The sequence below is a fragment of the Anopheles funestus genome, chromosome 3RL (genome assembly GCF_943734845.2).
Source record: "Anopheles funestus chromosome 3RL, idAnoFuneDA-416_04, whole genome shotgun sequence".
NCBI classification, from domain to species: Eukaryota; Metazoa; Arthropoda; class Insecta; order Diptera; family Culicidae; genus Anopheles; species Anopheles funestus.
The window spans coordinates 71,314,448-71,436,349 of record NC_064599.1 but is presented as its reverse complement, the minus strand read 5'-3'; the positions used below and the strand labels follow the sequence as shown (position 1 = coordinate 71,436,349).

The following is a 121,902-nucleotide window of genomic DNA, read 5'->3' as shown; positions in this document are numbered from 1 at the left end:
TGTGTAGTGTATTTTTTTCTTTTCTTTCCTTACTCTACTCTCTTCTGGTTGCCTTCTTTCATCTCTTTATTGTTAAATGGTTTTTGGTCGCTTGGATCGCGCGCTTGTGGCTCGTGGAAGCTGATCAATCGTACGACCCTTGCTTTGGCCCGTGGCTTAACGCCATCCAGCTTTACCGGAACCTGGGCCGTACCAAGGGAAGTTTGTACAAGAAAAAAAGCAGCTTAACACTCGGTGGTTTATCGGGCATGGACCGATCTTTCCCCCATATCGATGGCGCCCAATCATGGGGGAGGGGAGAGAGGGAAACGAATGGAGAGCGGGAAGGAAAAACGGATGTGTGGGGAAGATTTGGGTTTTATTTCTCTATTTCCGGCATGCCAAAGGTCAACTATTGAAGGCCACACTCAAGGGGGATGATGGCGCGCGCGCGCGCACGCTCATAGGCACGGGGACAGCACGCGGCAGACACGAGACGGAAACGGAGTGACCCCCGCGGGCCCTGTAGCGTTGGGTGGCGATTGAAAGTGGGCGATTTCGGTAGCGTTTCTTGTCGCGGGCGTGCCGCCGATACAGCACGTGTCCGTTTGCGTAATGCTGTTGTCGTTCGGCGCGATCGAATGGACGTCGTTTTGTAGGAATGTTTATGATAGCAGCAAGTTGTCTTGTTGCCGCATAGTGTAAATATTTGTGGCGGAGATTGTTGACCATGCAAAGCTATTTTCTAGGAAAAATAAGTATTGGAATTTCCAGATAGGAAGATGTTTTATTATTCATTCATTTATTTATTACAGTATGACGACATTTCGCCCTATTATTAACCCGTTTGGGCTGAGTGAAGTACAAATGTTTCTCAAACAAGCGAAGTTCCTCATGGTATTTTGTTCTTATTTGGAAAATGCTTTATTAGACAAGTAGCATGTGATATGATTTTATTTTTTTTCTCTTTTTTGTTAATGTTTTCGAAGCTCTACCGTAAATAAGTTAGATCATAATTAAAAATTCCTTTTTTATTTATTTTGTACCTTTTTTGTTTTATAATCTTTCCTTACTATTTGCCAACCCCCCCAATCATTTGATCCTGTGTTTTGAGTTTTTTTTAATTTTATCATGTATCAGTGCTTATAGATATTAACTTGAGTTTTTTGTTTGTTTTTATATATAATGAAAATTGAAACAAAAAGTTGTGATATTTTTTTAATTTTGTTCCGAAAATATGATTATATTTTCACTGTATTTGCGTACGTAAAAGCTTATTTAAATTCTATTCTATGTTCAATTTTTTTTATTGTTCCAGCTCGTTGTAATGCTCCATTATTACGTCTATGAGTATGAATCTTTAATAATATTGACTATAAAAAAGAATTTCTTTTTGAAAACATGTAGTCGTAGCTGAAAATAACTTTTATTCGAAAAATAGGATATATGTACATATAAAAGAGAAAAAAACCATACTACTCTAGAAAGGGGAAAGGTTGTAAGTTTTCCTTAAAATTTTCGTCAGTCTGCTGAAAACCCGAACAAAAAAAAACCGTCTTAAGTATAATTAATGATTCAACAGAAACAGCGCAAAGTCTGTTCTATTGCGCAGGGTAAATGAAAATGGTCTTACAGCAGAACCTTTTCTTCCCTTCTGTTGCACAAATTTCCTTTGCCAGTTCTTACAGAATGTGTATGTTTTTTTTTGCGCAATATTTCGTTTGAATATTCGTTTTGCTAGAAAAACGAGCATCAAATACATTCCCTCAGCAGGGGGAACACATCGAAACCGATTTAATACCGGTGCACAACTAGGGGTTTTAGTTTAAAGGAGTCTGTCTTTTCCTTCCGAACGAACTCCCGTTGACCCTAGCGCGTGGAATAGCTAATGGCTCAAGGAATTTTCCCTTCCGAGCCAGACAGTTGCACCGTTAAGCGCAAGGCTAGTCGAAGCATTTCGATGCAAAAGCGTGCAAGGGGTTTGGAAAAATGTCCGTTACGTTCCTATTTACTATGGGGTGCATCCGGAATGTCTGACTGCGTACGTGTGCGCAATCGTGCACGCGAAAGTCAAGGTGCCGGCAGGCAACAGTTAAGAATTTTAGGGGCTTTGTCGTAAGACGGAAGATCGTAAGTTTGGTCCCGGCTTTTGCCAGAAAGTGTGTCTAAACGTGCAGCCAGCATGCGTGCCACGACACAAGGGTCAATATAGGGGAAATCCTTACATAAGGGAAATGTACGTATGCATTGGAATGAGGGATGAACTACCTTTTGGTTGTGTGATCATAAACGGTCTAGAAGAAAACTTTTGTAAAAATGAAAGTGAAGTAATATTTAACACAAATCAATAAAATAGAGAACATTCATAAACACAATATTCCAAGAGAAATTGAACAAAATATTGAATTGATTTTTTTAAATAAAATATTGAAGAAAAAAGATATTCAATAGAGCATTTACAAACGGTATTACAACTAGGAAGCAATAAAAAAATCAATGTAGAATTTAGGGACAAAAAATATAATATCTAGGAAACTACAAATATTATTAAAATACAAAACTTGAAATTGAAAACGTAAAACAAAACAAAAACATACAAAACACATAGCAATTAAAAAAAAGTAAAATAATTTGAAAGAAAACATAGAAAATCCATAACAACTCGGAAGAAGTAACAAAAATCAATATAAAAATTGAAAAGTGGACTGTAGAATACAGAAGTGGAATAATAAAACGCCCAAGAGAAGAACCACAACAAAAAACAATGCAAGAAATAACCAATGAAACAATTTAAATATTTGCATCTCGGATCTGGCGCCAGCCACCAAAACGCGTGCTACAATGCAACCGATTTGCCGATTGACAACATGCGTTTTGCACCATGTTTCATCATCCTTCTCTTCTTCCGCTTATCCTCCTTTACCGCATCTTCCACAACAAAACCGAGTCGTCAGCACATGGAAAGCAAAAGAAGAAAAAAAACACACACACAAACCGCCAAGCCGTGAGGGCGATTCATCAATGAAAAGTAGCAGCAGCCGCAACGCGTGTTTATTATGATTCACGATCAACTTACCCCACTATTTCTCTGCACCATTTGATCCAAACGCACACACACACATTGGTGCGGTTTTTTCTTCCCTACCCCACCCCATCAACTTGACTCTCACCGCTGTCCGCTGTCGAACTCATCCATCAAAACGGGTGAAGAATGAAGGTGAATTGAGCTCCCCCTCAGGGAAAAAATGGGGAACTTAAACATGGGGGAGAATAAAAGAAGGGGGTCAATTTTGCAATGCATGATAAAGGCATACACATGCCCATGCTCCACGGCAACACATACACGCAAACGGCTAGCAAAAGGCCGCGGAACGTGTTCATACATGTGCCACCCCTCGAACGTTCGGACCCCAAAACGTTCAACGGTTCAGCATAAACAGAAGCACATTTTAGGAGGGACAGGGGAGAACGGGGAGAGCAAAATGAGAAGAAGAAAAAAAAAATACACAACAACATAACAAACAACCCTGATAAAGAAAAAAAAATATTGTGCACACCCTGCACACCCATGCCGTGGGACCGTGGGATGCGAGAGCGTGCGCGATACGCCACAGCGAATGGACGAGCCCATCCCGCCATAACGGCCGGCACACAAGCGATGACGTTCTGATCGCACCGAGTTCCGAAACCGATCTCCGATCCGTGGGAAACGGCGGCAGGTGCAGGCCAGTGAAATGATTTTCAACATGGTCCGAGAGTGTCTCGTTCTTCTCTTCACATCTCCTTCGTTGCCCTGTTTCTTCCGTCCGTCCAGCGGTACCACATGTGGCGGGATCGTATTCGGTTGATCGTTGGCTCGCTCTCACGGTCTTTTCATGCAACAGCAGCAAACGACAACAACACCAAAAAAAAAACCCTCACAGTAAAAGGGATGGTGAGAAAAAGGGCGCAAAAGGGATGAGCGGTACCGGTTGGTACGTGGCGTATGTGTTTTTATTATCGCCCCGGTGATCGCTTTTAATTGGTTGCGTTGTTGATGCTGCTGCTGTTGGTGCTGCTGCTGCTGCTGGTTTTGTTGATGGGGTGCTTGCATTCACCCAACCCCCCGTACTATGGGGGGAGGCTACCGCTTTTCATCGTTAGAGCCGGTGAATTTCGGTCGCACGTGGGTCTGTTAAGTAGGGAAATGATGTAACGGCACGGTCTCGCGATCGCTTACCGCTTTGGAGGGAATATTAGATTGCATTTTAAACTGTGTGCCGGTGTTTTCCGGTCGGCACCGCGCAACGACTCGGCAAAAAAGGTGCTAAATAGGTTCGCAATTGGGGGGTGCGGTTACGGTTACATTATCGATAAACATTTGTTAAATCAATTAAGGGAACATACACTCATTTGGAAGTTCGAAAAAAGGATAAGTTTTTGTAATTACAACTAACTCAAATATTCTTTTAAATATATTACGGAGCACAAATCTGTCTTATTAATATGCTAAAATTGCTATAAAGGCATCAACTTATTGATGATCTCAGGTTGATCTGAGCTACAAACGGAATAGTTTGGACCAACCTCAAACAGAATCAAAATCAAACCTAAAACTAAGCAGAGTATAATTGAACTAATTTTAAATAATTTCATTCCCTAATTTGGACGATCTTTCATTCTATACCCTAGTTAACTTCTTTGGAACTTCAAAGCCTAAAAGGCTTAAACTTCAGAGGTCAAAAAAATCTAATTTCTCATACCTACTGACGGCTTTGTCTAAAATCGCTGGAACCTATAGTTTAAAAATACTGTTAAAGAAGGTGCTATTATCAAATAATTGACCACATTGATTAGATAATTGTTATTACCTGCAAGTTAAAGGACAACTTACAACTACAACCTATTTGTGACAGAAAAATTCAAGGTTTAATTAGTATTATAATTAGTTAGTATTTAATTTATAGAAAAAAAAGAAAAATCCAAGTAGTAAAAACATGACTATCACAACTAATTGTAAACTATATGAAGAATAAGTGGTGAAAGTTCCAAATCAATCGGTTTACGGATCTTCAAGTAATTCTAAGCACCTGATGAGGTAAACATTGTTTGAAGAATGTCTCGTTTTTACATTCAAAAATGAATAATCCGCTTGCAGATTAATTTCCTCATTCGCTTATGGAGATATTACGGAGTTTCAGAAATTATTGGTAACTGAGGAAAATATTTTTTTTATTTCATCCTCACCTCAATGACATTCCTTGAGGGAATCTCAGATCTAAAACTATTTACAAAAATCATCTCAAAGATTTACATATTGAAATTACGAACTTAAGCAATGCTACCAGTTGTTAAAATTAATTTTTCTTATATAATGAAGCAACCAAAACTCATTTGTAACGCGCCTCTGCATGAAAGGATAACACGAACGCGACGGTAAAAGGACGATCCGATAATGGAGCCATCCTAATAAGTGGTAAACATTACAACGAACTCTGCTGCACATCGTCGTCCTTCTTCACCGACTCTCGAGGCCTCTTGTCTTGCCTTGTTATTAACGCATATTTGTATTCGTGGTGACATGATTTGTCACTTTAAATTGAAGTCGTTCGGTTAAATATTCTTAAGATATTATTCATTTACATTTGTTTTCCATTTGGAGTGATTCCGTTTTGTTACTACTCTAGTTGTTTCAACAGGTCCTTGAGACTCTAATCGTTAAGCGTCATTTCAACTTGAGCTAACCAAATCTAAATAAAGTTCCCATTTATCGCTTTTTAGCATCAAAACTGATAATAAGTATTAAACCGCTGTTCCTCTTCAAACAACATTAGTTTTAGACATTCGTTCCGTACCGGCAAATTATCACAAAAAAACAAGCGCATTGTCAAACATTTCTTCTCGGTTCAAACAGCGGAAGATGTCCCGAAGGTTCCGAGAAAATCGATTACGACCAAGTAACAGGCCGAGTTCCGAAAGAAAACCCTGTCAAGTGCATTATGCACGCATGAGCTGCGGTAATGGACGAGCGGGATATTGCAGCTCCGTCCTAAAGGACGTCCGAAGCGGTCCTTTCGGTTTTTTTTTTGTTTTTTCAGGACCTTTTTCTCTGAATTCCAGGAAGGTATCTTCCTCTTCACCTACACAGTTCTGTCCGACGGTTAAATAATGGCCCGCCCCGAATAAGAGTAGGATTTCACACGAATGCAAGCGCAAAAAATGCCGCCACCGACCGTTTTTTTACAGGAAAATTCCTGGAGCGGTTAAAACAAGTCCGCTTTATTACCAACAGCAGGAAACGGTAAGAATGAGTAATATTTAATCCCAAAAACTGGAATCCCAAGAAGCAACGGAACACCCAGAAATAAATTCCTAGAAAAGAGACTGATTCCTTTTCTTATAAGAATCTCCAGTCCAAAGTGTGTTTGAAGGCTAGTTGGAATATTGTTTTCTAATTAGTTGTAAGAAAAACATAATCACCTTCAATTACTCATGCAATTAGCTACCTCATCATCGCTTGAACGCTCATTCAAGTCTTTTTACTCTTTTATCCTCCCCACAAACAACAAACAAAAGACACCAATGAGCGCGAAGGAAACGAACCGACCAACACAACAACAAAATGCTCATTTGTTTGTAAACAACCTGTTGCTTCGCCTTCCACTGCAGACTTCCCGTTGTAAATGCGCACCACTTGCATCACAACAACCTGTTTATCTGTGGAAAAGAAGAAAAACCCCCAATACCGAAACCCATTCAAATCCTCCCAAAAAATAAATGATAAGACAGTTGAAGTTTTTTTTGTAGTTGGTTTTTTGTGTATTTATATGTTTTAATATCTATCAGATTTTGCTTACAAGAACAAAATTGGAAGACACGTCGATCAATCACAAAATGTTTGGAAGACAGTTTTATACCCTACTATCACAAGTAAAACACGAAGAAAGCTACTGACCCTCAACTAAACCTATTAAAGCTGTACCATTTTTTCGAGAAGGGATGAGTTTCCACACATGTACGCACTCTTGCTGGTCTCGATGCAAGCAAGATGGTCGGGAAACGGTGCTCTCCTGAAGCACGGCGGAAGAGATCGTGAGTTTTGTTGTTCCTTCCTCCCCAAACACGTCTGGTTATCACTGGAGATGTGGTGGAGAAGATGGTCCTGCTGGCGATTCGGCACTTCAGGCTTGTGCCCAACGGTCGGCGTATGCTTGCTGGGCGTACTGTTGCTCTTCGCTGTAGCAGTGAACCGGTTGAATCAGATCCTCATCAACCTCACGGGCCGGCATTGTCGTCCAGAAGAAGGTACCGGCTTCGGTGCGGGCAAAGTGTACTGGGACGTACAGTTCCTCCGGCAGGACAGGTTGCAGACGGAGTTGCTGATCCTCCAGCACAAGGATGGCCGCATCGGTGGCATGGCACTGTTCCAGTTCCGCGACCAGTTCCGCCTCCAGACGCTCGTTGGCAGAGTTGTCGTAGTCACAGTCGTAGTCATCGATGTAGCTGATGATGGAGCGGCGCTGATCGATGTGGGCACACTTGCTGCTCGACTTCACTGACTGGGCTTTGCTTTTGCTCTTGAGCAGTGTCACCAGTGGCTTCAGGATCTTCTTCAGCCGGTAAACGGCTGATGATTTGGCCAACTTTTCGCTGTTGTACCGATTCTCGTTGATGCTGTTGTTGCTGCTGCAGGCGGCATTATTCACGGCGTACGAATACATGTTGTTCGGTTGTGTTTTGTTTTCTTATCACAAAGGTAAACTTCCCGCTGGATCACTTATCACTCGGTTTTTTTGCGCTTATCGCTAAAACTTGTTTGTTTTGCTCGATTTTTGCTCGTCGTTTCGTGTGTTTAAAAAACACTCTGTTTGTGTGTTGATATGGAACTTGTTTTTGAGCTGTTCGCTGTTGAGCTGATCGAATGCGTTTGATGTAGAATTTCAGTTCGTCCCGGGTCTTATATAGTAAACCCGAACCCTGCGCACACACACATACGCACGCATCCTGTACCCCCGCATGTGCGCAGGCACAAGTGAACGAGGGACGCACACACCAACACACACCAAAAAACCGGTGCAGCATAGGGAAAAAAGCGAACGGACGAATCAGGACACGCCGTTACAGGCAGGTGTTCCTGCATTTCCATGGGAACTTTGTGAACGCGAACAACACTGGCGTGGAATCTGAGAACGAAACCAGAAGAGAAACAACAAAACGGAAAACCAAAATCCCTTTTCCCGTGCTATAGATGAACGAACGAACGAACGAAAAAAAAACACACACACACAGGGGGCGAAAAAGGGAAAGGACACATTTGCTTTGCCGCTCTTCGGCAAGGACCTGCACGTAATTCAATAACACACGCCAGTGGGACGAAACAGCGCACAAGTTGGTGGTGGTGGACGGTGGTGTAGCGCGGGTGTAGCAAGGCGGCAAAAGGAGCGAAGCGATTTTTCGTGAAATCGTGGGAACTCAAATCTTTTACAGTTTCCCACAGACACTTTTTACCATTGGAAAACACACAGTGTACAGGCTTTTTAAAAAGCGGGCAGATGGCTAGCGAGGGTGATTATATTTTTGGGTTAACGCTTCGCGTACCCTTCGTTCCCTTTTTTGGCTATCGCTTCCCTGTCCGCATATATACACACACACGCACAAGGATGCTGCATTTGTGTCCTTTTCTTACTTTCTCTTTCTCTCTCTTTTGCTCTCTTGAGCCTTCCCTTTTGGCAAGTGATTGCGGGCGATGAGGGAAGATGATGATCGGCGATGATGTTGTGAGATGACGAGCGAGAAAGGATCGCCCGATGGGAACGCGGAAGATAAAAACCCCGCAACATTAAGTGCACAGGACAACACAACACAATCTTGTTCCTTCGTTCTGCTTTCACCCACCGTTTCCACCTTCCCGGCCAGATCGAAGATCGAGCCTCCGGGGGTGTCCTGTTTGGTCCTGCGCTATTCAAAGCCTGGGAAAAAATCCGAGGATCGTCGATCGATGGTTTCGAAAATAAAAACACGTGCAAGCTTCGTCACAGTACGAAAAATGGATCAACGATTTTTTTTTTTGCTTTTTGCTGTTGCACTTTGTTTTGCGCCCGTAAGCCTGTGTAGTTGTTGTTTTCGGTTCCCTTTTTTCCCTTTCGATCCACCCCGCTTCAGCGAACCATCGCTTTCATTCATGATCAATTAGACTCCTTTTTACGGGCACGGCGAGTAATCATTTACGGGTGTTATTTTCCTTCTCCTTTTCGCGGTGCTGTAGTTTTCTTTCTGGTTCCCGGGGGGGGTTTTTTGTTTCTTACGACCCGTGTTGCATTTTATTTTACTGGCATTAATTTACCGATCGGTAAAGCGGTAATCGAAATGGAGCACTTTTTGGTCAGATTTTTTGAGCTACCGGTGGGTTTATTCCCTTTTTTTCCTCTTCTTTTTTCTTTCGCTTTTTTCTGTTTCTTGTTGTGAAAAATGGTAATGTATTACAATTTGCTGAGTTTTTTTTTTTGCTTTGCTACTTCTCGGCTGTTGTTTACATGTCTTTTGCAACGGTTTTATTTTTTTTGTTTTGTGTTTATATGTTGCACGTATTTTTTGCTTTAAATTGTGTTGCTTCTATTCCGTTCAATTCGATCCCGTTCGGGTTCGATCATTATCCCTTCCTGAAAGTGGGATAAAAATGGGATGGGATGAGACACAATCGGGATGAGAGTTGTGATGCTTCTTTCCGTGTGTTATTGTACTTCATCTGTTGTACACAGTCTCGTCCAGGATAAGCCTCTATTTCCCAGGATGAGAAAACGTGGTACAAGTGCACTGCCGAAGGTGTAGATGCAATAATAATACAACTGAGCGTTTTTTGATTAATTTTTATTTTATTTCCCACACCGTAAACACCGGTTCCTGGCGAAGGGATAAGCAAGGACCAAGCTGGATGACAAGTGTCCGAACTCGGTTTGGTTTGTCGCAACCGCCTTAAGATTGGTGTGGGAGAATCTTTTGATATTTATTTTCTTTTATTTACATTATGATCCTAAACGTTCTCTTTCTCTATTGTAATCGATTATACCATTTGCCTTATCATTATCCTGACCAATTTCTGGACAGTTTCTCACGCATCGATCCTGTCATCGTTGTTCGTTATAATATTAACACATAGAAATAAACCAAATTAAAAAAAAAAGTAGAAAATTAGAGAATTGGTTTCACTCACTTTCTTTACCCTCTTTAAACAGTTAACCTAGGGGTTACACTTGCCCACTTTGGGTATGGTATGGGAAATTCCCTTCCCAACTTGACGCATAAACACGTGTTGCGTTTCGTACGGTCGATGGGGTAGAGAAAAATAAATATGTGATTGCACGTTGTTTGCGACAGGTTTTTCCCGAACCGTAGGAGGCAAACCGATGAGGTGTAAATTCCAACACACCCGGGAGCAACGAAAGGTTCACTTGTTGCGGTACGTGAAGCTGTAGGAAGGATAAAGAAAATGCGTGGGAAATGTGGTTCGGATTTTAAGCTTGGTGTAGAAAAATATATCCTTTTAAGATCATCGGTTGGTAGAGACATCAAATATAAATTATTATGAATATATCAGTGTACTTCAATTATTTAGTTCGATAGATATATAGTAAGATAAATAAATAAATGAAAAATTCAATAAAAAAAAATCACAAGTAAATAAATTTATAAATCAATGGATTAATAAATGAACATTACAATAATAAATGAAACTTAACCAAATAATTTATCTGGGCATAATATTCAAGGCAATAAAGTAATATTGAATTAAAGTTGAATAATATTGAAGGTACTGACAAAACAAATGCATAATTTAAATTGAACATTTAAATATTCTAATTGTATTATTTTTTGTAAGTCGATCTATTCTTGGTTTAATGATCTCTGAGGCCATGCCTTGCATTTCTGGCTTATTAGACTTATTTTTACCACGTAGGCGGATAGTCTGTCCTTGCTACGGAGGGACGGTCCGGATGGGATTTGATCGCCGGTCCTCTCGTGTGGAACCAGCGCCGTTCATTACATACAACACCGAGTCGTCGCAAGTCTATTACCCAAAAAATATATAAATCAATCGAAATAAAATTTCAATCAATTTTAACGATCAAATTGAGTCAAATAATACAAATTTCGACCAAATACCAAAACAGGCCTATTTCATTTTTACTACTACTAATACTAAAACCAACTAAACTACACAAAATTATTGAGAAGAATAAAAAATATTGGGCCTTCTTCCAAGTTGATTTAATCGAAAACACATTTTGTTTCTATAAGTTTTCTTATTGAGTTTTCGTAATCTAAAAAATCGTAATCATTTTGCCGTTTTTAAAAAGGATTTGAATGCAATTGTAATACCTTTGTCTTGTCTCCAACAGTTACAGTAAATTTATGACAATAATTACAAATATCCCTACACATATATGTCCGTGTCTGTCATTTCAAGATGTCATAGCTGTTTGTTTATTAATAGTTTATATACTCCAGGAAAGAAAAACCCGCAAACCAGCTAACAACGTCACGAACGAACAAACATTTCATTATTTTACGAACCTTTTCCAACATCAGTTTCACTTGTTACAAGGTGTTCTAACCAAACCTACTGCATAATGAGCCATCTGTAAAACATTAGCCAGCCTGTAAGGCACGTCACAGTTTTCGGTGGAAAAACAAAATAGGGAAAAACATATTTCCCAATCCTTGGAAACAATCGACTCCCTTCAAGGAGACAACAAGCGTAACAAGTGAATAAGCAGACGCGTACCATGTACGTGTCTAGCGAAGTAGGGGGTAATGTAATAAACTTTACCATAACCCTCCCATCCCACCCATTTACAGTAATGTTCAATTTTTCCACCGAACATGAAAACCGGGAAATGAACCAGCTGTCAATGTTTGGCGTTGGGTCTAAGGCGCACTGATTAAGTGCTCGTTTAGGTGACTTAAACCACCGGCTAGGCGAGGAAAAAAGCTAAAAAATGCCAACAAATCACGTCCCGGTCTAATGGGTCGGAGAGCAGCAAATCAATTGGTTCTGTGAAAAGAAATGAATGCCTTCGTACTGTCTGTGGTTCACGGCGAACGGTTCAAGTTCGTGTCAAGTGAAAAGCTAACACTGCTCCTCCCTCCACCCGGGGGAACCCAGAGAAAACACGTACGCATGAAATTGTTTATAACAATTTGCCCTTGTTCCCTGTTCCGTCCGCAGTAGGTTGATGGGAAAATCGTTCAAACAAAACGCTCTCAACGGACCCGATGCAATAAAAACAAGTTGACAATTTAATGTGTGTACGCACACTATACGTTTGGGCCTTTCCTAGGGCAAGGGATTCAAATTTGAAACAAACCAGACAAACACAAAAAAGGCAGATCCTGATGAAGCGTCAAATAGGACCAATAGGCATGGGGAAATGGGAAAGGCAACTTGAGAGCCCGCTGTACCGGACCGCAAACCATAAACCAGCGAAACCGGTACAGTGTTCAACCAATCCCGGCGGGGTTTTTCCTGTCCCAATTTACACCCTCACTAATTCTACCTCGGCTACAGCTTTCAGGAAACGTTCCCAGGCTCGGATGCGAACAAGTGTCCGCTTTTCGTTGCCTTATTATCCTAACCCCGAGTCCTTTCCAGTCCCTCCAGAGATGTGCGTAGCCTACCCCAGGCCCTTGTCACGTCCCTTTGGCGTGGGTTGTGATCCTTGTTGATCGATGTTTGCCCAAGTCCCGTCCAAAAAAGGATCGACAATCCTTATCCTTCAACAGTGTATACACACATCCATTCCGGTTTCCCTGTTCCCAACCCTGGAGGTAATTCTATCCCTCACTGTCGGCGTTGAGCGTTGTTTTATGATGTTTGTGTCTAGCTTTTGGTGTGTGTTTTTTTCTTCTTGGTTGCTTGCTTTTCCCTTTTTCCAATCTAGCTCGGACTGTTTTTGTTTGTAGTGTTCTGTGTTGGGTCTCGGTTTTTTTTTTGTACATTGGCGGTCTCTCGGTTTTCCATAGCGTCTCCGTTTACAGTTTTACGTCCAACCGTGTTGTCGGTCACTTTCGGCTACACTGTGTGTAAGACAAGGGAAGTAGAAGGAGGTTGAGAAGGGAACGAAAAAGGATCGTGATGAAGATCGTTCACGGTCATGCTGGAAGGCGAAGATCTAATAAGGAGTAATAAGGGATCGATGAGCAGAAGAATTAACCATTTCCAGAGTGGAGAAGAATGGTTTTGCGGGAAATGGTAAAGGCAGACGGTAGAGAGAAAAAAAAGGAGCAAAAGCGAACAGCGAGAAACTACTAATAAAACACTGCAAAGCGGTAATACTGGAGGATGGATTTTTCGATATATTTTCCCACACTTTCATTGAACACGTGCACGCAGTTAAAAGGATGAAACGGTGCGAAGGACAGGACAGAACGAACGGTACAAAAATATATATTGGTTATATGTTATACGGCACCGACCGACGGTGATGATGATGGGATGGGTGAGACGACTCTGGTGGTGACGAACGATCACAGACGATCGCACAAGCCGCACAGGGTGTAGTCGTGTACTGCAGGTTTTTGGGATTCTTTTTTTCCGGAATACAACCTACAAGGGTGATGAAACCTGATGCAAAGTAGTGGATTTTCCAGTGCATTTTTGTGGTACAGGTTTTAGGGTTGAGTAGGCAAGTGAATTGGCATCGGAATTTTACTGCAATTGTAAAGTGGAATTTGGTTTTCCGTTTAGGGTGTAACATGTGTGACGCAATTTTAAATTGAAAGCAGAATTGGGTAAGGAGAATAAATTCATGAGATGCTTATTCTACATTATTTGAAAAAGTATGCATTTTAAGGTAATTGAAAATTAGCGTTACATGATCAAATTAAAGATAAAGCGTAGTTTAAGGCCTTAAAAAGGACACAACTGCGAATCTCAAACGTCTGACAAAGGAGTACAAAGTATACATGTTTAATTTTTTCTTATAGCACGTTCATTCTTTAGCCATACGTTAAAGTTTCGATAAATACTCCCTGTGTAATGGGAATTTTCAATGCAAACATAAATTGTCCCCAAGCAAAGCCATAAATAGCACATAAAATTAGAAGATAATGATCAAGTTACTCAAAAATATCTTTTCATTACAAGATAACAAAACCCATTCCAGTCCAATAATAATATTTTTACTGTCCTTTACACTAGTGTTTTACTGAAATATTATATTCTGTTAAATTTTCTCACGTTATTAACGAATTAATAAAGTAAACATACACAAATTGCGCTCTAGTTTGGCATTTTGGCTGACGATAGATGAAGCGTTACATAGCGTTACTGTTGAATTGTCAAAACTTTCGGTGTGTACTTCAAGATATGTTTAACATCAAGCTAATGGTGATGAAGAAAAAAAAATGAAAACTCCTTTTTATACTTCTTTTTTCCCTAGTTTTTATCTTTATAAGTAGTAAAACAAATACTTTAGTGTGATTAAAGAACTAAGCTTTATGAAAACTTTCAGGTCACCCTGTATCGGTGTTGGATTCCTTTTTATTCTCCCTTTTTTCTGGGTCCTGAAATTTGTATGCACTTTTTTATCCTTCTTCCCCGAGGGTCTCGACTTACTGAACATGAGCAAACTTGAAACCCGCACCTCTCCTACACCATTCTCTTCTACCGTCGTTATCTCGAGAGTCCTTCCACAACTCCAACTCCTTGTTTCAGCAGAAGATACCAACAAAAAAAAGACGAAAAAAACCCTCCAAAATTAAGAAGATGGAACCCATTCTCACACGTTGCATGTTACAACACGCAGATCATCGTCCCTCACCACCAACCTCCCATCTCGCCCCCGGGCAGACATCGATGCAACGATCAGGCAGAGATAGGCATGGACAGCACAACACAGAAAAGACGAAACGAAAAAAAAGGTTCTGGCTTTCCCGTGTGCACGTGTTCAAGATCGAAAACCAAACCGGTCTCTTATGCCCACGGACGGACGCGATCTTGCCCTCGTCCCGTTTCGGGCCTGTGTTCTCCGCTTCTGCTTCTGTTGCTGCTTCTACCACTGACCGGGACAAGGCTTCTGTGGCACGTACTAAAAATGGGTAATCTACCATCCCGAGATCACCCGATTGTGATTCTCTGCCGTTTTGTTGCTCCTTGCTGCTGCTCCGACATTCCCGTGTCCCCGTAGGCCGGGAGCAATTGTTTCTTTCATTTATTTTCCATTCCAGGGGCAGAGCGTTTTTTTTTTCTTTATTTTTGTTCGTTTCTTTTGCCACGATTGGAATAATAGGGCTTTTGGGCACCTTCAATATCCCTTTTCACGTTACGCTGAATTAGAAGTCAATAATGTTGGCCAGAAAGGACGAGCCCGTTTGCAATAGAGCATAGGAAATGGTAAAGGAAGCAGAAAACATAAGAAACACATTCAGAACACATATAGAATAGCGAAGGTGGAAACAAAAAAACATAAAGAAAAGAATAAAAAAAAGGAAACATTTTAAACAGTCTCGGAAAAATTATGACTCGACTTGTTCGATCCTGTCCAATTTGGGTTCCTTTTCATGATGCCTTTGTTGTGCTGCTTTTTCCCAGTGTTTCCTTTCCCATTTTTGGTGGGTTTTTGGTGCCGTTTTGTGTGTTCATTATCTAGTGCTTCTCCTTCAGCCCGAAGACCTACTTGAGGGTGTAATTTTTCAACTTTTTTTTTTCTTTTAGGAGTTTTAACCGAAGTAAGGGAGAGGGGGGAAACAAAACATCAACACTAGAATAAAACCCAAGTCCGGTCGAGAAAATTAGACCGTCCCGAATGTGCTGGACGTGTAGAATGTGTCGAAAACTGGAAAGAACCCTGTATGGTTCTAATCGATCAATTGCACCGTACAAGGCAGGAAAGGTACTCACAAATAAGTTTTAACCGTCCGAGGTTTCTTCTTTTGTAAGCCATATCACAATCTATAGCCGGTTTTTTTTTCTCCTCCGAGATTGTTGGCTAGTAGTGTGCTGAATGTGTAAAAATGTTGTTTAGCTTTTTGTTTCCGTTTCTTTTTTGCTATTGCCAATGAAAGAATGAAAGAATCAAATTTTTCTGTTTGTGGCAGAAATTGTGAAAACACAAAGCGTAGAAGAATTTTCTCTTTCTTTAGGGCATATTATTCAATTGTGTGTTTGGGTCTTTTCTTCGATCCAATCGGGCGGTAACGAAGGTAAAAGCCTGCTAAAGCCCTAATTTAAGCTCATCGGAAACTATGAAATTTGTTTCCCCCGATAAATCGACGTTACACGGTACACAGGCTGGTACAAAAAAAAAGATTGTTTGTCAGGACGAAGCAAAAGGGAACGAATGAGTCATGTTTTCTGGCCAAATAACTTGAAGAAAGCGTATAATAGTGTCTTGAATGATCGTTTACGGTTTAGGGGACAGACCTGTGAAAGGACCAAGCAAACACCCTCAAGTCAAAGTTTACCAAAACCCTCGAATCTAATCGATCGAATTGGCTGCTACAAAATAATGACCGATCAATAAAAAAAAGGGACTTTGGTCAAATGGGATCCCATTTTTTTGTGTTGTTCACCTGGTAAAATGTTTTTTTTGTTGTAAAATAAATCTTCTACCAAAACTTAACACGCCAAAAATCCTCCTCTACCCTGCCAGCTTGCAGTAGTTGGATGTGATTTCGATGACCTTTTGATGGGAAAGTAGCTGGAATTTTATTTCCTTTTCATTTACATTTTACATCGTCCTCGCTACTCCTACTTGCGGCTACTTGCGTGAGCGTTTCGAGCGGTTCCAGGAGATTCCGTGTCACCGGAGGGCACTGCAGGTGTTAATCCTTCGACACGGTACAGAGGACGAACCGGTCGAACAAAGCAGCAATGGTCGAGGATTATTCGAATTTGTGGAAATGCAATTATAATTATTCCGAAAATCTGTGTGAACGAGTGAAAGTGGCACTCTGCACAGGTGTCACAGTGGGAAAAGGGAATTAGCGTACAAGGGAGGATACTTGAAACGAACCAACGGGTAAGTGAGGTAGAAAGGTACGATACCAAGGAACAAATTATCATGTTTAACTCTTTTTTCCCCGTCCTAATGAGCAGCTCGAAGGGAGAGAGAGAGAGAATAATTGGATAGACATAAAATATGTATCCTTGATTTGAATTTAACTCGATTTAAAAAAGAGATTCATTTATTTAGTAGTTTTAACAATTTTGTGACATTTTTCACATTTTACAACCAAAATCTGTATTTTTATCCACTCCCTAACATTAAATGTTCGAAGCGTACGTTTGGTCGTGTGACACTGCTTTCGATCTAGTACGCCGAAAGTCGTGGTTTGAATCTCGTCTAGACTGGCAAGTGATGGCTTTTCCCTTGATGTGAATAAATAAGTTTAATAAGCCATTGAAAAAGATCGTTATTTGGCACCAAAAGTAATTTTTATGGCAAACGGAATTTATAGCAAAAAGGGAATTATAGGAATTAAATAAAAGCTTTAGCTAGCCCCTTGGATGGATAAAAAAAACAAACCTGAATGAATTCCGTCACATTGAAAAAGTCAGTATCTTATCATTAAGCTAACATTAACACATCAAACAAACCGATCGAAATCGGTTCCAAATTGATTCTTTAATACGGAACGAAACCAAAACACGTGCCAACCTCCCGAAAGGGCACCCTTACTTGCTTGTGCTTGTGCTTGTTTGTCTTGCTCGTTGCCCGACACGCTTGAACACGTTTCAACACGCTGAAAACATCCGCTGTTCTGATGATCGATTCGAATGGATCTCTAACCCCATCAACTAAATAAAAAAAAAACCACAACAACAAAAACCAACCGAAGGGAATCATTGCCTTCCTTCCATCGACCGAAATCATCTTCCGCTTCCGACGCGGAATGACGTGATCATTCTTCAATCGGACCCCTTCCCTCACCCACTCCTTCATTCAGCTCCAGTAATAAACACAAATAGCCAAATGCCGATTCCTTTTGTACGAAATTTGTAACAAATTTTCCGAACCGACGTCAGAGCATTGGCGGTCTGATCTCACAATCCACAACCCGCCCCACAAAAAAAACAGAGGGCTGGCGTCTGTTTCACGATCGTCCAAATCTGCGCGTTGTCCTGACCATGATGAAGATGCCTGATCTCGCAAAAAAAACACCTCATCGCGCCCGATTCTGCTCCTCTTTTTCCAAATTTTTCCCTACCCGTATCCACACGCGAGGCAGGTGTTTTTCGGGCGTTCTTGACTTGTTTCAGCGCTTGTTTTTATCACTGTTATTATTTATTTTGTGAGAACCGTGCGCTGGCGCAGTTTCCCACGCTCCGGAAAGATTTTTTGCTTCCCGCGCCCCATCCGCACCCCCCATCCCTATTTGCGTCTCCATCGCATCTTTGTGTGCGTGTGTGTGTGTTTTTTACATTACTTCTCGCCTTTCCTTTAAGACCATGGAAGATATGCAACAAAAGCAGGAGAGCAAAGAAAAAAAACATGGTTGCAGAAAATAGCAACTACTAAATAAAGCTTCCCACTCACCACGCACTTACGTCGGTCGGTCGGTCGCCGACGAGTGGCGAAGCGAAAGCGAGTGGGAAAATGCAACACGATGCACCTGGCGCTTTTGGGGCCAATTTGGAGCGATACGAGAGACGCCTTTTTGGCGAGATGGATCCTGCCCCCGTTGAGTTTGCTGCCGAATCCTATACGGAACATTGCGGTACGAGCGAACGATGCTCATTAGCTAACCCTTGGGTCGAAGCATCCAGGAAGCTCAACTCCGCGGCTTGTGCGCTGCTGTTATTTAGATTGGCTTAGACAGGTGAGTTAATTAAACCAGAGAGGGAAAACATTGATTGAATGTTGGGGTTTGGTTAGGTATTCTATAAATATGGTATAAATAAATACTTTGATGAATAGAATTTGTTAAAAAATTAAACAATTTTCGCTATCCAATTTAGCAACTACCCTTTGTCTAGAGTACACGATATATAGTAGACTATAAAGTTGAGCTTATAGCAAATTATCCATTATCCTTACAAATCGTACGTAAAGGTTCAACCTTTCTTCTGAGTACCTTTTTCCCAAGGAGATGTCGTCAGAGTTCTCGCATACAGGAGAAGATTACTCGCGCTAAAATATTCCCAAAGTTGTGATTTTTTTACCCAAAAAAAGGAGATACTTTAGGCAATCTGAGTGGTGCAATCAACAATCTGCATTTGTTAACAGGATCATCCGTTGGTGATTATCACCATAATATTGATTTTAGCTTGTTAATCGCAAAAAGTTCCCTTAGTTTCACAAAGTTATTGAGTAGGCGAAAAGGAGACAAACTAACATTTTCCTGACGAAGACTCTTTGTGGTATTAAAAAACCTTGGGGGAATTCTATCTATAATAACCTGAGACGTAACGTGCTTTACAAGTCTATCAAGCTAAAAATACAATCGAAAGACTTGTTTTAGACTGATAGTTTTACTTGGGCTTGTTAATGTTCCAATATTCCAACGCTTGACCGATCAGTCTTGATCAGTTATTTATTTTCTGTTTCTCAATCTTTGATAATAGTTTCCAACTAACTGTTGAAAGAAAAGAACAAATTGATCTTGAAGGATCAACGAGAATAACTTATACTTATCTCCAGTATCTTTGTAATTCCATGCACTGCTCCGTTAAATCGGGTAAAGGATTCCTAAATTACCATCTCCAGGATTCAATTCTCAATCTTCGATCAGATTGACAGCTTGCCCACCACTACTGTCTACCATTTGATTATTCTTGGCGTTTAGCGTTTTGTGACGATAATATCATTTGCTCACATCGTTTAGGATTGCTTCAAACTTGCCACTAAGGACAACAAACACATTAGATTGCCCCCTGAAGGGTTATCGCCACACAAAATAAACGGTGTGGCTGATGATGAGATTCGGACGCGTTGGGCCATGGGAAAAGCGATAGTGACGCATTCGGCAAAAATGGATGCAAATGCTCCCGTTTGCTGATATTATGGTGTATAGTTTTTGTCGGTAAAACTTTTGATTTGGTCTCTTAGGAAAGGCTATTATGATCGAGCTGCGTTCGACGATCGACGACGACAGGTTTTTGCACACGATCGCAGCGATCGAAAGAAAGGCAAGCAATGAAGATGGGAAGTGATAGCCAAATAACACATCGAGCAGGAACATCCAGCAACTGGTAGCACGGGCATAAGCATGGACGTTGGACATTGAATTCATATTTGGGTGCAAATTGTTATTCTAACTTTTAATGAGAGTCCTTCCGCGCCTGTCATGGCTTTAAATGCATGCAAATTTGTTGCTCCACTTAAGGATCGCATTTTGTGCCGTTCCTTTCGCTGCTCTTTGTTGGTGTGTCTTGTGTCCTTCATTCTTTGGGCTTTGAGTGCTTTGAGTGCTGTGAGAAAAATTTAAACATTAATTTTTAGCTGTCACACTTTATTTTGGCAGTTTTTTTTTTGCTTTTCAAAACACGTTTTGTGGAAGATGTGTGTTTTTTAGGTGTCACCATTAAGCGCAACAAAGTGTCCTGCTGCTGTAAGCGTTCAGCGCATTTTTTTCTTCTAGAAGGAAATCATTTGTTTGTAAGCAAAGTTAAAGATGATTAAAAACGTTTAATAGTAAGCTATCTAATATAATATGACAGCGAAAACAAACGTTTACTTTTAAAAGATAGGAAAACCTGACCAGCCCAACCACAGATTACACAAGCGTTACATCCATTCCATCCTTTCTAGAGAATCCCTCCAAATCTAGTCGTAGGTATAATTAATACCTTCTTCTTAATTTCTAAACACACCAATAAACCTCCATCGTTGCCTTTTTTTCTTTTCGGTAAGGCAAACCGAGACTACCTACGAAGCTTGAAACGCAGCAAGTGGTAGAAGTAAAACACAACCCTCGAACCTGACACTTTCTTAGCCCTTATCGAACCTGTCAGCTTTGTGGAAGCAACGGCAACCAGGGCAGGGAAACAAATGGTAATTTATTTGTTAGGAAACAAGCCTCTGCAGGAGTGGAAAGACAGCAGGAGGGAACTCGCATCGATGCAACCCGTACCCGGGTGTCAAGTGTAAACGAGGGGTCTAGGTTTTTCTTTTCTGCTGTTTCTTATAAGACAGAACCACCTAGACCAGGATCGGTTCCAATAAGTTTGTTTGACGGTGTTGGATTTTCTACTGTGCTTTTGTTTGCTTATAAGCGAGGTTAGATCACCAAACTTGCGGGTTTAGTTAGGGGAATTCTGGTGGAAATAAAATTCTTATCATTGGACCAACGATCCTTCTACGTCTACGGTTTCGGAGATCCTTCGTCTTCTCCTTTCGTGAGTAAAGGTTTATTGGAGGTTATTATTTCACCTTTCTTTCACGTTAGACATTCAGATACGATGTCTAGTGAAATCTTCAAACTGTTTGTATAACAATCATCAAAGTGCTGACCCCAATTCTTCACTTCCTTGAAGATATCTTCTTCTCTTTTATTGTAATAAAAGTGCAATGCTCAGTATGGCTAACTCTAAAGATCGGTTTCTTACCCATTTTAGTTATAATATCGATCACGAAGGAACATTAAACATTTAAAGTAATATTTTACGACCTACAGAACCTTAAAGCATCAAGAATTCTTCCCAAAAAAAAAAAACAAAATGTCCTCTACCGCATTCAACCGCATTTCTTCCGTCGCTTATCTGTCAACTTTGCTCGCCGTTTCGTTCACTTTTTCTGTTTCACGCCAAACAAGTGATCAGATCAGCCCATTCCAGATAAGGGAAACCCATATCTTCCTTACCCTGTATCACATTACGGCAAACCTTCTCGAAAAACATCGTGCATCTTATCCTTTAACGACCGTTCCATTTTCGGCATCTCTCTCAAGTGTACCACGTTACGGCCGGGTACGCCCCTAACGATGCGTCACCAGTTCGTTGCGCATATTGCGCCAACAATTACGCATCGTGCTAACGCAGATCTTGTTGATCTGGAAGGGTCCCCTATACGTAAAGGGAATTAACATGAAGAGCGGCAAAACGAAACACCACACAGACTTGGACGACAGAACAAGAATCGAACGAAAAGGATCCATTCCTAACCAGCGACACTAATTATGCGCATTTGCGAGTCGATTCCGCTCGCTCGCCTTTTCTTCTTCGGTTTAACTTTTTTTTAATTCCATACAACGGTTTGTGTGCGTTTTTTTTTGGGGGGATGATTTTAATTCTTTTCTACTTGCACAACACATTGGCTACTTGTATGGCTTTTTTTTTGTTTTGTTACATAGTTAATCTTTTTTTCCTTCCTTAGCACTTTTCTTTAAGTAAAGGCGAGTAGCTCCATTAGCTTTAAGAAGAAAAAAAACGATAGAGGAAACGATAGAAAGAAGCAAAACACAAAGAAAGAAAAAAAAACAAAACAAAACCACTATACAAAACCCAAAAGAAAGGATTGGTGCGGAGAGATGAACGAGCAGGACAAAACAATATCCATTAAATCGCGCTACCGACACACACATTGCACATACAGAAGCGAACCGTTGTGCGTGAAGAGAGGAGAGGGAAAGAAACAAAAAAAAAACACGACCCAACTAGAACGGCAAAGAAGAAGTAATAAAATCTCTCGCACGTCACACACATCGTAGCAACCCGGCAAGCTTGTGGTGGAAAAGAGAAGGCAAGGAACCATCGACAAAACCTCGCGCTTGTGCCATGGAGTGTTTTTTTTGTTTTGTTTCACTCACACACACACACACACACGCTCCCTCAGCTTCCACGTTTGCGTTTTGGCCGGACAGCACATTATAGTTTTATTAAGCTAAATTGGCTCGAGCTCAACACGTGATACTGATGCTGCAGGGCAATGCAGCAGAACGAAGCGAGAGAGAGAGAGAGAGAGAGCGAAAAGGAGCGAGTGAGAAGCCGCGTTTGCCAGCCATCTGTTTATACGCCGGCGAGCACGTTGCTATTTCCCTTTTCAATCCTCTTTATTCATCACTCGTCTGCCTCTCTCCCCCCCCCCCCCCCCTTGACCGGTCCCACACGCACGTCCCTTCCTCACGAGCTACATGTTAAAAGCCTGTGCAGCACGGGCCCAACTGGCTGCCGTGGTTGTTTTTTTTTTTTTTTAATATTCGTGAAGTTTATTAGAACATTCATATATATTGCTCTCGTCTACTTCACTACGCTTGACTACTTCACTTGTTCCCGTGAGGGTTCCTTTTTGTGAAGTAGATCTCTATTGCCGCTATAGGCTCTTCTTCTCACCGTGCTGAGCGCACCTTCCATTTTATTTTTATAATCTTATCAGGCTCGCTAAACTTTGTTGATTTCGCTTGATCTTGCCCACGTTGGACACTCCAAAATTACCTAAGTCCCCTTGGTGGTCTCGGACCTCACTTATTAGCGCGACGATGTGTCTGCCTCTGTTGCCGCGGCTTCTTCTGCGGCAGAGAGGCCTCCCGATTCCCTGACACTTCTGACAAGTGCCTCGTTACTTGCCGGGAAATCATCTTCGTCACTAGACGAGTTCTCGCCATATAGCCTCGCCAGTGAAACAACAGTCTGTCGACGCTCCCTCCACCTGGCGACACGTTCACGGTTGGCCGCACGGCGAGCGGCTGTAGTGGGCGATGGAGGTGGTGATGGTGGCCGCCCACCTCGCCTCGCCTCTTGCCGTGCCACCGTGGCAGCACGTCGAGCCGCATTCCTTCGCTGATTTCGTGTGATGGCCCCAGAGTTGTCTCGCTGCTGTCCCAGCGACGCTCTATCTTGTGCAGCCAGCCTCTCACGCTCTGCGTCCCAATCAACCTGAAGCCTATCTGTGATCCGTGCAGCAGCCTCACAGATGCGGCTCCAGCGCTCGGGGCTCTCCAAAAGACAGCTTAGGATGGTGTCAGCAGTGACAGGATCCGTCCCGCCCTCGTCGAGCAGCTCCTCTCGAACTGCGGCAAACCGCGGACAATCGAACATGACATGTTCTGCAGTCTCCGCAACACCAGGACAGCGCTGGCAGTCCGGGGACGCCGTGAAACCCATTCTGCACAGATAGTCGCGGAAGAATCCGTGTCCCGACAACACCTGTGACAACTGGAATGTCACGTCGCCATGCTTCCTGGACTGCCATGCCCTAACGTCCGGGATGGTGCGGTGGGCCCACCTGGTGAAGCGGCTGGCGTCGTCGCTCGCTGCATCTGCGTCCCACTGCTCCTGCCAAAACTGTAGCGTCCGTTCGCGCTCCTCCTGTCGCACTTCGCTGCTGGTTGTTGTCCTGCCGGCTGCTTGAAGGCGCTGGTAGACACGATAGTCCTCGTCCACCAGGAGGCAGATCGGCAACAAGCCCGACAGCATCACCGCCGTCTCGTATCGCGTCGTCCGGAACGAACGCGATACCCGCTTGGCCGTTTTCGCCTGCACCCGTTGCAACAGCCGTCGACACTCGCGGAGCTTCAGCCCGTCTCGCCAGATTGGCGCGGCATACCGGATCACGGATTCCACCACGGCCGCCAGTAGACGAGCCTTGCTGGCCTTCGGCCCGTGGTGATTCTTCATCAGCCTGGTCACTGCCTCCGCCATCTTGGTCGCCTTTGCGGTGATGTGCTGCACATGCGGTAACCAAGACAGGTGGTCATGCACCCTGACTCCGAGGTAGCGGATGGAGCGAGAGGAATGCACAACCACCCCGCCGATGTTTATGTCGATTGCTAAAGGACACTTCTTGCTCGAGATGAGCGTCAACTCGGTCTTCTCCGGAGCTAGTTCGAGTTGGTGTTGCGCCATCCAGCCATTGATGGAGGAGACCGCCCGTTCTGCCAGCGCCGCCGCTGCTGCCGGTGTTGTCGCAGGAACCAGAAGAGCGAGATCGTCCGCATAAGCTACGCTCTCGACCCCCGGTGGCAGCGGCACGGAGAGAACACCATCATACAGGATGTTCCACAGCGTGGGGCCCAGGATGGACCCCTGTGGAACCCCCGCGGTAATGTCCCTCTCCACCAATCCGTCGCTGGTCTCGATCAGCAGCTTGCGCCCCGTGAAATAGCTCCGGATGATGCGTTGCAAAGCCGCTGGCACTCCCTTGTGCCGCAATGCCTCGGCGATGAGCTGCCAACTCGCAGAGTTAAAGGCATTGCGCACATCCAGAGCGACCACTGCTAGACAGCGTTTGTCGCGGCTGTTAGTACGGCGAAACGACATGGCCGTCTTACCTGCATCCACTACTCGCTGTATCGCGTTTATTGTTGAACGCCCCTTCCTGAAACCGTACTGGGCATCGGAGAACAGGGACGCGCCGGACTCCTCCAGGTGTTCGTTAAGGCGGTTAAGGATCAGGCGCTCCAAGACCTTGCCCAGTGCATCAAGCATGCAGAGGGGCCGGTACGAGGAGCTTTCCCCGGGTGGTTTGCCTGGCTTAGGCTGCCGTGGTTGTTGCCGCGCACACAGTTCAAGCTCATCGTGGGAAAATGTCTTCCGAGCGCAAAGTTTCCCACGAACGCGTTCTCCGTATATTGATGTGGGTTTTTTTTTGCTTCTCCTCACATTATGGAGAAAGAGCGAGAAGGAAGTAACAACACGACGCGAAACACGAGACACAAGCTGCTGCTGTACCCTCCTCGCCCCCCCGTGTGCTGCAAGAGTGAGAAGAAGCGAGCGGAATGATTTTATTATGAATAAGCGCTGCGCGTACCACTTTTGTGCCCTTTCTTCACCTTTCTTCAGCGGTGCCTCGTTGCGCACCCCCTCCCCCAATTCCCGTTGCCCTCTTTTTGTCTACACGACATTCAGCACAAACTCGTGCATGCTTGAACTTAATAATTATTTTATGTTTTGATATTTAAAACCAACTGACAATTCCAGCTCGGTTGCTTCCGTGTGCGAGAGCGAGACGGCGCTAACCGTGGTGTGAGCGAGCTGCGAATGCGTCCTATTCAAAGTTATGCTTACACGCGGTGCTGCTGGGTCTGCGTCTGTTTCGCACGTTCCAAAGACTCGCGCGCCGGACCCGGTTTTCTTTTCTCACCCTTGCTGCTCGTTTCCACCTTCGAAACGATCGTGATCGTGAGGGAGCGCGCGTGGTGGCGCAGCAGAGGCAACATTAACGATACGAAAAGCGTGTTTGGCATGCTTCAATCGGTCACCGCCTCACCACCCCTTTTATTGGTTCTTCTGGCGTTCCTCCCCGTGTGTGTGTGTGTGTGTGCCTAAGAGGGGTGGTTGGGAGCACATCGTTTTTTTTCGAATCCGGTCGCAGTTGAACCCCCAATTTCCCAGTTGAACCCCCAATTTCCAACTGCCTCCCCCCCCCACTCAGCCGTGAAATGGATGGCACGAGCTGCGAAGGCACGAGGCAATTGACTTCGCTTTATGCTGCCGATGCTCGTTGACCTATGCAATGGGGTGGGGGTGGGGGGTGGTAAACGAGACGGGATGAGTAATGGGTGATACTGGCAAACAAAAGGGAGGGGAGGGAGGGGGGGGGGGGGGGTTTCTGTTGTGTACGATGAATGTAGGTGGGTGGATGAGATTGACCATCTACCTCGTTCTGTGTACCCCGACACCCCTTCCACCTCCTCCCCTTACCCCCCCCCCCCTCCCTTTCCATCGTCTTCCTGGAGGTGTTGGGGACTGACCGGAACGGGTTGCTTTCATTTTTTTGCTATCTCGTTCCGAATTGGCCCCGACTGGTTGTGGTTCATTGTTTAGGCCAATGTTGCTGACACAGAAGTTGCTGGTTAGCGCAATCGTTATCAGTTAGAAATATCTTTCTCAGCTGGTGTTTAGTAGGATCGTTGAAATACGATCAAGTGCAATTGCACTTTTTGCGTTATTGAAGGGTTGAGTTTTCTCTATGCAAATATAAGCCCTTTTTTGGTGATTCGAACGAGATATGCTGATGTGGCACGGTTACTAATAAAAGGGTGATCGTACCTTAGCAGAAGGGTGATCCTGTTCAAATTAATTAAAACATGACTTGTCCCGAGCAATACAGAGAAGATCTTCCTGATCTTTTAGACGATTTTCCCATACTTACTGATCGATCTCTCTTATAAGACTCCTACAGCGTAGTCGGGGAAGTGATCTCCTGAATCGATTTGGAGATTTGAAACTGCAAATTTGCCTGCATCTCCACGAGGTGTTTGAATTCGTCAGTTTATTCCCGAGGTATTAGTCTGGACTTTGAAATGTTTTGGAAAGGGAGCTGTTAGCAAGACAGTTATAGAAAGAATGGGGCATCCTTCAGGATCATTTCGCTGACTTGTGACGCATCGCTGTCAGATGTTGGGGAGCCGACGGCGCACTTCTTTTTAAATATTGGGGCTTCGTTACCGTGTTCCAGTCGTGTATTTAAGCTCGTCGACTTAGAAGTGACTGTAACGAAAATGTACAGTCCATTCAGTGGAGCTGCCGCAGTATCGCAGAAGTGATAAAAACAACCTTGTACAAGCTTGTATGCGGCAGCGACTCTTTCGCATCGAACGGGGAGGTACTGCGGCACGCACCAATAAATTGTAGGGACTGCTTAGTAGCAACTAGATATCACCCGGCAAGTTATAACCTAGTTGAAAACCATTCAAGTGGTGGAGAAAGTGCTAGAACTCATACAATTTCGGTAGTACCAAGGAGATGTTCTTCTTGTCTTGTAACATAATACTGAGTCCTTGTGAAGATTACCAAACGTCGGAAAAAGAAAGTCGTTGTATCAATCAATCTTGCAATACTGTGATTGGCAGCACGTCCTCACAGAATAATTCACTGAAAAATAATGTCATAAAGTTCAAGAACTCACCTCAACATGTATCTTTTTGCCATTATAATCTTCTCCATGATTCAAGACCAATTTTGGAGATTGATTGCTTCAAATACGTAGGATACTCATCAAGTGCTTGCGACAGATAAACCCGATGCCAGACATTCAAATCCACGAATCTTTCCTTTATTACAGTGAAATTACGAGACCACCCCAAAAGCCTACCTCACTATTACCTTCAAAATGAAACATCCATTCCCTTTAATCTGTGCTGAAATATTCTTATTTATTTTTCGCCCGATAACAAGCAAATAAAACCAATTTTCCTTTCCCTTTTTGTTGGGAATGCTTAATTTTATTCATTCAATTTATCACAACGTGTGGCGATTTTTATTTCAAAAAAAAAATCCCATATCTTTATGTGCTCGATTTAAAAGCTACCGTGCGCAGTTCGTGGACCGCGCATCCGGTTAACGTCGTTAAGTGTCCACATTTCGCGTATCGATAGCGAGATAATAATAAAACAAAGTTACTTCCGCTCTTGAAAATAGGACCAAAAGCCACAAATGATGATTTCGCAGCGTTTGGCACACAACACGGAAATGGACTTTACCGAGATAACGCGTGGTTAACGCGATTTCTATACGGCAATGCCATTTTCTTATCAGGCCCCCGCTGCTGCAAGCTTATCCCAAGGATAGTCGGTTTGTTCGGATTTATGTGAATAACAGAATAACACTCTTGTTTGGTGTGGTTTCGTCTTTGTATATGGTTACATGTTTATTTCCCCTTTTGTAAATTATTCAACGGATAACATATTCGTATCTCTATAAAGTGCATGTATTCGTATTCGTATGTAGCTTTGCTACTTGTAATTTAGATTTATCTGCTGCGTCGCTTTAACGTTCTTCTATCGTTTAATAATCACATTACAGATTTTGTATCGTCACATCATTATTTTCGTTGGCATTCGTATTATTCACACCTGCCTAGATGCACGGGAGTTCAAATTCAAATGAAAAATCTTCTTTAATATTTATACCTAGCGATTTCTTGTACTTCAACGGTGTACCTGCGGTAGAAGTATAATGAAAAAAAACTTCCAAATCAAAACTCCTACCAATCTTAAAAGTAAATATGTAAATGATATGAAAAACGAATTGTGCTGATGAAATATAAGCAATGAGGATAATCTAACTTTTTATCAATAAAGTCAAACAACAAAAATAAAATTGAAAAAAAAACAAAATTTTATCACCCACCCCGATCACCCCTAGGGATCGCTAGTATATAGGAACCGTTCTTTGATCATTTGGTCATAAGCAAGGACGCCCCGTTCGTAATCGCTGAATAATTCTACCTCCGGCTGAAGCGTTTCACCCGGTTGGGAGGACGGTTTCGTCGCCGGGGTAATCCGTACGTAGAATGGTTGTATCAACACCTCCAGCATACGTCGGCCAATGTCGGCTTGGCGCAATCGCTGATTCACACGAACGCCCTTCAGCTGCACCTCCGCATTGCGCAGCGGAATGTTGCGCAGCTCTTTCGGACATTTGCGCAAATCCGCGATCGCTACGGTATCCCGATTAAGGTAGTCGACGAACATGATGGACACTTCGCTGCTCTCTTCGAACACCTTTTCGATGATCGCACGATAGTAGAAACCATCCGCACTGTACGGTGCAAGACACGGTTCACCTACCTCGACCTGGCGCGCCTGCCATTTAAGCAGCTCGGGTTGCGATCTGACCAAGCGCTGTATTCTCTGCGTCATATTTATCATCCGTAGCGAATGTCCTTCGATGTGGGGAAACAGGTGCACCGTAAGGCCGGGACCGTATTTGACAAAGTTGGCGAAAAATCCGGCCGTTCGATTCGGATCGATCGGTGATGCAAATGGGCTAGCGCGTGGCAACGGATCAGTCTGCATACCGGTCGGGACACTTGACTGAGAGTGGAGCTCATCTGCCGACAGTCGGGTGGACGAATCAAGATGGTCCGGGTTGAAGGATGACAGCAGGGAACTCACACTTACATCCTCGGTCAGACTACTGTCGTCCGATGCATCATCATTAAGGTCAGCTGCATTTACGTTGAGCACTTGGGCACGGTTCAGATAGTCGTCGCTATCGTCATTTGGTTCTTCCAGCATTTCGTTCGGATCTTCAAACTTCTTGGTGAAGCTATCGAAATCATAATCCGTGTCCAACTCTCGCACAAATTGCATCAGATCACGCTGCTCCGGTGTACAGAATCGTGGTGAATAGCTACGTTCTGGTGCAGTATTCGCCAACTGATAGTCGATTGATTCGTACCGGTTTGATACACGCGAAACAGCCGTGTCGCACACACTGTCCGATTCATCCTTCTGTTCAACGTGGCTTTTAAAATTGCCTATTTCTAACAGCGTTTGGCGCACATCGACCAAATCGTTGAGTCGAAACAGATTGCAGGGAATGGGACGGCGTACCTGTGCTTCTTGGCTAATGTTCGGTGTCCAGATGGACGTGTCGACGTGCACTTTGCATAGTTGCTGTACGATCAGTCCATGACTTAAGATGATTGCATCTTCAGGCCACGTACCCGTCTGCTTGCATATTTGTTCCGGAACGATGCCGCTCAACCGAAACCGATTCGTCTGTACCGGTACCCGTCCGCAAACGATGTCCTTGCGCAAATCCTCACCATGACACATTTCCTCATTACCGTAGTCGACGAACAATACACGATACTTGTTACGTTCGATAACAGCCACAACAGTGGCACGGTAGAACATCTCGTCTAGATGATATCGGGCAAGGCACGGTTCGCCCGGCTTGTATGTGACCGAAAGCGTTGTCGGCGAAAGCAGACCATTCTTCGCCACGTACTCCTGGATCGTATCGCGTATACTGTTCAACACCGGTTGCTGACACAGATCCATCAGAAAGACGGTACCATCGTTACCGATGTGTGTCGGCATCCCCACGAAGACGGTCTTCTCAATTGGAATGCTCTCCGGCCAGTCGGTGATGGACTCAACCGCGTCCTTCACCAGCGTCAGTACGGTTGCGCACGGCCCGTCTATTTCCACCCTTGCGTGCATGTCTTTGCCATTTAGCACAACTTTCGCCGTTTCGTTGCCATCCTCCCGTGCTCCGAATCCTTCCGTTTCGGCGGAGACGGCGGCGATTGCCCGAAAAAAATCTTTCAGCTTTTTGTACTCGCCGCGCGTCATCTTTTCGACCGCTTCTTCTACCGACTGTAGCTCTTCCAGCGCATCGTTACCGACCGTGGCTAACGTGCGAAAGCGCCCGGACGAGTGCGCTAAACCGCGTACGACGAGCATCTGGTTGATGTTTCTGTATTCCGTTTTCTGCGGTGCAAGTGCCTGTTGCGGCAGCACCCGCACACCCCACAGCACAACGGACAACGATTGGTGCGCGTTGGTTGGTTCGTTATCCTTACTGTTCGCACGGTTCGCATCCAGCGAGATGGCGTGCTTTTCGTACGAATCAATGATGTTATGCAGCCCGTCGACAGTCACCTTTTGCCAACCGTCACTACCCTTGAGCGGTTCGATACACGCCAATTGGCAACGGACGGCACCGGGTTGCAGCTGTGCGATACGTGGCACCATACGGGCCACATTGGTCCGATGCACCTGCAACGTTAATGCGCGATCGATCAGAAACGCTTCGTACAGCTCACCTTCTTCCTGTACTTCCGTAATGCGTGCACGGTACCATTCGGTTGTGTGACCACTGCTCGGTGACGTAAACACGAGACACATATCACCGGGGGACCAGTCACTCTTGCTCGAATTCTGCCCCGAAGATGTGTCCTCTATCCCACCGTCGTCACCATCGAGCGTTTCGTCCATATGCTGCTGTATCGCCTGTTGCAGCCCATCCAGATCGCCCTTACGAGAACTCAGCCGTACGTAGATCTCGTCGGGTGAAATTACTCTCAGCAAATCGACCGGCACACGCGGATCGATCACCTTGTTGCTGGGCTCCGCAGCTTCAGTCCCGGCTGGTGCTGCTTTATCAATCGCCTGCCTGGTGTGCGACTTATGCACAAGATCGTTAATCTCCGCTTCCCTTCCCATGATACATTCGGCGTGACCCTGCGCCACGAGAATCCTGTTGACGCACGTATCAACGTCGGATTTGTTGCGCAGATACAGCAACACGCTGTACACCTTCGATTCGTTCCACAGCGAACCCATCGTAACGGCAAATCGAAGCGTTTTGCTTTTCAGCAGCAAGTTAAACTCCTCGATCGCATCCCCACTCCAGGAAATCGTGCCATTGCCACTCTTCGGACGTATATGCTCCAAACTGCAGCCCACGGCAAGCGGATATACCGACATAAGCGTACTGTTGGGTGGAAACAGATACAAATCATTACAGCTCACCTTGATGGTTTCGCCCGTATCGAGCGCATACATCCAACAGCTACCGGGTACAATCGTTTCAATGCGACCACGCAACCAAATGCGTTCACTATCTTCGGTGTCGAGCGCGAAACCGCAGACGAGCCCTACGTATGGACAGAATACTTTGTACGCGTTCGGCTTCTCACACATCTCATTCAGTTGTTCCTGCAGTTTGTCGAACGTGTTCGTTTTCCACTCCATCGGCATTATGTAGAAGTGGTCGGGCGACTTCGAATAGGTTATGTGAACGTCAAAGAAATCATACTGCGTCAGCTCCGGCGTACGCCGAATGGTCCAACGTTTCTGTGCCTGTTCTGTTGCTTGTGTCATCCAGCGCTTTAGCAGCCTGACACGCTCAACAGCTTGCGGGTTACGTTCGTTCGCTTCACTGCTTCCGACACACTGCTGCAACGTTATCAACGTGGTACGTAGCGACATGGGAGGGTAGTAACCATTCCAGGACATCACATCTATCCGTGTGGCGCCGCTCGTTGCGGCATGTTCCGTAGCAATTATTGGTGGAAGAAAAATATCAACCGACCGACAGCCGGATACACTTTCCACCTCATATAGCATCATTTTACGATTGCCAATAAAGTCCATCGCTAGCTGGTAACATTCCGCCGGCCAGGATGTTGCAGTGCGGTCGATCGTATCGACATTGTACAGCGAGCATCTCATCGCTTGCCACTCTATCTCGCTCAGCTCAATCGACATGGGGCGCATTTGTTCGTGCTCGACAGTATCTTTGCCGCCATAATCCACGTACTGTACCGTGTACGGTCCGACCCGTTCCGGCGTGGTGTTGAATGCTTCCAGTACCAACGCTCTATACCAATTGGTAGTATTTTCCGGCTGCACCAGATACAACCCATCAACCTTCACCTCAAATTTGTGCTTTCTCTTCAACAGTTTCGTCTCGTATGCTTTCGCCTCGTTTCGACATAACTCCACAATTTCAGCCGCGATATCATCGTGCAACTCGTCCCGTACATATATTTCGTGCGGATTTACTATGTAGGTAACCGTAACAGTCGAGAAGCACCTTTCCAAAATCGTCCTTTCAATTTCGTTGATTCCGCGCGGCTCGTATAGTTTTAGGCCCGTTTTTGAACGCCTTTTTTCGCGTGACGATCTCTGGCTAGAAGTGCCGCAGCGAACACTTTCTTCGCAGTGTTTTTTCTCACGTGCCGCAATGGTTTGTTCAATGAAACAGACGGTTTTTCTACCGGCTGGTTCATAATGTTTGTTTTGGTCCGATAGTTTGTTTTCCTGCGTAGAATGTGTTGGCACAGAGTTTGATTGTTCGTTAACACTAGCCGCTTTTCTAGCGGACGATTCATGATGCCTGCTATGGTCAGATAGTTTCCTATCCCTTGAAGTATGTTTCGATAAATTTGAATCTTTAGCTTCTTTTTTGCAAGATTCCGCTACATCTGAACCAACTTTCAGGTGCTTTTTCTTACTGGTCGGGAATGGTACAAGCTGCTCAGCCTTGCTTAAATCAGGAACCTTCAACCGATAGCTGCCACTGATGGTTTTACAAAACTTGTCACTCTCAGTAAAAAATACCGCGAACTGACAATCACTGCTACCACCTTGAGCCGCTGAGGCCAGTTTCAGTGGCTCCGTTTCCAGAAATTGTTTCACCTCAACGCTAAACTGAAGCCATGCTTTATCGTCCGGGCAAGCCGCCTCATCCTGAAAATTCTTCAACCGTTTGTGCAACTTTATCATACGATTTTTGGAAGCTAGTAAATGTTGGTGCTGTTGCTCGGTATGATGTTGCTGCTCGAGGTATGTTTTGCGTATCAGCTTCAGCACGCGATCCTGCTCTATCTGTAGCGCATTGTGAAGAGTGAGAAAATGGGCATTGATTTTTTGCACCACTCGATCCACGTTTTCAGGAAATGATTTGGCACGCTTGTCAAGTACGTGCTTAGTTTTTTCGTACGAATCAAACGCTTCTTCGATCACGCTTTTCATCTTCTTCATTGTGCTTATATCACCTATCGATTCGATGGTGAAATCTTTAGGCGTTCCGTTTGTTGCAGCAGCACCTTTAGCCTTCATCGCATTCTTACTTTCTTCCTCATAGTAGAGCTCGATATGTTTCAACTCCTGCTGCATCTGAGCCAACATGCCCAGCATATAATAGCTTGGGTCGTAGTTGTCCGGAAATGGTACGTACTTGTTGCAGCGCTCACACATAATGCTGTCGCTATTGGCATGTTCACGCACGCACAGACCACACAGCAGGTGGCTGCAGGACAACAGCAACGGTAACCTATTGTACAGGTCATCTGCATAGTTGTTAAAAGGAAGCGAGCACCTATCGCATGTCGGTTCCGAAAGCCAGGTTAATGGGCGATCGGTACGCATTAGATTCTCCATGTGTATGTGCACCATTTTTGCTGAAACCGATACCGAAAATTTATACCAGCGTAAGTTGGCTATCATTTCAATTGAGCGATCTTTCTATTTACCTGCTGCAGCAGACTCTACCTGCAAGAAACAAATCACGATATGTTGTCGGCAAAAAATGCTGCTTTTATATCCTTGTCGTGAACTGAACCGCTGCTTCAGCAATCGCCCTTCATCTATGAACAAACCAGTTTTAGTAAATGAAAACTATTAGCAGAAACACCTTCTAACGATGCAGTTTTAGCTGCAATTGTTTTGTTAACCAACCTATTCAGCGAATATTGGAAGAATACTTTCCCGGCTTTTTTTTTCTGCTTCGCCGAAAGCAACTTTCTCCAAAATGTCAGTTCGCTTACGTTTACATACCGCGGGTTAAGTTCTCTCACGTACTCGAACGTGTGGAACTGCCAGTACCAAAAAAACGTATAATGTGGTACAAATTGCATAGAATGGTTTGATAAAATTATATTTGCGTATTAAAATTATTTAAACAACGGAATACAAAAAAGGGGCAACTTTTGTTCGATAAAATGTCACCGAAAACACTCCAACGCCAACGGCTGTCAACGAAGCTGTGTGGTGCGATTTGTTTTTCCCTTTGCTTTTGTGGTGTGGTTTTGCTTTTGCTGGGGGTAGTACGCTCGTGAGTTTGTTCTGGACGGAAGGAAGTTAAATATGGAGATGAGTAAAACGATTGGAATTGCAGCCGGTGTCGCTGGAACGCTGTTCCTTGGCTATTGCATATATTTCGACCACAAACGCAGGAAGGATCCGGATTTCAAGAAAAAATTGCGCGAAAGTAAGTGCAACGAGGATGACACGGTGTGTGGTGTAACCGCTCTGGTCGCCATCATCGTTCAATGTTTGCTCGATTTCTCTTTTTTTCAATGTAACGCACCGTTCGATAGCTTGGTTCAGTAGTGGAGCGCAGTTTTCAGTTACCATTCGCTTTATCGCTGGTGCAAAATAGCTGATCGTGTGTTTTTCTTTCCATAGGACGAAAGACCAAAAAGGCAGCAGCATCGGCAGGGCCAAGGACAACAATCCCTAACCTAACAGATCACGAAGAAGTGCAGAGGTAGGTGAAAAGAGGCCGCCACTCTAGGTGAAACCCACACGAGAGCAAAGGATGGCAAGAGAGTGTATTGATTTTCCGCGAGTTTTCCATCTCGTGCGCGTGTTGTCATTTGGATGTGTTTCCCACCAGCCGTCCCCCCCGCTTACTGTTTCTTGGAATGATTAGAATGAGCGACGTTTATGTAATCGGTCCGCCGATCCAGGGGTTCCGCTAATGACAACACTGTAATGGGGAAGCACATGGAACCATGTTTGTCCCATTTGATGGAAAAGTGCTTAGAAAACCGATTCCCTCGTATCGGAATTCGAAACGAAATGAACATGTTTTGTTTAACAACAATATTATCTCTCCTCGTCTAGATTCTTCCTGCAGGAGATCCAAACCGGTGAAGCGCTCATTGCAGCCGGCGATATCGAGAACGGTGTGGAACATTTGGCTAATGCAATTATCGTTTGTGGTCAGCCAACGCAACTGCTACAGGTCAGTGGATACGATTATCGATGAAGATCCAACTATCCAACGGAAAACATCGTAATGCATATTTGTACAATGCTTTGTAGGTCCTCCAGCAAACGCTACCAGCCCAGGTGTTCGCATTGCTGATCACACGCATGCGACAGTACGGCAGCCAATCGAGCGAGAACGAGCGGACCAAACTTCAGGACATGAACGATGATCTGGAGTAAGGAATATGCCGCGCATCACCACCGGCCGTCTAGTTGTGGGTCTTTGGAGTAGTTAAGACCGTCAAAACAAAAGCAAAAAAAGGGAAGAAATAAGCGAGAATGGGCGGCGACGTATGCGATGCAACAGTCGTAGGAACACCAACAGTCCTTTTTCATCCTACCCCTTAAATATAAAACTGCCTAACCGGGATTAAAGCAGCAGCAATATCGTCGTAAACTAATCGAACATTTGTTACGCATCGCTAATTGTCATCATCATAACCCCCGGGGTTCATCAGCTACCTGAGAAAATTTCCTCGCTCGGAAACAAAACTACACGGACCTGGCAGGATGATCAGTGCGTTCTCTCGCTTGCGTCACGCTTTTTCCACTCATTTCCGCTCGATTCCATCTTTGAGCAAGGGCGTAAATTTGAAGCCTATTCGTAGTAGAACAAAATCAGCTTAGTTATAAAGACAAAACAAACAAATTAAGAACACATAACAGATACACACATTAAAAGCAAGAGTATCCTTAGTATTCTTCGTCGTTTTGCATAGATAAACACGGAAGAAAAGCACGTGTTGTTTCTCGTTCTCCGTATCGTAACATCACATGTAACATCCTGTAACAACAATGGAAACCCATCATTTCGATTCATGCATTCATTTTCAATTCAATCGATATTAATGCCCCATCGTAAATGCATTTTCACACAACTAAGAAATGCATTATTTGTTAGCATTTTAAATGCGCCAAGTTCAGCATTAATTTGTGACCGTGTGCTTCCTATTCCCATACGATCCTCAAGCAAAATCTCTGCCCTAAGGAATAATGTACGCACACGTTCATTCATGCCAAAAATAGAAAGGTGAAAAAGAAACACAACCAAGGCGTTAATGCAAAAGCTCTGCTATAAGATGGTGGAAAACTGGAGTAGAGAAGGGAGAGATTACATACTCTAACGTTGGGCGATGGAACGTTTTAAAAACGAACGCAAAGCTAACCACAAACCACTTTAGTGAAGGGTCGAATGACTAACTTGTTGAAGCAGATAAATGAACTATATGAGCAACAGATAGCTTTTCGAGAGAATAAAGGATATCCAGTGTTATTTCATGAAACACGTTTAGCGTTGAAAGCGAAAGTGTGCGTTTGCTTCTAAAACTCGATCAGATCCGTTTGCACTAGCAGTTTGGAATATCTTGCGAAGATCGGTATGAAACATGTAAATTCTTTTTCCTTTTTTTGATTGCGATCCGGAATGATTCCCTGTACAGCTCTGGAGAACGAAGTTTCATCAAAATGCAAAGGCTAAAGATCTCGAAATGATTGTTAACAATTAGAACTGAAGCGATCTTTTACGGCATGAATAGTCCACAATAATGTTTTGTGAATGATCATTATAAATGACGATTTTCAGTTGTCGTTTTCATATTTTTCACTAAATATTTTAAAGTAACAGTTCTGGTTCCTCCATTTGGCACGAATCTTTTGAAACCCGATCGATTCCGAAACGAGGTCCATCACTAGTTGGCGCGCGTTGCGAATCCGTGTCCGATAAGTAATAGGCACAGATGTGAAAGATTTGAATTAGAACATCAAGATGCGGTGCACTATTTATAACTCGTTTTGTATATTGCAAACCATTTTCCATGCGTATCATGACGACGTGCACATCAGCGCGACGGACGTGCGTGCCATCATTTAGTCCAGTAGAAAGGACAGGTTGGAACATGGTGGATCTCTCTGTCTTTAGTATATTCGAACGAAAACGATTTCTTTTATTTGCTGCCTGCAACATGTGTCCAAAAGACAAAAAAAAACAAAAACAGGTGGAATGTTAACGGACTATATACTGCTTTAGAAATTCTATATCGCCACGCGGGGGTGTATGTTTGTATTTTTATCTGGATTCAAACGGTTTCCTTACTGAGGCGGCAATACGGTGCCGATAGTAGGGGACGACGCAGAGCAATAATAATGGCCTACCAGAGCAACTTTATCTCATGTTGCTTACGTTCTTTTTCTGTCGCTTGGTTCTTCCATTGTTTCCCCCTCGACGTTGGGACATTGGGTGCGAAAAGGCTAAACTTTATCAGGATTGAAACAGTATTAACCATTAAACGATTGGAGCTGTATTGCGTGCGCTCCTTCACCGGTATAATTGAAACCGCCCCACCAGTTGCACACGAGAGACACATGTTACTACGTTGCGTAGGGTGTGGACATTCGCCGCAGTATAACCGCAGTGGTTCAGTGTGCCGAATAACATCGTCGGATGCAGGCCAGAAACGCATCAACGGTTAGTTCGGACAACGCGGAAATATACGCGCGACCAAAAATAGCCACACTTGTAACGTAAACGATCGATTTGTGTCCCGATCGCCCACACGATCTGGGAACTGAAATTTGCAAAAAACAAACCGGTGGGTCATTTTTTGCACGGAGTTCTGTGTGTGATGAAAGTGTCAAACGGAACTACTACTATTACTACATGCTCGTCAAACGTGTCTAGTGCATTACCTTAGTGCTGCAATGTCCGTTGCGTTATCGTGTTTCTTTGTTTAGTGTTTGTTTATTTCTGCCCCAAATCGCTATTACCCATTGTTCGAACGTAAAATTGTGTTAAAATGTTACATTTATTGATGATCGTAATACTCGTATGCCGGAATGTTCCGATCAGTCTGGCAGATACGATACCTATATTCCCATCGGAAAAATTGTCCATCGCGGAAGGAGCTGGTTTTCTCGCGTTTCTTAACCCGAACGGTGGTGCTGAGTTGCGCAAATCTGCTGTAGCTGATGGACACTGGATTCATTGTTCCGTGTCCGTTAACAATGTGCAGTACAGCTTGGACAGTGATCAGATTCATCGGATCGGTGATAAAACTACCGTCGAACGGTACGATTCGGAACGATGTGGTGTACGGGTGAAAAATCTTCAGAAAACGCTCGAAACGAGTTGGACTTTGTATGGCACGGAGCAAAATGGTGGAGACCGAACCGGTCTTCTCGAGGTGACCGTTTTGTGTGAGTAAAGGATTGTTTTTCTAAAATCATTAAAAGCGTTTTTTGAGGATTTATTTCACCATTCCAAACAATTGCAGCGATAAAATATATCGAAGAATTTAATGTCACCGTAAGTGGATCCAGCTCATCCGCAACGGTTAACTGCCCGGACAAGGACGGTTCACGGTACTGTCGCATTATCGATGCCGAACAGGTCGTGTCCGAATCCTGCTCAAAAACGGTCGATCTTACGCAGCAGGTCAGCCACTTCTGGTGTCACGTTATGTTCTGGGGCGCAATGACGGAAAGAATTACAAAGGTTAATCTGTTCGTGGAGGGTAAGACTGGATTGCTGTGGACGAGTCGCCATTCTCGGCCAAACGGTATCATCCACTTGTTAATCGTTTTATAATTGCAGAGGATGATCGTGACGTGAAGGCAACGGTGGATGAAACGGAGGACCATATCGTATTGTCTTGCCAGTACCGTTCGACGGTTTCGCTGTGCCGCGCCTTATCGGAAACAGATAATCGCCAGTACATGCTGCTTGATGGTCATCTCTCTGGGCGTTACTCGGCGTACAATACAAAGTATCTACTCGTGTCTCATACAAATCCCTTTTTCCCAAGGCCTATAGGGCGTCGGCTAATTTCTGAATGCTGAATACTCGTTTACCGAAAATTGTATTTCTTGCAATTATAATTATGTTATTTTTTCCAGAATTTCAAAAGGACTCTGTACGTTGGAAATTAAAAAACCTCTTGCACCGGCGGACGTTGGCGTGTGGCGCATCTTTCAACAGCTGAACCCAACCGACTACACCGGGTGTGTGTTTGACGTTAAGGGGAAACGGTTCTTCAGAGGACGTACCGTACGTACGCGTAGCTCGTCCGCTAGAAACAACCGGTTAGAGGTGCCAACAACCGATATTGAAATATTCCGTGATCCTCGCTCATCTAGCGCACCGGTAACGCTGTCCTGCGAGGTACCGTATGCGATCGAGTATTGCTACCTTTCCGGACCGACCGGCAGTGATTATGCGCCGCAACGGTTCGATCGCTTCAAATCGCTCGGTATCTGTCGGTTCGAGGTTGTCAACATTACGAGCGGTGTGTGGGCCTGCGGCATTAACGATCTAGACGGTGCGCAAGATCATCTCACGTACTACAACGTGAGTGTATATCAGCAGCCGGGAAAAACCGTTACCCGGCAGCTAACGGCCAGCACAGGTGATCGTGAACAACGGTTGCTCTGTCGCACGATACTGGACCTTCCGATCGATATCTGCCGTTTCGTCGATCCGTACGGCGAGGTACACGGGGTATCGAATCAGATGAAACCCTCGGTTGATGCACGCTATCGCTACTACGGGAAGGGTTTGCGCGAGGGCGAATGTGGGCTGGAGATAGTGGAGCTGCGGGAAAGGGACATCGGCTGGTGGAAGTGTTTGTTTAAGGTGCGCGGACAGGAGTACGAAATATCGATGGAGATTGTTGAAGAAGGTGAGGTAAATGCATGTATTCATCCATTTCATTCTCATACCACATGGCACGTAACGTCTTTCACATTACACAAAATGTAACGATGTGTAACGATAAAGGTTAAACGATATTTTCCATTTTTATTTCCTAAACGCAGCTATGAGTGTCGGTGCGATAATAGGGATCAGTATTGCGGCCACTGTAGTGCTTGGTATTGTTGGAGTCTTTGCCTATCGGAAGCTGAATCGACGATACACCGGACCGACCTATACTGTTTCGTCTAGTATGACGAACATGTCGAACGGTTCGCATCAGTCTTAAGTAAAGAAGGACGAACAAAACGACGGTGCTGTGCGTTCTATTGTTCTTTATTCTGTTTGAACCAAATAAAAGTATTGCTTTTAGGTCATTGTAGGCCTACTGAACGTTTAAAAAGACTAGAGACTATTCCGTAATTTCTGAAAGAGGAATTTTGTTGTGAAATGATTGAGGATCCAGTTCCAACCTAACTATAAATTCCCTCAAAGTCGTCAAAAAACAAGGTAAGATGAAGCAATATAATCCTTTAGGACAATTGTAGCATCTGTTAAAAAAGCTATTAATTCAGGGCAATTCTACCGGAAGCCCTGGTCATGATTTTATTTTAAGAAATATTGCTATAATCTGCTGATCGTGCCGCACCCAACATTAGGAGAGTGCGTGCAAACTTACCCTTATGGCGGCAGCACAGTAGACGGGCACACACGACAAACACTACGCCACAAACGAGATAAACCGTGTTGCGGAACAGTGTCTTTCGCCACAGCCACGAACGATAATCGTCGTAGCGTTGGAAACGGTTCCGATACGTACTTTCCAGCTCGAAGTTGCTCCGTGCTGGGAAGAGGCTAAGATAGAAATCCTCCAGCAGTGCTGTGATGAGCTGGTTTTCTTCCGGCCGATCATTGCTGAGATTATCGTTAATGCAGTTAAACTTTTTTGGTGTTTTGCGCAGTTCGTCAAGTGCGTCGACGACCTGTGTGATGTTGGACGTAAGCATCTTGAAGTTGCTGTAAATGCCCGTTTTGGCGCTTAAATGATACCGATAGCGCGGTACCCTTCCGAAGTTGATCCGCATCATATCGGCCAGCTCGGTACAGGCCACCACCATTGCTTTTGTTACCGTTGGCTGATTGGGTGATAAGCATACGTTAAGTAAACGAAGATGGACAATAAATTCTACAACTACTCACAATTGTTGAATCCTCGTAACGCTCGTATACCAGTGTGGGGTAGGTCTGACGCTGCTCTTGCTGGTGTTCCAGTGGAAGAAAATTGTTCTGCCGAAAGGAACAGTTGGTAACGACCTCTTCAAAGTATCGTACGGCCGACCAATCTAGTGGAAGATTGTACACCTTCGTCAGAAGTGTTCGAATTTCACGATCCGACCAAGTGCTGCAATAAAAATCGCGATCAAATTACTGTTTCGAAACAAATTAAAAAAAAACCCCAACCTACCCGGATGCATCCGTATCGAAGTCGTCAAAGATTTCTCCAGCGGTTTTGTTGGTGTATTCGCTCATCAGAAAGTGGTAGTAGCTGAAAGCATACTGCATGTCGTCTTTTGCCCGAAATCGATGCTGCTTGGTGACGAGAAACTCGTCCGGGAAGCGCTCCAGCATTCGTTCGATAATTTGCACATCCAACAGAAAGCCAACGTGGGCCAGTACCTTACGGTTGTGGAAACCGTACGCTCGATTAAACACCCGGTTCGTATGGATTAACGAGTGTGCGAAAATGTCCTGTGAATTGACGGTCGAATTTCCCCCTATCGAAGGTAACTGTCCTTCCTCCGGTTTAATGCCAACCGTACGATTCTGTCCCAAAAGGGCTTTTTGCTGCTCAGCTGTACGATGATGACCGCGTCCCTGGCTACGATGTTTTGCCTGGCGTTTCTTTAATTTCATCTTTTCTTTATTGTACCGCTCCACGAGCTGCCGCGTGGAAGTGCTTCCGTTATCCATTTTCATACGAAACATTTCATAAATATCACGAATGTTTTCCGAGGTTCGCACATTACTCGGCAAAATACGGGGAAACATTTTTGGAACATCAATAAACATTTGGTCACGTTCCTCCTCGATCGGTTCCACCGCATCATCCGGTGCGGAAACATCTTCGTAATCGTGCAGCTGGTGCGCCCGTTCCCGTTCCGTTTTGTAGTCCGGATGATCACAGTCGCCTCCATCGAACTGACATTCTTCCACGTAGCAATCACGATCGCACGATCCATCGCCCACGAACATCCACGGACAGTCCGGTGCACAGTCAGGAACGATCCAGGCCGTAAAAACTTTCACACCTTCCGCAAGCGTTTGCAGATCGTCCGGTTCCAGCGGTGCGCCGAGAAAGATATCATCGTTCAGATAAAGGAACCGGCTCGATAATCCCGGTATGCGATGTATGAACGTTTCGATGCTGGCACTGGAAAATGTGGGCAGTGCCGTTTGCTCATCGGCAATGTCTGCATGGGGTACGATTTGGATACGTGGATTTTCTAGATTTAACCAGCACGGTACCTGCCCATTCGTTACTATGTACACATTCCGTATCCATGGGGCGAACTTTTCCAACGAACGAAGCGAATATCGCAGCTCATTCTTATCATCGTACCGAGCATTATCACGCGTCGCAGAATAGCGTGCAAGCTCGTCCAGAAACTGAGGATCACTTCCATTTACCCAGGTATATACTACATCTATAACTTCGTAGCTATTTTGGCATGCGGTTTTGGACGTATGCTGCAGAAACCGAACAGAAATGAGAGGTTAGCTTCATCATTGTTCACATCTTCCATTACGTACCGTTACAAGTAGATTAACAATAACGTAGCAAAGAACCAACAGAGCTAGTGCGGTAACCACGCAACAGCACCTGTACCGGAGCTTGCCGTTCTGTGGACCGGAAGCGCAGAACCACCGGGTGAATCGTTTCATTCCACGTGATACTCTTCGGCGCTCCATTCGGGGTGGATGTTACGAGCTCGCTGTTGCACGGCACGGTCACTGTCGCTCATGGTGTCGGGAAAACTGTATCCTTTGCCAATAGAGATCACTGGATGTTTGGTGCAGGAACTGCAGAAAGTGAAACTTTTAGATGCGTAAGCGATAAACATTCACTGTGTTTTGGATAACACCATTTACCTAAACGATATACATCCGCCGTAGGAACAACAATACAAATAAACATCACAACAAACACGTTGTGTCAGGAGTTTCATACATTTTTCTGCTGACTTCAGTTGTGCCATACTGCCGGCAGTTTCCTTATTTTAATTATCATGATCGGAATTCGTTCCTTTTCTTGAAATAGGATAGTACACTCGCATATCATGAAATTGCAAAGCATGTCTTCTACATTTTAATTTGCTCAAGCAACTGATTATTGAATGCCGGTTGATGGTATGATAATGTGTAGATTTTTCATCGGGCTGTGCTGGATACGAAATAACGATGGACTGATTTCTCTTGCTAGTTTTCCATTCCAGGGAAATAATTTTGACAAAAATATTACAAATTTGAATACACAACATGTTTTTTAAATTGCAAATCATCATTTTTACAGCATTTTTTGAAAAAATAATGCAATAATATAACCAGCGTTGGCATATCTCTTCGATAGCCACCTGGAAATGCTTCAGCACCGATTGTCAACATAGCAGCTGTCAAAAAACGTTCCGACCGCGCCAAACATAACCAATCCAAACAGTACTTGCGTTTTGTCTCAATTTCTTGGTGATTTTTCTGTAAAACTACGCAACGAGCAGTAAAAACTTTTATCAACGCACCTCGGTGAGCAAATAGGCTCATTCACACGGTAGTGGAAATGGCTGACTTTCTTGAGTTTTCATCCATCAGTTCGGAAATTCGTGGCGCAATGGTAAGCTAGAAGTGCGGTCCCGGTTCTTCACCTCCGCCCGCACCATCTGTGTATGCAACAGTGTTTTATTAATTGCTGGTTTACTACACCTTTGCAGTGCCCGGGTAAGCTGAAAATGACCGACACAGCGATGGTATTCAAAAGTGACAAAACGGGCAAGGTGGAACAAATCAACTCGAACGACATCGAGCTGCTAAACTATCAGCGCTTTGTGGGGAGTTTTGGGCTGCGTGTGTTCCTGAAGAATGGTTCGCTGCATCGTTTCCTTGGCTTTACCGGTGAGGAGACAAAGATTGCTGAGTTTGTAAAGAAAAACTACAAGCTCGATATGCTGGAGAAGGAACTATCGATGCGGGGCTGGAACTGGGGCTCGGTACAGTTTAAGGGTGCGGTGCTGAGCTTCGATGTGGAGAATAAGACCAGCTTCGAGATACCGCTCAATCACGTATCGCAGTGCAACGTGGGCAAGAACGAGGTAACGGTCGAGTTTCACCGGAACGATGATGCGCCGGTCAGCTTGATGGAGATGCGATTCCACATTCCAACGTCCGAGTCAGCCGACATCGACCCGGTGGAAGCGTTCCAGGAAAACGTCATGAAGCAGGCATCCGTCATATCGGTGTCGGGCGATGCGATTGCGATCTTCCGCGAAATCCACTGTCTCACGCCACGCGGTCGCTACGACATCAAGGTGTTCCAGTCGTTCTTCCAGCTGCACGGTAAAACGTACGATTTTAAAATTCCCACCTCGTCCGTGCTGCGCCTGTTTCTGCTGCCCCACAAGGATAATCGGCAGATGTTTTTCGTCATTTCACTGGATCCACCGATCAAGCAGGGCCAGACACGGTACCATTTCCTGGTAACGCTTTTCCAAATGGACGAAGAAACCAACATCGAGCTACCGTTTACGGAGGAAGAGCTGAAGGAAAAGTACGAAGATAAGCTTACGAAGGAACTGTCCGGACCGGTGTACGAGGTGTTGGGCAAAATAATGAAGGTGATTATAAATCGTAAACTAACCGGGCCCGGCACGTTTATCGGCCATTCCGGAACGCCAGCTATTGGTTGTTCGTTTAAAGCGGCCGCAGGTTATCTGTATCCGCTCGAGCGTGGCTTTATATACGTCCACAAACCGCCCGTTCACATACGGTTCGAGGAGATTGCGACGGTAAACTTTGCCCGCAGCGGTGGATCGACCAGAAGCTTCGATTTTGAGATTGAACTGAAAACCGGCACGGTCCATACGTTCAGCAGCATCGAGAAGGAGGAGTACTCGAAGCTGTTCGATTTTATCGTATCGAAAAAGCTGAACGTGAAAAACACGGGTGGAAAGGCAAGCTACAAGGACGACTTTGCCGATTCGGATAATGAGAACGAACCGGACGCGTATCTGGCGCGCGTCAAGGCGGAAGCGAAGGAGCGCGACGAAGATGACGATGGAAGCGATTCGGAGGAATCGACCGATGAGGACTTTAACCCGAACCAGCAAGAATCGGACGTGGCGGAAGAGTTTGACAGCAACGTGGAATCATCGTCGGACGATTCCGATGAGGAGGACGGCAGCGGTGGGGACAGCGATGGCAGCGGATCGGATGGTGGGCGGGAGAAAAAGCGCGACAAAAAGAAGGAAAAGAAGGAAAAGGTGAAGGAAAAAACGCCCAAAAAGAAGGAAAGGAAGGAGAAGAAGGAAACGAACGCAAAGAAATCGAAAGCGAAAGATTCGGGCGCACCGAAACGGCCGGCCACCGCGTTTATGCTCTGGATGAATGCAACCCGTGACCAGATACGGAAAGACAATCCAGGCCTGTCGATGATCGATATCAGCCGGAAGGGTGGTGAGCTGTGGAAGGATCTGAAGGACAAGAAGGATTGGGAGGCAAAGGCAACGAAGGCGAAGGAAGATTACGCGGAAGCGATGGCCGCTTACAAGGCGTCGGGCGGCGGCGGCGATGCGGACGATGGTGAGAAGGGAGAAAAGAGAAAAAAGAAACCGTCCCCAAAGAAGTCGGACACATCGACGAAGGGCAGCGGATTCAAGAGCAAAGAGTTCATCGAAGGGGATGATTCGTCCAGTGAGGATGATTCGAAAAAGGACACCAAGAAGGCTAAAACGCCAGAATCGACCGACAAGAAGAAGGTAAGTGAAGCGGAAATGGCAAGATGATTTTTACTACTAAACAAATCTTTTTTTTAATATTTTTCATTTTAGAAATCGAACAAATCCGACTCCGAATCTGAAGGATCCGAATCGGAAGAAGAGGAAGATATGAGCGAAGGAAGTGATTAAAACCAGCATCTCAGTAAATGTTTCGTTTGTACTATTTTCCTTTCCTTATAAGGTTCATTCTTCGCTCATCTGTATGGTTCACCTCTCTACACGCGTTTGCTTTAGTTTATCGAAAGAATTGTAATGTTTATCTCTTGTTATAATTCCAATCAGAATTCCGAAGCTAGAAGCAAAGCTCAGTGCTTTAACCGATTAATTAGATTTACAAATAAACTTCATTTACGTAGTAATTAAACAGCTCATTCTATTTTGACTTGCTGCGAAGATTATATTTGAGAAATCGAAATTCTATTTTATGTTAAAATGTTAAATGAAGCTTATGTATTATTATGTTACAAATTGCATCTGTTTTCAAATTGCAAATTAAAGGCAGCAAATATGTACATTTTCCTAATGCAACGCATGCAACGTTGGTTAAATGCGTAACGGTTACTTTCTCTGGCGTCATTGCATGCGCTGCTGCATAACCAACACATACGCGCTACGGGGTCCCTTTGGAACAGTAGGCAAAACCCATTTGCCGGATATAAGAGACCTTCTGTGATGTGTTCATGTTGCTAGCCCGTATACATAAGGTCCCCTAGAACATTTATGCTTCCCCTTTGGCCAGGCAGCAAACATGGTAAGCGTATAAGGTAAAAAGTATGCACAGAAAGATGAAAAAAAAGGAACACACTGTAACAGCCGGCTTTGGTTTCCTGCGTACCCTTGGGTTTGCCTCTTCGCCGATACGTTCACAGAGGGTACGAACCCAAAGCGACTCTTCCAAAAAGGATATGCGTTAGTTCAGTGGTACAGGATTTCTAAGCGGTGAATTTGGACTGGGAAGCGAATGAGAAGCTATATGGGAAAAAAGAATTGCAACAAACAACCGCCAAAGGGACGGTTTGGTATATGGCCTTATAGGGTGATTTTCATATCGACCGATCTTGAGAACAGATTTTGTGCCGCGTCGCTTTAGAATAGAGCGTTACGTTTACGTTACAATTTAAAAATTTATTTGTTTTTTCAAACAAAACTATACGAATTGTAAGATATAGTAGGTTATAATTGGCTTTTTATGCTATTTTTTGTTGCAATGTTTCGTTATGGGTTTTCGACGGCAACAAACAAAACGCTAGAGAAGCATTTTGGCGCCAAAAAGCGTACCGATAGAATCGCTCAATATCAAAAGCAAACGAATGCATATGGCATTGGAGACTAAATTTGTTAATAAAATGCTTTCATATCCCGCGTGTAAATTTATGAGGGATAAGAAAAAAATTAGGTCTTTTTGTTTTACTTAAAAATAAAATTTATAAACTTCCTGTATGAAGTTGTAGCGTTTTTTTCTCTCTAATCTGATTCATGTAAACAGCTACATACGTATGCTTTAATGTTTAAAATAATACCCATGCCGTTTGCTGTGAGAATTGTGGTGCATCATCCTACGGAACCAACGCGATATTTTTTGCCCAGAAGCGACATCACGCCGCCCCAAAAGACACTCCATACAATAAAAACGTAAACAAACCCTGTTCCGGAGCGCCGCGTTACCATTTGCTCAGACTTGTTGATGTTGGCATGTGGGCGCATTACTTCGACAAGCTAATTTTACAGTCCTTTTTATCAAAACTTTATGCCGCTATGTTACTTTTCAGTTATAAATATCTATTTCTGTGGGGGGAAAAACATCTTTTAGCATAATTTCATTCTTGTACCACGCGTAACAAAGCTTTGCAGAACGTTTTTGTTTCGAAAAATGCATAATTTTCAGGTTCAGATAGTTTAAAAATGATTTGCAAGACTTTTTTCTATTTGGTTGGTACAATTTTTCGCCGGGCCCTTAACTGCATTCCGGTTGCATATATGCCTACCCAGAAAGAAGCATATTCTATACCAGCGTAAATAACAATAACGCCGGCTTGCGGCTTGCTGGTACGTTTGAAAAAGTGACGTTTGGCTTTCATTTATCCCGCACACACGCACACACTTACCGTAGTAAGCCCGCACCGCGGTGCGCCTGTGTGCGTGCAATCGTCGTTTGCTGTTCGGTGTGTTCGCAGCGCAGACAAAGCTTTCCCTTTTTGATTCTTCGTAGAGCTCTAGCACCGTTCACAGTTCGTACGGTCCCGAAGTAAGTGTTCTGCCCTGTGTCTCTCTGTGTGTCCATAGGAAAAAAGTGGTCATAAATTAGTGCATTTTGTGCGGCCAATTTCTCCAGGATCTTACTCCGGTAAGTCGAATATCCCCTTCTACGACTTATGGTGACAATATTCAAAGAGTATTTTTCGCGTTGACCGCAAAAATCGGTGACGGTTTAGGGGGAAAAAATCGCCAATTTCCGAACCGCTTCGCTGGCGTGGGTTCGCTCAGCAAATCCACTATGGCGACATATTGGAATTGTATGGTGGCTGGTGACGGTGGCACCCGAAACGATGAGCGATTGTGGTCGATTTACGTACCGCTTGGCATGGTGGCGTATGAAATCGTTTGGTAAAAGTATTTTTCCACCCGTTGCGATACGTTTCGGTGGCGTGCGTGCGATTTGGCTGAACAGAAAAAATCACCAAACGCCAAAATGGCTGAGACGAGCGACCTATGGCTTCGACGGTGTTGGGTGCATTAAATATGGGTGGGATTTTGAAAAATAAATTTCCACTACGGAACGCACCGGAGGGGCGAACTTTGTTCCATAATCGTCCTACTTTGGTGTGGCCGATCGATTGGCATCGGTACCCCGTGGGGTACGGTGGAAAATTCACGAAAATGGCTCGTTTCGCGCCAAAATATTTTTCCCATATATTGGCTTCAACCGTAGGACAAATGCTCTACGTTCGTCCATCTTTCTATGGGCCCCAGAGCAAGTCGGGTTTTTCATTGAACGTACCGGGCACTCACCGTCGATACGATAAGAGGCGCTGCACTGGTGCTGCTGGGACATAGAGGAACTCAGCTTCAACCACCAACAAACACACACACCTTTGGTGGAAGCCAATGTTGAAGAGCAGCATATCGAGAGTCGGTCGGGCTGTGTATGAACCGTCGCCAAGCGTTGGTACCTTTTTTGAATTTCGTCTCGGAAATCGGTTATCAATGGCGGCGTGCTTTGCGGTGTTGTGTTGAATTTTTCCATCCACACACCGAAGCCCCGGGGAGTTATGTTTTTGGGGAATTATTATCAGTTGAATAATGATTTTAAATATTTCTTTTCCATCTATAAGGCTGCTGCGATTGGAAGAACAATCGATTACACAGCAAATGAGAAGGATTTGATGGAATTGTGGAAATATGTTTTCCGCATTGTGAGAAGAAGCACATTTTTTAACTGATTTTTATGCTCAATAATCAATCAAAGTAGGCGTGGGTATCTCTGATAAAGTAGGTTTCAGCAGTACAATAACTAAAATCATACCGGGAATAAATCCCGAACCGAGCCATTTCCAGTTAGTTTTGCGTTTTCGATCGAAAAAAGTTTGCTTGCAAGCGCGGCCCCGTACATAACGACAAATTCCTGTCTGTTATTTTTCCCGCTCTTTAATGGTGCCGTTTGCTAGTACCGTGCCGAGTGCGTGCGCTTGTGTGCGTGTGTGTGGTTCCCTTTTAGCTGGGCCAGCAGAAGACACTCTCATTTGTCGATGGATCGCAAGTCAAAATGGCTACTGACGCCACGATACGAGCGAGACACAGGCCAACATAACCGCACCGCTTAGCAGATTGAAGGGAACCTCTTGTGAGCAGCGGTTGCTAATGCGAGCGCGTGTGTGTGTGTGAGTGTTCAACACACGTTAACGGCCTTCTGTTAACGCGCAGTACCAAGGGAAGCTTATGTGTGTGCGTTCGCTTTTTTTTCTATACCCTGAGAAGGGCACTCATCATCGTGTGAGTGGTTCGGTTGTACCGAGGCCTGTGGCGTTGTTGGACCGCGTTCGAAGAAGTCAGTTGCTGTTAGGAACGTAGTACGAATTGGTTGTGTTTGCTCGTCAGTGACTTCTTGTGACTATCCGGTTTTTAAAGTGTGGAAAAAGTAAGTGCTGCCACTTTATTAAGTAATAGTACGGTGCTATTAATCACCAATATTCCGTAAATACTCTGGAATAAGATGTTGAAATTTGAACAGTGCCAATCAACGACCGGCATCTTGTGCGTGTGTGCGTGCGTTTGCTATGGAAGAACAGATTTTAAGAGTGTGTGCGCGCGCGCGCGTCTGTGTGTGTGTGTATGGGGCAACGGTTTCTGGGATGTGAGCAAATATGTATGACGCGCACGCACGCTCATGTGGTTGTTGGCTTGATTTTGAGTGGCTTTTTTTTAATATGGCCGTGGAGGAATGCTTCTCGTTTCGAGGCTGGTTTGCAGGAAACTTTTGCTAAAGTTTGAACAAACAGCAAAGAACAAGAAACGGGCTATTACGAGCCACACACAGCTTAAGCAATCATCATTCTTCTTCTCGAAAAGTGTGACGCGTTGCCTGGGAAGGATGGCTTGGGTTTGCCTAAAATAGCGCGTGTGTTCGGAATGAGCGTCATCGCGGCGAATTTTTTGAAGAAAGCATAGTTTTAACGTTCAAAATGAGGCAATTAATTTACCGATTATTGTATTTTCCCTGCTGGTAAAATGGTAATAGCTAATAAGGCAACATTATTATCAGTAATATTACATAAAAAAGTGTCTCCGGAAGTCGTGTTTGTTTCTTCTACTTTGCAAACATGGGTCGCGCCAGTTGAATTTTTGTAACGGTCCGAATCAGGCCAAGAAAAAGTAACGCGGTGTGTGAGACCTGTGGCGTTGGAAAATAGTCTTTCTCCCAATACAAGTGCGTTCGCGCCTTAATCTGCCCGTGAGGCCACGCCGTGGTGTGTTGCAAGCGCGCGCGACCCGCGTTCCTAGGGGGGGTTCATACGAGTGTGTTCGCATTGACAGGAATACGAGGTAACGCTACAGTGTGTAACGCACGTTATTAGCGTTATATTTCCGTTGACACTGGCAAATGGTTTTGCAATTAAAAAATGGTTTTGGTTGAATTTTTTTCAAAACTCGCTCGATAGAAACAATTAACTACAATCTGTGCGTAATACTCCATCATTCATTCTCTCAGTGTTGGTGAAAGATTCTCGTTCAAATGAGGCATATGAAAAGCAAATAAAGCAAAGGAAGCCTGCGTGAAGATGATGCGGATGATGTAAATAGCAGCTCTCATTTGCGTCCTCCATTTTGTGTGTGGCACATGAAAACGGATACTCGGGCGTTTGTAAAACAAGCGCTTCTTTTCTGGTTGCTGCAAACAACTTCTCACAATGGGCGTCAAAGAACCTGAAAAATGTCGGCTGTGAAGAAAATTTATTAAAAACATGATAGTTTATTTAACTATTCATGTGCACAATATGTAAAAAATAATAATTTTTCCTAAGAGCAAACAATCAAACGGTCGTTTTCGTAACACTCTTAGCGTGGGTATCATGCTTGAGATAAAAAAAGCGCGCGCATTTTTCCGAAGCGTTACAATTTCATGCGGAGGAAAAATAGTCTATTGAAAGAGCGTTTCTCTACGGGATGAGATTTTAAATTGCACGGTACAGTTTTAACCTTCAAAGAGGCTATTTGACCCAAATTGACAGCTTATTGCTGAATTCTCGAAATCAATTTAGTTTAGGAAAAATAACCATGTAATACAAAATTTACTTTACAAAGATGATATTATTAATTATAAGAAAATATTTAACACTGTTCTTTTTAAACGTATGCTCCATTTTCGTATTCAAATCGAAAGGCAAATAGTTTTCGTTGCTTCTTGTCATTTCTTGCGAAACCGCACGTTTTTCTTTTCTGTAACGGAAACCAAAGCAGGCGATGGCGCTCGCAACATACTACAAGAGCTGACGAGACGAACACACGCCAACAGTCACTCGCAACGGATTCTTCTCTTCCGTCGTTTTCGTCATTCTCCAATTTCATCAGATTTCATAAGTATGTTTTCTCAGTTGCCGCACACACACACAGAGTTCGAACTATCATTCGAAGTTCCGTCGCGTAGCTCTTATTCAAGGCAAATTTGTGAGTTCTGTTCCCGTAGAAGACGAAGCGAGCTAATACCACGTTTCTCTACCTTCCATAAGGGACGGGTGAGAAGAAGGGGGGTTTGTCGTCGCACAAGGGCAGCTGCGTGTGCGCGTCGCATCATCTTTTTGTTCGAACGTGTGGTGCGTCCCATTCTGCGTGGCGAGAGTCGACCATAACTCGGAACATATAACGGGGAACGATTGTACGGAGAGAGAGAACGCGCGCTTGAGTGTACGCATAAGCCTTCATATTTATCAAGCCCACCACCAGAGGAGGGAGCATAACATCGAAACGTCGACGAGTAATCCGTCGAGGTAACACATCGATAGGTGTGTAGATCAGGGCCAATAGCCAGAGAGAGAGAGAGAGATCAAATGATCCGTGAGGAACAGTTCTGAAGAGGGTGAGATTGTGTTCCTTTTTTTTGTCCTATGCTGGTTGGTGGATCTTTCTACGGTTTGCATGTTGTACACGTTATGGTTATTGGTTTCCCCCGAGGTGGCCGAGAAGAGGCCAAAGGAAGCGACCACCAGGACAAGAGGACACACATCACCAAGAAATGCCATCAACGTCATCATTTTATACTATTTTCTTCTTCCGACACTCACTCTTTACTATGGTAGAGAGTTTTGTTGTCGAGAGCATTACATACCATGCCTTTGAACATGGAATGGAAAATCGAATTCAGATTTTGTCGTTAGCGCGTGCTGCTGCTGTTTGCCAACCGCCTGAGATACAGGATGAAGAGTTGGGTAGGGACTTTTAAACGGGGCACTCAAAACGTAGCCAAAGAACGTCAAGTGTTCCTTTTCCGGTCACAACTCTTGCCCTGGTTGGGAGAGAAGCTAATGCGCAAAGGTGCTACTATGTTGCCTTGTTTGTTTCGCTAATAAACGAACGAGAGAGGGAGAGAGTGAGCAAAAAGGGGGGAGGTGTTCAGGAAAGGTGAAACAAAAACGGAAAAATTCAAATTCTTTCGAACCCATTACGGAATCCATTTTGTGTTTTGCAATAGGTTTCATCATGATTATATTTGTGTGTATCTTCTGTATCTTCTTTTAATATTAATGAGTTTATCTTTTCTCTGATTAAATTTGCAGAACATTTTAATTGTTTGTGACATTTAAACATACTGACATCGAATAACAATCGCATCCATCATGGCTGAGAAACCAAAGCGTCCTCTATCGGCTTATATGCTGTGGCTGAACTCGGCCCGCGAACAGATCAAAAAGGAAAACCCTGGCATTAAAGTGACAGAAATCGCCAAGAAGGGCGGAGAGCTGTGGCGTGGAATGAAGGACAAGAGCGTAAGTAGATTGGAAACTATTTCATCACTGCCTAGATCCGTATAGGGAGTCTTTATTTGATCAATTTATAGCGAGAAGGAGAGAAATGGCGTCAGCTATCTTTAGTTTTTATTTGTTTGTTAATTAAATCGGTTGCTAACATTCACGTTTTTCCTGTCCTAATTAAAAATCCTTTCCACAGGAATGGGAGTACAAGGCAGCCAAGATGAAGGATGAGTACAACAAACAGATGCAAGATTTCGAGCGAAACGGTGGCAGCAAGGACGCCGGAACCAAGAAAAAGAAAGGTGCAAAGAAAGTTGCCAAAAAGAGCAAAAAGAAGGATTCGGAGGATGAAGATGACGAGTCTGGAGATGAGAGCGACTGAACTAATCACTAACCTTAAAATAATTATTTTTAATTTATTGTGTAAATGTTCGGGGCCTTACTTCAACTACAAATCACAGCATCTCTCTCTGTCTTTTACACACGAAACAAAAACCAACAACACTCCTGGACATCGCTCTATAGCCACTCCGCCCCTCCAATCCCCCCCACACCCTTGTGTCCGACCTGTTTTATTCCTACCCACCCAGGATGTGTGTTCCGGGAATCGGGGTAATGTAACGCCACATCCCTCACACAGCCTACCATCACCAAAATCCGGCACCAACCCCATCCTTCCCAAACTCTACGTAAAGAAAGGCTTTCCGACCGTTGATTAACCTTCAGATTCCTTCTCCAACTACTACTACTACTACCACCACAACTACTACTATTATTACTGCTAACGAAAATCTATCAACTTGCCAACGCGTCACACACAACTTTACACAAAATTGAAATGAAAAGATAAAAAAACAACTAAAAAACCGTAAAATGACAAGTGGAAAATAGAGTTTTACCTATTGTACAACCAACAAAAAACCAGGTCAAACGCATATTTTTATGGGAAATCTTCGACCCCGCGCGGCCCAAATTATTCCCCTCCACCCCGGATGTATTCCAAAAAAAGCGAATCGATTGTTCGTACTGTGTTGTTCTCTCTCGCCCCCCTCCCTGTCTGTTTGGAAGCGATTTTGCTTTCGGGTTTACTAAAAATTGCTCTGTAAAGATGACCAAGAAGAGAAAAGAAGAAGCCCCACCCTCACACACCTCCAGCGTGTTCTCTGAGGAGAGGAAAATCAGGAGGTATATTTGGATTAATTTTCCATTTCTGGAGTGTGAACGTCCGGTGCGCCGCGTCCCCCTCTTTTGGAAATAATAGAACCGTTGCCAGATGCATAGAATGTAGAGTTTTGCGCTTTGAGCTTAATCTCGCTGTCAAAAACAAGGCCCCAGCTCTGCTACATATCCTGATGCGAGTGTGTGCGCAAGCGCGCATATATAATCGCGCAAGAATGCGTGTCCTGGCGCGCAAGTGTGTGACAGGAGCGTTATTTGTTGTTCCGCCTTAGCTGTTCTATGTGTGCGCGCATGCGCACATTCTAAAGGGGGAGATCGATCGTGAGCTTAAGTAATTTCGCGGTTTTAATTGTAACTGTTTTATGTTCTCTTCTGTGTCCTCTCCAATCATTATGCATCTTTTCCCCCCTCATCATGTATCGTGCCTACATCATGTTGAAACAATCCGCAGGGTAATGTGGTTTGGCGCATTCTCCGTCCTCTCCTGCTGATTATTTCACCCTTGATCGCTTCTCGATCTATCATATTTGTCATCCTCATACTGCTTGTGTTTTTTTCCAGGCACCTTTTTAAGTAATGAAACATTCCAAACTTTTCCCACCAAATTAGCGATGAGAGAGAGAGAGAAAGAGCGCGAGCACATTGATTGTAGCGTACAATCAGCATTTGAACTAGAGTGACAGATCCTTAAACGCACGCATCACCTCCAACACAGCACAAGAGTACTCTTGTTGTCATATGCGTGTGTGTGTGTCGTGTGCCGCCGCGTGCCAAGTTGTCATTTCCGCTTGCTTTCCTTTTGTTTGTGGGGTCGTCCTATTCCCAGGGACAGTACATAATACCCCCGTGCGCGTTTCTAGTTTTGTTTTGGAAATTGTGAAACAATCCAGAAAAACAGGTGTGTTAGATTTTTCGCAGAAAACAGGAGTAGAGAAAATGCAACCGAACTAAATCTTTTTTTTGCATACAACAGTAGATAAAGCCAGCACTAACCGACAAGTAATTTGCCTCACTTTTTTTTGTTGTTTTATGAGCCTCTAGAACTTCCTAGCAAACTATTGTTTGGAAAATGAAAAACATATACAAAAACAGCAACAATTGCAAAAAAAAACCGCCTCTCACCTACCAGTCCCAGGCATCTCTCCTAACGTTTTCCTCCTTTTGTTTTTTTTTCTTCACTTAGTCTCATTTGATAATGGCAACAGTGTTCACACGCTGTTGTTTCTATTTGTATTACTAAAAAAAATACCATTTTGCCAACTGATCCTCCTTAATTTACGTGTTTTTTTGTTTCTTTTTCAAGGAAGGCCGTGATTAATTAATGACAATTGATTGAAAGAGAAAAAAAGAGAGGAGATGATAAAAATGGAATCATGAGGAAAGGCAAGAAAATAAGGAGTGAAGGGGGAAGAGGAAGGAGAAAGCGGAAGGAGAGAAAAGGAAGCTGAGTAGAGGGGAGAGAGAGAGACAGAGAAGGCAAAAGAAGCGATGGCGCGATGATGGATATGGTTCAGCAAAAAAAAAAAAAGTACATTTCTCCTCCCTGTTTTTTCTCGATCGCGGACAAAAGCGACACCCGCGCCCAACAAAGGTCGCAAAACCTTTCTACTTTGTTTTTCAATCATTTATAAGTGAGTGACACACAAATAATACAAAATACAAAAAAAAAACAGACAAACTTTTACAAATGAGGATAAAATTATTCTTAGCAAGGTAGGGAAGCCAGGGAACAGTTTAGGGAAAAAAGGGGGTAACTAATATGTAATTATATAGATCAGTGAAGGGAAGTGTACCAAGAGAGGAAGGATACACTGCTTTTTTTTATAAACCCAAAACGACACACCACATTTACACACATACACAAGCACACATGCACATTTAAACACATACACAAACATTCATTACACATCGACACGTTCTCTGTGTGTGCGTGTGTCTCATCTCAAAATCACCACCTTAATGTTATCTCAAAGCTATCAGAGACACGACGGCGACGGTCCCCTGTAACTCAAGAAAGGGATATTAAATTCAAGGAAGGAGTTACAGCTGCTACTAGAACACGTTGTTTGCCGGCCTCTCTCTCCTGGCGTGTTGCGTTTTGTGTGTTGTTCTGGAAGTGAAATTATGGTTGCGCGACGCTTACGATAAACGACTTCTGCAGAGTTCATCTTCATCCCAGAGCGCAGGCAGAGACAACGACGAAGCGTGCGAGAATTGGTCACATTTTTGTTGGCTAACCAAAAGGATTCAAGGCCCTACACACGCACACACACACATACGCGCACGCCATTGTAAAAAGGAGAGTGATAAAGCCCAATCTGAACCTGTTGGAGATATGACAAAGATCGTCGATCATCGGCAGCAGCGCGCAAATAAAACGAGGCATCAAAGGAGGAAAGGTGGTGACAGCAGGCCGAATTTATAGTAGTGTTAGCGCAAGCGCAATCAGTTTCATTAGTAGTCATGTTTTGATTCAGTTCATTTGCGAACGTTATCAATTATATAATTCCCCCCTTAGTATGCCATTATAGATAGTGCACGCGTCGTCGCACGCGTGCAAGTGAGCTATCGGTTTAGTTTTTTTTTTGATAAATCAGTGAAAAAGGAAGGAGCCCGAGAAGTAATAAACAATAAATTCTTTACTAGTAAGGAAATGTAAACAGAAACATGAAGCGCATTCTGCTGAGCGAGTTTTAATTTTCTTCGGAGGTTTATCATCATCCATTGGTCTGTTAATTATTACATTCTTGATGGGTTGTTGGTGGTGTGAGGCTTGTCTTGGAATGCGTCGAATCTCTCGTCGAAGATGGTTAACTACAAAAAACGGGGGGAACGGCAAGAGCGGGTTGTAGAGTTTTACAAAGTTAGGTTAACTTACAAACACCTTTAGTTCAAGTGCGATTGAGGATGGGAAAATCATGGGTCACGGGAATTGTGAGCCAATGTTGGGGGAGGGGACCTCGGTTAGTGGTAGGAACATTTAGGAAGGGAAAACCCAGTGTCCATATGTACATAATATATAGACCACTGAGCGTATCGTTTTCGTAATCAAGCTACGGTAGTGCGAGGAACACATGTAGCGTTCAAGGATCAACCGGAAGACATCTGTAGAACAAAACTGGCACCATTCTCCGTCGGTCGGCGGCGACACAAGGATACGCGCATATCCGGAAATCCGGAACACAGGAAGAACCCTTTTTTCCTAATAACAGTTTGATTTCCTAACGTGCGTACGCCCACAGAAAAGCAACAAAATCATCTAGAGTTCGGTTTGAATAAAAAAAAGGATTCGTGGATCATAATCATCGCCTCTTCGCCTTCATAAGGATAGCGCTTTGGATGGATTTCTCCTCTGTAGGTTTCGGTAGAATTGAAAGGGATCGTTCGTCTGTTAGCAAATTGGTCTCTCTCTCTCTTTCTCTCTCTTGGCTCTTGGTTTTGCTGGTGGTCTGTTGATCTTGATCTTGTTGGAAGGGTAGTAAAAGCACGTGGCACAACAGACAGGTGGTTGGCGGGAAATGTCTGACGCATTATGGACAGGACCGTACACGTGTTTGTACATTGGTCCAATCAACGAAAGAAATCATCTCCATTTCAGTTCAATCTCTTTACGTGAAACATCTTCATAATTATTGCATTTAGTATCAGTTGCCACACATTACATTCTATCTGTACTTTTGTTTAATGTTTGTGTTTGTTCTTGGGCATCGTGTGAAGTGTTTCCCTCGTTTTTCGTAGGTTGAATTTTCAATAGGTAAAAGAACAATTGTATGATAAATATTAAAACCATTCTTGGCAACTCGGTGGATGGTCTATTTTCGGAATTAGTTGGATCAAAACGTTTTGAACAACGAATCAGTTTGTGGATGGATGGCGTTGTGTTGCAATCATAACTCATGTATCCCAATCCTAGAAATGTTTCAGCTATGTTGAAGTAAGGGTTCGGTAGATGTGAAACAAAGTTAAAAGATAAACAAATAAAAAACAACGGAAATTTAACAAGAAAATCGTCCCTCAAAATAACCCGCCTTTGGTGGGAGCGCTCCATTCCAGTCGGTACTGTGTACCATTATGAAATGGAGCAGCAGGTTGAATGAGAATGGTTTGAATGGTTTCGCTGTTTCGTTTGGCACCGATTTAGATATTACATGGATGTACAAATGGATGGAAATTGAAAACAAATAAAGAAAAACAAACGCGTAACATTTGTGAAATGTATTTACGGATTGTGCAAGTAAAGAAAGGTCAGCTACTGGGTAGATAAATACAAATTGAACGCATAAATTTAATAACCGACGCAACAGCTGATCCGAAATTCAAATTCCTTTCCGCGCGCCAGTGACGCGAACGTCAAACCAGCGCGTTTGCTTACATCTGTCAAAATCGCTGTCAAAAGGGATGCATTTGTGTAGCCTGCGCTTTTAGGGCATGCTAGACGGGCACACGCAAGGCTGGACTGAATATTTTCAACACCCGTGCGCTGTATTTATCTGTAGAAAAGTGTGTTTATTTCGTGCCAGTGTTGTGAAAAGTGAATCCCGTTCTTTTAGTGTTGAAAATTTCTACCACAAGCTACGCTCTTGTGTATCTTTTCTAATTGTTGTGTGTCCGAATATTTGGCACCCTTTGATTTTTAAGGATGGACGCGTAAGTATCGATCGATGTGTGATATATTTTCGGGCTAGCCCAAAAGGCGAAGAAATAGTTTTCTTCGCCGGGTTCGATGTCCTTCTAGCCGATGGGCACAATATGATTTGGTATGATAAATCTTTTCCTTCCTTTTCTTCCACAGTCTGCTGGATGAAGTTGAATCGTTGGAAGCGATTCTGATGGAAGACGTTCACATCACGAAGAATGCAAGGTAAGATGCAACTGGGACTATTGATTTGCGTCCTTTACGGTGTGGTGAAGATTGGCCTGTGTGAGGGTGAATACAGTTATCAACATATTACACAATATGATTATTCTTATCGTTCTAATTGTTTTTGTTGCGTCTTCGTTTCTATTTTCGATTTCGTTTATGAAGCGGATTTCCGGAGATGATTGAAACGACCGTATTTCCAACGGTGGGCGAAGAGCTGGAATCACAGTACGTTTGTATCACGCTGCAGGTGTTACCGGCCGTCGGCTATCCGGATGTGCGTCCGAACGTGAAGTTACGAAATCCACGCGGTCTGGATGATAACATTATCGGGCAGATCGAGCGTGCCGTGCAGCAAAAGTTGACTGAATCGATCGGCCAACCGGTCGTGTTTGATCTCATAGACATAATACGGGAGCAGCTGACGGCAAGCAATCTACCGTCCGGCCAGTGCGTGATCTGTCTGTACGGGTTTCTCGAGGGCGATGAGTTTACCAAAACCGTGTGTTATCACTATCTGCACAGCCACTGTCTGGCGTGTCACATCAATGCTTCGAAGCGCAACTATGAGGAAGAGATCGAAAAGCTACCGATCTGGAAGCGCAAGGAAACGAAACCATTTCAGGCCCAGTGTCCGGTGTGCCGGGAATCGATAGACGGCGTAGAGGTGGAACCATTGATGCGCTGCCGGCCACCGGCGGAACGTGAGAATGCACCGAAATTTAAGGTGACCGACGAGCTGAAATCACTCCAGGCACAAATGAACCGGCTGTTTATGCATCAGAAACGGCGTGGTGGAATTATTGATTTGGAAGCCGAAGAGGGCAATGTGATTGCGATCGAAACGGAATCTCCAAATGGCGAGGTAAGCGAGGAAGAGACTCCAAAAAGGGTTTTTTGTTTTAATGTGATTTTTCTTTTAGATTTCTAAAGGCACAAATGATACTTCAAACGTTCCCAGCCCAATGCTGCCGGAGGTGAAAACGCCAGCAAACAAGAAGCATGGCACGAACGCACAACACGCCAAAGGATCTTCAAGCTCAAAAGGGGCGAGTAATAATAATGCCGGTCGGCAGCGTAATAATGCACAGGCCGCACTTGCGAACGGTGAAGCAAATGACGATCCGGATGCTTGTACTGAGCCGTGCTGTTCGGGACAGAATGATCATCATCGTAGTGGCGGTCGAAATAGGCGTCACAATAATCACCATCACAACCGGCACCAGCGTCATCATCACAATCACCATCATCATCACCATCAGCAGCAGGGCCGTGGTGGTGGTGGTGGTGGAGGTGCTGGCACTTCAACAGCGGCCGGTGGAGCGGCCAAAAATTTAGGTACTCCCTGCGCATCCGACGCCAGGTGACAATTGTTGCTAGAGGAAAGTGATCCCCACGCGATGCAGTGTCATTGGGTCGAGCGGGATGTGTTGGATCGGCTGTACAACGGGCCGGGCGAATCCTGCTGGCCGTGGGCTCATCATGCCCATCCTAATCTGTCGAAGAGCAAACAGCAGCAACGTGGACAGAATGATAGCCGCCGCACCATCAGACCGATGCTACTGATATAACATTTAATCCACTGGACACGTATGCAGATTCTCTTCAATCTCGTAAATACTCTTATTCGTACCAAAATAATCGACAGTATGCATATTCATAACAACGTCCGCATAGTTGCGGACAAGCGTAGAATTTTCGATCAATGTTGGCTGTCCGTAGGTAGGCCAATGATCCACCGTATGGAACGAAGGCATCCTCAATGTTACCGTCTGTTGTTGCACAGCGCTTGCCTGCAACGACTGAAACAAACCGACGCCGCGTTAGCCCGCAGCGTGCTTGAAAAGACTTTCGTTCGGATGTTGGATCCGATGCAAACATCCCTGGGCGGGTTGTTAGCTGTGTACGGCAAGGGAATATGTTGTGGTAAGGTCCGCTTTTACTACACAGTAGTTTGGATGTTTTTATTACGAATTTTTCTAGATGTGCTCGATTCTGCCCACCAGGGACAGTCGTACGTACGCTCGTTTGGCGTTCAATCCCGATGTTTAAGACTAATGCCCCTTTACTGCGAGCGTACGAAATGGTACGATCGAAGAAATGTTTATTTTGTCGTCGTGTTGTTAAGTTCGCTTGAGTTTAATAATAATATTTTCGCTTCAAATGTCGGCTGTTTTTGGCGACCAACTGGCGTCAATGTAGTAGATTTATCCGTAAAGTTTACCGTTCATCATTAACGATAAGTTTTTTTTTGTAAGAACGCATGGATGTGCGTAAGTGGACGGAATGTGTAACGTGATCTATAGTTTATTTATCATCCGTAAGAGCGCAAGAGAAGGACGGGTGATTTTTTTTACACACACACACACTAGATAAGAGATACGGTTAGTTTCGAACGTACAAATAGCCCGGGGAAATGGAGAAGATATATAGGGAGCGGTGCGTGTGCGTGACCACCTCTTACCCAATACCAAGGATCTCTCCCTACACTCGATAGCGTTTAAAATAATTTAAAGAAAAAGACACAAAACTTATTTAACACTTCCCGTTCCTCAAAACGTAAGGGCATGGTCCGTGTTTTGAGGCGTGCGAAGGACAACAGTGTAATGGATATTGTCTCTTTATTTTGTTTAACAATTACTAAAAAAAAGCTTATTATATTAACTTAAAGCGTTTTCCGTTTTCGAATGGTAAAGTTGGTTCCATTTCTTTTACCAGTTGCACTGGAATGTGTTCATGTAGATGTGAAATGCTTCCCGTTTTCTATATATTTACTTTAATTAGATTTTTGCATGTCGAAAAGTTTTCCACGTGTGTGAGTTGAAAAAAGTGTTGCAACAGAGTCGATTTCATCTTGCAAATGCTCGAGAAAGAAGATTCTACTTTTGCCCGTAAATGTATCAACTTAAGCTTAAAAAAATGGGTTCAACTTTATCACTTAAGTGGAGAATGAGTTCCTCTACGCATAGTTTTGTGCTGTTTATACTATTTATTGCTTTACGTTTGTGTGGGTATTGATAATTTCTTATGAAGAAACGAACGCGTATCATTGCGTGCCAAACCAGATAAAACAAACAATTACACTCGCGACAGAGCGAACGAGAGCGAAAGTGAACGAGTTTCGTTTTTGCTGTGGAAATGGAATGAAAAATAAAAAAAGATAAAAGTTCAGATAAAAGCGAAAATCAAATCGCATCACCACACCCCTTTAATAGCAAAGAAATAGGCTTAAATGAGTTGTAAAGGGGTTGAAAGCATAGCAAAAAAAGCACAATACAATATAAAAAAGAAGCTCATTTGGATATACATATGGAAGACACATTGTAAAACTACAAACAAAAACAACAGCACGATAGATACAATTCGATTGCAATAGGTTATCATTCAAAAAGACAGGAAAAAAACAATTCTCAACGCAAAACATAAAACTGAAGAAAAAAATCTCAAGTTAGTGAAACACATACTCTCTTATCGAAAATCAGGCAAAGAGAAGAATTTTTAGAAGCTGGCTTAAAGTCTTAATTTCTCATTGCGCCCGGTACGTGATGATGTAAACGTGAATTTAAACATAACTCAGTAATAATTAACTGTCAAAGCACATAGAACAACAACAGGGACACATAACGAAAAGCCCCCGGTGTTTGAAGTAAATCATCCCCTGAGACGAATAAAAAATTAAACGTGCACCCTTTTAAAATGATGTCTCTACCCCGCAAAAAGCAAATCGTCTCCCAATATCCGAGCTCCACGATCCACGATCGTCTGAAGTGTCGCCGGTGGGGGAAAAATCGTATTCTAAGTCATTTGTAATTCCTGCACGTGTGAGAGAAGGGTGGAACATCGGCAGGTGGGAAAGAATGTCTGTGTCTCTGCCCCCCTTTAATGGTCAATCCACAATATGATATGTATGTTATCTTAAATTACCACAAATCAGAAGGCAAAACCGTTTTGCCCAGACTAATGGAACAAGAAAACAAAATCGTTCGTTTGTGTTTTTTTCTTCTCTCTTTCAATACGCATCACATGAAAGAACGGTAGGGAATGAGTGACTCATAGTAGAGAATCTTGGAGTAGTGTGTCAGGTTCTCTAGGTCGTCTAGATCCTCCAGATTCTCTAGGCCTTTTAGATTTTCTGGATCTTCTAGGTCTTCTAGATCCTCTAGATCCTCTAGCTCTTTTAGCTCTTCTGGATCTTCTAGGTTTTCTACATCCTCTAAATTCTCTAGATGTTTTATTTCTTCTGGATCTTCTAGGACTTCTAGATCCTCTAGATTCTCAAGGTCCTCTAGATCTTCTAGATTCTTTCCAATTCTAGTAAGAGTGAAAGTCAGATTTTTTAAAATAAGAAGTAATAAGTTTTCAAATGTTTCGCAGTGCATCGAGTCTCGTTGTCAACCTCAGCGGCATCACCCAGTTGCAACATCATCATTTACCCACGTGCCGACCATTCCAAAGCGCAGGTACGTCTGGCGCTGGTGGCAGGTTTGGGGTAGGTTGGCGTGTAACGAAATAACCTGTTTGTAATGGCTTTTCTCTCATTTTCTTTCTGTAGAAGGCGAAACGACTTTACCGGCTTTACGCTGATGGTGCGCGACGGATGGAAACCAGCGAGCGGGAACACCCTTTTAAGGGTCAAAATGTAGAAGCGCAACATTATTGAGGTGAGCGTTTTGGGACTTATTTCTCCTTTCCACTGCTGAGCAGGTCGTATCGCGGCCGTTATCTAAAAGGCCCCCTTAGAATACGGGCGCAAAGGGATTTTAGAGTGTTGAGAGTCAAGGATTACCCCAGCCGTGGCCGTATGACGCATCCAGTGCCATACGTCGGAAGAAGACGACGCGTTGTCGGAGTTGATCAGATCGTTGGACGTGTAACGACGTCCGAGCCAGTCCGAACGATTGGTTTGTCGGAGATCATGATTCATACCCGCTCGCTAGCACGTTTGTGAGGAATGGGAGGGAAACCGGAGAGGGGGTGGCAATCGTGTTTTGTTTCCGCGACATCGTCGGAAGAGAACGCACGCGACTTTCAGTTTGAATCTGAGCGCGGTTTTGAACGGTTCACAAACGGAGATTTGCCGGGTTGTGTGCGAGTAAGTGAGTGTCAGGGTTTGTTTTTTTCTTCTTCTTCCGTTGCGTCTTTGACCATTCGCACGGGTGCATTTATTAATTGTGCTGAGCCTGGTTGCTTTCGGTGTGCGTTTGAGTGTTGAAGAAAACAAAAAAAACATATATTGGATGAGTTTTTGCGCGTGCATTGCAAAAAGCAAAATTGGGGTAAAATATTGTATCGTGTTGAAGGAAGTTGAAGCAAAACAGTAAATTAATATCGGTGCTGTTGTAGTTCGATTTCGGTGACATAGATTGACCAAAAGGTGTTGTGCTCTATCAACCGTACGCGGTGCGTGTACGGAAGAGAAGGTTTTTATCTTATCTTAAGCAAGATGTGTGACAGAGTGCGCGACAAGACATCGCGTCTTGATTGTGATTGTGAGCCCTGATTGAACGAGTGCACTTGCAGGCCATTTTCCAAACTGTTGTCCCAAGGAATCGGTAAAAAAACTACATTGAGACAGATAATCAGTACGTGCTGATCGAAAGTGTACTTGGGTAGATGTTAAAGGGAAGGGAGAACTTTTTTTCTTTAAATACACAAATTGCTTTATTATTTATCGCGCGATTCGTAGTCATCGACACGATGAGTCAAACAGCCTGTTGGGGGGAAGTTGGGTGTGCAAATTTCATAATTATTTGACTAATGGGTTGGGGCTATCCATGTCACCAAACCTACACACAGCGACCAAACGCACAAACCCGACGGTTGCAAAATGCAAATTTGCTGTGCGAATCGTGCGAATGCATTAAATTAAGATAAGAAACGGTAGGCAATGGCAATGCTGACGGCGCTCTGTTTGGTGTTTTGCCATCAGGTCTTGCGTCCATCTATCGCTGCTTATCAGACTTAATGGGATCACATTTGTTGTGATAGTTGTTTAACGACCAAGAAAGAAACATCCATCTCCTTTTATTTTGGTGCTCATTCGCCCACTCGGAAGTGGGGTTGATTTGTTGTTAAATAATTTTAAATTTCTTATCTATTAATAGTTGGCTAAATGATAGTTCCATTGAAATCGTTAACGAAATTGCTTTGATTGGAAGGAAATGAAGTAGAATGAATCGGTGCTTGGTTGTGCATCAATTGCGATTTTGCTCCCCTACAGATGAAGAGACCTTCACGCAGCGTAAAAAAAGAAATTCCGGGAAATGTTTGCACGCCCTTGCAGTATCAGTGATATGGACAAAGCATGCTTACACGCGTACGGTAGTATGGCTAGCCATTTATCTGTCCACATTGCATAGTGAATGTGCCAGCGAGCGATAAGCGAAACCCATTCCTTACCGTTCGGGAAGAGGCCCAAGCGACTCACTGTCCAGTGGCCCCCCTCTGTCTGTCATCTTCGTCATCGGACATTCTTTTACCCGAATGGTACCGGAAGGCCACACCACAGTTCATGGCTCGATCAGCAATGCCCCATTCCGGTGGTCGCAAAAGGGCAATGAAACCGTGGACGGATATTCAAGGATGAGGATTTTCATTTCGCACCTCACTTTGCTGCGCAGTTTTGCTGCTACTGCTGCAACGGAACAAACTGAACCGATCAATCGAATCGTGAAGTCTTCACCCCTAGCGAATACGAATTCGTGCTGGGGTTTGCATATTGCGTGCGCATGTTATTTGGCGCCTTTGGTCAGCGCCTGGTGTTTTGGACACGCGAATGCAGAGGCGTTCGATATGTGAGCGCGGACCCGGTGGAGAGTACGTCCTGTCTAGACACACGGCACTACAATGTATTCCCTGGGTTGTGATGCATTTGTGGATGCCGTGTAATGAAACCGAAAGGAAACATGTTCGAAAAAAAAGGACCGAAGTACATGTAAGATCATTTCCTGAGGAGGTACTCGGTGCATTGCTCGAGAGGACGATGACAGTTGGAATTTTACGTTGACTGGTGTTCGACATCAATTCTTCGGGGGAGCAGAGTTCTTGGTTTTGGGACAGGAAGGAAGAATAATGGATGCTCTCCTAGTGTCTTCTACCAAGTCTTCGGATTTAGATACATCAGAGTACGTACCTGAGCACGATCGCAATTTAAAGCGCCCCATTCGTACTAAGCGCACCACAGTTCAATCGTTTATGCTTACTTACATGCATGATAGTGACAAGGCAAACCGGAAACACGATCAGCGTGTGCTCCGAACTGCATCGACATTCGACCTGCAAATTGATTTATTGAACCAGCACCCAGACGCACCACAAGATCGTGCCTGATAGAGGCTAGTGCCAGGTAGGATGCTTTTTTGTGTGTGTTGTTTAACTGTCTGACTGTCACTCGCAGGGGGGGTAATTGTTCGGGGTTTTTGAATCTCAAGCCGTACCCGTGTTGACAGGCTCGATTTATCGTCAAGAATGTTCCCGCTGCATAAAGGAAGCTGTAAAGAGAGGAAATTCCACGCGCGCTGCAAAACGGAATTAATAACCAATATCCTTCATGTTGGCTCTTGCGGGTTGTTTGGAACAAAGTCGATCGGCTGCACCACAACGGCCAGACAGGGCTTAAATATCTCGCAAAAGGATCAACATACCAACCGTCCAAGCGATGGATAGCCTTGGTGAGCGACCTTACCAGTGTCAACAGAATGGCTTTGACACGAGCTTTTGATCGTTTTCGAACCACACGGCGGCACAATTAGATCGGATCGTTTTTTTCTTCTCTCCGCTCCAATTCAGATTTCGATTTGTTTGTTTGTACTGTGCGTAAATTAAAAGATGCATTCTTCTCCGGGTTTTCATTTTCCACCAGGGGCATATGGGCAAAAAAACGGAGCATTGATTGCGGTGATTAAATGATTATAGTTGAAGCATCCCTTGCGGGTTGTCAATTAATGCGTACCTTTTGTGGTTTTCATGCGTGCCTGAAACTGACCATTAACTTTGCGGCTCCGCACGTAAGTGTGTAGTGTCTTATTTTCACCTTGATCGAGCGCTTTGCTTCTGCAAACAGATCGTTAAACAGAGTGGAAGTTGAATGATAGTGATAACGTGGTACGCTTTTGGTAGGGTGTTGATTAACTTTGCCAATCTCAAGGCATCACTTGTTCCGTGAGAGGTATAGAGATCGAAGATGTAGAACAAGTTTGGAAAGTCTGTGTTCTACATTTAATATCAAAAAGAGATCTCGTTTTATTGAACCTTGAAATTCCGATTCTAACCTTTACTGTAACGAGACTAAGAAGAGAGAGTGGCGTTAGGAAATGCATAAATTCCAAGATATCAGATAGCTGTGAGTACGACAGTACGCGGGTCAATCACACAAATCATTTGGAAGAAAAGTATCGGTTTCTTGTTTAATGAGTTCATTCATCGAACGAAATGCCGATTCGTGACCGTCCGTGACACTGTGCGTCCGGCACGAGAATGGCGTCACGGAAGGCAAACATGGCACGGGAGGGAACGCTATCTTTGGGTCTGGAAATGGAATGATCGACCTCCAAAAGTGTGCTACCGCGACGAGTGTTTTGATCGCCGTGTGTTATGGGCGCGATCACGGGCAATCCGGCGCCTGTGCCTGTCACAACCCGCCGCCAAATGTCACAACAAGCCGGACCGAGGGTGCTTTAGGCTTTTAAGCCGTCTCCATTTTCGGGTGTCTCCAAATGGGGGAAGGAGTCATGAATCACGCATGATCGGCGTTTTTTTTTTTGGTGAAGGTCTCGGGCGCTATTCCATCTGAAACGGCATCATTTGTAGACTTCCTACTGCTGCGGGGTGTTGGTCTGGATTACAGGTTGTAAAGTGTATGTGTGTGTGTTGATATTGATGCTTACATTGGGTGATTACCCTGGAAGCATCAGGTATTTGACTGCGATGCTTCCCAGCTATTGGGCTACAGGCTAGTTCTTACTGTTGCTGGAGGCTATCTTAAAAGGGGGGACCACTATGGAGTTCCTCGTGCAAGTCTTTGTTTTGATGTTTAGTTCTTGTAGAAACCGGTCGAGCGATAGGTAAATGATGACTAGACACTCTCCATTAACTACAGCAACAACCGACCACAACCGCACAGCAGGTAACAGGTAGAGATTACCTAATTTGGAACATGGTTTATGATCTGCGGAACTTCGTAATCGTGGAGGTTAACGCCAGCCCAAGATGTTTTGATCGCACGCAGATACCGAAGGTACTTCTCCTACGAGGAAGGGTGATACCCGGAGGCACTAACGATTTGATATGTGTCGACGCGTGTGCATGCGTGTCAGATAATTATTCAATTATCAGGTGTTTGGAACGGGTGATTGACGTGCGGTGTCTTGGCAGACGGCGATAATGTCCGGACGGTTGTCAACGCTTCCTGTTGGGAGATAAAGATGGAATCTCTTGAGTGTGCCAAACGTTGATGGAGAACTAAATTGCTATAATTGTTTTTGATTAACGTACGATACAAACGTGCCGGGAAGCTGCACGGTACACCAAACCGTGCGATAAATTTTGAAGTTGTCTAATCTCTTCTCTTGATTCTCTTTGTCCTGGGTTGTGTGTTTTGGTTTTGGATACAAAAAAAACTCATTGTACGCAATGTATAGCCGATCAGAGTATTGCTCTGTAGGTAGACCTTGTACTCCCGTCACCTCTCAGTCACGATGGCGTACAATTATAACTTCATTCATATTTCAGCACGGTGCATAGATACACTTGCACGCGTAGCAAAATGACGTATATTTCCGCTTCTTTTTTTCTTTTCCACGCGAAGAAGCGCACGACCTTATGAATGTCTCAGCGCATCGGTAAACATCGTTGTGACCCCTAAACTGCCAGGAGACGACGAATAGCGGCGGTGCACTGGGTCGGATCAACTGTCACAGGCTGCGTATCGTTTTGCGCCGTAATACGAAGATCAAGGCACACTTTATCTTACCGTCCGGTATCCGGCTCGTGCAGCGTGCCCTATTGTGCATTGTCCCCGAACTGATCGGCATCGTAAAAGAAACTTCCCCTCCTCCACCTACATCTGGACGAAGGGCGCCTTCCAGGCCATGTGCGCCTGGTCGTAAAATGGCGCCAAACCGGTGTGTGGCGACGATCGCGTTGTCGCCGTTGGTTTATGTTGACCACGACACATCGTGAACGAGCAATTTATCTCACACGCCACCTCACCTCAACGGAGCGTCCCATAAGGTTGGGACACGGGTAGAAACTTGACACTGGGCTGTCTTGATCACCGGTAGGGTCCCATCGTTCTGCTCTAGCAAGAGTTGGTGGAATTCATAATGATCCATACACTGTACACCCTCATAAAAAAGGGAAGATGATGGTGAAGTGGCAAAGTGTGGAAGTGAGCATATTTGGGCATAGCAAACCCGTTTCCCCCAGGTCTGTCTCACACGCGTCAAGATGATGTGTTGTTGGGGGCGCTTCGGTGTAACGTCGGTCAAGGTTAAGCAGAACCAAGTGCTTGAACTCCAGTTTGGATATAAAACGCTCCGCATCGAAAGTACGGAAGATCGTTTGTTTACATTTGACGTGTCGTATCGAACGCGTTGGCCCCGGGTGGCGTCGGCGTACTCGGGTGTACTCCCATCCGCGCCTAGGCCCATCCGTTCGTGCCCTTTTCGGAGTTACAGCCCTAGAATAAGGTGACCTTTTTTGGGCACTCTCTTCGTGCGGGAGTTACCTCTCCAGTACGGTCATTGCCATGGACGTGTCTCCAATGTTCGGAAGAGAACGAGCTGGAAGAGAACAGCCAGAGAGCACGAACGCCTACGACACACACCTTTGAGCATTTGATGGTTGTTGATGTATTAGAACCGGTCCGGTGTGCGCGATTGGTATCGGGTTGTACAAAAGGAGTGTTCCTAGCAGCTCACCATGTTGGAGCAGCTATCGGAACTCTGTGCCATGAACTGCGCTTAAATCTGGATCGGTTTTATAATTGCGCACCGCATGTTTGTGGCGACGAGTGTGTTTTGTCCGGACCAGGAAGTTGTCCAACGATCAGTGTAAGAGGACGCGCGAGGAGAACTCATTAGAATATGTGAACTTCTATTAATCTATACCGACCGATGCCGAACAGAGGGGATGGGGATTAAGTTTATGATGTTTAGCTGCCGCTTGATGTGCTGCCAGGCGGAGTTTGCCACATTTGCTGCTTGATTACTCGTCTTCGTGTCCCGTTTACTGTGTGTGATGCCGCCACCACGCAGGATCGTCGGAGGTTGTTGTGTGTTTGTTGAAGAACGCGCCGAGTGATGTGTGTGATGTGTCGTTTGCAAAGACTACGGGTTTGAGTTTTGATAAAGAAATGTCCATATATGGATCGGTCGGTGTGTTGGATCTTACCACCGATGGACCAATGGATCGAGTCCGAGTCAGTGTTTTATTAGTCACGAGTGACAAGTGCATTTTTATTGTTTTTCCTTAACGAAGTTCTAGATTGGTTTTATTCCTTTTGTCACGTCCAAGGTCTGAGTGTTACCACAAAAACCGTTTGGGGGCAATAATGCTAATGCTCCATCTCTTTGATGGGAACGTTTAAGAACGTTTGTTTTAAAAATGGTAACTTCTTTGTATCTATCAGTCACAAACGGTGTAAGTGTTTGATCATTGATTGGAAACATGAAATAAACTTACGTTTGCCGATATCTTGACAAAATGGCGCATCAAGCTTCTGGCACATCTAGAATGGCATAGCCATTAAGATTAGACCAGCAGAAATGGACATTCATGCGTTTGCATTGTTGTGTTTGGATCTAGAAATGGAAGTGATCATTTGTTTTAATTGACCAAGCGATCAATTATTCCTCTAGCCTAAACCTTACCCTAATGATCTTCTGTTTGTGGCCTCTCTGCGAAGCTTTAATCAGTAATTTCGCATGCAAATTACATGTTTCATCTATTTTTGGTAGTGGAAGAATAAATCCTAGACGTTACGTTCTGCCGTTCATGCGTTCTGTTCCCGCGAGCTGCATAACCACCTGGCGGACACATCTTGCTTTGTGTGGACAGATAAGTCAAGGTGTTTTTTTGTGAAATAAAACAGCGGTACCCTAACAAATTGGGGACAATATCCCCAATTGGAAATGACTGGTTAAACGATTGATTGCCGTTCGATCGATAGTTAATATTAAAATCGTAAAAACCCACGCATCGACCGATCGTCCGTGAGAGCGGCCCGTCCTCGTGCACTTTCTTCGGTGAGTTGCTTTTAACATGGCCGCACATCACAAGCGGACAAGAGACGCAAACGATCTTTTTTCACGGAATGGCGTCGAAAAAGCACTCAAATAAATGAATCGTTATGTTCGCGGTCAGTTGTCGCCAGTCGTCCACTTTCGGAACCATTCAGCAGATCAACATTATTCTGGTCGATCATTTCTTTTCCGATGTGAATGTGACCGTTTTTGGGGTTTTGCCGGTCTCCTGAGCTGATCTTCGAATCTGGATCAACACGTCCCTGGGACCGAAAAGCCGTTCTGTCCAAATTGTTCCACCGCAGCCTGACATCTCCAATCCGACAAGTCCGAAAACAACATCACGTTTCTTCGATACGGTCGGATTTGGCGCAAGCCCACCCCAAACCTGGGTACGCACATCGGTGGTGTTGAGTGTGTTTTATAATCATTCGCGCAAAGCAAGTTTTGCGCGATTGCGATTGCGGTCTTCGTGGCGTGAACGCGTGGGAGAAAAAGTTGGGCCTATGGATCGGGAAAGCAGTGCCGAGGGGGATTACTGCCACCGGTGTGTGCGAAATGGTGTTTAGCAATTAAGAAGCGTTACGCTCGTACACGCATCCGAATGTGTGTGGTTGGCTGGACCATCCCTAATATGGTGGTTGTAGGGAACCTAATCAGCGCGCAAAAATCAAACATCGAAATCGGGCAAGTTCTGTTCGATGCTGGAAAAGGAGAGAAAGGCGATCGATACTGTCCGAAGAGCGTGATCGTGATTCATCGTAATCTGGGAGGCTTGAAGATTAATGAAAATATCGGGTAAAGTGTCCAGGAAGTGTGGGAAACAGGTGATGTTGGGTTATAAGATTAATTGCAAAGTTGGGTTACCGCCTTAATGGTGATACTACTATGAATAGAAGAAGTATAAAGAATATAAGAATATTGGATAGGATTGGGTTTTGGGATAAATGTTTACTTGCAACAGTCAAGTTAGTTAGGTTCGGTGAATGTTTGTGGTGAATTCAAATGACTTAGATTTATGAATAGAAGCTTTATGACCCTAGCAGTCCCTAGTAATTCCTAGTGTCATTGTCATCACGAGATCAGAGCAATGAAGTCTCAATCATAGTACATAAGTTTATATACAAAACCTCCTCTTTTTAATCCTCTTTGTTTGTAGGCTAGGCTTGTACTATGGTTATGAATTTGGTGTTCCCAAGAAAGATTTCTGGTGTTTGTAAGAAAAAGTTCTGGAAATCTATTATAGGCGGTACTCTGTCATCTTCTCCGTCGTTTGATAATCCTTTTGCTATGCAGGATACTTGAAGATCAATAATGTCTACGTCACAATAGAACCTCAACTAGTGTTGTGCTTATTGAATCTTTTGATAAGAGTCATTCAAATCATGAGCCGACTACCAAAATATTAATCAATTTTCAAAAAAATCCTGAAAGAATCATGAATCGTTGTTTATTCCCTGCCAATCTTGAATCTTCATAACAGAGACTTAGAGTCATTCATTCAGTTCAAAGATTCCTTCAGATTCATGAATCTGAATTAGATTATTCACCCAACACTAACCCCAACTATAAAGTAGACTTTCCGTAAAAGAATGGAGAAGTTTAGAGAATCCGTAGAATCACTAAACGCATCGACTGAAATTCTTCAAAATACAGCTTATAGTTCTGATCATATTTCCTACCTCTGACGTTGTAGCAGAACTCATAAGAAAAATAGTGATCTTCACAGTTATCTTTACACATAATTTTTGGGTTTGTGGGCTTTACAGATCTTTTCCAGTAGCTCTTAGACTTTTGTTCTTTTGTAAAATTATCTGTACTTAGTCGATCTTTAGACGAAGAATTGTCTTTTGAGTCAACCTGTTGGGTTTTTAGAACAGTCAACCAAATCCAAACTATCACGACGATCAAATTCCAGCGTCTTTGTTCGGTCCCATCGCGTGTAGCTAATTTGGTGTGCATTCAGAACCGCTCATTGAAGTTATCACCTGTCATACAACGTATCCATCATGTGCAATAAATCTGAAGCCCCTATCAACGTTACTATTCATGCAAAGGCGTACCACGTGCACGCGCTCACAACACACCATTGTTTTGGGTGCGAGATGTATACGTCTCCAATAGGTATGTGCGCCCTTGTCCACGCTGTGACATCATTCTCATCGGCAATGGTAAAAATGCACTATGTTGATGGGTGTTTTGTTTATCTCGTAGCAAACGATTCGGCATGTTGGGTTGTGGTAATAAGGGTGGGTAAGCAAAAGATACCCAGAAGCGCCAAAACAAAATGTATTTCCATAAGATAATGGTGGGATAAAGTACGGGTACGCCACCACCACGTGCTGCTATCTTATGGGAGATGCATTTAGTTGGTTAATCATTGCAATTTCTTCATTCTATCCCCTTTTATCGTAGCCACAAGTGTTTTGAAGCGAACCTGTTACCGCCATCAATAATCAAAAAAAAAAGCAGAAGAAAACAGCAAGAGCACTGTGACTGTGTTGTGACTGCCGATTTCTGCCGAGTCTTCTAGCGTAGCGGATTGTGCAAACTTGTGTGCCCCACCGCATAGAAAAGGAACAGAACAGAGGCGCTCACATGTATACCGTGTGAGGTTGCTTACCAGCTCCCGGATAGTTTGGTGGTTTCAACTCGGTTCAGTTTTCGGGATGCGTTCGTCGGATTATGTGCTGGTGCGTGGACGAGTGCGAATAGCTGACAGTAAAACGTGCGCCTAGTTGTTGCGTGTACGGTTCGGATCGACGAAGAACGTTTTTTTAACCCATCAGCTTAAGAGGGGTTTAATAGACGAAAAATCGAGTAGACAAAAACAGATTATTAAAGATTACGCTGTAATTGTGAATCGTGTACGAAGCGAAACTGTGAACGAACAACATTCAGTTACAAGTGCTACATTCAAACAACCGTGCTCAACGTGCTGGAAACAGGATCAATATGGCGACATTGCTGAAAAACGTTACCAACAGTATATGCCATGCGTTCAATGCTTTGCAGCAAAATCGTGATGGATTTGTGAGCAAGTCTAAGTTGAAGGTGAGTATCAGGACTACTGGCAAAGCTAGACTATCCCTTCACCAGTTTGTTTGTGAAGAGTAGGTACGACCTCTGGGCGTTGTACCAGGGATTGTAGACCAATGAGTGTTCATCGAACCGTAAAAAAGGCTTGTCCAAAAGCGAGGATAAAGCGTTGTAAAATGTGCCACCTTAAAACGACCCACGAGGAAGCAATAAAAATTAACCGCAAACATCAGCAACGGTTCCCGAAACGGCCGACTAAAGCACTTTTTTATTGCCGATACCCCAGAACCGAACCGAATGTTTCCTATTTTGCCCTATGAATGCTACTGTAGAAGTAGCCATTTAACAACGCTTGAAAGTATTTTTAGAACCATTCATTAAATAGTGTGACGATCGTCTCTGTTTAATTCTACTTCCTGGTTCTCCGTTATCTGTTTTTGTTCTCTTCGCAGGTGCTAACGGCAAACATCGCAACACTGCTGGATCTGTACGGTGTGGAGCGTGGACTGGATCACTTCCGTTCGACGGCAACACTGAACTTCGAACACTATCGGTATTATCTGGCACAGGAAGTGTTTGCCGGTGTGTCCAATGAGTTGCCCCTGGCGGCACTGCGCAATTATGAAACCAAAATCGATGAGGTAACGCCTAGCTTTGGCGAATAGATGGCGATCAGCTACTAACAAAAAGTGTTCACCTTCTTTTTGCTTTTGGCAATAGGTGTGTTGGTTGGTGTGTAGGATGAATTTCCCGGCGAATGATCAATACTACACGGAGGAAGCGGTTTATAAGCTGTTCCGCATATTCTGTCTCGTGGCCGATCTTTCCACCGATGCATCCGAACCGAACCGGTACGCGGTAAAGATACACCCGATGGAGGCGCTGATCATCATCAAGCATCTGCTAAATGCGCTCGGGCTTAACTACGATGGTGATGGCAAGTATGACTACCTGCGGACGTCCGATCAGTCGCTAGAATTCGGTGAGTTGCTGGAGATGTTACGGTTCAAGAACTACGATAAGGTGAATGATTACCGCGAGTCGATCTGTGAGGCGATCGGTGACATGTACCAAACGCTGATCGAGGACGTCATCAAGAAGGGTTACCTGTTCCGGCGTGGTTACGTGTTGCCTACGTTCCGCGAGTACTTCTTCGTGCTGCAGCCTTGTGAGTTGTCGTACTATAAGCATCCGGCAGATCGGGAAGTTTGCGGTACGATCGTGCTAGACTCCCGGTTTATGGTCAAACCGGCGGGTAATCCAAGCTCAGGCAAGCAGGAAAAAGTGCAACGATTCACACTTGTTTCGGGTGATCGGACGTATGAGTTGGGGACTCCCGACCATAAGACCCGGCTGCAGTGGATTGCAGCTCTCCAGCTAGCCATAACGTACTCTACCGGGCGCGAAGGTTTCCAGCGCGATACGGTCAACAGAAGAAAGCAGCAACGGGAAGCCGAACAGCGGCGACGACGGGAGGAGGAACAGCTACGCAGTCAACATTTGCGCCGGTTAGAGGAAACCCACGTACAGCTGGAGCGAGAAAAACAGGCCCGTTTGGCGGCTGAATCACAGGCACGTCAGTACGAAGCCGTCGCACGGGAAGACTCACGGCGCGTGGCCGAGCTGGAGGACGTAAAGCTGTGTCTGGAGAAGATGCTGGAGGACGAGATACAGGCCAAGCGTGATGAGGAGATTGTGCGTGCGCTACAGGCGCGTGTATTGGCCGAGGAGTGGGAAAAGCGCGAGGAGCTGGAACAGCTGCAGGCTGAGCAGAAGAGTCTGCTGGAACAGGAGCGACAGAAGCGCATGGAGTTCGAGCATCGGCAGCAGGAGAATGAGCAGAAGCTGTTCGAAGCGGAAGGTATGCTGAGACAGCTAGAGGAGGAACGTAAAAGGTTGGACCGCGAACTGAAGCTGGCCCGCCAGAAGATACAACTGTCGGAAGATAACAAAGGCATTGTGGAGGCAAAACTACAGGTGAGTAATGGAAAGTTTAGGGAGAATGTTTGAAAACTACGTCTCTTATCATTACCATACTTCGTTCGCTTTCAGGCCATGTCTCCCACTTATCGGACCAGCGCCGGTGAGTTTATGATCCGCCGTACACAATCGTTCGTAGCAGCCGATCGACCAGTGCTCGTAGCCGGTACCAGATCGTCTCATCGGTTTAGCTAGAACAACCAAGTCATACGCTACGGATCCGGAACAAAACAAAAAGATTCGGTTCGGTTGCGACATAACTTAATCACACGCTTCATTTTTGTGTATGAGTGCATATTTTTTCTGTTACGGTCCTACTTTTTTTGTAAGCACTAATCACCATTCCACACCCACTATTGTTGTAAGGATTTTTATTTAATAAAACTTTAACGCATAAAGTCTTTCATGGTTCGGTACTATTTTGCTGATAGGTAAAATGATTCTCCAGAAGGAGTCAAAATGGTTCCTGAAAAGTTTTCGATTCAGGAGAAATTAACTCTGATTCCGAACTCAGAATCTTACGAACTTCAAATCTTACGAACTACAGATCAACTCTGGATCATCTCCGGATCAACACTGAACTCCAAATTTGGTGTTCCACTCCGAAGTTGTTCGTTAGAAACGTTCATTATCCACATAGTCCTCCGGGGTCGTCTCCGGAATTTCCTTGGAGTACATTTTTGGTGGATTCGTATATCTATTCCAAAATACTAGTTCACTGTGATCATTCGATTATGCCGTATTACGAACCATGGAGTATATATCGGAAGATTTCGCCCGAACACCCAGCAGTCGCTCGTTCCGGATCGCATTACTAAGGTTCCCTTCGATACAGGTTACGGGTCGCTGTACGATCTGCTGTCCACCGGCTCGGAATCGTACCGTTTTCCTTGTCCCTTCCTGCACCAACACCTGCTCGTCGATGCGTACCAGCTTCTCGATCTTCATCGAAGTCGGACGTTTGGTGAGCAGATCGACGTGCGACTCTACCGGCCCACCACTGTTCATATTCACCGTGATGAGGTAGTCCTTGAGATGTGTCTTCAGCTGTTCGTTCCGGTCGATGAGTTGTTGCTTTTCTTCGCGCAGACAGGCCACATCAATGCGTGCCTTATTGAATCGCATCCAGAAACTTTCAAACAGCTCAGCCGTGTCAAACACTTCGCGCTTGAAAGAATCCATCGTCGGATCGGTGGTGGATGGTAAGGCGAGTGCCCGTTCCGCGATCGGAAGCTCCGACGGTACTCCCTGGGACTCCTTGGGACGTTGTACAAACGGTAGCAGATCTTCCGATTCGGTTTCGTACTTCTTGCAGAAGCTCGCTATTTGATAGATAGATTTCACCTTCTTCTGCATGCCCTGCAGATGTTTGATGGCGTCATTACTGTAGACAGCGAGCGTTTTTAGCTGTTCCTGGTCCAGTCGCGTACCGAGCTCCATCTCTTGCTTTAGGTTTTGTACGCGGTGCTGTAATTCCGCTTTGCTTTTCTGCATCTGTTTCATGTTGAACTCATGCTCCTCCTTCAGGGTTGCCAGCTTGAGCCGCAGATCAGCAATTTGATCGCTGAGTCGGGCAACTTCGGCGTAGTGATCCTGGATGTTCTTCGTGTCGCTAGAGTCTTGATCGCGTAGAGTGTTGTACTCATTCCGGTACTCTTCCGTGTTGCGTAGGTAAAGATTTAGCACCCGTTGGAACTCTTTCCACAGCCGCTCCATTTCACGCTCTCGCTCTTTAGTGATCATTTCCAGCTTCAGTATCATCTGCAATAGAATTCGAAAGTGGTAGTGAATGTAGAATCTGGAGCAATGACAGATCACCAATCAAGGCCGAAGCCAATTAATATGTCCAGGTGCTCCATTGTTATCGTGCATTTTGACAGAATAATTGGCCGATTAGTCAATCAAAACTGGCCTGTTATGACGAGTATAAAACTCCACTGCTCTTCGGAACATCCGAAGCGAGTAGCGGCAAGTTGGCGAATTTAATCATCAAGCGGGTTTAGTATCTCCACAGCAGCGACATGTTGGATTAACTCCGTTGGCGTGATCTTCCATGGATCGTCGAATGGGGTGTGTTGATAGAGCGGCCACTATTGGCGTTTGTTCTGTGATTTTGCTTGTGTTCCTGTTAGGCACGTCCCGGCCGGTCGAAGGGCTACGTTGCCGCACAGGCGAAGGTCCCAGTACGGAGGATGTGAAGCGAATCGTACGAACGTGCCTGAACAAGGTAACGAACAGTGGTTCGGAAAATCGAACAAGTGACGAGTATCCGGACTATGATTCATCAACATCAGACGAAACGAATGAGGAAAAAGACAGCAATGATGGTAGGCAGGGTGCGAACAACAAGCAAGGAACGAAACCGTCTTACTATGACCGTCGTTACGATGGAACTGAGCGAGGAAATGGACGTATGAATGGACGACCGGAGGAAAGCGGTAGACGCCAGCAGATGGATCGAAGAGACCAACGTAATGGGGAGGATCGAAATGGACGTACGAAAATGTCCGATCGCGGACGGGATCGGAATGAGGAGGAGCAACAGATGATGCGCGACTACGGAAGAAGCTATCGACGACGCAAACGACAGTATTACGGAGGTCAAGGTACGTCTTCCGGTTCGGGCGGTGAGTATACGAGCTACGGACGCCCTCCTCCACAGTTTGGCGAAACGGTCACTGGCAATGGATCGCGCGGTGGGAACTCTTCGTCGATCGAACGCGATCGGGCCTGTCTGATGCAGTGTTTCTTCGAAGAGCTGAAAGCCACCAACGCGGATGGGTTTCCCGAGAAGCACAAGGTACTGCACGTCATCACGAAGGACATCCGCGAGCATGAGTTGCGTGAGTTTTACATCGACTCTATACAGGAGTGTTTCCACGTGCTGGCGCTGGACAATCGGCTGAAAGATAAGTGTGATTACTCGATGCGTTTTGTGACGTGTTTGAGCGATCGGTTCGAGTCGAACTGTGACGATTGGGATACGGTGACGTCTGCCATGTTTTAGTCGAGTTTTCAACAGACGATGTAATAGCACCAGATGCACTTTCTTGTAGTTGCTCCGTTAGATGTAGTAAACCGCTTAATTACGCAAAGCTTAACCAGAGACCTTGTGTTGTAGTAGTGTTGAGAGGGGGTAAAAAAAGGCATCTTACCGAATTCTTCAGCTCGTCCTTCTTGAGCATGTGTTCCTCCTCGTTGCGAAGCCGATCGGTGCGAGCCTTCTCAGCAAGACCGTAAAATACACACTCAAGGTCCTTCTGTAGTTCGAACTTTTTTGATTTGTACAGCTCCATTTCACGCTCGTAATTTTCGATGATTTCCTTCTTATCCAACTCGTACAACTCCATGAGAAAGTTAACACGATCGTTATGAATACCTGCAATCGGGAAGATGTACGCAAGCGTTAGATAGTACAGCGTTACTCTAGCACAGCAGCGTTACTTACGGATGATCTTCTCCACACGCTCCATGTGCGCATGCAGCATGGTGGAGTATAAATCTTCCGACTCGTCCAGATCACACAACAAACGCTTGATGACGGCATTCTTGTTCTCGATACACTCGGTGCAAGTTTTCTCCACCGCTTCCACTTCCTCCTTTAGCTCTTTGCACTTGATGTTACGCAAAATGGAGCGCCATTCTTGGTTGATTTTGGCCAGATTTAGACGTGCGAAAGCATCCTCCCTTTTCAGCTTGTTCTGCATACAGGAAAGAAAAGAAAAAGTTTGCGTTTAAATAGATTGTTGTTTGAGTATGAATTCCATTCATACTTTCATAAACGTTGCTATCAGCTGCTGTTTCCGGCGTCTTGCTTCTTCCTCCATATCGGCACGATGTTGCAAATATCGAGCCCGCTCCTCGTCGGACATTTTGGCAAGTTTGTTTTTGTTTCCTCCTTTTTTCTTTCCCATTCTGTAGCTGTTTTACAAACTTTTGGACTTTATTAAAGTGTGGAATTTATAATGTTGAAGTTTAAACACTTCTTATCGCTATTCGTATTCGATTTGTGTTCACTGTGCAAGCGAAGTAGGCAGACTGTTTATTTGATGACAACAAAGCACGATGTCAGTTGGTTCCCTTAGCAACCATTGCAAGCACGCGTAGTACTGAGGTGCAGTTGGATTAATTTGTTGCCCTTTGTTAATATGGTGAGTTTCGAATCCATTCTTAATCTAGCGTCAAAATCTGCACCCCAGGAAGATGTAGATTTTACACTACAAAAAGCACGTGTCGAGGAAGCTTTTGAAGAACTTTTGTTCGATTTGGAAGCCCTGGAAAGAGTAGAACTACATCTCAAGAAACAAAGGAAGGATGGAGAACAAATATGGAAGAAGCTAAAACAGATTGCGATTGATCCCAACGGGTATTCAAAATTCCAACAGTTCCTAAGAGAGCTGGAAAAAGAGGCAAAAGGTTTGGCAAAATGTTCGACAAGCGATTCAACAACTCAGTTAATTCGCGAAACGATAAACCAAGTTCGAACCATTAGCGAAAAATCTCTTCTACGCGCTCCGAGTCCTCCAATAATGATAAAGAACCGTGCCGAGCATGAAACATTCCGCTATGCACGTATCATATCACTTCAGGAAACTAAAATAGAGTCACTGAATCGAATGATCGCCGAACACGAACGTAAGATCCACGATTGTAAAGCACAACGACAGCAACTCCAGCAACGTAGCGAGTCGGAAAAGGAAGAACAGTTGAACGCTTCGCAGCAAGTTCTGGTGGATATGAAATTAGAAGGTGATGTTATTGTTAAGCGCCGGCAGGATCAGCTGGCCAGCCAGCCAAACTTTGAAACCACACCGGAATATCTTTCCCTGCTCGATAAACGTGAGCTTAAGCGGAAACGTATCGCCAAGATGGATGTCCAGCTGCAACTTTGGATAAAGAAGTATGACAAGTTCATAGGAGAACCGATGCCGTCTTTGCTGGATCTGGAAGATCGAATGGCCGGGCTCGACGAGTGGAGAGATACCGTGCTCCGTCCGCAGGAAGAATGTTTACATCAATTGCGCGAACAGATCGGTGTATTCGAGACGATCGAGTTGGAAGAGAAAATTGAGGAAATGCGTAAACTGCACGCAGTACGAGTGTTGCAACGCGCTTGGAAGCAAACGTTGGCTATAAAGCTGGCGAAGAAAAAGGGTAAAAAGGGGAAAAAAGGAAAGAAGTGAAATAGTTAGCGAAAAGCGATTCCGGGGTTTTTATATTTTCTGACCAAATTCTAGCGTTTATATGTACGATGTGCGCCTATTCAACACGCATGCACCGTTGCTATGCCGGTGTCTATGGTTACTATGAAATATAGTTGAAGAACTTTTAGTGCAAATAGGCGTTCTTACTGTTGAAGATCTTTCTTCTGAATATCTTTTAAAATATGGGCGATAGCTTTGAAGCGGTCTGTGCCGGCGATTCCGAGGAAGATGTGGCCGCCGTGAAGGCTATGGTGGAGAAGATAACGTCGGAAATAATGGCCCACGGTGAGGAGGAGTACGATTCGTACGATCCGGAAAGTTTGCAGAAGGTGGAATTCAACATTCAGATCAACCGGGTTGGAATGATACTGGGGGAAATGACCCAAACGCTCGAGGTACTGTTTTGTCTGCCGATAATTTGTCAAAACGAAACCTTGCTGGACGTTTGCTTTGAGGAGGATGATAAGAATGTGATCAAGTTTCTCAGCCAGTACATCGCTTCCAATGCATCGGCAACGATGTCCAAAGATGATATTGATGTAAGAAGGAAATAGTAAACCAATTGTGGGTATTAGAATTGGAATATAGATTTGTTATTGCAGGTTGAACAGTTAACCGTTCCCGCAGGACAACTGATTGAACTGGCGTCGCTGCTCGCGAAAAAGGAACTGCACGCAGCAACGGTTGGACACGTGAAGCAGGTAGTGGCGAAGGAATATTTCTTCGAAATTGGACACCTTTTATCACCAACATAATTTTACTGTGGCTTTCACAGCTTCCGGGTGTTTATCGACGCTTTCTTTCCAACATTCGTGAATTTCGCAAATTTACGATCAGCAAGATGAAGCTGACGGCACAGAAGGATCTTGCGAAGGAGAAGATTCTGCACCGTTTATGGACGCGTAACGAGCGTAACAAGAAGGAAATTCGAAAGATCGAAGACATCCTTGTGATGAAGAAGGAAAAGCTGGAAGAATCCGTGCAGGAAAAGTACGCCGTCATCGAGCGTTACCGCAAGGAGTTGGAAGAACTCGGAGAGACCTCTCGGGACAATATTATTAAGTTTATGTAAAGTGGTGTTGTAATGCAAACTTTGCACCCTTGTTAATGCTTTGAACCGGTTCCTGCTATTCCAGGGATGATTCCGATCGACAGATGTTCCATTACTTCGAGCGAAGTGATCAGCGGTATGAGAATTTGCTGGAGGAAGCGGCCGGTACGCTAAAGAGCTACCAGCAACAGCTGCAGGAAGATTTGACGGTGGAGAAAACGAATCGTTTAAAGAAGCTTAAGCTCACCAACCAGCTGCAATCGTGGCTGCACAAATACGATAAAGATGCCGGCGAGCGGACTCACGAGCTGAAGGAGTTGGTCACAAAGTTGAACACCCGCCAGCAGGAGTATAACCGTTGGAAGCGTAACATTTTCGATCCACAGGAGAAAAAGTATGGACCGGGAGGGATGTTGCAAAACACTGTTATTGTGTACTTTATCTTCTCTTCTCTCGTAGATACTTTGATGCGATGGAGGAAAAACGTCAGATCGAGATTCGGGAGCAGGAGGAACGTATCGAAGCGTTCATGATGAACCGGGCAGCGAAGGCCCTTCAGCGTGCCTGGCGCTCGGTTGCGGAACGGAAGCGCAAGATGCGTGGTAAAGGTCGTGGACGGAAGGGCAAAGGAAAGCGAAAGTAATACCGACTCCGAATTTCGCCTTCTTCAATCGAACAAACAATTTATCGAAATACTCTTCGAAATACATTTCATTTGCATTTAATTCCCTTCTACGTCCTCCTTGAAGAGGAATTTCGCTATCACAGGGTACGTTTATCGACGAAATATTTTCAAACTATCCTCGCATTTGAAGATGCAAAGTCGCAAAAATGTTAGCCCGAGCAGGAGGGACTGGCCAAGAAATTCGCGCTCGGTACTATCATTTTCTTCGTAGATAATTTTCAACCCAGACGGTATATTGAGACGGGATTGCATCGATTCCAGTTCTTCCTCGTTCGGTGCGAGCTGTCGTTCCATGATCGATCGAATTACTTCCTCCGAGGAGACCCGTTCATTGCCGACAAAGATACCGAACAGCCGGGCGGACAGATATTGCTTCAGGAAGAACACATTGCTGCCGATGGAACCATCCGTCGGCTGGTTCGAGCCACCGTCAGTAAATGGAGAAGGTCGGTTGGCCAGCATTAGCATCAGCATGCCGATCAGCTGCGAACGCTGCACATTAATGTTGGTCTGTACGGCCGACCCCATGGCGGAGGCTTGTGCAACGGGCGGGTTCTCCACCACGTAAACATCTGCTGCCGGGATGAGACGATTCATTTGTGACACGTTCCGGATCAGCTCGTTGATGTGTAGCTTGCGGTCGCTAATGTTGTAACTGTTCCATCCTGCCAGTGCAGTTGGATGTTCTTTTGCCAGCTTGAAGTGCGCCCAGGTCACATAATCTAAGCCGACATGCAACGATACGCAGCTGTTGACTTTCGGTATCATCTGAGCGCTTAACATCGGGGTGGTAAATTTAACGTCTCGTTTAATCGCCTTCGGTGCTAGTGCCACATCTTCTTTTGGACCGTGCACGATCGAATCGTAGAATTTGCGCAGCACTGTCACACCGAACCCGTCCAGCTCGAGCACTTGCTCCAGCGAAAGAAAGGAGCCAAACTTTTTACGCCATCCTTCAATCTTCTTCAGCCGGTACTTGGAGATGTTGTATCTATGGAAGCAGAATAGTAGCGCCAAATTATTACACCGGGAACTGAAGGAAAACCCCATGGTTAGCTCGATATTACTTGTACAGTTCCTCCACCTCTTGTTCGTTGATTGTGTTGAGAATCTTCCTCGTTTCCTCGTCGTTGTACGCACAAGGGAATCCGAGTTTAGTCGAACTGTCCACGTTGATGGTGCGCGTCTGGACGGCGTACACGCACCGGCAGTATATGTGCCGGCGAACCAGATGTCGCAGCATGGCTGGAAAAGCGGAAAATTTCCGGTTCACACAGGAAAATTCTACAACTTTGAAACCATCGCAAGGAAAATTGTTGTTTGTGTTACGAAGTCACGGCAAAATGTCAACAAATGTAAACAATGTGGTTGGCAACTGTCAACATTTGTACCGGTTGTACCGGAAAATATTTAAAATTAATATTTTATGTATTTTACTATTTTGTGGTGTTTTTAGCTAATGTATTCAAGCAGTTATATTGATTTTGAATTTGGGAATTAGAAAACTTCTTTTTCTGTTTATCGCTTGATTACAGTTGGAAACCAAAACATATGGTAACCGTAACGGTGTTACATTGAGTCCCTATGTAACGCTTCTCTGGGCTTGAGTCTTGGGAAAAACCGATAGATGGCGCTTCGACGAACACAAAGGTAGAAAGTAATTAAATATTCGTCCAAAACATGTTTAGAATATATTGTATAAATATAATTTCACATAAGTATGATGGTTTATATTTTTATTTAGGTTGTTTAAGTGATATCATCCCATCAAGTGTAAAAGTATAGGGATAATGTGAAACTTTTATTTGCTCTAAAAAATTAAATGCACTGGACAGAAGAATATTTTCCTTCCTTGAAACAGCATGTGTATCAAAAGCGGCTAATCAGCTACGAAATACCGAGTTTCATTCCGGTTACATTTGATGTGCTTGACATTGACCGTAGGAATTCTGACCAGTTTCTTTCACCGAAATTTTGTGGCTTTTCGCTATCGAATAGAAGTGGGATTTTTGGCCGACAGGAAAGCTTTTCCTTCGTCCAGCTTTTGGGGTGACACGGAGCTGTGATGAGATGTGTAGGCGATAAGTACATTTTGGAGCATCGTCCTGTGCTAGGTTTGGTGTGGCTACACTCGTGGACTTGCACCTTTTCAAAGGATTTCGTTTCGTTCCGTTTCAAGATACCACCGAAATGGAAAGGACTAAGTGAACCCCTTTTGTGTTAGGTAACTTCAGAGTAGCTTAGACACTTTTACGATTCATGTTTTTTTCCCGGTTTGGCCTGTAGCCACTTCGGAAAAGGGTATAAATAGTTTCGGTTGACATTTGTCCACAGAATTCTACGTAGGAAATAGGTTGTTGTTTTTGTTTCGTTGTTCTATTTTAGGAGATCAAAAGATGACCGGAATGAGTTGGTAGCTGACGAACCCTAAAATTTGCATTGGATTCGTCGTGGTTTGGTTGAGACATCAGGAAACGTTCGCCAGGCACGATAGGGGGAAAAAGTTTTTTTTTGTATGCTTAACAGCAAGATACTGAAATAGTGTGGTCAGTAGTAGTAGTAGTAGCAATGGAAGTAGGAAAAGGATACTTGTTAAAAATAGAACAAAACTCCAAACTAAAACAAGAGCAGAAAGAGTCCTAAACAGCAGTAAAAGTCGAATCGTCTTTTGAGACCGAATTGTTGGCATTCCAATGTTGGTAAGCAAATATTTGCAAGAAATCATCTCCGGTGGTCAACCACCTAACCAAGAATAGGTCAGGGTGTAACAAAGTTATTTTCACGTGAGGGGTTTTCAAGTTTGGTTTTTCAAATTGTAGCTAACATTCAGCAATTTAGCCAATTTTGTCATCCAAGTAAACTGTGTTAACAAAAAAGGATAAAATTATGTATCTAAACTCAAATAATGCTTTAAATAAAAACAGAATAAAAAATAACGAATAATTTCTATCTATTTCTTAATAATAATAAGAAATAAATCTATAAATTTGAAAATCTCTTGAGGCTATAGCCTTACGTTTTTTTTGAGAAATTTTGCAAAAAAAATTAAATTGATTTATTTTAATGCCAATCGGTTCAAAAAAGTTTGTTTTCACTCAAATAATGCTTCAAATTGAAAAAAAGATGAAAAATAATAAAAAGTTAAAAAAAATCTAAAAATTAGAATATTTCATAAGGCTATAGCCTTAGCTTTTTTTTGAGTAGTTTTGCAAAATTTTATAAATTGATTTATTTTAATGCGAATTTAAATGCTGTTAGCAGCATCCGTTTTTTGCATCACAGGAGTCAGCAAACGCGGCAATTGCTAAGTATGTAGTGACGGGATTACTTGGATTGTTGAAGGATAAAATTCAGTGTGGTAAACATCCTGCAACGTTGTGTAAGGCTGATTGCAGTGCGCTCGATGCTTATTATCACCGATGCGTATGATTACACTGAAGGGCGATTGTAACAAACACGAGATCATAACACGTGGCGGAAGCCACGAAACGGTTTTCGGTAACACCCGGTTCGTGACGTATCCTTTAAACCTTCGGAAGCACAGTGGGTGAAAAACAAAATGAGGTAAAACATTTATCAATGGAGATTAAAAACATTACATTACAACATTTATACTAGGTAATTATAAACATTTTTGTATCTTTTTTTTAAATAATTTTGTAAGCACGTTAATAAATTTCCTTCCTACTTTTATGGGAATAAAAGAATAGAAAACCCTTAGTGATTGTGCTACAGCGCATTTTACGTAAGAAGTCTGTGCGACACCTGCAACACTTCACGCTGCTGGTTACAAATTTCAACCGGAAAAGCCTGCTTCCTACAATCGGCAGCATAACGCCCGGGTACAGTGTGGCGTGATTTATCTGCAACGACACGTCACGTGCACGGTTGCATCGATGCATCGAGTGACGATCACGAATCATGTACCGTCTCGAAGCTAACCAATTTAATTCCCTACGCGCTGGAACCCCATTCTTTCAGCTGGAGCAAAATTACGCGACTGATGGGACGGATTAATGCAGCCGATCTTTGAGAAGAACCGCGGAACGCTTTTTGTGCCTTTAATTGGCCAGATGGGGGTATAACGCTAGGTAATGCGTTCGCTGAAGGGGGCGCGTTGTGCGTTATGGGAACGTGTCAATACATTTTTGCAACGTGACTGTGGTGTATTTACTACGCAAGCATTGTGTATAGTCTTTTTTGGTGTGAGGTATGATAATTTGCTCACAGATGCAGATTGTGGGTACTAAGACACGTGATAATTCCTTTACCACTGTTTCTGTTTTCTGTTCAGCTGGGAAGATATAATTATTCTCTTTCAACATCTTAAAAGCATAATTGAATAATGTTCCAAACGCTTACCTCGCTTAAGAGTCTTGTATAATCAAATCACAACCAGACCAGATTTAATATCGATTATAGTGAGATTTAAAGATGGTTAACAACAAAAAAAACGCTTCAGAACGATTCAGCCAGCGTTCGACGATCATTTATTCGGGAAGATTCTGACTTGGTTTTCCGTTTTTTTCTCACGTTCATTCCATTTAATGTCTTGAGCACCCACCATAATCCTACGAATGTGATTGTGTAATTACATATAATTTTAAGATGGCCATTTAATTTGTGCGCGTTTGTACCGATGGAGGGAGTAAAGTTTTGGCTTGTCGAAAACAAAAACAAAATAAAAAAAAACCCCAAATCGTTCCAAATGATCTCACATAACCAAACAGTCAACATAAGAATGCTGCGAGATGAATGTATATGATTGTTTTTGATTACATTTTCATCTCGATCGTTTTAATAATTTTACTTTTTTTGGGATAAGCTAAGACGAAAGCTAGATATTAAAAGAAACCAAAAAAACAAAACGCTGCGTAAAGACAAACACGCAAACGAAAGGAAACAAACGTTTGGAAACAAATTTGCAGCACGGTAACCGCAAAACGGGTCGGAATTGGTGAAGGAATTTCGCATGTGTGTAGGACGTCTGCTACCTCATTCACGCACATGCTAATAATCTTTGTCTCAAGGGCACCACTTTTTTTTGTCTCTAACGGGTGTTTATGCTTTCTTTTGATGGTGTTTTTTTGTCTTTTTGTTTCGCAGAGCTACTTCTAAATACCACATCCGTTCCGTTACGAAATGATACATTAGTCGGTAGTTAACCGACGTTCTGTGTCTAGACAGATTTAAATTCTAACTCCAGCGGGAACAGTTCCCCGACGGGGGCTCATATACCAAATTGACACTTAATTTGCTCGATGAAATGAGAGGAATTTTAATGCAAAATATTTCTTATTCTTTGATTTATAAGAATGTGCTCATTATACGCGAGTTGCGCCTAAAGGTAGACAATACACAACAAGAAATAAGACCATTTGAAAGTAACGATAAGTTACAGGGTTTTCGAGGGTAAAATAGATGAGCCCTGTGGTGTAAGTGATAAACGGAGCCGGTTCTATACGACAAGACCGGGTATTGTCGTATACCTACTTGCTACTCCCCGTAGCAAGAACTGACTATCCGGCTACGTGGTAAAAATAAGTGTAATAAGCCAAAAATGGCCGGCGTAACCTTAGAGATCGTTTAAGCCAACAAGAGAGAGAGAGAGAGAGAGAGAGAAAAGGAGAGAGAGAGAGAAATAGAGAGAAAAAGGTAGAAAGAGAGAGAGAGAGAATAGACATAATAATCAAGATTTTATATTTTTCGGGCATATCAACTAAGTTAAATAATCTGCAAATTTCAAATAATTTTGAGAAATACGTTAGATTATATAAAATTCGTATATAAAATAAAATAAATAATGTACAATTTTACGTAAAAAATGTAAAAGACTATGTCAAGAAAATATCCTCGTTTTCAAATAGGCAATAACTTCCACAAACGAAAAAAAACCGAATCAGTCTTGTTAACGTTCTTCTCACACTAATAATAAAACACAATGTGATAGCTTTTCGAGCTTGCCGTGGGGTTAATTGCTTCTGTGCGCTTCTTACACCATGGTGAAGCTCGTTACACGGCAAAACATTGACATTAAAACCGTTTATTAGCTAATCTACACAAACTGGACACAGCTTCTAACCGGTGCTGGTGGAAAAGTGGAAAAAATCATCATAAAACATGCTCAGCACCATCAAGGGACGGCTCATGATTAACTTAATACAAATAAACGGATTATGATTTTATGCTCTTGTCGTGCTGGACAAGAAGCTGGACGGAACAAAAAAAAAGAAATCGGGACACTGGTCTCGCTTTCGACTGGTTGATGATAATTGCAAAAAATCGTTCCCCTTGCATATAATGCTACCCTGTGGGGGTTTTTGGCTGTCGAAAAGTCTATTGGAGCTGATTGAAGATGGCAGCGTACGCTGCAAGATTCGGCCCAGAAGACGATGACATGCGATGTACCACTGGAAGTATGTTTCCTCGCGCGAAATGACACCGTCGTAAAACCATCATCATGTGCCCGGGCGTAACACGCTGGTGTAGAAAATAAAATAACATGCCGGTTATGAATGGTGGCCCATTAGCTGTTATTATTATTATCGCTATACCGAGCAGTCATCATCCCGGTCGTTCGATTCGCGTAACGGTCGCGGAATGTCGAAGTGTTTTGTGCCCATAAAAATGGTGTCCTTTTTTGCCAAGCCACACTGGAAGACACTGGAAGTGTGCCAACTGGTCGATGATTCCTTCGCCGCCCTTGCAGCGGTAGTGGCACTCGATGGAAACCCCTTTTTCCATTGCCGGTGGGCTACTGCAGGGAAGCGAATTTGACTGGTGGACATCATAAAAATTTTAGCTGATTTTTGCTGCTTTGTAGCAAATAGCAAGTAGAGCATCAGCTAACACGCCAGGCGCTTGTTACGATCCTCTGCTTTCGTAATGGCTTTTCTCGAGCAGGACGCTAACGAGTTGTTTGCCACATGGCTCTGTCTGGCGATTTTCGTTTTTTTTGCTGTTTTCTTTTGCAGATGGCAAAGGATCAATGCCATCTATTTGGTCACGAGAGCCTCTTTGCTATCTGCCCCGAGGTAGATGCGTTGATAAGAAACGGATTTTCACGTTATCTGTGGTGGTCAAATCCAAGGTACCCTTTCTGCAGGAGAAACATTTTAATGGTGGAGAGAAAAAAAAACACTAGGTTAATGGTTTATCGTTACGAGAATATGTCCGCAAGAGCATATTTTGTTAAATAAATGACAGAATGGACGAAATGCTTAAGTAAACTTTTTTTAAAGATTGGGTAAACGTGCTGGAAGGTAAAAGGACCTTCGGCTAGGATGTTGAAGTAACCCTGTAAAAGAAACGCCGTAAAGTATGCAATCAAAAGGCATTTTTAATTGGTGTAAGCCTTTCCAAACCATATTGTTTAATTAGAAAGAAAGATGGATTTGTGTTAAAATTACAATAAAATATCACAAAGTGTTGTCAATTTTCCAGTTACACTTTAAGGCGACTTTAAGGAGTCGTTCGTTTTCTGTTTTTTCGTGTTGTTAGAGTGCAAATAAATAACTCAAAACATACAGGAAAAAAAGACACAAAACACAACAAACGGGAAAGTATTTTCGACTACAAATTTACGCAATTCACACCAAATGTCTGTTTGTAAACAAAAATCCATCGCGATCGTTCCTTTTCCGGCCAGGATTGAGGATTTCCCTGTAGGCGTTAAAAAATATTGCACATCATCTAGAGGATCGTTTGTGGTGGAAGTGGGAAACGCGAGTCATTATATTGCCGCTCTTTCGCTTTCGCAGATGTCGGTGGTTCATCATTTCCGGTGGACTTTTAGGGGTGAAATTCATCTCCGCGTAGTAAATGGTTTCGCGTGAGACCGTTAAAACTTTTCCCATCAAATTACACAGATCGGTTGAGCAATGGGTGTTTGTTGTTGCTTGAGTGTGGCAGAGGATATTTTGTTATTACAGAAGGTTAACCGAGCTTTTATGATAAAGACAAAAAAGTAATACAAAAAAATTTCTTAATTTATAAAAATTATGAAACACTGTAGTTGTGACTGTGATAAGCTTCAAAAACTGCTAAGCAAATCTTATAAAGCAAAAGTAGAAACGAAATCCGCCTGCAGGTATGCAATCCGCTAAACGTAATTCGTTTGTTAATCGTTTTTCTTCGCGGGAACATGTTTCAACTATTTTGCCAGTACATTTTCAGCAAGATTTATGCATTCAAACTACTTCCATGCGAAATTTGTGCTAAAGTACCATAAATTTCTTGCTTCATTGCGCTGCCAAACCCACGCTTACCCAACGCTTCAATGTGCATCGATTCGGCGGATGAAGAATTAGCCCGATTTTCGTAGCAGTTACCACCCACCACCAACACCACCACACCCGCAAAAACGGTACGTGCGAACTTGATTCAATTATGTTCAGCGAAGGATGATGCTCCAATTTCTACGTGGACAGCGTGTGGGCGCGCGTGGTAAAGCGCCATTGGGTGTGCAGAATTTATGGTCCAATTCTTACGGGTCATAAACTTGGCAAAGAAATACATTCGGCACGAGGTGTCGTCACAGTACCGTCGTCACACCGGATAGTATGCGACCCAGAGATGGAGTGGTCCCTCCTCTCTCTCTCTCTCTCGCTCCGAAATGCCGATATGGTTTATTGGCGAGCAAACTTTCGGCCAGGTGCGTGCGAAAAGATGCTTAAAAAAGACACCTTTACCCGGTGTGTCGGTTCCTCTAGACAAAGCGAGCGAAAATTTACGACCAACCGTCAGCTTGTGGATGATAGCCCACACCGTGGGGAAAGGTGGAGCATGTGCTTTTGGTTCGATTTTGGTGATGCTCACCATTCGATCTAACAAAATTTTGCTGAGGAATTATTGTGCCGGTGTTTGGAGAGTATGGTAAACTTTATTTTACAAACATCGCTCGTGATGGGTTTATTTCGACCATTTCCCCAACAGCTTGCTCGGCAGCTGTTCGGGTGTATACTTTTGTTTAGTTGATAGTTTTTCACCACTTTGCTAGAGCACTTGTTTTCCAATGCAAAATTTGCAGGTTCCTGTGAACGTATCGCAGTGCATCATAACTAACCATTCGCTCCGGTGACTTCCGCAAAATCCGCTTAGTGAAGCAACATTTTTATTTCACATAAAGTTGAGAAGCGGTTGTTTTTGGGGGGCCAAGTTTGGAAGCTTTTATTTTACACCGAGCAACAACATGTTGCTTAAAAATGGTTGAAATATTGCAGCTCGAATGCAGTGACGGGAAGTTCGAAGACCGATGACAGGCTTTAGACTTTTTGGCTGTAAATTCATCCGAAAGCTTGTAGGTTTGGTGGGGAGGGTTTAAGAAAGAAAAAAAAACATTATAATAATACCTTCCGTTTCGACACGCTTCTGACGGCTTAATTAATAACGCCAACAAACTCAGGAACATGGTGTTGGCTGCTTAAAACGCTTTTCGGTACAAAGGAGGAGGAGGAGGTCCAAAGGAAGTACTGTCCGTGCTGTAACATTTAGGGGGTTTATTTATTATAATCTCTCTAAAGTCTCGCATTGACGTAGTGATGACCGCGACGACGACGACGACGACGACCCGGTATTTAAATCCTTTCCTTCTACTGTCGTCGAATAGCTTCTCATTTTTTTTTGGGAGGCGGAGAGCTTTTGCTACTCCAGACGCAAATGTGCATCGTTGCACCAAACCAAACCAGGAGGGCTTATGAAGGATGGCGAAATATTTTTGACATGCATTTTGCTCTTTTTTCTTTTCGCTTTTTTTGCCCATTCAGTAAACGTAAGAGGATTATTGGATCAGGCACAAATAAGCATAACCTGATCGAGCACAGGTTTGTGAAGCAAAAGGTGAATCATCATTTTGGGTGGATTGTGCTTCATCATGAACATGATGTATTTGATTGGTAATAAAAAAGAAAAATAGATACCTCTTTCCTTGTGGTTGCCATTTTTAGGTAAATCGTTGAAGCTTAGCGTGTGTTTTTGATTGTGGGTTATAATGGTGTGTTATTAGCATGGAAGAAAAAGATGAATTTTTACAACCAAATATGAGGTGAAGGTCGGGATATTGCCTTCAGAGCGAAATTGACTGGCTTAATATTTGAAATGAGAAATAGTCTAATGCAGGTCTAATGCTCCAGCAATAGTTTTAATACACTAAAAGATGTCGATCGAATCTACCTTTAAGATAGACTATCCGGTAATGTGGTAGACATAACACTAATTAGTCATTATGTATTAGGCATGTCCTAATAGGTCTCGTAACGCCAAGAAAAGGCATTCTGTTAGAGTTAAGTAATTGGGCAGATATCTTGATCAAGTCACTGATCAGGTTAGACGTAATAGACTAATCATAAACTCTACAATAGTACCTAACTTATTAAAAGAAATTTCGATACTTGTCGGCTACTTCGATTTTCGATTAGAGATGAGAATAACAACTCTTTTTAGTGAGTCAACTCAGAGTTAATGAGTCCTTATTACGAGTCAGCTCGCTTAACGACTCATTTCAGAGTCATAAAAAACCTCGGCATAAATCTCCTAAGGCCTTAGCTTTTTTTAGGAAATTTAACAAAATTTTTTAAATTGATTTATTTTAATGCGAATTAGTTGAAGTTTCCTAAGGCTCATTTTTGCACAAAATTTTGCCTATAACTCGGTCGGTATCCAACGGATTGCCAGTCTTTAACCTCCAATCACCAATGGCTACATTTTCTTCTTGGACGGCCATGCCCTCAGATGTCTGTGCCAGAAGCTACTAGAGAAACCAAGTGCATTGCCCTGTTTGAGAAAATGTAAAATTTTCCTCATTTTTGCGCCAAGTTTTGCCTATAACTCGGTCGGTATCCAACGGATTGCCAATCTTTAACCTGTGGTCGATAGACGGCACCAATGGCTACATTTTCTTCTTGGACAGCCATGCTCTCAGGTGTATGTGCCAGAAGTTATTCGAGGAACTAAGTTCCTTACCCTGTTTGAGAAAATGTAAAATTTTCCTCATTTTTGAGCAATTCAGCAAAAATTTTAAATGTGATATATTTTATTGCGAATTCGTTTGCAATGTGTTTCTTTTCACTCAAATAATGCTTTAAACTAAAAGAAGAATAAAAAATCAGAAAAAAATTTCAAAAAAATTTTCCACTCGAAAATTTCATAAGGCTTACCCCTTACGTTTTTTTTGGGAAATTTTGCAAAACAAATAAAATTGATTTATTTTAATGCCAATTGGTTGCAATGTGTTTCTTTTCACTCAAGTAATGCTTTAAATAAAAAAAAGAGTGAAAAATAAAAAAAAAATCAAAAAAATGAAAAAAATGAAAATTTACTAAGGCTCATTTTTGCACCAAATTTTGGCTATAAGTCGGTCGATATCCAACGGATTGCCAGTCTTTAACCTCCAATCACCAATGGCTACCTTTTCTTCTTGGACGGCCATGCCCTCAGATGTCTGTGCCAGAAGTTATTCGAGAAACCAAGTTCCTTACCCTGTTTGATAAAATGTAAAATTTTCCTCATTTTTGCACCCAGTTTTACCTATAACTCGGTCGGTATACAACAGATCGCCAATCGTTAACCTGTAGTCGATAGATGGCAAAAAATGGCTACATTTTCTTCTTGGACGGCCATGCCCTCAGATGTCTGTGCCAGAAGTTATGCGAGGAACCAAGTTCCTTACCCTGTTTGAGAAAATGTAAAATTTTCCTCATTTTTGAGCAATTCAGCAAAATTTTTAAATGTGATATATTTTATTGCGAATTTGTTGCAATAAGTTTCTTTTCACTCATATAATGCTTTAAATTAAAAAAAGAATAAAAAATCAGAAAAAAAATTCAAAAAATTTTTTCACTCGAAAATTTCATAAGGCTTACCCCTTACGTTTTTTGAGAAATTTTTGCAAAAAAATGAAATTGATTTATTTTAATGCCAATTGGTTCAAAAAACTTTGTTTTCACTCAAATAATGCTTTAAATAAAAAACAGAATAAAAAATTATAAAAAAATAAAAAAATACAAAAATTAGAAAATTTCATAAGGCTCATTTTTGCGCCAAGTTTTGGCTATAAGTCGGTCGATATCCAACGGATCGCCAATCTTTAAGCTGTGGTCGATAGATGGCACCAATGGCTACATTTTCTTCTTGTAAGTCCATGCCCTCACATGTCTGTGCCAGAAGTTATTCGAGAAACCAAGTTCCTTACCCTGTTTGATAAAATGTAAAATTTTCCTCATTTTTGCACCCAATTTTGCCTATAACTCGGTCGGTATTAAACAGATCGCCAATCGTTAACCTGTGGTCGATAGATGGCAACAATGGCTACATTTTCTTCTTGGACGGCCATGCCCTCAGATGTCTGTGTCAGAAGTTATTCGAGGAACCAAGTTCCTTACCCTGTTTGAGAAAATGTAAAATTTCCTCATTTTTGAGTAATTTAGCAAAATTGAAAAATGTGGTATATTTTAATGCGAATTTTGTTGCAATAAGTTTCTTTTGACTTAAATATTGCTTTAAATTTAAAAAAGAATAAAAAATCAGAAAAAAAATTCAAAAAAATTTTCAACTCGAAAATTTCATAAGGGGTACCCCTTGCCATTTTTTTGAGAAATTTTGTAAAAAAATTTAAATTGATTTATTTTAATGCCAATTGGTTGCAATGAGTTTCTTTTCACTCAAATAATGCTTAAAATTAAAAAAAAAGAGTAAAAAATCTGAAAAAAATTGAACAAAATATAAAAATTTGAAAATTACATAAGACTCATTTTTGCACCAAATTTTGGCTATAACTCGGTCGGTATCCAACGGATCGCCAATCTTTAACCTGTGGTCGATAGATGGCAATAATGGGTACATTTTCTTCTTGGACGGCCTTGCCCTCAGATGTCTGTGCCAGAAGTTATGCGAGGAACCAAGTTCCTTACCCTGTTTGAGAAAATGTAAAATTTTCCTCATTTTTGCACCAACTTTTGCCTATAACTCGGTCGGTATCCAACGGATCACCAATCTTTAACCTGTGGTCGATAGATGGCAACAATGGCTACATTTTCTTCTTGGACGGCCATGCCCTCAGATGTCTGTGCCAGAAGTTATTCGAGGAACCAAGTTCCTTACCCTGTTTGAGAAAATGTAAAATTTCCTCATTTTTGAGTAATTTAGCAAAATTGAAAAATGTGGTATATTTTAATGCGAATTTTGTTGCAATAAGTTTCTTTTGACTTAAATATTGCTTTAAATTTAAAAAAGAATAAAAAATCAGAAAAAAAAATTTAAAAAATTTTCAACTCGAAAATTTCATAAGGGGTACCCCTTGCCATTTTTTTGAAAAATTTTGCAAAAAAAATTAAATTGATTTATTTTAATGCCAATTGGTTGCAATGAGTTTCTTTTCACTCAAATAATGCTTAAAATTAAAAAAAGAGTAAAAAATCTGAAAAAATTGAAAAAAATATAAAAATTTGAAAATTTCATAAGACTCATTTTTGCACCAAATTTTGCCTATAACTCGGTCGGTATCCAACGGATTGCCAATCTTTAACCTGTGGTCGATAGATGGCAATAATGGGTACATTTTCTTCTTGGACGGCCTTGCCCTCAGATGTCTGTGCCAGAAGTTATGCGAGGAACCAAGTTCCTTACCCTGTTTGAGAAAATGTAAAATTTTCCTCATTTTTGTACCAACTTTTGCCTATAACTCGGTCGGTATCCAACGGATCACCAATCTTTAACCTGTGGTCGATAGATGGCAACAATGGCTACATTTTCTTCTTGGACGGCCATGCCCTCAGATGTCTGTGCCAGAAGTTATTCGAGGAACCAAGTTCCTTACCCTGTTTGAGAAAATGTAAAATTTCCTCATTTTTGAGTAATTTAGCAAAATTGAAAAATGTGGTATATTTTAATGCGAATTTTGTTGCAATAAGTTTCTTTTCACTTAAATAGTGCTTTAAATTTAAAAAAGAATAAAAAATCAGAAAAAAAATTTTTAAAAATTTTCAACTCGAAATTTTCATAAGGGGTACCCCTTGCCATTTTTTTGAAAAATTTTGCAAAAAAAATTAAATTGATTTATTTTAATGCCAATTGGTTGCAATGAGTTTCTTTTCACTCAAATAATGCTTAAAATTAAAAAAAGAGTAAAAAATCTGAAAATATTGAAAAAAATATAAAAATTTGAAAATTTCATAAGACTCATTTTTGCACCAAATTTTGCCTATAACTCGGTCGGTATCCAACGGATCGCCAATCGTTAACCTGTGGTCGATAGATGGCAATAATGGGTACATTTTCTTCTTGGACGGCCTGGCCCTCAGATGTCTGTGCCAGAAGTTATGCGAGGAACCAAGTTCCTTACCCTGTTTGAGAAAATGTAAAATTTTCTCATTTTTGCACCAACTTTTGCCTATAACTCGGTCGGTATCCAACGGATCACCAATCTTTAACCTGTGGTCGATAGATGGCAACAATGGCTACATTTTCTTCTTGGACGGCCATGCCCTCAGATGTCTGTGCCAGGAGTTATTCGAGGAACCAAGTTCCTTACCCTGTTTGAGAAAATGTAAAATTTCCTCATTTTTGAGTAATTTAGCAAAATTGAAAAATGTGGTATATTTTAATGCGAATTTTGTTGCAATAAGCTTCTTTTCACTTAAATAGTGCTTTAAATTTAAAAAAGAATAAAAAATCAGAAAAAAAAATTTAAAAAATTTTCAACTCGAAAATTTTCATAAGGGGTACCCCTTGCCATTTTTTTGAAAAATTTTGCAAAAAAATTAAATTGATTTATTTTAATGCCAATTGGTTGCAATGAGTTTCTTTTCACTCAAATAATGCTTAAAATTAAAAAAAGAGTAAAAAATCTGAAAAAATTTAAAAAAATATAAAAATTTGAAAATTTCATAAGACTCATTTTTGCACCAAATTTTGCCTATAACTCGGTCGGTATCCAACGGATCGCCAATCTTTAACCTGTGGTCGATAGACGGCACCAATGGCTACATTTTCTTCTTGGACAGCCATGCTCTCAGGTGTATGTGCCAGAAGTTATTCGAGGAACTAAGTTCCTTACCCTGTTTGAGAAAATGTAAAATTTTCCTCATTTTTCTGCAATTCAGCAAAAATTTTAAATGTGATATATTTTATTGCGAATTCGTTTGCAATGTGTTTCTTTTCACTCAAATAATGCTTTAAGTTAAAAAAAGAATAAAAAATCAGAAAAAAATTTCAAAAAAATTTTCCACTCGAAAATTTCATAAGGCTTACCCCTTACGTTTTTTTTGGGAAATTTTGCAAAAAAAATAAAATTGATTTATTTTAATGCCAATTGGTTGCAATGTGTTTCTTTTCACTCAAGTAATGCTTTAAATAAAAAAAGAGTGAAAAATAATAAAAAAATAAAAAAAATAAAAAAAATGAAAATTTACTAGGCTCATTTTTGCACCAAATTTTGGCTATAACTCGGTCGGTATCCAAAGGATCGCCAATCTTTAACCTGTGGTCGATAGATGGCACCAATGGCTACATTTTATTCTTGGACGGCCATGCCCTCAGATGTCTGTGCCAGAAGCTATTCGAAGAATCAAGTTCCTTACCCTGTTTGAGAAAATGTAAAGTTTTCCTCTTTTTTGCGCCAAGTTTTGCCTATAACTCGGTCGGTATCCAACGGATCGCCAATCTTTAACCTGTGGTCGATAGACGGCACCAATGGATACATTTTCTTCTTGGACAGCCATGCTCTCAGGTGTATGTGCCAGAAGTTATTCGAGGAACTAAGTTCCTTACCCTGTTTGAGAAAATGTAAAATTTTCCTCATTTTTGAGCAATTCAGCAAAAATTTTAAATGTGATATATTTTATTGCGAATTTGTTGCAATAAGTTTCTTTTCACTCATATAATGCTTTACATTAAAAAAAGAATAAAAAATCAGAAAAAAATTTCAAAAAAATTTTCCACTCGAAAATTTCATAAGGCTTACCCCTTACGTTTTTTTTGGGAAATTTTGCAAAAAAAATAAAATTGATTTATTTTAATGCCAATTGGTTGCAATGTGTTTCTTTTCACTCAAGTAATGCTTTAAATAAAAAAAGAGTGAAAAATAATAAAAAAATCAAAAAAATAAAAAAAATGAAAATTTACTAGGCTCATTTTTGCACCAAATTTTGGCTATAACTCGGTCGGTATCCAAAGGATCGCCAATCTTTAACCTGTGGTCGATAGATGGCACCAATGGCTACATTTTCTTCTTGGACGGCCATGCCCTCAGATGTCTGTGCCAGAAGCTATTCGAGGAACCAAGTTCCTTACCCTGTTTAAGAAAATGTAAAGTTTTCCTCTTTTTTGCGCCAAGTTTTGCCTATAACTCGGTCGGTATCCAACGGATCACCAATCTTTAACCTGTGGTCGATAGATGGCACCAATGGCTACATTTTCTTCTTGGGCGGCCATGCCCTCAGATGTATGTGCCAGAAGTTATTCGAGGAACCAAGTTCCTTACCCTGTTTGAGAAAATGTAAAATTTTCCTCATTTTTGAGCAATTCAGCAAAAATTTTAAATGTGATATATAATTATGTAGGCGACGCGTGTTCATTAGTTTAAAGTACAAAACTTTTTATTAATGACGACTCGTTGCTTACAGTTGAGTTGCTCGATACAAACTAAAACTTGAATTCTAAGCTAATCCTACTTGTTGTGCCTAACCGATGGTGTTTGGTGCAGCGTGGCATGATGGTGTCGGATGGCGAACGGGGTCCAGAACTGCTGAGTTGTCGTCTGGTCCGGTCTGGACGACAACCGTGGGAAATGTTGCACTGTTATAGGTGTCGTATGACGGTCTCTTGTCATAGGCACATAACTTCTCCGGGGGGTGAAAAAGCGTGTCCTCATGCGTCTAATCTGTCCACGAGAGTAGCTTCACTGCGATGGTTGCGTGGCTCGTTCTGTAAGCGGGATTTTCTTTTACCGATTTGATTTACTATTGCTGATACTAGGTGACTTAGATAGCAATAGGCAATTATGATCAAAATTAAAGATACTGCAAAGCTAAGTCTGATTCCGCTTAACAGACTCCAATTCCATGTTATATTCTTGTACTGTTGCAGGTAAATGTGTTCGATATGATTGCGATTCGTTAATGTTCTATTGTCTAGGGACGCCAAAGGAGTTTCTACGATTTTTCGATGAATTGCGGTGTTGAATGTTGTTCCTGACACTGAAGGGCTCTTTACATGGATTTCTTTTGATGTGAATGTTTGGTTTTCGAACTGAATGGTACAGTTAGAAAATGTAAGTAGGAAATTTCCTCTCAGTATTCTGTCATTTGGGCCACAATCGGTTTTGATTAGCTGTCCATTTGCATTCTCGATAAGTAAGAGATTATCCGCTATGAGTTTGGCTGTGATTGTGTAATCTTGTACTACAATACAATTACTTTCTTTTCCCATCACTAGAGGGAATATACAATTGTCGATAAATTCCATTGTATAGGAATACCTTTGAACGTATTCTTCCGGTTTCGTTGTTGTGTAGAGTATCTTTTTGTGTTGTAGCAGATATCTTGGATAATGTCTGATTACGGAATTATTATGGTTTATCGCAATTATTTCAATGATTTTTGATTCGACTTCTTGTAACTGAGGAACTTTGAGTATGTATAGCAGTTTTTCTTTGCTGACTGCTATTTTGGGTGTCACGTAGGTTAAAGCTTCTTCAGGGATATCTGTTTCTACTCCTTGGTCTTCTAAAAGACGTTTGATGATGGCGTATTCACGTGGTGACAGAATTTTGCTGTTTGTAACAGACATTTTGGATAACAGTATCGCATCTTTGATATCTTCTAGTATCTTATTGATGGTGTCTATATTGATCATTGTCGTCAGCATATCAAGTTCGGTAAGGAGTACATCATTTTTAACTTCGATTATCTGCTTCACTTCATTGGTGAGGATTTTGATTCTATTTCCAAGATGTTCGTTGAATTGATATTGTTGGTTATTGCTTTCTATAAGATCATTCATCGTACGATTAATGATTTGCAGATCATGGGCATCCGGGCTTCCTCCGATCCATTTCCAAACTGACCCTATAGCTTCTATGCTTCTTGTTTGACGCTTTCTTGGTTTTATCTGATACAAGTTTGAATATACGTTGTTAATCTTATGTTTAGCGATTTCCGAAAGGGGACTATTTGTTGGCCTGTTGATAGATTGATTTAGAAGAGTGATCGTATTTTCGATATCTGTTAAGTTAATTTCGTGAATTATGTTAATATTGCCGATTTGTAGCTTACATGGGTGTTTATCTAATATTAGTATTGGCTGATCAATTAGATTACTGATTAACAATTCCTGTGCTTTGGAGTAGGTGATTTGATGTAATTTGAAGATAGCTGTTAAAATAATCATTTTGATAAGATCCATCTTAGTTGCTTATTCTTGTTTCCTATAGCGTTTTCCTATATCTATTCTATCTTTTTTTTTATCTCTTAAGTAATTATTTGTTTCTTCTCTTAAATAATTTTGTTTGTCCGTTTTTCCTTTTTCCTTTTTTTTACGCTCCTTCGTGCTGTATATTGCCAATACTCTGAAGATTGCTAAAAAGAAACTGGAAAATATTGGTACCGGCGTGTCAATTATTTTGATCCGAATCGTCTTGTCCTGTAACGATAAGACAATATTAGTATTATGTTTAAAGATTGTGTAATCCGTTTTAATTAATTGTTGTTGCATTTGACATTTTTTTGGCGCAATTTTTCCACGTCTTGTCTTATCTTATTTTCCACGTCTTGTCCTGTAAAGATAAAACAGTATTAGTATGAACTTGTTTGAATATTACTTAATCCGTCTTAATTTATTTTTGCTGCGTTTGACATTTCTTGGCGCAATTTTTATTGTTTTTTGATTGTTTTCCACGCATTTTGCTTTTGAATAACGTGGGTCGAGTTTTTTTTCTGGTATTTTCTTTATGAAAATGTCCTGCCCTTCAGTAATAAACGGAGGATTTTCCTTTTTGTTATTATTCTTCTTCATTCTATTTGCAGCCTGGAGAAGTTTTTTCCTTGGCAATCCGAATGTTCTATTGTATTGTGAAAGGGCCTTTCGAATATCTGTCATGTTTCTGGATTTAATTTCCATGAGTTGAAGGTGTTTCGAAAATGTACATATTAAAGAAAGGTAATAATTCTTATCCATTCCGAAAATATCCATGTAAACTCTATGAAACGGACCATTTTCTATTGGTCGTGGTGATATTTTGATATTGTGCGGTTTTCGTTCGTATTTATATTGCATACAAATCGCACACGAATTAACTAGCTGCTTGATTCGTTTCATCATGTTCGGGAAGAAGTATGCACGTTTAAGTTGTCTTTCAACTTCGATTATACCTCTGTGGGCTTTCTCGTGTTCTTTTCTTATAATATCGTCTTGGATTGGTTCGGATGTTACGTCTTCAACCATATTTTGTGTAATAACAAAATGACAATTTGAATTGCAGAAGTTTTCTCTGTATACTGCTTGAATTAAGTGTGTAATTTTTCTTCTATCAAACGATGGTGAACTAATAGTTGTCCTCTTATAGTTTTGAAAAATGTGCTCTGTAACAACGGAGTCAGAGTTTCCTATTTTGAAAATGATTTGGTTTCTGTAACTGTTGATAGCTCTCTCTGTAAAATGTATGTAATAGTCGTCGGAAGTATCAGCTGAATGTATTGTGTCAGCAGAAGATGAACTGAAATTATTTTCCACTGAAATTTCATCTACCGAAACATCGTTTTGAAGTTCGTTAGTGTTAACTTCCACTTTTCTACTGAGTGCGTCAGTCACCACGTTAGTCTTTCCTGTCTTGTAAATTACGTCATAGTCATAATTTTCTAGGTCCAAACGCCAGCGTATCAATTTGGCATTTTTATTTGAGTTTTTTATGAAAATCAGAGGTTTATGATCGGTAGCTAAGGTAAATTTATTACCATACAGGTAGGGTTTAAATTTGGTTACTGGCCATATGATGGCTAGGGCCTCTTTTTCAGTTGTGGAATAATTCGACTCTGTTTTGTTTAGAGTACGGCTAGCGAAAGCAATGGGTTTTTCTATTTTATCTATTACCTGTGAAAGGACGGCACCGAGGGCGTAGTTACTTGCATCGGTTGTCAGTATAAAAGGAAGTTCAAAATCGGGGTAAGATAATATTTGATCGGAAATTATTATATTTTTTAATCTTTGAAATGTCTCTTCATATTCTTGATCATTCAAGTTAATTGTTGAATCCTTTCGTAAGTACTTAGAGAGGGGGTTTGTTATTTTAGAATAGTCTTTTATAAAACGTCTATAATAACCAACAAGTCCAAGAAACTGCTTTATTTCTTTCTGATTTTGCGGAAGTTTCCAATCTTGGATCTTTCTTATTTTTTCTGGGTCATGTTTTTTGTTTTCATATTGCCCTATGGGACGGTAGATTCTGGTGTCTTGTTTATTTACTTGAGTAAGGTTCCGGGTTGATTCATTAGACGTAAATTTGCATATGAATGCATGTGCATTTTCTATCGTTTTAGGCTCGGACGCTTGTACGTATCCAAAATGCGGTTTTTCTAGTCCACTAACGTATGGTGATAGGCTATGCTCGTCTATAAAATCATTTGTAGCATCCCAATGTTGATTATATTTTGGGTTCTGTTTTACCAACGATTTTATGTTGTGAACCAGTTCTTTTGTTTTCTGGTAGTGCTTATTAGCGTTACCCTCCATTTTGTTATGCCAAATTTGGCAATTATCAGTGGAAAGCTGTTGCTTATCGCCAAGAGCTTCCGTTAAAATTTTCTTTACGTTGTCAAATGTTCTTGGGTTTCCATTTGAACAAAGAATATCTTTAGCATGTCCCTCAATTTTATTTATTACCGCAGTAATATAAATTTCAAAAATGCTCGGAGGCACAAGCTTTTCGAATAAGTAAAGTGTTTTTTCCGCTGTTTCTAGCCAACTTACAAGTTGCTTTTTGTTGCCATTAAACGTTGGCAACATTTTTATTGGATCAGGTATACGGGACGGGTCTCCTGATATCGTTATTGCGCGATCAGGTTCAGTTTGCCGGTATACTGGTCCGTTGTCGTTACTGATGCTTTGGAATCGCAACTCATGTTGCGTTAACCTTTCATCTATGGTTTCCATGGCTTTCATCATGCGCGCCATCAGCGCACTGATATTCTTCATATGATTGGAATGAATTTGAGGTTCCATTGTAAGGTTTTCCAAAAATAAATCCAAATTTTCAATAGGTATGTGAGAATGTTCTCCCGATACCACACTTTCTTAGCACACAATTTCACTTTACCGGAAGTTGATAAATTTGAAATAATTTTACTTCTCGGAAAGTTAAAAATCTTGTTGCTATCTACTTGTATTTCGAAGCGTCTATCTAGTAGTGCGCTGTCGAAAAATCCTTCTACGTCTATCTGGTAGTGCGTAAAGGGGGTGCCGAGAAATAAATTTACACTTTTCACTAACACAATACTCTTTTCACTATCAGTCTGGGGAAAGTGAAAAAACAACCGTTACCGTATGTGGTGGGACGTTACGGTTTCTTACACGCCTATCTGGTAGTACGTGCAAGAAAGTATTGATTAGAGAGCACTGTAAAAATATTTTCGAGCGTTGTAACTACACTTTTTCTATCACTACACTACACTGCACAGTGAATAAAAAAAAGGTCGGTACTTACAGTCGGTGGGTCCGTGGTTCGTGCCAATTCGATGCTTAGGGGCGGGAGATCCACTACTCCTCGGCGGACGGTAATCCTTTGCTGCTCCGGATGCTAAATGCGGGATCTTTTCGACGAAATTTGTTATTTTTCGCCTTCCACTTGTAACCACTAAGCTTTTCGTTTAACACACCGGACGGCTGCGCCAATTATGTAGGCGACGCGTGTTCATTAGTTTAAAGTACAAAACTTTTTATTAATGACGACTCGTTGCTTACAGTTGAGTTGCTCGATACAAACTAAAACTTGAATTCTAAGCTAATCCTACTTGTTGTGCCTAACCGATGGTGTTTGGTGCAGCGTGGCATGATGGTGTCGGATGGCGAACGGGGTCCAGAACTGCTGAGTTGTCGTCTGGTCCGGTCTGGACGACAACCGTGGGAAATGTTGCACTGTTATAGGTGTCGTATGACGGTCTCTTGTCATAGGCACATAACTATATTTTATTGCGAATTCGTTTGCAATGTGTTTCTTTTTACTCAAATAATGCTTTAAACTAAAAAAAGAATAAAAAATCAGAAAAAAATTTCAAAAAAATTTTCCACTCGAAAATTTCATAAGGCTTACCCCTTACGTTTTTTTTGGGAAATTTTGCAAAAAAAATAAAATTGATTTATTTTAATGCCATTTGGTTGCAATGTGTTTCTTTTCAATCAAGTAATGCTTTAAATAAAAAAAAGAGTGAAAAATAATAAAAAAATCAAAAAAATCAAAAAAATGAAAATTTACTAGGCTTATTTTTGCACCAAGTTTTGGCTATCGAGGGCAGTACGGACTTCGAACGACGAAAATCCGTTCGCCGCCGGTGTCATTCAGTGTTCACTAGACACTCATTTTTAAAATAACGTTCAATTGAGTTACCGTACATTGCGCGCGAGAAGAATGAACTGGGTCTGGCAGATTCGAACGTTCTCGTTTGTATGGAGAGAAATCCGCGAGGTTTTGAGCTGCGGATTTTAAACGAATGTGTTTGGCAATGGATTTTTTTCAACAAATTTAGCAGTTTTAATTTTCAATGAACGTGAATAAGCACTTTCAAAAAGTAAAATGTAAGTTTAATTGAATTTATTTGTGTTTTTTGTTGCATTGAGTAAATTAACATAAAGGCCAAATACATCAGTAACGGCAGAAAATTTAAAATTCCTATTAGCCATGAATCTGTCAACCCTTTGATCGTAGATATAAACGACATTGAAACATTGAAACAGTTACATGCCGTCCAGTTCATTTCCTCGTGAGCGTCGAACGGATTTTCGTCGTTCGAAGCCCGTACTGCCCCCGTATAACTCGGTCGGTATCCAACGGATCGCCAATCTTTAACCTATGGTCGATAGATGGCACCAATGGCTACATTTTCTTCTTGGACGGCCATGCCCTCAGATGTCTGTGCCAGAAATTATTCGAGGAACCAAGTTCCTTACCCTGTTTGAGAAAATGTAAAGTTTTCCTCATTTTTGCGCCAAGTTTTGGCTATAACTCGGTCGGTATCCAACGGATCGCCAATCTTTAACCTGTGGTCGATAGATGGCACCAATGGCTACATTTTCTTCTTGGACGGCCATGCCCTCAGATGTCTGTGCCAGAAGTTATTCGAGGAACCAAGTTCCTTACCCTGTTTGAGAAAATGTAAAGATTTCCTCATTTTTGCGCCAAGTTTTGGCTATAACTCGGTCGGTATCTAACGGATCGCCAATCTTTAACCTGTGGTCGATAGATGGCACCAATGGCTACATTTTCTTCTTGGACGGCCATGCCCTCAGATGTCTGTGCTAGAAGTTATGCGAGGAACCAAGTTCCTTACCCTGTTTGAGAAAATGTAAAACTTTCCTCATTTTTGAGCAATTCAGCAAAATTTTTAAATGTGATATATTTTATTGCGAATTTGTTGCAATAAGTTTCTTTTCACTCATATAATGCTTTACATTAAAAAAAGAATAAAAAATCAGAAAAAAATTTCAAAAAATTTTTTCACTCGATAATTTCATAAGGCTTACCCCTTACGATTTTTTTGAAAAATTTTGCAAAAAAAATAAAATTGATTTATTTTAATGCCAATTGGTTCAAAAAACTTTGTTTTCACTCAAGTAATGCTTTAAATAAAAAAAAGAGTGAAAAATAATAAAAAAATCAAAAAAATCAAAAAAATGAAAATTTACTAAGGCTCATTTTTGCACCAAATTTTGGCTATAACTCGGTCGGTATCCAACGGATCGCCAATCTTTAACCTGTGGTCGATAGATGGCAACAATGGCTACATTTTATTCTTGGACGGCCATGCCCTCACATGTCTGTGCCAGAAGTTATTCGAGAAACCAAGTTCCTTACCCTGTTTGATAAAATGTAAAATTTTCCTCATTTTTGCACCCAATTTTGCCTATAACTCGGTCGGTATCCAACAGATCGCCAATCGTTAACCTGTGGTCGATTGATGGCAACAATGGCTACATTTTCTTCTTGGACGGCCATGCCCTCAGATGTCTGTGTCAGAAGTTATTCGAGGAACCAAGTTCCTTACCCTGTTTGAGAAAATGTAAAATTTCCTCATTTTTGAGTAATTTAGCAAAATTGAAAAATGTGGTATATTTTAATGCGAATTTTGTTGCAATAAGTTTCTTTTGACTTAAATATTGCTTTAAATTTAAAAATGAATAAAAAATCAGAAAAAAAATTTAAAAAATTTTCAACTCGAAAATTTCATAAGGGGTACCCCTTGCCATTTTTTTGAAAAATTTTGCAAAAAAATTAAATTGATTTATTTTAATGCCAATTGGTTGCAATGAGTTTCTTTTCACTCAAATAATGCTTAAAATTAAAAAAAGAGTAAAAAATCTGAAAAAATTGAAAAAAATATAAAAATTTGAAAATTTCATAAGACTCATTTTTGCACCAAATTTTGCCTATAACTCGGTCGGTATCCAACGGATCGCCAATCTTTAACCTGTGGTCGATAGATGGCAATAATGGGTACATTTTCTTCTTGGACGGCCATGCCCTCAGATGTCTGTGCCAGAAGTTATGCGAGGAACCAAGTTCCTTACCCTGTTTGAGAAAATGTAAAATTTCCTCATTTTTGAGTAATTTAGCAAAATTGAAAAATGTGGTATATTTTAATGCGAATTTTGTTGCAATAAGTTTCTTTTCACTTAAATAGTGCTTTAAATTTAAAAAAGAATAAAAAATCAGAAAAAAAAATTTAAAAAATTTTCAACTCGAAATTTTCATAAGGGGTACCCCTTGCCATTTTTTTGAAAAATTTTGCAAAAAAAATTAAATTGATTTATTTTAATGCCAATTGGTTGCAATGAGTTTCTTTTCACTCAAATAATGCTTAAAATTAAAAAAAGAGTAAAAAATCTGAAAATATTGAAAAAAATATAAAAATTTGAAAATTTCATAAGACTCATTTTTGCACCAAATTTTGCCTATAACTCGGTCGGTATCCAACGGATCGCCAATCGTTAACCTGTGGTCGATAGATGGCAATAATGGGTACATTTTCTTCTTGGACGGCCTTGCCCTCAGATGTCTGTGCCAGAAGTTATGCGAGGAACCAAGTTCCTTACCCTGTTTGAGAAAATGTAAAATTTTCCTCGTTTTTGAGTAATTTAGCAAAATTGAAAAATGTGGTATATTTTAATGCGAATTTTGTTGCAATAAGTTTCTTTTCACTTAAATAGTGCTTTAAATTTAAAAAAGAATAAAAAATCAGAAAAAAAAATTTAAAAAATTTTCAATTCGAAATTTTCATAAGGGGTACCCCTTGCCATTTTTTTGAAAAATTTTGCAAAAAAAATTAAATTGATTTATTTTAATGCCAATTGGTTGCAATGAGTTTCTTTTCACTCAAATAATGCTTAAAATTAAAAAAAGAGTAAAAAATCTGAAAATATTGAAAAAAAATATAAAAATTTGAAAATTTCATAAGACTCATTTTTGCACCAAATTTTGCCTATAACTCGGTCGGTATCCAACGGATCGCCAATCGTTAACCTGTGGTCGATAGATGGCAATAATGGGTACATTTTCTTCTTGGACGGCCTTGCCCTCAGATGTCTGTGCCAGAAGTTATGCGAGGAACCAAGTTCCTTACCCTGTTTGAGAAAATGTAAAATTTTCCTCGTTTTTGCACCAACTTTTGCCTATAACTCGGTCGGTATCCAACGGATCACCAATCTTTAACCTGTGGTCGATAGATGGCAACAATGGCTACATTTTCTTCTTGGGCGGCCATGCCCTCAGATGTCTGTGCCAGAAGTTATTCGAGGAACCAAGTTCCATACCCTGTTTGAGAAAATGTAAAATTTCCTCATTTTTGAGTAATTTAGCAAAATTGAAAAATGTGGTATATTTTAATGCGAATTTTGTTGCAATAAGTTTCTTTTCACTTAAATAGTGCTTTAAATTTAAAAAAGAATAAAAAATCAGAAAAAAAAATTTAAAAAATTTTCAACTCGAAATTTTCATAAGGGGTACCCCTTGCCATTTTTTTGAAAAATTTTGCAAAAAAAATTAAATTGATTTATTTTAATGCCAATTGGTTGCAATGAGTTTCTTTTCACTCAAATAATGCTTAAAATTAAAAAAAGAGTAAAAAATCTGAAAAAATTGAAAAAAATATAAAAATTTGAAAATTTCATAAGACTCATTTTTGCACCAAATTTTGCCTATAACTCGGTCGGTATCCAACGGATCGCCAATCTTTAACCTGTGGTCGATAGATGGCAATAATGGGTACATTTTCTTCTTGGACGGCCTTGCCCTCAGATGTCTGTGCCAGAAGTTATGCGAGGAACCAAGTTCCTTACCCTGTTTGAGAAAATGTAAAATTTTCCTCATTTTTGTACCAACTTTTGCCTATAACTCGGACGGTATCCAACGGATCACCAATCTTTAACCTGTGGTCGATAGATGGCAACAATGGCTACATTTTCTTCTTGGACGGCCATGCCCTCAGATGTCTGTGCCAGAAGTTATTCGAGGAACCAAGTTCCTTACCCTGTTTGAGAAAATGTAAAATTTCCTCATTTTTGAGTAATTTAGCAAAATTGAAAAATGTGGTATATTTTAATGCGAATTTTGTTGCAATAAGCTTCTTTTCACTTAAATAGTGCTTTAAATTTAAAAAAGAATAAAAAATCAGAAAAAAAAATTTAAAAAATTTTCAACTCGAAAATTTCATAACGAGTACCCCTTGCCATTTTTTTGAAAAATTTTGCAAAAAAATTAAATTGATTTATTTTAATGCCAATTGGTTGCAATGAGTTTCTTTTCACTCAAATAATGCTTAAAATTAAAAAAAGAGTAAAAAATCTGAAAAAATTGAAAAAAATATAAAAATTTGAAAATTTCATAAGACTCATTTTTGCACCAAATTTTGCCTATAACTCGGTCGGTATCCAACGGATCGCCAATCTTTAACCTGTGGTCGATAGACGGCACCAATGGCTACATTTTCTTCTTGGACAGCCATGCTCTCAGGTGTATGTGCCAGAAGTTATTCGAGGAACTAAGTTCCTTACCCTGTTTGAGAAAATGTAAAATTTTCCTCATTTTTCTGCAATTCAGCAAAAATTTTAAATGTGATATATTTTATTGCGAATTCGTTTGCAATGTGTTTCTTTTCACTCAAATAATGCTTTAAGTTAAAAAAAGAATAAAAAATCAGAAAAAAATTTCAAAAAATTTTTCCACTCGAAAATTTCATAAGGCTTACCCCTTACGTTTTTTTTGGGAAATTTTGCAAAAAAAATAAAATTGATTTATTTTAATGCCAATTGGTTGCAATGTGTTTCTTTTCACTCAAGTAATGCTTTAAATAAAAAAAGAGTGAAAAATAATAAAAAAATCAAAAAAATCAAAAAAATGAAAATTTACTAGGCTCATTTTTGCACCAAATTTTGGCTATAACTCGGTCGGTATCCAAAGGATCGCCAATCTTTAACCTGTGGTCGATAGATGGCACCAATGGCTACATTTTCTTCTTGGACGGCCATGCCCTCAGATGTCTGTGCCAGAAGTTATTCGAGGAACCAAGTTCCTTACCCTGTTTGAGAAAATGTAAAGTTTTCCTCTTTTTTGCGCCAAGTTTTGCCTATAACTCGGTCGGTATCCAACGGATCGCCAATCTTTAACCTGTGGTCGATAGATGACACCAATGGCTACATTTTCTTCTTGGGCGGCCATGCCCTCAGATGTATGTGCCAGAAGTTATTCGAGGAACCAAGTTCCTTACCCTGTTTGAGAAAATGTAAAATTTTCCTCATTTTTGAGCAATTCAGCAAAAATTTTAAATGTGATATATTTTATTGCGAATTCGTTTGCAATGTGTTTCTTTTTACTCAAATAATGCTTTACACTAAAAAAAGAATAAAAAATCAGAAAAAAAATTCAAAAAAATTTTCCACTCGAAAATTTCATAAGGCTTACCCCTTACGTTTTTTTTGGGAAATTTTGCAAAAAAAATAAAATTGATTTATTTTAATGCCAATTGGTTGCAATGTGTTTCTTTTCACTCAAGTAATGCTTTAAATAAAAAAAAACAGTGAAAAATAATAAAAAAATCAAAAAAATGAAAATTTACTAAGGATCATTTTTGCACCAAGTTTTGGCTATAACTCTGTCGGTATCCAACGGATCGCCAATCTTTAACCTGTGGTCGATAGATGGAACCAATGGCTACATTTTCTTCTTGGACGGCCATGCCCTCAGATGTCTGTGCCAGAAGTTATTCGAGGAACCAAGTTCCTTACCCTGTTTGAGAAAATGTAAAGTTTTCCTCATTTTTGCACCAACTTTTGGCTATAACTCGGTCGGTATCTAACGGATCGCAAATCTTTAACCTGTGGTCGATAGACGGCACCAATGGCTACATTTTCTTCTTGGACAGCCATGCTCTCAGGTGTATGTGCCAGAAGTTATTCGAGGAACTAAGTTCCTTACCCTGTTTGAGAAAATGTAAAATTTTCCTCATTTTTCTGCAATTCTGCAAAAATTTTAAATGTGATATATTTTATTGCGAATTCGTTTGCAATGTGTTTCTTTTCACTCAAATAATGCTTTAAATTAAAAAAAGAATAAAAAATCAGAAAAAAAATTCAAAAAAATTTTCCACTCGAAAATTTCATAAGGCTTACCCCTTACGTTTTTTTGGGAAATTTTGCAAAAAAAATAAAATTGATTTATTTTAATGCCAATTGGTTGCAATGTGTTTCTTTTCACTCAAGTAATGCTTTAAATAAAAAAAAGAGTGAAAAATAATAAAAAATCAAAAAAATCAAAAAAATGAAAATTTATTAGGCTCATTTTTGCACCAAATTTTGGCTATAACTCGGTCGGTATCCAACGGATCGCCAATCTTTAACCAGTGGTCGATAGATGGCACCAATGGCTACATTTTCTTCTTGGACGGCCATGCCCTCAGATGTCTGTGCCAGAAGCTATTCGAGGAACCAAGTTCCTTACCCTGTTTAAGAAAATGTAAAGTTTTCCTCTTTTTTGCGCCAAGTTTTGCCTATAACTCGGTCGGTATCTAACGGATCACCAATCTTTAACCTGTGGTCGATAGATGGCACCAATGGCTACATTTTCTTCTTGGGCGGCTATGCCCTCAGATGTATGTGCCAGAAGTTATTCGAGGAACCAAGTTCCTTACCCTGTTTGAGAAAATGTAAAATTTTCCTCATTTTTGAGCAATTCAGCAAAAATTTTAAATGTGATATATTTTATTGCGAATTCGTTTGCAATGTGTTTCTTTTCACTCAAATAATGCTTTAAATTAAAAAAAGAATAAAAAATCAGAAAAAAATTTCAAAAAAATTTTCCACTCGAAAATTTCATAAGGCTTACCCCTTACGTTTTTTTTGGGAAATTTTGCAAAAAAAATAAAATTGATTTATTTTAATGCCAATTGGTTGCAATGTGTTTCTTTTCACTCAAGTAATGCTTTAAATAAAAAAAGAGTGAAAAATAATAAAAAAATCAAAAAAATAAAACAAATGAAAATTTACTAGGCTCATTTTTGCACCAAATTTTGGCTATAACTCGGTCGGTATCCAAAGGATCGCCAATCTTTAACCTGTGGTCGATAGATGGCACCAATGGCTACATTTTCTTCTTGGACGGCCATGCCCTCAGATGTCTGTGCCAGAAGCTATTCGAGGAACCAAGTTCCTTACCCTGTTTGAGAAAATGTAAAGTTTTCCTCTTTTTTGCGCCAAGTTTTGCCTATAACTCGGTCGGTATCCAACGGATCGCCAATCTTTAACCTGTGGTCGATAGACGGCACCAATGGCTACATTTTCTTCTTGGACAGCCATGCTCTCAGGTGTATGTGCCAGAAGTTATTCGAGGAACTAAGTTCCTTACCCTGTTTGAGAAAATGTAAAATTTTCCTCATTTTTGAGCAATTCAGCAAAAATTTTAAATGTGATATATTTTATTGCGAATTCGTTTGCAATGTGTTTCTTTTCACTCAAATAATGCTTTAAACTAAAAGAAGAATAAAATATCAGAAAAAAATTTCAAAAAAATTTTCCACTCGAAAATTTCATAAGGCTTACCCCTTACGTTTTTTTTGGGAAATTTTGCAAAAAAAATAAAATTGATTTATTTTAATGCCAATTGGTTGCAATGTGTTTCTTTTCACTCAAATAATGCTTTAAATAAAAAAAAGAGTGAAAAATAATAAAAAAATCAAAAAAATCAAAAAAATGAAAATTTACTAGGCTCATTTTTGCACCAAATTTTGGCTATAACTCGGTCGGTATCCAACGGATTGCCAATCTTTAACCTGTGGTCGATAGATGGCACCAATGGCTACATTTTCTTCTTGGACGGCCATGCCCTCAGATGTCTGTGCCAGAAGTTATTCGAGGAACCAAGTTCCTTACCCTGTTTGAGAAAATGTAAAGTTTTCCTCTTTTTTGCGCCAAGTTTTGCCTATAACTCGGTCGGTATCCAACGGATCGCCAATCTTTAACCTGTGGTCGATAGATGGCAATAATGGGTACATTTTCTTCTTGGACGGCCTTGCCCTCAGATGTCTGTGCCAGAAGTTATGCGAGGAACCAAGTTCCTTACCCTGTTTGAAAAAATGTAAAATTTTCCTCATTTTTGCACCAACTTTTGCCTATAACTCGGTCGGTATCCAACGGATCACCAATCTTTAACCTGTGGTCGGTTTTGCACCAAATTTTGCCTATAACTCGGTCGGTATCCAACGGATCGCCAATCTTTAACCTGTGGTCGATAGATGGCAATAATGGGTACATTTTCTTCTTGGACGGCCTTGCCCTCAGATGTCTGTGCTAGAAGTTATGCGAGGAACCAAGTTCCTTACCCTGTTTGAGAAAATGTAAAATTTTCCTCATTTTTGTACCAACTTTTGCCTATAACTCGGTCGGTATCCAACGGATCACCAATCTTTAACCTGTGGTCGATAGATGGCAACAATGGCTACATTTTCTTCTTGGACGGCCATGCCCTCAGATGTCTGTGCCAGAAGTTATTCGAGGAACCAAGTTCCTTACCCTGTTTGAGAAAATGTAAAATTTCCTCATTTTTGAGTAATTTAGCAAAATTGAAAAATGTGGTATATTTTAATGCGAATTTTGTTGCGATAAGCTTCTTTTCACTTAAATAGTGCTTTAAATTTAAAAAAAAATAAAAAATCAGAAAAAAAAATTTAAAAAATTTTCAACTCGAAAATTTCATAAGGAGTACCCCTTGCCATTTTTTTGAAAAATTTTGCAAAAAAATTAAATTGATTTATTTTAATGCCAATTGGTTGCAATGAGTTTCTTTTCACTCAAATAATGCTTAAAATTAAAAAAAGAGTAAAAAATCTGAAAAAATTGAAAAAAATTTAAAATTTGAAAATTTCATAAGATTCATTTTTGCACCAAATTTTGCCTATAACTCGGTCGGTATCCAACGGATCGCCAATCTTTAACCTGTGGTCGATAGACGGCACCAATGGCTACATTTTCTTCTTGGACAGCCATGCTCTCAGGTGTATGTGCCAGAAGTTATTCGAGGAACTAAGTTCCTTACCCTGTTTGAGAAAATGTAAAATTTTCCTCATTTTTCTGCAATTCAGCAAAAATTTTAAATGTGATATATTTTATTGCGAATTCGTTTGCAATGTGTTTCTTTTCACTCAAATAATGCTTTAAGTTAAAAAAAGAATAAAAAATCAGAAAAAAATTTCAAAAAAATTTTCCACTCGAAAATTTCATAAGGCTTACCCCTTACGTTTTTTTTGGGAAATTTTGCAAAAAAAATAAAATTGATTTATTTTAATGCCAATTGGTTGCAATGTGTTTCTTTTCACTCAAGTAATGCTTTAAATAAAAAAAGAGTGAAAAATAATAAAAAAATCAAAAAAATCAAAAAAATGAAAATTTACTAGGCTCATTTTTGCACCAAATTTTGGCTATAACTCGGTCGGTATCCAAAGGATCGCCAATCTTTAACCTGTGGTCGATAGATGGCACCAATGGCTACATTTTCTTCTTGGACGGCCATGCCCTCAGATGTCTGTGCCAGAAGTTATTCGAGGAACCAAGTTCCTTACCCTGTTTGAGAAAATGTAAAGTTTTCCTCTTTTTTGCGCCAAGTTTTGCCTATAACTCGGTCGGTATCCAACGGATCGCCAATCTTTAACCTGTGGTCGATAGATGACACCAATGGCTACATTTTCTTCTTGGGCGGCCATGCCCTCAGATGTATGTGCCAGAAGTTATTCGAGGAACCAAGTTCCTTACCCTGTTTGAGAAAATGTAAAATTTTCCTCATTTTTGAGCAATTCAGCAAAAATTTTAAATGTGATATATTTTATTGCGAATTCGTTTGCAATGTGTTTCTTTTTACTCAAATAATGCTTTAAATTAAAAAAAGAATAAAAAATCAGAAAAAAAATTCAAAAAAATTTTCCACTCGAAAATTTCATAAGGCTTACCCCTTACGTTTTTTTTGGGAAATTTTGCAAAAAAAATTAAATTGATTTATTTTAATGCCAATTGGTTGCAATGAGTTTCTTTTCACTCAAGTAATGCTTTAAATAAAAAAAAGAGTGAAAAATAATAAAAAATCAAAAAAATCAAAAAAATGAAAATTTACTAGGCTCATTTTTGCACCAAATTTTGGCTATAACTCGGTCGGTATCCAACGGATCGCCAATCTTTAACCAGTGGTCGATAGATGGCACCAATGGCTACATTTTCTTCTTGGACGGCCATGCCCTCAGATGTCTGTGCCAGAAGCTATTCGAGGAACCAAGTTCCTTACCCTGTTTAAGAAAATGTAAAGTTTTCCTCTTTTTTGCGCCAAGTTTTGCCTATAACTCGGTCGGTATCCAACGGATCACCAATCTTTAACCTGTGGTCGATAGATGGCACCAATGGCTACATTTTCTTCTTGGGCGGCCATGCCCTCAGATGTATGTGCCAGAAGTTATTCGAGGAACCAAGTTCCTTACCCTGTTTGAGAAAATGTAAAATTTTCCTCATTTTTGAGCAATTCAGCAAAAATTTTAAATGTGATATATTTTATTGCGAATTCGTTTGCAATGTGTTTCTTTTCACTCAAATAATGCTTTAAATTAAAAAAAGAATAAAAAATCAGAAAAAAAATTTCAAAAAAATTTTCCACTCGAAAATTTCATAAGGCTTACCCCTTACGTTTTTTTTGGGAAATTTTGCAAAAAAAATAAAATTGATTTATTTTAATGCCAATTGGTTGCAATGTGTTTCTTTTCACTCAAGTAATGCTTTAAATAAAAAAAGAGTGAAAAATAATAAAAAAATCAAAAAAATAAAAAAAATGAAAATTTACTAGGCTCATTTTTGCACCAAATTTTGGCTATAACTCGGTCGGTATCCAAAGGATCGCCAATCTTTAACCTGTGGTCGATAGATGGCACCAATGGCTACATTTTCTTCTTGGACGGCCATGCCCTCAGATGTCTGTGCCAGAAGCTATTCGAGGAACCAAGTTCCTTACCCTGTTTGAGAAAATGTAAAGTTTTCCTCTTTTTTGCGCCAAGTTTTGCCTATAACTCGGTCGGTATCCAACGGATCGCCAATCTTTAACCTGTGGTCGATAGACGGCACCAATGGCTACATTTTCTTCTTGGACAGCCATGCTCTCAGGTGTATGTGCCAGAAGTTATTCGAGGAACTAAGTTCCTTACCCTGTTTGAGAAAATGTAAAATTTTCCTCATTTTTGAGCAATTCAGCAAAAATTTTAAATGTGATATATTTTATTGCGAATTCGTTTGCAATGTGTTTCTTTTCACTCAAATAATGCTTTAAACTAAAAGAAGAATAAAAAATCAGAAAAAAATTTCAAAAAAATTTTCCACTCGAAAATTTCATAAGGCTTACCCCTTACGTTTTTTTTGGGAAATTTTGCAAAAAAAATAAAATTGATTTATTTTAATGCCAATTGGTTGCAATGTGTTTCTTTTCACTCAAGTAATGCTTTAAATAAAAAAAAGAGTGAAAAATAATAAAAAAATCAAAAAAATCAAAAAAATGAAAATTTACTAGGCTCATTTTTGCACCAAATTTTGCCTATAACTCGGTCGGTATCCAACGGATTGCCAATCTTTAACCTGTGGTCGATAGATGGCACCAATGGCTACATTTTCTTCTTGGACGGCCATGCCCTCAGATGTCTGTGCCAGAAGTTATTCGAGGAACCAAGTTCCTTACCCTGTTTGAGAAAATGTAAAGTTTTCCTCTTTTTTGCGCCAAGTTTTGCCTATAACTCGGTCGGTATCCAACGGATCGCCAATCTTTAACCTGTGGTCGATAGATGGCAATAATGGGTACATTTTCTTCTTGGACGGCCTTGCCCTCAGATGTCTGTGCCAGAAGTTATGCGAGGAACCAAGTTCCTTACCCTGTTTGAAAAAATGTAAAATTTTCCTCATTTTTGCACCAACTTTTGCCTATAACTCGGTCGGTATCCAACGGATCACCAATCTTTAACCTGTGGTCGATAGATGGCAACAATGGCTACATTTTCTTCTTGGACGGCCATGCCCTCAGATGTCTGTGCCAGAAGTTATTCGAGGAACCAAGTTCCTTACCCTGTTTGAGAAAATGTAAAATTTCCTCATTTTTGAGTAATTTAGCAAAATTGAAAAATGTGGTATATTTTAATGCGAATTTTGTTGCAATAAGTTTCTTTTCACTTAAATAGTGCTTTAAATTTAAAAAAGAATAAAAAATCAGAAAAAAAAATTTAAAAAATTTTCAACTCGAAAATTTCATAAGGGGTACCCCTTGCCATTTTTTTGAAAAATTTTGCAAAAAAAATTAAATTGATTTATTTTAATGCCAATTGGTTGCAATGAGTTTCTTTTCACTCAAATAATGCTTAAAATTAAAAAAAGAGTAAAAAATCTGAAAATATTGAAAAAAATATAAAAATTTGAAAATTTCATAAGACTCATTTTTGCACCAAATTTTGCCTATAACTCGGTCGGTATCCAACGGATCGCCAATCTTTAACCTGTGGTCGATAGATGGCAATAATGGGTACATTTTCTTCTTGGACGGCCTTGCCCTCAGATGTCTGTGCCAGAAGTTATGCGAGGAACCAAGTTCCTTACCCTGTTTGAAAAAATGTAAAATTTTCCTCATTTTTGCACCAACTTTTGCCTATAACTCGGTCGGTATCCAACGGATCACCAATCTTTAACCTGTGGTCGATAGATGGCAACAATGGCTACATTTTCTTCTTGGACGGCCATGCCCTCAGATGTCTGTGCCAGAAGTTATTCGAGGAACCAAGTTCCTTACCCTGTTTGAGAAAATGTAAAATTTCCTCATTTTTGAGTAATTTAGCAAAATTGAAAAATGTGGTATATTTTAATGCGAATTTTGTTGCAATAAGTTTCTTTTCACTTAAATAGTGCTTTAAATTTAAAAAAGAATAAAAAATCAGAAAAAAAAATTTAAAAAATTTTCAACTCGAAATTTTCATAAGGGCTACCCCTTGCCATTTTTTTGAAAAATTTTGCAAAAAAAATTAAATTGATTTATTTTAATGCCAATTGGTTGCAATGAGTTTCTTTTCACTCAAATAATGCTTAAAATTAAAAAAAGAGTAAAAAATCTGAAAATATTGAAAAAAATATAAAAATTTGAAAATTTCATAAGACTCATTTTTGCACCAAATTTTGCCTATAACTCGGTCGGTATCCAACGGATCGCCAATCTTTAACCTGTGGTCGATAGATGGCAATAATGGGTACATTTTCTTCTTGGACGGCCTTGCCCTCAGATGTCTGTGCCAGAAGTTATGCGAGGAACCAAGTTCCTTACCCTGTTTAAAAAAATGTAAAATTTTCCTCATTTTTGCACCAACTTTTGCCTATAACTCGGTCGGTATCCAACGGATCACCAATCTTTAACCTGTGGTCGATAGATGGCAACAATGGCTACATTTTCTTCTTGGACGGCCATGCCCTCAGATGTCTGTGCCAGAAGTTATTCGAGGAACCAAGTTCCTTACCCTGTTTGAGAAAATGTAAAATTTCCTCATTTTTGAGTAATTTAGCAAAATTGAAAAATGTGGTATATTTTAATGCGAATTTTGTTGTAATAAGTTTCTTTTCACTTAAATAGTGCTTTAAATTTAAAAAAGAATAAAAAATCAGAAAAAAAAAATTTAAAAAATTTTCAACTCGAAATTTTCATAAGGGGTACCCCTTGCCATTTTTTTTGAAAAATTTTGCAAAAAAAATTAAATTGATTTATTTTAATGCCAATTGGTTGCAATGAGTTTCTTTTCACTCAAATAATGCTTAAAATTAAAAAAAGAGTAAAAAATCTGAAAAAATTGAAAAAAATATAAAAATTTGAAAATTTCATAAGACTCATTTTTGCACCAAATTTTGCCTATAACTCGGTCGGTATCCAACGGATCGCCAATCTTTAACCTGTGGTCGATAGATGGCAATAATGGGTACATTTTCTTCTTGGACGGCCTTGCCCTCAGATGTCTGTGCTAGAAGTTATGCGAGGAACCAAGTTCCTTACCCTGTTTGAAAAAATGTAAAATTTTCCTCATTTTTGCACCAACTTTTGCCTATAACTCGGTCGGTATCCAACGGATCACCAATCTTTAACCTGTGGTCGATAGATGGCAACAATGGCTACATTTTCTTCTTGGACGGCCATGCTCTCAGATGTCTGTGCCAGAAGTTATTCGAGGAACCAAGTTCCTTACCCTGTTTGAGAAAATGTAAAATTTCCTCATTTTTGAGTAATTTAGCAAAATTGAAAAATGTGGTATATTTTAATGCGAATTTTGTTGTAATAAGTTTCTTTTCACTTAAATATTGCTTTAAATTTAAAAAAGAATAAAAAATCAGAAAAAAAAATTTAAAAAATTTTCAACTCGAAAATTTCATAAGGGGTACCCTGTTGCGTGCCCAACGCGCGCATAAACGGTTCGTTGCAAAAAAGCTCAAACGTAGCGTTTTTTGGTAACACACGACGTGCGCATGAACGGCGTAAGCCACCTTTCATGTAGGTTGCTTACAAAACATTCCTAACGCCACAGAAGCGCTGACGCTTTCCAAAACATTCTGCACCGC

The 121,902-nt window shown here is 41.8% G+C and overlaps 14 protein-coding genes and 1 long non-coding RNA gene across 25 annotated transcripts; 9 read left to right on the top strand and 6 right to left on the bottom strand.

The window, feature by feature from the left end:
• Window positions 1-4,647: 4,647 nt before the first annotated feature.
• On the bottom strand, window positions 4,648-8,462 carry LOC125772325 (enhancer of split malpha protein-like). Its single transcript, XM_049443898.1, has one exon. It carries the CDS (start codon window positions 7,677-7,679, stop codon window positions 7,140-7,142), a length of 540 nt encoding a protein of 179 aa, XP_049299855.1. The 5' UTR covers window positions 7,680-8,462; the 3' UTR covers window positions 4,648-7,139.
• Window positions 8,463-28,107: 19,645 nt separating this feature from the next.
• On the bottom strand, window positions 28,108-34,936 carry LOC125770612 (uncharacterized). 2 transcript variants are annotated; one of them, XM_049440426.1, is made up of 3 exons: window positions 34,816-34,936; window positions 34,611-34,724; window positions 28,108-34,538 (listed from the first exon to the last, which is right to left on the bottom strand). In XM_049440426.1, exon 3 carries the CDS (start codon window positions 34,531-34,533, stop codon window positions 28,978-28,980), a length of 5,556 nt encoding a protein of 1,851 aa, XP_049296383.1. In that variant the 5' UTR covers window positions 34,534-34,538; window positions 34,611-34,724; window positions 34,816-34,936; the 3' UTR covers window positions 28,108-28,977. The 2 variants fall into 2 exon arrangements, with proteins under 2 accessions (XP_049296383.1, XP_049296382.1); XM_049440425.1 differs by having other exon boundaries at window positions 34,611-34,909.
• Window positions 34,937-35,127: 191 nt separating this feature from the next.
• On the top strand, window positions 35,128-37,415 carry LOC125770617 (mitochondrial import receptor subunit TOM20 homolog). Its single transcript, XM_049440433.1, has 4 exons — window positions 35,128-35,347; window positions 35,545-35,626; window positions 35,986-36,106; window positions 36,187-37,415. Exons 1-4 carry the CDS (start codon window positions 35,224-35,226, stop codon window positions 36,310-36,312), a joined length of 453 nt encoding a protein of 150 aa, XP_049296390.1. The 5' UTR covers window positions 35,128-35,223; the 3' UTR covers window positions 36,313-37,415.
• Window positions 37,416-37,547: 132 nt separating this feature from the next.
• On the top strand, window positions 37,548-41,219 carry LOC125770615 (uncharacterized). The gene is made up of 5 exons (XM_049440431.1): window positions 37,548-39,324; window positions 39,402-39,641; window positions 39,722-39,893; window positions 40,024-40,805; window positions 40,942-41,219. Exons 1-5 carry the CDS (start codon window positions 38,925-38,927, stop codon window positions 41,103-41,105), a joined length of 1,758 nt encoding a protein of 585 aa, XP_049296388.1. The 5' UTR covers window positions 37,548-38,924; the 3' UTR covers window positions 41,106-41,219.
• LOC125770614 (N-acetylglucosamine-1-phosphotransferase subunits alpha/beta) lies at window positions 41,127-44,183 on the bottom strand. 2 transcript variants are annotated; one of them, XM_049440429.1, is made up of 5 exons: window positions 43,967-44,183; window positions 43,628-43,897; window positions 42,282-43,564; window positions 42,017-42,218; window positions 41,127-41,952 (listed from the first exon to the last, which is right to left on the bottom strand). In XM_049440429.1, the coding sequence occupies exons 2-5, from the start codon at window positions 43,784-43,786 to the stop codon at window positions 41,428-41,430; spliced, it is 2,169 nt and encodes a 722-aa protein (XP_049296386.1). In that variant the 5' UTR covers window positions 43,787-43,897; window positions 43,967-44,183; the 3' UTR covers window positions 41,127-41,427. The 2 variants fall into 2 exon arrangements, with proteins under 2 accessions (XP_049296386.1, XP_049296387.1); XM_049440430.1 differs by lacking the exon at window positions 43,967-44,183 and having other exon boundaries at window positions 43,628-43,948.
• Window positions 44,184-44,472: 289 nt separating this feature from the next.
• LOC125770613 (FACT complex subunit Ssrp1) lies at window positions 44,473-47,224 on the top strand. Its single transcript, XM_049440427.1, has 3 exons — window positions 44,473-44,702; window positions 44,800-46,839; window positions 46,912-47,224. The coding sequence occupies exons 1-3, from the start codon at window positions 44,649-44,651 to the stop codon at window positions 46,987-46,989; spliced, it is 2,172 nt and encodes a 723-aa protein (XP_049296384.1). The 5' UTR covers window positions 44,473-44,648; the 3' UTR covers window positions 46,990-47,224.
• A 1,821-nt stretch (window positions 47,225-49,045) lies between these two features.
• Window positions 49,046-55,197, top strand: LOC125770618 (mobility group protein 1A). Of its 2 annotated transcripts, none has more exons than XM_049440434.1 (3): window positions 49,046-49,204; window positions 54,129-54,338; window positions 54,520-55,197. In XM_049440434.1, exons 2-3 carry the CDS (start codon window positions 54,189-54,191, stop codon window positions 54,703-54,705), a joined length of 336 nt encoding a protein of 111 aa, XP_049296391.1. In that variant the 5' UTR covers window positions 49,046-49,204; window positions 54,129-54,188; the 3' UTR covers window positions 54,706-55,197. The 2 variants fall into 2 exon arrangements, with proteins under 2 accessions (XP_049296391.1, XP_049296392.1); XM_049440435.1 differs by lacking the exon at window positions 49,046-49,204 and adding an exon at window positions 50,866-50,995.
• A 1,618-nt stretch (window positions 55,198-56,815) lies between these two features.
• On the top strand, window positions 56,816-64,342 carry LOC125770616 (E3 ubiquitin-protein ligase RNF25). The gene is made up of 4 exons (XM_049440432.1): window positions 56,816-60,149; window positions 60,295-60,363; window positions 60,529-61,228; window positions 61,287-64,342. The coding sequence occupies exons 1-4, from the start codon at window positions 60,142-60,144 to the stop codon at window positions 61,728-61,730; spliced, it is 1,221 nt and encodes a 406-aa protein (XP_049296389.1). The 5' UTR covers window positions 56,816-60,141; the 3' UTR covers window positions 61,731-64,342.
• A 231-nt stretch (window positions 64,343-64,573) lies between these two features.
• Window positions 64,574-78,025, top strand: LOC125771565 (differentially expressed in FDCP 6-like). Of its 7 annotated transcripts, XM_049442296.1 has the most exons (6): window positions 64,574-64,823; window positions 64,916-65,024; window positions 75,021-75,659; window positions 76,097-76,285; window positions 76,365-77,621; window positions 77,697-78,025. In XM_049442296.1, exons 3-6 carry the CDS (start codon window positions 75,561-75,563, stop codon window positions 77,817-77,819), a joined length of 1,668 nt encoding a protein of 555 aa, XP_049298253.1. In that variant the 5' UTR covers window positions 64,574-64,823; window positions 64,916-65,024; window positions 75,021-75,560; the 3' UTR covers window positions 77,820-78,025. The 7 variants fall into 7 exon arrangements, with proteins under 7 accessions (XP_049298253.1, XP_049298251.1, XP_049298252.1 ...); XM_049442294.1 differs by lacking the exons at window positions 64,574-64,823; window positions 64,916-65,024 and adding an exon at window positions 65,369-65,455; XM_049442295.1 differs by lacking the exons at window positions 64,574-64,823; window positions 64,916-65,024 and adding an exon at window positions 65,375-65,915.
• LOC125771566 (dynein regulatory complex subunit 2) lies at window positions 77,898-81,707 on the bottom strand. The gene is made up of 4 exons (XM_049442298.1): window positions 81,398-81,707; window positions 81,073-81,325; window positions 80,780-81,003; window positions 77,898-79,385 (listed from the first exon to the last, which is right to left on the bottom strand). Exons 1-4 carry the CDS (start codon window positions 81,536-81,538, stop codon window positions 78,357-78,359), a joined length of 1,647 nt encoding a protein of 548 aa, XP_049298255.1. The 5' UTR covers window positions 81,539-81,707; the 3' UTR covers window positions 77,898-78,356.
• On the top strand, window positions 79,416-80,730 carry LOC125771570 (general odorant-binding protein 71). Its single transcript, XM_049442303.1, has one exon. It carries the CDS (start codon window positions 79,678-79,680, stop codon window positions 80,629-80,631), a length of 954 nt encoding a protein of 317 aa, XP_049298260.1. The 5' UTR covers window positions 79,416-79,677; the 3' UTR covers window positions 80,632-80,730.
• Window positions 81,708-81,772: 65 nt separating the features above from the next.
• LOC125771569 (uncharacterized) lies at window positions 81,773-82,966 on the top strand. The gene has a single exon (XM_049442302.1). The coding sequence runs from the start codon at window positions 81,773-81,775 to the stop codon at window positions 82,805-82,807; it is 1,035 nt and encodes a 344-aa protein (XP_049298259.1). The 3' UTR covers window positions 82,808-82,966.
• Window positions 82,967-83,008: 42 nt separating this feature from the next.
• LOC125771567 (dynein regulatory complex protein 10-like) lies at window positions 83,009-84,550 on the top strand. The gene is made up of 5 exons (XM_049442299.1): window positions 83,009-83,367; window positions 83,431-83,529; window positions 83,604-83,896; window positions 83,965-84,273; window positions 84,339-84,550. The coding sequence occupies exons 1-5, from the start codon at window positions 83,011-83,013 to the stop codon at window positions 84,520-84,522; spliced, it is 1,242 nt and encodes a 413-aa protein (XP_049298256.1). The 5' UTR covers window positions 83,009-83,010; the 3' UTR covers window positions 84,523-84,550.
• A 22-nt stretch (window positions 84,551-84,572) lies between these two features.
• Window positions 84,573-85,916, bottom strand: LOC125771568 (uncharacterized). The gene is made up of 2 exons (XM_049442301.1): window positions 85,632-85,916; window positions 84,573-85,555 (listed from the first exon to the last, which is right to left on the bottom strand). Exons 1-2 carry the CDS (start codon window positions 85,805-85,807, stop codon window positions 84,655-84,657), a joined length of 1,077 nt encoding a protein of 358 aa, XP_049298258.1. The 5' UTR covers window positions 85,808-85,916; the 3' UTR covers window positions 84,573-84,654.
• Window positions 85,917-108,383: 22,467 nt separating this feature from the next.
• On the bottom strand, window positions 108,384-118,143 carry LOC125770812 (uncharacterized). 2 transcript variants are annotated; one of them, XR_007419242.1, is made up of 2 exons: window positions 117,668-118,143; window positions 108,384-108,706 (listed from the first exon to the last, which is right to left on the bottom strand). It is a non-coding gene; the product is annotated as an uncharacterized LOC125770812 (long non-coding RNA). The 2 variants fall into 2 exon arrangements; XR_007419241.1 differs by lacking the exon at window positions 117,668-118,143 and adding an exon at window positions 113,843-114,293.
• Window positions 118,144-121,902: the final 3,759 nt, after the last annotated feature.

What these genes read in the sequence shown, in the direction of transcription:
- LOC125772325 (XM_049443898.1), bottom strand. Translation starts at nt 7,679, where the DNA reads ATGTATTCGTACGCCGTGAATAATGCCGCCTGCAGCAGCAACAACAGC.
- LOC125770612 (XM_049440426.1), bottom strand. Translation starts at nt 34,533, where the DNA reads ATGGTGCACATACACATGGAGAATCTAATGCGTACCGATCGCCCATTA.
- LOC125770617 (XM_049440433.1), top strand. Translation starts at nt 35,224, where the DNA reads ATGGAGATGAGTAAAACGATTGGAATTGCAGCCGGTGTCGCTGGAACG. An exon ending in GATCACGAAGAAGTGCAGAG is followed by an intron (nt 35,627 to 35,985) that starts GTAGGTGAAAAG and finishes CTCCTCGTCTAG; the next exon opens with ATTCTTCCTGCAGGAGATCC. An exon ending in AGCCAACGCAACTGCTACAG is followed by an intron (nt 36,107 to 36,186) that starts GTCAGTGGATAC and finishes AATGCTTTGTAG; the next exon opens with GTCCTCCAGCAAACGCTACC.
- LOC125770615 (XM_049440431.1), top strand. Translation starts at nt 38,925, where the DNA reads ATGTTACATTTATTGATGATCGTAATACTCGTATGCCGGAATGTTCCG. An exon ending in TCTCGAGGTGACCGTTTTGT is followed by an intron (nt 39,325 to 39,401) that starts GTGAGTAAAGGA and finishes AAACAATTGCAG; the next exon opens with CGATAAAATATATCGAAGAA. An exon ending in GGTTAATCTGTTCGTGGAGG is followed by an intron (nt 39,642 to 39,721) that starts GTAAGACTGGAT and finishes TTATAATTGCAG; the next exon opens with AGGATGATCGTGACGTGAAG.
- LOC125770614 (XM_049440429.1), bottom strand. Translation starts at nt 43,786, where the DNA reads ATGGAGCGCCGAAGAGTATCACGTGGAATGAAACGATTCACCCGGTGG. An exon ending in TTGTTAATCTACTTGTAACG is followed by an intron (nt 43,565 to 43,627) that starts GTACGTAATGGA and finishes CGGTTTCTGCAG; the next exon opens with CATACGTCCAAAACCGCATG. An exon ending in GTTACGAGGATTCAACAATT is followed by an intron (nt 41,953 to 42,016) that starts GTGAGTAGTTGT and finishes TCACCCAATCAG; the next exon opens with CCAACGGTAACAAAAGCAAT.
- LOC125770613 (XM_049440427.1), top strand. Translation starts at nt 44,649, where the DNA reads ATGGCTGACTTTCTTGAGTTTTCATCCATCAGTTCGGAAATTCGTGGC. An exon ending in CGGAAATTCGTGGCGCAATG is followed by an intron (nt 44,703 to 44,799) that starts GTAAGCTAGAAG and finishes ACACCTTTGCAG; the next exon opens with TGCCCGGGTAAGCTGAAAAT. An exon ending in AATCGACCGACAAGAAGAAG is followed by an intron (nt 46,840 to 46,911) that starts GTAAGTGAAGCG and finishes TTTTCATTTTAG; the next exon opens with AAATCGAACAAATCCGACTC.
- LOC125770618 (XM_049440434.1), top strand. Translation starts at nt 54,189, where the DNA reads ATGGCTGAGAAACCAAAGCGTCCTCTATCGGCTTATATGCTGTGGCTG. An exon ending in GTGGAATGAAGGACAAGAGC is followed by an intron (nt 54,339 to 54,519) that starts GTAAGTAGATTG and finishes TCCTTTCCACAG; the next exon opens with GAATGGGAGTACAAGGCAGC.
- LOC125770616 (XM_049440432.1), top strand. An exon ending in CACATCACGAAGAATGCAAG is followed by an intron (nt 60,364 to 60,528) that starts GTAAGATGCAAC and finishes TCGTTTATGAAG; the next exon opens with CGGATTTCCGGAGATGATTG. An exon ending in CGGAATCTCCAAATGGCGAG is followed by an intron (nt 61,229 to 61,286) that starts GTAAGCGAGGAA and finishes TTTTTCTTTTAG; the next exon opens with ATTTCTAAAGGCACAAATGA.
- LOC125771565 (XM_049442296.1), top strand. Translation starts at nt 75,561, where the DNA reads ATGGCGACATTGCTGAAAAACGTTACCAACAGTATATGCCATGCGTTC. An exon ending in ATGAAACCAAAATCGATGAG is followed by an intron (nt 76,286 to 76,364) that starts GTAACGCCTAGC and finishes TTTTGGCAATAG; the next exon opens with GTGTGTTGGTTGGTGTGTAG. An exon ending in TTGTGGAGGCAAAACTACAG is followed by an intron (nt 77,622 to 77,696) that starts GTGAGTAATGGA and finishes GTTCGCTTTCAG; the next exon opens with GCCATGTCTCCCACTTATCG.
- LOC125771570 (XM_049442303.1), top strand. Translation starts at nt 79,678, where the DNA reads ATGGATCGTCGAATGGGGTGTGTTGATAGAGCGGCCACTATTGGCGTT.
- LOC125771566 (XM_049442298.1), bottom strand. Translation starts at nt 81,538, where the DNA reads ATGGGAAAGAAAAAAGGAGGAAACAAAAACAAACTTGCCAAAATGTCC. An exon ending in TGATAGCAACGTTTATGAAA is followed by an intron (nt 81,326 to 81,397) that starts GTATGAATGGAA and finishes TCCTGTATGCAG; the next exon opens with AACAAGCTGAAAAGGGAGGA. An exon ending in GCGTGTGGAGAAGATCATCC is followed by an intron (nt 81,004 to 81,072) that starts GTAAGTAACGCT and finishes TCCCGATTGCAG; the next exon opens with GTATTCATAACGATCGTGTT.
- LOC125771569 (XM_049442302.1), top strand. Translation starts at nt 81,773, where the DNA reads ATGGTGAGTTTCGAATCCATTCTTAATCTAGCGTCAAAATCTGCACCC.
- LOC125771567 (XM_049442299.1), top strand. Translation starts at nt 83,011, where the DNA reads ATGGGCGATAGCTTTGAAGCGGTCTGTGCCGGCGATTCCGAGGAAGAT. An exon ending in CGGTTGGACACGTGAAGCAG is followed by an intron (nt 83,530 to 83,603) that starts GTAGTGGCGAAG and finishes TGGCTTTCACAG; the next exon opens with CTTCCGGGTGTTTATCGACG. An exon ending in TTCGATCCACAGGAGAAAAA is followed by an intron (nt 84,274 to 84,338) that starts GTATGGACCGGG and finishes CTTCTCTCGTAG; the next exon opens with ATACTTTGATGCGATGGAGG.
- LOC125771568 (XM_049442301.1), bottom strand. Translation starts at nt 85,807, where the DNA reads ATGCTGCGACATCTGGTTCGCCGGCACATATACTGCCGGTGCGTGTAC. An exon ending in GAGGTGGAGGAACTGTACAA is followed by an intron (nt 85,556 to 85,631) that starts GTAATATCGAGC and finishes CTGCTTCCATAG; the next exon opens with ATACAACATCTCCAAGTACC.